We start from the raw sequence: 144,179 nt of genomic DNA, 5'->3' as shown, positions 1-144,179 counted from the left end.
GAAGCGCTTGACATATGTATTGAAGGAGTTCATGGCTTTTGCATATTTTGAATGGGGGGGGTGTACAAGCTTATAAGAGACGTACCTTTTAAAAAAACGGTTTTAGTTAACACACAAAAGAAAAATTGGTATACTTATGCACATCAATTGTGGAAATATCTATGTAAGCTAGTAGATCAATTTGTATTAGATAACAGAGTTTGATAAGGACGAGATATGGAGGGAACCTCTCATCTCATGAGAAGGAAGAAAATGCAAAGAAATTTGGATTTTAATCATTATCATCATGCAACCCTCTGCCTAGGATCAAGGTGTGAGAGTTAAGAGAACATATCCCAAGCAATGAATGGTCACCGTGGGGCACAATGCCAATGGACCAAGGAATTTGTTTTCCTTCTTTTGCATTAACGAGGAGCAGGTGATGGTTACAAAATATGACAAGGGGAGCACAGCTGTTGAACCATAGGAGCAATGGCGCTACTTGGAAAAAGAGAGAGAGAACACCAGCAGGAGAGAGAGAGAGAGAGAGAGAGAGAGAGATTTTGACTACACTCTCTAACCACCTACTATTTGTAACACATCTTTGCCAACCCACACACACACAAACCAGTGGCATTCTCTCCCTCACAAACCAGCGGCATGCATTTTCAGCCTCCCAGGGCCCAGTGGCTCACAAAATTTCATCGTCATCCCCTTCAACCACCTTTATCTCTCTTTCTAGTTGAACATGCAGTCTCTGACTCTCGTCCTCTTACTCGAGTCGCCCTCACTACTCCCCTGTGCATGCATCCCACAACCACTCATCACAGGCCCTCTTTGGCACTTTTAGCTCTTTCTCTCTCTTGGTAGTTCGGTCACCTTCTACCAACTCTCTCTCTCTCTCTCTCTCTCTCTCTCTCTCTCTATCTCTCTCTCTCTCTCTCTCTCTCTCTCTCTCTCTCTCTCTCTCTCTTTCCAGCTGTCGGCTCTCGCTCTTGTGTTGTGATGCACCTTATTAGACCTTCTCTCTCACTCTCTCTCTCTCTCTCTCTCTCTCTCTCTCTCTCTAAAAAAACGCAGCCGTTTTTTGACCTAGTAGACAGTTGTCCACTCTTTTGATCATAACTTCTTCATCCGAACTCCAATTTGGGTGATCTATAGCCTCAATCGAAGAGCACAAAGTCCTCTACGCATTGATGTAAAGACATAAATTTTCAGAGTTATGGAAGACGTTTCTGTAGCAGCATTTCCGAAGTGAACAGGTTCAACAAAATTGATTCTCATCTCCTATTTTACATACAATGTCTTCCGGCACTCGCAAGGGTTCTTCTTCTTCAACAAGGTCCACAACCATTGTGGAAAATGATCCAAAATCTCCTAAGTGTGGAGATAGCAACACAACCACCCAACCAACGACATCGAAAACCATGATCATGGCGTACTTGGTATATCATTGCAAGAGACCGTAAACAAACAAGGCGAAGACTTACGAGCACTTGCAATGGAGAATGGTACACTAAGGGTACTTGTGGTTGAAAATGAGAATCTCAAGAGGACACTTGAGATGCAAACAACAAGTTTGATGCAACTTGAAGAGGAAGTCAAAGAATGTAAACGCTCTCTTGTGGACTTGAATGCTTTGAAGGAGCGGATGAGCAAAGTAGAGCATGACCATGTATTGAAAGAGGAGAAATTTGACACTATGAGCCGGGATGTATGCAACATGAAAAATGTATGCACAAACAAGTCTTGGGCTGATGTATGTGGTAGCAATGTGGTTTCTAATTCCTCACTCATGCAAGCTATGGTTCAAACAAAGAATGTTGAGAATGTGGATGTGGAGGAGTTGAAGGAACAGGAGCGACGTTCCAAGAACATTGTTATTCGTGGAATTCCCGAAGAGAAGTTAGAGACACCTCCTTCTCTTGCCATTGTTATTGAAGATTTCTTCAAAACCCACTTTGGTATGTCCGGAGTTATGGTCTATGGAGCACATAGAGTGGGGAAGCAAGGAGCTCCTCGCTCGGGAGAACGGCCAATTGTATGCACCATGCCGGATGAGACCAAGCGAAAGATTATCCTTGATAATAGTTGGATCTATTTGAGGGATACAAAATGTTTTGTATGTGAAGATCGCACTATTAAGCAACAAAATATGCGTCGCAAGGCATATGAGGAAAAGAATAATAAAAACAAGGAGATCTCTCATGAAGAAAATGTGCCCAAGGAGGAGGCAAGTCTCTCAAGAAAATAGGGATGCGTGACCTATGAGACCGAGTTACAATTGAAAATATGCTTTTGGAATTGTAATGGATACCCATGGAATGCGGGGGTTGGCATTGATGAACTAACAAGCAAAGCCGATGTTGTACTTCTTGTTGAAACTTGGGAGCATGATACACAAAGGATTAACAGCTTGGAGGATTACAATGTACATTCATTGATGTGGTCAAAGAATCTCAAGCAACGAAGAGGACAAGGAGGGTTAGCATGTATGGTTAAAAAAGAATTGGAAGATTTTGTATCAATTGTGAAAGATGACAAGTACAAACGTTATGTATGGCTGAAAATTATGACACCAAAAAGAGCACCCATTTTTGTAGCCGGTTGCTACATTCCTCATCATGATTCTCCCTTTTATGCTTGCATGGATAGAGATCAACCATTTTCTGATTTGGAAGAGGACATTGCTTATTTCAAAGGTGAAGGTGATGTTATTGTATTTGGGGATATGAATGCTCGCACAAAAACATTGCAACATGATACTCAACAATTTGATATGCCATACATTTCAAGGGAGTTGGAGGAAGTTCACTTGTATGATCGTACTTCAATGGATGAGAAAGAGCCGGATCACTATGGAAAGTTACTTTTACACATGTGTAATAGCACGGGTATGCTCATTGTCAATGGTGTATCTTTGTGGAGTGGAACCAATGGATTTACATGTAGGAGACATAATGGGGATAGTGTGATTGACTATATGCTACTCTCTGAAGCCATCATGTATCTCATAAAGAGTTTTATGTTTGGTCAATGGACCCCGGAATCCGACCATCGCACCTTATGTATTGACCTTTCATGTGGAGAAGCAACTAAGCATGATAATCTCAGCCAAAGGAAAGAGAATTTATCACTATGTATGGATTTCAAACGGGCACCAATGTACATTGAAATGGTTGAGCAAAAATTATGGATGACAAAGCTTCAATGCGATGCACCATTGGAAACCAAATGGGAAGCTTTCGAGAAAGCTATTTGTTCTTGTGCCAAAGAATGCTTTGCCATAAAGCATCTCCATGGTATCAACAAAGATAGATCACGCAAAAGGTGGTTTGATAAAGAATATCAAGATGCTCGAAAGTCCTTGATAAAGCTTGATGCAACTATGGACAAAGACAACTATCAAAGTCATTTGCATACATACAAGGCATTGATTCAAAAGAAGAGAAGAAGATGGGAAGTAAAGCAACAAGAATTTCAAGTCCAAGAAAAGGCACATGCATGTGGAAGATTTTGGAGAAACTTGAGAGGCAAGCGGGTTGAGAATTTTGGTAACTTGAGTCTAGTGGATATGTACACACATTGTAGGCAATTATATGAGCAAGCAAATACTGAAAAAATGCCATTTTATGGTTCACTCCCATGTATGCCGTCTTTTTTTACTATTGAGGATGTATGCGGTGGGCTTGAAAAGTTGGCCACTCGCAAAGCAGGAGATCTTCAAGGTATCAAGCCGGAGATGATCAAATGGACGGGAGATTTTACCCATGAGTGGATGTGTGATATGTTCAACCTTGCACTTCAACATGGTATGTCTTATGATTGGAGTAATAATTGGGTTAAGCCTTTGCATAAAGGAGGGGATGTAAAGAATGTAAGCAACTACCGGACTATAATGATTGGGTCTATTATGGCAAAGTTGTTTGCGTGCATAATGGAGATGAAATTGAGTGATTGGGCTGAAGAAAATGACAAGCGTGCAAAGGGATAAGCGGGTTTTCGTCGATGCCATAGCACCATTGATCATCTTGTCACTCTTCGTGTTCTCATGGAGGAAAGTCAGTTGAAAGGCAAGCGATTGTATTGTTGTTTTGTGGACTTTAAGAAAGCCTTTGATATGATTCCACGTAACAATTTGTGGAGAAGGATGGAAGAACTCCAAGTGCCAAGTGAGTTTATGCTTGCGGTTTCTCGAATCTATGAGAAGGTGATTTGTCAATTGCGCATAGGAAGAGAAATTTCAGAAATTTTTGTAAGCACTATTGGGGTTAAACAAGGATGTCCATTGTCACCAACTCTCTTTGGTCTATGCATCGATCAATTGGAACAAATGGTACTTGACTTTATGCAAGAAGAAGGCATTCAAGAGGTCACTATTTGCAATGCGGTAATCATGCTTTTGTTGTATGCGGATGATGTAGTGCTTCTAGCACACACTTTAGAAGATGCACAAAAGCTTATGGTTGTCCTTGAGAACTTTTGCTTGCATAGTGGGCTGATTGTAAATGAATCCAAAACAAAGGTTATGCTTGTGAAAACCAACCATAAGGAGAAGCCATGCATTGTGTACAACAACGAGACACTTGAAGTTGTTGAGAGCTTTAAGTACCTTGGCCTTGAGGTTCCATCCAATCACAAGTGGCATGAATGTGTTATGCGTCGTTTGGAAGCGGGAAAGAGATCATATTATGCATTTGAGAACATGTGTAATGCGAGAAACATCAAGTGTTGGGTTCTCAAGAAGTATCTTTTTGATGCATTGGTGACACCGGTTCTTCTTTATGGAGTTGAAGTGTGGGGCGGGAGCATCTCAAAGTCTACTTGGAAAGAGTTTGAGAATGTCCAAAAGCGTTTTCTTACAAACTTTCTCCAAGTTAAGACACAAACACCATATATGCTCCTACTTCTTGAGTCGGGATCATTGAGGTTATGGGCATGGAAAGGGTTGTGGAGTACATGATAAAGATGCGTCAAAACCCCTCACATCGACTTCCTACAATTGCATGGCAAGCAAGCAAAAAAGTTCAAAAGACGCATAAAAGCAAGATCTTGAGCACGGGATGGATGCAAGACATAAAGAAGTGGTTTGGGAGATGGGATGCATTACACTTGCTACATGATGCTTCAATTGACTCTCAAGTGAATGAAGCTTTTCTACAACGCCAATGTATTACGGCTTGGGAGAAATCCGGTGGGTCACGCTTCATACATTACACCACCTATATTGCCCCCAACTACAAAACCATGTTCTTCGCTGAGAGAGGAAACCGTACTCACACTTACATGCTTGAGCCTATTCCCTTGTCTGCGATACGCACTATCGCAACAATTCGGCTTAGCTCCCATTTCCTTCGATGCGAGATAGTGCGTTGGGGCAATGGAGAAGAGTCAAATCGATTGTGCACATTATACTCACTGCAAGTTCGAGAGTCTGAGTACCACACACTACTAGAGTGCTCAGCTTTTGATCACATCCGAACTTGCTTCTCTCACATTTTCAGCCATAACTTAGACCTACACACTTTCCTCTCCTAGCCAAAGTGTGGGCTCTCCATTGCGACTCTCATCACTACAATTTTGGAGCATCGAGAGTCACTCATCAGCCATACACATACTATATCACATGTAACTTTGGTCCCATAGATCATATTTGACCTCCGAGGACGATAATAAAATCTATCTATCTATCTATCTCTCTCTCTCTCTCTCTCTCTCTCTCTCTCTCTCTCTCTCTCTCTCTCTCTCTCTCTCTCTCTCTCTCTCTCTCTCTCTCTCTCTCTCTCTCCCCCCCTTAGTACGGCTACTTGAAAAGATGCACATTGACGTCGTGCTTCAGCGAGACTGAGCAGTATCACTGCGTACAAAAGCAAACATTGACGAAGCTCTGGAATACCTTGCAATACTTTCCCAGATCACGCCCGATTTGCCAACCCTTCTCAGACATTGAGTTCATTTTAACCCTTATTTTACTTCATTTTATTTTGTACCCAAACATTGTATTAGCTCCATAAGGATTGTAGCATTTTGGTCCCATAGGGGTTGGAAGACAAGTAATATAACATTTCATTTCATTTTGCTCTCTCTCTTGCCCATCCCAGTATGGCTACTTACAGAAGCGGACATCGGAGACGCTCTTCAACGACCTGTGGAATACTTTCTCGCATGACGCCCTTTGCCACGTAGCATTTGGCATACCATGATCATGATGATGATTTTAATCACGCCTTTAGGCTTTTAGTTTTAGTCTTTCATTGTACTTCCTTTTATTTTTGTATCTAGGCATTGGTTTACAACCACAAGGATTTGGTCTCATAGGTAATCTTGGCCTTTTGACGATGGTTAATATAACATTTCATTCTATTTCTATCTCACTTCCCCCCCTCTCCCCCTTACCTTTTGGACCATGATTGATATCAATACTAAAAACACGCTGCAAACCCTACCTTTGTATTCAATTGTCCCTAACCTCGCACGTCGATGACCTCTTGCCATCCACACACACTCACTCATCAATTCAGATGATATACGCGTGCGTGCGCGCGCACACACACACACACACTGTGAGTGTTCTAAATGGTCTTTCATAGCTTGGAGTTGATGTTCGAATCATTGTCAACATCGTGCAACACTACAACAAATTTTTTGCTAAGGCTTAAGTTATTAGGTTCTATCAGAGGAGACTCATGATTATTTTCTTCATGTTTAATTTTTTTGTAAAGCAAAGGATATAGAGTTGATAGTCCAAATTCTTTTATGATTCTTTGGTGTCAAGTGTGAGGTGCTCACGTACTATGACACTTGGATTTAGGACCACATCTGGTGTCAAGTCTTCTCTCTCTCTGTCTCGGCACTCGGATTTAGGACCACACTGGTGTCAAGTCTTCTCTCTCTCTCTCTCTCTCTCTCTCTCTCTCTCTCTCTCTCTCTCTCTCTCTCTCTCTCTCTCTCTCTCTCTCTCTCTCTTCTTATGACATATATATCGTTCGTTTCACAGAGCCATACTGACACAATCTGCACCACTTTTGTGAGTGACATCACTCTTCACAATTTAGGGCTTACTATGTCTAGTGAAAGAAGGACGCATTTTGGTCGATGATTGAAACTTCCCTCACAAATTGACAAGTCAACTAGTCAAGGACACATGTATACGTACCAAAAAAAAAAAGTTATTCTTTGAGATATTACCCATACCATATCTATGCGCATATGTCACATCTACATATTGAGATATTTAAAAGCTTAAATTATAACTATAGCATCTGTGACATGCTAAGTATGTATCATTGGGATGTAATTTCAATACCCTGAAATATTTTGCGCATAGTCAAAATGTATCAGGCCTAAGTATTCTAACAAGGGTGACCATATGAGACCTCTAGGGTGAAAGCATGGTTTGGTGGTACAAAAAAAGGACCTATTTTGCTTCTACTTGGTTGGGACTTCTACATATGTCCACACTTTGGAGGGAACCTTTTTTTTCATCTATGTTAAACAATGGTAGGAGGGAAATTTGTATGATTTAAACTTTTCGTGAAAGAAAACATGGGTGGGTCAATAAGTAATGCGAGTGGTTTTTTGAAACCGTGCCAAAAGTCCCATCATAGTACCATGCGTTTGTGAGTGGTGCAGTTGCTCAACACATTTTCCAGCTTTCGCCTTGCTCTCTTACTACAGCGCCTTCTGCAAACCACTACAATTGCAGGTAACAAGCTCCCCGGCTACTCACAATCAGGAAGATGAGGACGCCAGTGAGGAAATCAGAAGCCAAAGCATCACCGAACAGTGGGAAGAAGAATAAGAGGACAATGGATGCAAAATCCCCTCAAAACATCGACACCCCAAATACGAGGGCTAGCAAGGGGGCCTCCTTTGTGGAGAGGGAGAAACCTGTTGTGTTCGTGGACACTTCATTTAAGCCTGGGCCTCTTTTTACCGATGATAAGACTCCACGGTCATCTACAACATCTAAAGGTAGGTGCTATGAGAGCTCTGCGTTTTCTGGTGATTTACCATTTTCTTTTCCGTGCATGAAAGCTTCTGCATGTCTAATATCTGATGAGGTCTGCATTTTCTTTTTTTGCATGCAGCAAGTACATGTGCATGTTTGGAACTTTCTTAGGAATTTAGGGTTTAGGAAAGTTACAAAGTTACATGGATAAGCTGCTCTTTAGATTGCTAACTTGTAAGGTCCCCAACCCCGACTATACCGAGATCGGGATGGGATCCTTGACAGGTCTCTAGGTCTGATAAAAATCAGAGTCTCTAAACAAGAAAAATCCAAGGAATAGACCTTTACCATTGACAATGGCTTGGGTCTATAGCCTTAAAAGCAGACCTAGTCCTGTCTCGCAGCGGAAACGGGACAATGTATTCAAACGACCTACAAAAAAAAATTCTTATTTAGGCCCTATAACTTCATCATTCAGATTATGGTTTCCTTAGCCAACGCTTTTTTCCCCCTAACATATGTGAGGGCACAGCCGTTGGTGGATTCCTCTTCCAAGTGAGAAGTTTCTAAAACGTTTTAGTGCGCGGAAATGGATAGTTACCTGACTAATCAGGTCCACCCATCCTTGATTGACAACCTTAGTCAAACCCCACTTACCACCCCGCACTCACACATGATTCAATTATCTTATTATCACATTGTTTTAACACTTAAAATAATGATTTCTTTTAACTTTCTGTCACAGTAATTCCTTGAATCAATTATTAAAAACAACATTGAAAGCATTCTTTTAGAAAACAGACATCTTTAAACTTAAGACAGGGTACTCTCAGTCAAAACATTATCCATAATAACCATGACCAGTACTCTTCTTGTCTCAAGACCACCTAAGGGTGAAAAACGGCACCCATTCCTTATTCAAATCTGGAGTGGATTAAACCCCCACCCAAGGTTCCGGGTGCCCATACACCAAACCAGTTGCCCATACAACCGGGCGGCTCCCCTAGGATCAAAAATGGTATCCTCACTTATGTAGAAACATCAAGACATGACACGGAGTAGAAACTCATCGTTCATGGGGGTAACCGACTTAACCATGGCTAGAAAGCCAATCATTATCATCAATTTATATCAAGGAGTCGGATGTGTCTTGAGACAAGCTGTCTTAAGGATGATCAAACATATCTTTCCTAATTCAACCAGTTTTAACCCAAACAATTCTTTCCTACATTATAAACAAATGCACGTTGGAAGTTACCTTCCGTTTCCAGCCAATTTATCCTTCCTAACCTTACGTATGCAATGCTTAACTTATAAAAGAACTTAAACTAATTAAAGACTTAATTCAATAAGGGACACCCACATGGGATTGATTGGCCATCTATTGTTGCGCTGGCGCCTGAAGACTCTCTTCCGTAGGCCTACTACTAGGCCCGGCTTCGTCATCGTGCGACGCTCTAGTTTGTTTTGGAGCTACTTCCTCATCATCAGATGTAGGATTTGCTTGGGTTCTTTTTGGTGCCATAACTTCTTATCCTTATAAAAAGGACGTCTAATCATTAGGTAAATAATTCAAAATCTAAACGTAACCTTTATATTCAACCGTAACCCACAACCGTAACCCATCCAAGGTTAAATTTATAGTCTTAATTGATAAATTCTTGACCTAGTAATTTCTTATTTGTCTATATAAGCATGATAACTTCTTCCACCGCTTCCCTAATGGTTTTCTAAGCTCTCCTAAATTTCTTATAATTTTCTATATCTTTTTCCTAATTTTCCAATCAACTTTTAAGCTAATAATCTACTTATTTTGGGCTCAATATTTATTGTATTTAATTTATCTTGAATATTTCATTTTCTCAACTGGATATCATAGGTTTACACTTACTATAATTTTCCTAAAAACTTTTGACCACAAAGTCTATTTATTTTAATTAATCATTCGCTAAAAATAGGACTTTTGGTCAATTATAATTTTTTAACCTCACTAATTAACTATGGTATAATTACCACAAGTAGATAAGGATATTTTTTACCTCTGGTAATTATCTTATTATTTTATAACTTAATTATATAATTTCCATCTTCAATTTTCAGCTTAAATTAGGATAATTTGCCTTAGATAAATATCTATACTACTTTTCTATCCTTGGCATAATTATCACGGCCCCTCTACCCTATAATATAGCTCTGATAAATAGGATGTAATCATATAGCATGATTTACTAATTTCCCTCTTTAGTTTTTAGCTAAACATAATGTAATTTGACTTAGATAAATATCTATACTACTTTTCTAACCTTGGAATAATTATCACAGCCTCTTTACCCTATAATATAGCTCTGCAAAATAGCATGTAATCATATAGCATGATTTACTAATTTCCCTCTTTACTTTTTAGCTAAAAATAGTGTAATTTGACTTAGATAAATATCTATACTACTTTTCTAACCTTGGCATAATTATCACATCTTTTTTACCCTATAATATATCTCTAATAAATAGTATGTAATCATATAGCATGATTTACTAATTTCCCTCTTTAGTTTTTAGCTAAAAATAGTGTAATTTCACTAATATAATTAGTTAAACTAATTATCTGAGATTAGAATAATTATCACAGGTTATTTAAAATCTAATAAACCTCTAAAAATTAACTCAATTCAATTTGAACCTATTTACTAATTTCTCTTTTTTAAGTTGCTCAAAAAATAGAGTAATTCTGCCTAATTAATTAGCTATATTAATTATTTGAGCTTCTCCTAATTATCACAAATTCTTTAACACCTAATTAACCATTGATAAATATATCACAGCAATTGAAATCGATTTATTAATTTCTCCTATTTAAATTTCTCAAAACACAGAGTAATTCTGCCTAATTAATTAGCTAGATTCATTATCTGAGCTTCTCCTAATTATCATGGGTTTTCTAATATTTTATTAACCACTTATAAATATATCACAGAAATTGAAATCGATTTGCTAATTTCCCCCATTTAAATGTCTCAAAAAACAGAGTAATTCGGCCTAAGTAATTAGCTAGATTAATTATTTGAGCTTCTCCTAATTATCATGGGTTTCTTAACACCTCATTAACCACTAATAAATATATCACAGTAATTGAATTCAATTTACTAATTTCCCCTATTTAAATTTCTCAGAAAATAGAGTATTTCTGCTAAAGAAATTAGCTAGATTACTTTTCTGAGCTTCTCCTAATTATTAAGCTTTTTAGAACACCTAATTAATCACTGATAAATATATCACAACATTTGAAATCCATTTACTAATTTCCATTATTTAAATTACTCAAAAAACAGAGTATTTCTACTAACTTAATTAGCTAGATTAATTTTCTGAGCTTCTCCTAATTATCAAGGGTTCTTGAAAACCTATTGAACCACTCATAAATATATCACAATATTTAAATTCCATTTACTAATTTCCCCTATTTAAATTTCTCAAAAAACAGATTATTTCTACTAAATTAATTAGCTAGATTAATTTTCTGAGCTTCTCCTAATTATCATGGTTTCTTGAATACCCATTTAACCACTGATAAATATATCACAACATTTGAATTCCATGTACTAATTTCCCCTATTTAAATTACTCAAAAAACAGAGTATTTCTGCTAAATTAATTAGCTAGATTAATTTTTTGAGCTTTTCCTAACTATCACGAGTTCTTGAACACCTAATTAACTACTGATAAATATATTACTACATTTGAAATCCATTTACTAATTTCCCCTATTAAAATTGCTCAAAAAACAGAGTAATTATGCCTAATTAATTAGGAAAAATTCTCAAAAAATTATAGGATAATTTTCCTAGATTAATAAATGTCTAATGCATCTCTGATAATTACTTCAACTTAATCTAATCTTAATTAATATATTTACCATTAATTCATGGTTAATTTGGCTAATTTCAGCCCCATTATGATAAGATAATTAATTAGCTTAATATTACTAAGCTTAATTAAAATAATCATCAGAAATTAATCTATAATGATTTCTGCGTAGTGTCCTCTCTGGATGAGAGAGAGAGTATCGAGGCTCCGAGTCTGTGTAAAATGTGAAGCTAGGGGTCCTATTTATAGTTTTCTGGCACTCTTAAGCTCTCACAGGCTTAAAAAAGCAGTTGCTTGCAGTTCAAGCAGCCCCCTACAGGTCAAAAAACGACCCCGGCTTCTAAATGAGTCCCTAGCAGGTCAGTGATGACCCTCCCATTACCTGCCAGCTTTTAAAATATCAATTATGCTATATTTTGACCTATTTTTGCTTAATTGGTAAATATCTTGTAAATATCTAGGAGGACTTTAATAAAGTCTATGCTTAAATGATTACTGCAACCCTTCAATTTTACCTATTTTACTCAATTCACAGTGTAAACTTCCAGGGGTCATAACTATGCCAGTTTTTATCGGAATTCAATTCTAAAAATTTCTAGCCCGGGGTTTACTATGCTTAAGATTCCAAAAATACCAATATTTGCCATGGTCGGACAATTCTACATTGCTTTTTCAATAATCATATCAGTTTGATTAAGCTTTATACAACTTTTAAGGTTTCAGAAACTGGAAACCTTACATAACTTGCATGCATGCAAGTGCAAAAATCAGTATATGTTGTGCATGAGCATAGCACAAAGTTGAAGCTCAATAGGGCTGTCAGCATAGCCAAATTTGGTTAGTACCAAATTTAGTACTAACCAGTACCAAATTTGATACTAACCACTACCAAATTTGGCTCTGTACACAACTGAATTTTGCAATTGTCACCTGAATGAGATACATTCATTTCATTCCATGTGTTTTGTTTTGCACAACTGAAATGAGGCATATAGGGTGAATAATCAGGTATTTGGACTGCTGGAATGAGGGCATGTCTTTACTTGCGTGTTGTTTCCACATCGCAGGAAAAAACAAGATGGAAGAGTACCCTATCTTGACAAAGCTCTGCTATACAGCACAAGAGCTTCATGATGAGTATGGATTGAGCATGGAGGGGGTGCTTCCAAAGGATCTTACGGAAGATGACATCCCCGATGACCAGTGGCTCACTGTATTCAGGCATTCCAGCCAGAAGAAGACAAAAATTTACTTAAATCACGTGCAGCCACGGCTTCAGTATGAATGCAGGTTCCTGTTCAATAAGGTGTACCAACCCCACCATCATGTGGGGAGATCACTACAAAATTTTCCCGTTGTTTTGCATATGAGAAGTGTCATGCAGCCACAAAGGACCTACAGGCTACAGGGTTGCATGGGCCAGGTTTGGTGAGAGTGTACTCAACATGTGTTCCTCCCGACCAGGAGGCTTGGAAAAGAAGGTTGAGAATTGGCGAAAGGCAAACGGTGCGTCCCAAGGAGGCCACCCATCAAATACCAAGAAGCCCCGACTTACGCCAGTCAGTAGTATGTCCCCTACAAAGAAAGTCCTCCCACAGCGTCATGAGGAGAAGACACCTGACTATATTGCGGACCTTGAAGCTATGGTTGGGAGAGTCCCTCAGACATGTGTGGGGGTAGACGATAGGCTGAAAGAGCTGACAATGTCTCTGAAGCAGAAGAAGAAACACTCTTGAGGGCGAAGGGTTCCAATAAATTTGTCAAGCAGATTATGGACGACATCAAGGAATATGAGACCCAGCTGGAAACACTGAGAGAGGCCAACACTGGCGATGACGCAGAAATCAATGTGATAGAAGTTGATTTGGCTGCCAGTCGAAGGATGCTACGCCGATACGGAATCAGTGAAGATACGTCATTGCTCGACAAGGAGATTCTAGAGCAACAGGTACTGGTAGCTTTGGGAGTTTTTGGTAGAACTATTTATGCTTGGTTTGGTGGGATTGGTAGTGTTAGGTACCTTTGGTAGAGCTGTTTATGCTTGGTTTGGTGGGATTGGTAGTGTTAGGTACCTTTGATAGAACTGTTTATGCTTGGTTTGGTGGGATTGGTAGTGTTAGGTACTTATGATAGAGCTGTTTTTATTCTAGGTAGTTTATGGTTTCCTTCTGTCTTATGGTTTGGTATTTCTGGTACTTTTTGGTAGTTTTGGTACTTTAAGGTACTTTTTGAAAGTGCTGCAAAAGGTGTTATGGTAGTTTAATTCTGATAGCTTTGATAGTTTTGCTAGTTTTGGTACTTTTAGAAACTATTTGAAAGTGCTGCAAAAGTGTAATTGGTAGTTTGATTTTGGTAATTTTGGTAGTTTTGGTACTTGAAGGTAGTTTTGGTCGAGTTTTCTGTTTTAGATATGATGTTTGCATTGTGTATTTGTCCCCACTCATTATGTCTGTTGGTGTTGTAGTAAGTTGGAGGCTAGACGAGACACCGGCAAGCACATTGTTGCAGCCTGATGTGGCTGCTAGACCCAGGCGGATGATTGTGCTTGATCTTAATGGCGTCCTAATAACCAGCTGCAACAAAATCCCTGAATCCCTTCAGTGTGCTTGGAAGAGAAGCACATGCCACGGGTAGTCTATCTCCAAAAGGATGTAATTTGTCTTGTAAGGCCAGATGCGGAGCAGTTCATCCTACAGCTTAAACAGAAAGCCAGCCTAGTGTTGTGGTCCTATTGTAGAAGGGAGAAACTGTTACACATGGTGATCACGTGCTTCCCCAACCATAGAAGGCAAAAATATTTTAAGCATGCCCACTTTGAATGTTGCATACCTCTAACCTCATTTTTTGGCATTATTAGATATTCTCTCCCAAGAGGATTGTGAAATATGGCGGCCCCGTATGTCGGAGGTGTCAATTGTGCCCAAAGACATGGGCGATAAGCCCGTTTTCCTGAAGAAGCTACGGACGATGTGGGCAAGGCACCCGAAGTACGATGCCAGCAACACTGTTCTTGTAGATGATTGTAGATACAAGTCTTTTAAAAATGACTATGAAAATTGTATAGCAATCCGATCATACGATCCCATGGTAGTAGGCACCGATTACCCGTTTTACTTGCTGGATTTTGTTTTGCCTTGGTTGCTCAGGTGGATAAGGGATCGGTACCCAACAGCGTACACTCGCAAAAACCCAGTCTTTGACACTGAAGATGATATTTCTGGGTACATTACTGATTACTTCATACAGATGGAGGGGTACTCCTATAAATTTGATCGCGCGAGGTAGGAGATTGCCATAATCATGTAAATAGTGGAATTTTGTAACCCGATACTATACATAATGGAAAACCCCTTTTCTTGTTCAGACTGTCTTAGTAGCTTGATCTCTACTGTTGAAACCTCTGACTAATTCTGTTGAAACCTCTTGGAGCTAACCAAGTTGCCCAAAATTTTAATTTTTGAGGCAGATAGCATCTATGTTTGGCATACGTTTCATGTTATCAACGTAGTTCTAGACATTGCTCAAGGTGGTCGTATCAAATACGAATAGACAAACTGAAAAATACTAAGAAATAAAGTAAACCATAAGTGATACAGCAAGTTCAAGAAGTACCAAATTGGTACTGTAATAGTGGACAGACGTGCACCCAAGTTCAACAGTACCAAAAAGTACCAAATTTGGTACCGTAATAGTGGACAGATATGCACCCAAGTTCAACAGTACCAAAAAGTACCAAATTTGGTACTGTAATAGTGGACAGACATGCACCCAAGTTCAACAGTACCAAAAAGTAGAGATATAGTGAGGACAACTGAAACAGTAATGTAATGAAAGGTAACATACCAACACAGAACCAGATAGAGCAATAAAGTAAACCATAAGTGATACAGCAAGTTCAAGAAGTACCAAATTGGTACTGTAATAGTGGACAGACGTGCACCCAAGTTCAACAGTACCAAAAAGTACCAAATTTGGTACTGTAATAGTGGACAGACTATAATGCACATATAGTGAGGACAGTTTGATAGGCTTGCACATGATACGAATAGACAACTGAAACAGTAATGTAATGAAAGGTAACATACCAACACAAAACTAGATAGAGAGAACAGATAAATCTCAGGGCCGAAAAATCAAGTTGACTCAGTCACTAAAAAGCACATAGTGCGGAATACACTTGGTACTATTGACTACCAGATTCAGTTGTTCAATCAGGGCTTCCCATTGCCCTCAAGTAACATGGACGCACCTTCGTCGCTATCATCATCATGATATGGCATGCTATTGTATATCCTCTCATATACTTCAGTAGACAACTTGTATTGTAAAATTTGACCTAGGGATCCTGCAATAGGCTCCATCGAGAAACGTATGGCCCTAACAAGATGTGAGTAGATCATTACCGGAGATGTGTGATCCAATAGCCTGTATGTATTAGCTTTTCCTTCAACTTGGCCATAAAAAAAGCCTTCAACAACCTTCCCTCCTCTTAACAATTTTGTTATGCCACTTATCCTTTTGTGCTTTCACCGTTTGGTACAACACTTCTGTGCATTTGACAATGTAGAAGTCTTCGTTTGCCTCAGCTGCTTTCACTGCAAAATTATCCCCTATGGACAACATGCCACTTAACAAGTTGTATCCCATTCAGACCATGCCTGGCCTATCAACCGACGCAACAAAGGTGGCAAAAAACACGAGATTGCTCCCATTCGACCACCATCGTCAACTTCCAACTGCTATAACTTACCTGTTCGGACTCCGATTGATGCATTGAAGCTTTCGGTGGTCTTCACTTGCCGCATAGAACACATAAAAACCCTGGAAAATATTTATAAACCTTAGATGGCACACCAACCAAGACGACCAACCCGGCATAAACAGGGCCCCCGGAAAAACTTTGACTGATAATAACTTGACATCCAGGACTCAGATTGCCGATCTAAAAAGACCAGTAGGCTCCATAAATCAAACACTACACACCCATAGCTCCAAATTGTCTTGGACTACCTGGCATCACTTGGCCTATCCGTCTCGGATCTACAATCACTTCCAACTTCAAAGCCTCGTATCTTGCACACCATGGCTCCGTTTGATGGGCCGTCTACAGTTGCTCCTTGAACACTTCAAGCTCTACATATCTGGGCCAAAAACTAGCACCTCGGATATTCTTCACCTGCCACCCTATCAGGCCTAATCTGGAACCCTTTTGGCCTATAAAACCACGTAAAGCATACATTTCCGCTGCCACTTGCTTGCCCAGGCTCTTCCCATCTGCTCTAGCCCTCTGTCATGCATCTATAATCATACACATCGTTGCATGTTTCCTCTGATAGGGTCGACACACTTTGGCTACACCATCATTGCCCCATCCCCTTGTTAAACATTCAATGTTCAACCAAAAAACACCTTTATCCTTCTACCAATTGCAAAAACTAGCAAACACTATCCAAAACTGTGAGCAAACCACAAAAATCCCACCATATGTACAGTACTGCCAAACCTCAAGTGGGTTACCCCACCCCCTTCATTACATAGCTTCCACCTGGATCAAAAACCTTGCAATGATTTCCTCCATCCATCTACAGCACCCTCCAATAGTGCTTCACCCATGTCCGCAACCATCTATGCACACAATATGCCCAAAGCACTTTGTCCTTTCTTCGCACATTTACCTGACACCCTGTTAGGCCCAATTTGGAACCCTTTTGGCCTATAAAACCACATAAAGCATACATTTCCTCAGTGGGGGTGCTAGAAGATGGATAGGGGGAAAGGGGAACACACCCGAAACACAAACAATCTACCTCTCTATAACCCAGGATAATCGTTGCACCCCAATCTACTAGACTTCACCTTCAAAACTCACACAATCGACAGCAATCTACACCGGTCTTGGCCGCAAGAGAGCACACCGCTCTCTCTTTCTCTCACACACGCAGAGGCCCGAGGAGGCACACACATCTCAATCACCAGCACCATACAGTTGGAACAGATCAAAGAGAAGAGGGGAGGAAAAGGAATGAAACAGCACCAAGAACCAACACAGTTTGCTTCAATTACTGCAAAAAAACTGCTCTACAAACACCATAAAACCTCGACTACAACCGGCTCGGCATGGCAACCTCAAGCATCAAGAAAATTGGCAACTTCAGCTTCACCACTTGTGCACCTCTCCTTGTTGAGAGCACAGCAAAAAAACCCTCTTTGATGGCATCTCTACTGGCTCCAAAATTCTCCCTCGAACACTCCTCCGAGCTTGCCTTTGCCAAAGAAACACCACCTATGAGCTCTCTTGTTTCCTCCAAAAGAAGCTCCAGCTCTCTTCTCCTCCTTTGGCTCCAAAAAGAAACCCTCCTTTCTTTCCTTTGCAGCCCGGGAACCCCCCTTCCGAGTTCTCCCCTCTTGGAAAAACCGCCCTTCTCTCCATGCAAAAAACGGTCCACTAGGGCGTGCGTACAGCCCCCTTTCTATTCTCGTCCCCAATGCCCTCTATTTTTGTCTTTCCCTGCATGCCAAGCCCCTTGCTATTCCCGTCATGTCTTTCTTGAGTCCTAAGTTGCCACATAAACACCCCTTAAGAAGGGCACCGACGGCGTCGTCGATGCTCTCTTCCTTTGCTTTCAAAACAGAGAGGCCCCTTGTGGACGCGTGAACATACCCCGCGAGCACCACGTCATCAACACTTACTCGCCAGCGGCACTGCCCTCAGCCACCTGTGGGTGCCACCAACTTGCCAAAACCGCCCAGGGTTGCCCCTGTCTGCTCTAGCCCTCTGTCATGCATCTATAATTTATACACATCACTGCATGTGCCCTCTGCTAGGGTCGACACACTTTGGCTGCACCATCATTGTCCCACCCCCTTGTTGAACATTCAATGTTCAACCGAAAAACAGCTTTATCCTTCTACCAATTGCAAAAACTGGCAAACACTATCCAAAGCTGTGAGCAAACCACAAAAAGCCTACCATATGTACACTGCCAAACCCCAAGTGGGTTGACCCACCCCTTGCATCACATAGCTTCCACTTGGATCAAAAACCTTGCAATGATTTCCTCCCTCCATCTGTAGCACCCTCCAATAGTGCTTCACACATGTCGGCAACCATCCATGCACACAATATGCCCAAATCACTTTAGCCTTTCTTTGTACATTTACCTACCTCAACAACACACCTGGCCCTATAAGCATATTACCTGAACCAACCAATGCATCTGGCCCTGCAATCACGCCAGCTGCACCGACCAACAATTCTGGCCCTCCCTCCCACAACCATATAAAGCAGAGCTCCTCTCAATGGAACTCCGTATCTGACAGATAACATACCTCACTGATGCACTTACTAGCATACACTTTAACCATGTGTTGCATACCTCTTGTGACAGCTTGGACTCACCCTGGACATCTTTTTTTTTCCATAGAACATGCCTGATGCGTTGGACTCTCCACTTGTAGAGGGATCGGCCCTCGCATCACCTGTACCCTGATCAAAGCTTTATCCATAAGCACTTGCATCTCTTTATCTTCGGCATCATCAAAGCCCCAATCAGCTTCACTTTCACAGTATACCTGATCCAAAAAACCTGGGCCCATAGCATCACCTTGGCAATCCATAGGCACCTCCATCTGCTCTTTTCTTTGGTCAACATCCATCACATCATGAGCTTCAAAATATGCCCAACCCCTTTGGTTTCTGCTTCTTCACCATCTCCTTATCGATTTGGTAGGCCAGCTTGGTTGTCCCGAGACTCATATTTATCCTCCTTTGCAGGGCTTTGAACAAATTGTACCGCCACAGTAATTTCCACTGCCACCTTCATCTGCATGGCCGCCAATAGAGCACTGCATGTCACCTTTGACAGCATATCCTCTCTCCTTTTCTTTGGCACTTCAACCTGTTCTTCTTCTACATTGGCTACGACCATATCATCAGCTAAACAAGAAGGCACCTTTACCTTTACCAACACCGGCTCATCAGACTCGATCTCCTCGCCATAGGATGTCGGATCATCCGGTCCATCTTCGTCACTTGTCTCCTAGAAATTGAAACTGGCCTCTCCATCTTCATCAGCATCATACACTGACTCGATATCACCATCTTCAACCGCTTGTTGAGCTGCTCCATAGAAGCTTGAACATTGTCTAGGCTTTGCACACTTTCTTCATCCCCTTCTGAACCCTCGATTTCTACAACTTGATTGCAATTTGCTACCTTCTCATACATGTTTTCCACAAGAATAGGCTCAACCTCTTTAATCTTCTCTGGAAACCCAACACCTTCTATCTCTTTGGCACACTGTCTTACTTCAACAAGGGGCTTATCCTCTTTGACAAGCTCATCCATCACTCGCACATGCACATCATAAACTGGAAATTTCTAAGGAACATAATCAATTGTGGGCCCCACCTCAACACGCTTGTCATATCGCACAACCAGCACTGCCTTTGATTAAACCATAGAATACTCTACTAGCTTTGCAATGGGCACATAATCTGCAAGCTTGAACAAACCCAGCTCTAGCTTTCGCTTCACCTTTCTACTCTTCATCTTGGCCAGATACACCATGTCTTCATTGGTATCAGCATCATCTACCACCTTATCTCTGATCCTCGGATGCAAGCACTCAAGAAACTTTGAAAGCTTCAAAAATTGATTGCCTTTCACTCCAGTGGCAACCTCTAGCAGTTTCCATAAGGTTTCAAATTTCTCAAGAAAAATAGAAAATTCCTTACTTATGTCTTGGCGTATCGCTTTCAGTTTAGCACCAACCTCTACCGGGGTAATTACTTCTCAAAATTGCTCCAGAAACTATCTCTGCAATTCTTTCCATGAACTTCGACCATCAGCCTTCGACTCATCATACCAAATCTTTGCACGTCCACGCATCAGCAGTCAGCAACGGCATCGTATGCAGCTTCTCCGCATCCGTCGACACATGCATCGATAGCATCCACAATTCAAAATCTACCAACCAATCTTCAGGGTCTTCAACACCTGTAAATATGGGGCCAAGACCTGGCTCCATCACCTCTGCTAACTTCAAATCCAACCGCCAAATATCTCAACCATCCACCAACCGCTTGTCGGCTTCCAAACACAGCTTTAAACTTCAAATTGGAGCATCAGCGCTCCTCGGTGGGGGCACTAGAAGATGAATAGGGGGAAAGGGGAACACACCAGGAACACAAAACTTTTGCCTCTCTATAGCCCAGGATAATCACTACACCCCAATCCACTAGAGTTCACCTTCAAAACTCACACAAACGACAGCAATCTACACCGGTCTTGCCCATTTATGACCATGCAGTAGCACACACCACTCTCTCTGTCTCTCTCAACACACAGAGGCCCAGGGAGGCACACACATCTCAATCACTGGCACCATATAGTTGGAACAGAGCAAAGAGAAGAAGGGAGGAAAAGGGAAGAAACAGTACCAAGAGCCAACATGGTTTGCTTCAATTACTGCAAAAAAACTGCTCTACAAACACCATAAAACCTCGACTACAACCGGCTTGGCATGGCAACCTCGAGCATCAAGAAAATTGGCAACTTTGACTTCACCACTTGTGTGCCTCTCCTCGCTAAGAGCACGGCAAACAAACCCTCTTTGATGGTACCCCTACTGACATTTATGACATTTTGTTACCTCTTTTTAATGGTGGAAACTTAAATGTAAATTCCAATGAGCCAATTATATAGTCTTTGGGGTTTTCTAAAAATTCTACGGATCAGCATATTTTTTATTCAGATGTACTTGATGTAGAAAGGGCTGAGAAGGAGAAAGCTAGAGGTATGTCAAAATGGTTGGTGCATACTTTGTGTGATAGTAAATTGGATGCGCCTATGTCTAGTCGTACTCGTTCAAGTTCTTGCTATCCAATTTACGTGATAGTAAATTGGATGCACCTATGTCTAGTCGTTCAGGTTCTCGCCATCCATCTTATGCGTCGAATTTTTATGCTTTGGCTATTTCCAATTTATGTGATGTGGAACCTCTATCTTTTAATGCTGAATAGAATTCTGAAATTTGGATGGCTGCCATGCAATCAAAATATGATGCACTTGTAGAAAATGACACATGGACTTTATGTGATTTTCCTCCTGGCAAAAAGGCCATTGGTACAAAGTGGGTTTTCAAGTGGAAACGTAAGCCGGATGGTGAGATTGATCGCTATAAGGCTCGACTTGGTGCAAAAGATTATGCACAACAAAAAGGCATAGATTATGAAGAGACCTTTGTTCCCTACTTGTCGTATGACTAAAGTGTGTTTTCTTTGTGCATTGACAGCTCATTTTGGATGGGATGTACATCAATCAGATATTGTTACTACTTTCTTCAATGGTAATATATTTTGAGGAAGTTTATGTAACGCAGCCTAGTTTTGTCATAAAAGGACAAGAAGATAAAGTGTGTAAATGTAAAAAAAGCTTTTTATGGGTTGAAGCAATCTCCTCATGCTTGGTATGAGAAATCTGACATTCATTTGGAGGCTTTTGTAGCAATCCAGCAGAAATCACTTTGTATGTAAAGCGTGAGGGTAATGTACTTCTCATCGTCGTTCTTTATGTTCATGATTTGTCGATCACTGGACCGAATGAGACACATATTACTGAATTTAAGGCTGATTTAAATGCTACTTTCAAGTTGAACTTGGGCATACAGTTTAAGCAGTGTGATGGTGGTATTTTCTTATGTCAAACAAGCTATATAGAGACATTACTATGTAAGTTTTGACTTCAGGATTGCAAACCTATTGCTACTCCCATGGAAACAGGTTTGAAATTAAGTCTTTATTATGTTGGTGATCCTGTGGATGTCACTCTTTATCAATGGATGCCTTGTCTATGTATGAAATACAAGGCCAAATATTCAGTTTGCAGTCTCATAGGTTAGCAGATTTATGCATAATCCAGGGTCTAAGCATTGGCAGGCTTTCAAGAGGATTTTTTGCTACTTGAGTGGCACTTTAAATCTTGGCTTGTTTTATCCCAAGGGAGGATCATTGACGCCAGATTTACATGCTTTTTTCAGGCTCAGATTGGACTCGTTGTTATGACACGCGAGTGTCCACAAGTGGTTTTTGTTTCATACTCGGTAGTTCATGCATATCGTACTTGAGCAAGAAGAAACCTTTTGTGGCTAATTCCAGTTTTGAGGCTGAGTACATGGCACTCTTCATAGCTACGACTGAGTGTGTATGGCTCGGGTGCCTTATGGCTGATTTGGGTGTTGGACATGACACCACCAACATCATCTACACTGACAGTCAAAGCGCATTGGCAGTTGCGAGGAACCCGGTTTTTTATGCTCGCACAAAGCACGTTGGGGTCCATTACCACTATGTCAGAGAGAGACTCTCAACAAGAGAGATCAGCTTGGCTTATGTGCAGACACAGGACAACCTTGCAGATTTATTCACAAAGGCATTGTCCTGTGAGAACTTTGAAGCTTTTCGCAAAGGATTGGGCTTACTCCCCTTTGTGGATTGATCATGTCCTTAGGACATGGAACTTCCCTTTACACTAGGTTCCAACTCTCGTTCACCGCATCACTCCCGGAGGGGATTTGTTACCATACGTTTGTGGTAGTGATGTGTGTGAACACGCTTAGGATCATCGGGGTATTTTTTCCCTCACTAGGAGGTTTTTTTCCCCCGTGAATTGTATATACACCCATCCTTCTAGGGCTAACTTATCTTTCATTTGTACATTAAGCAATTTACTCTCTATTGTGTGCCTTGAGCTTCTTCATCTTCTCCAAGCTGTGTGTGTCTCCCTGCAACTCTATTTCCAACACTATATAAGTCCACAAAGCTTGATAATCCAATAAAAATCCTTAACATTTTCTAGATCGACAAATATCCCCCCATTTTTGTTACCATATACGTGTGGTAGTGATGTCTGTGAACACACATAGGACCGTTGGGCCATTTTTCCCTTACTAGGAGGTTTTCTCCCCCGTGCATTGTATATACGCACATCACTCTAGGGCTATCTTATCTTTCCATTGCACACTAAGTAATATACTCTCTGTTGTGTGCCTTGAGCTTCCTTCGTCTTCTCCAAGGTATGTATATTTCTTGCAACCCTAATTCCAACAATTGGTATCAGAGCAGGTTGCGTCCTCCTGGGCTTAGTCGCCAACAGCTCCAACAGATGCCTGCTCACTTTCTCCGATTTTCGTGAGCTTTGGCGAGCGTCCACCACAGGTCGACAAATATTTTGGGTAAGCTCATAGAGCTTGGTTTGCTCAAATTTTTTATTTGGGATCATTTCGGCCTCCGTTTCCACTTCAGGCAGTATTGTGTAGGCTAATTTGTCATTTTGTGCAAAAACTCTATCAGTGATATTATTTTCATAACAAGCCCCTTACATCTTCTACGGCTTGTGCTATATATCACGTGTTATTCCCGCTTTGTTTCTCCTCTTCTCAGGCAGTTTTCACATCCGGTGCAGCATTTACCATGGCTGACAACAACACAGATGTGTTCAAGATGTTTGTTGCTGAGGATAGATTGGATGGGGACAATTATTCTATGTGGGCTTATATGATGCACCATTTCCTTGTGTCAACGGGTGTTTGGAATATTGTGCAAGGCATTGATGTACGTCCTGGTTCTGAGGATATAGGCAATGTTAAGGATGTTGTAGGTTTTAATGGTAGGATTGCTGCTACCACAGTTGTTTTGCCTACGGCTGAATGAGCTCGTTGGGATGTAAAAGATGCGCAATCTCATGCATCGATTACTTTGTCTGTGAAGTGCACTATTACTCCTCACATTCGTTCAACAAAATCTACAAAACAAGCTTGGGATATTCTGGCTGGTCTTTATGCAAGTCCAATGAGGCAAAAATTGCATTGTTGCGTAAAGAGCTAGAGTCGAAGATTGTGCATGAGGAAGATGATATGGACACTTTCCTTGTTGGTGTCAAGGATATCAATGAGCAACTTATTTCTGCAGGTGAAGTCATTTCTGACAAGTCCCTTGTGCAGACTGTTCTTGATGCTTTGCCAGATTCTTACTAGACTTTTGCTAGTACTTGGAGACTTATGACCCAAGGAAATCCAAAAGTTGTCAAGTTTGATGCATTATGCACATTTCTATTGTAAGAGACACTTTCCAGAAAAAACAGGACAAGACAGTGTGCAATTGAACAGGCCTTTATTGCTACTCAAAGAAAAGGTGGTAACAACAATATAGCCACTTCTCATGGTTCTTCTGCGAGTGGTAAATCACATGTTCCTAATGTTTCTAATAGTAGCAATTTGACTAGGAATTCTAGTGATAAGGGAAAAAGAAGATGCGTTGCCATTATTGCAAAGCTAATGGCACTTGATCAAGCAGTGTCTTATGTTGAAGGCCAAAGAGGCTAAGAAGAAAGAGGTTGGTTCCACTACGAATGTTGGTTCCACTACAAATGCAACTATTGTTGAGTATTTTGTGAAAGGAGACTGTGATGCTGATGTTGATGCACAATAGGCCTTTAGTGCAAAGTGCACTTATGATCCTTCTGTCAATGATACATGTTTGTCAGTTGCACATTCTCATGTATGGTACTTTGACAGTGGTGCTACAAAGCACATTACCTCTCATCGTGACTTGTTTACCTCTCTCGAGGATGTCCCTCATGGGAATTCAGTCACATGTGCCAACAATGCCTCTTATCCGGTCAAGAGAGTTGGAAAGATTGTGCTAACTACTACAAATGGTAGTTCTTTCACACTTGTTGATGCACTTTATGTACCTGGGATCAAGAAGAACCTTTCATTTGTATCGGCACTTGCTAGACTTGGTCTTGTTGTGAAATTTGTGGATGATAGGTGTATGATTCACAATCTCAGTTTTGGTGATGAGATTGTTGCATCATGCATTTTATGTCGTGGGCTGTATAAGCTCACTTTGTATGACAAGTGTGAGTAGAATTTTACAAATGTTGTTGTGGATTCTAAGGCTATTTTAGATGCAAAACTTTGGCATGCACGTTTTGGGGATTTGAGTTTTGCCAGTTTGTTGCGTTTGCAGAAATTTGATATGGTTGCTTCTTTGCCGCCTCTTGAAGCACCTATCAAACAAGTTTGTGAAGGTTGTATTTTGGGTAAGATGCACCATTCTAAGTTTCCAAAGGATGGTTCAATTACGGCCACATGTAGGTTGCAGCTTGTGCATAGTGATGTTTGTGGGCCCATGTAAACTCCGTCCTTGGGCAATTACCTGTACTTCGTGACTGTCATAGATGATTTCCCTTGGCAAGCATGGGTATATCCGCTTAAAGCTAATTTCGAAGTGTTTATGTGCTTCAAAAAAAAATTTACTATGGCTGAAAATGTCTTGAAATGTACCATGGGCACCCTTCGTTCAAATCGGGGGGGGGGGGGGGAGTATATGTCTCATGAATTTAATGCATTTTTTTCTAGTCGAGAATGAGAAGGCTAGAGTTATGCCAAAAGGGCTGGTTGAAAACTTTGTGTGACAATAAATTGGATGCACCTTTGTCTAGTCGTACTTGTTTAGGTTCTCGCCATGCATCTTATGGAACAGATATTGTTATGCTTTGGTTGTGTCTAGCTTATGTGATGTTGAGGAACCTCTATCTTTTGATGAAGCATAAAATTCAAAAAATTGAATGGTTGCCATGCAATCAAAATACGATTCACTTATAGAAAATGACAAATGGACTTTATGTGATTTGCCTCCTGGAAAAAAGTCCATTGGTACGAAGTGGGTTTACAAGTTGAAATGCAAGCCTGATGGTGAGATTGATTGCTATAAGGCTCGACTTGTTGCAAAGGGTTATGTACAGCAAAAAGGCATATATTATGAAGAGAATTTTGCTCCCACCTGTCATATGACTACTATACATTTTCTATGTGCATTGGCATCTCATTTTGATTGGGATGTACATCAGTCAGACATTGTTACTAATTTCTTGAATGGTGACATATTTGAGGAAGTTTATGTAACAGAGCCTCGTGGTTTTGTCAAGAAAAGACAAGAGGATAAAGTGTGCAAATGTAAGAAAGCTTTGTATGGGTTGAAGCAATATCCTCGTACTTGGTATGAGAAGGCTGACACTCATTTGGTCAAACGTGGCTTTCATAACAGTCCAACAGAAATCACATTGTATGTAAAGTGTGAGGGTGATGCACTTCTCATTGTGGTTCTCTATGTGGACGATTTGTTGATCACTGGACCAAATGAGAGACATATTGCTAAATTCAAGGCTGATTTGAATTTTACTTTCAAGATGAAAGATTTGGGGCTGTTGCATCATTACTTGGGTATACCGTTTAAGCAGTGTGATGGTGGTATTGCCTTGTGTCAGACAAGTTACACAGAGACATTGCTAAGTAAGTTTGGACTTGAGGATTGCAATTGCTACTCCCATGGAAATAGGTTTGAAATTGAGTCTTCATGATGCTGATGATCCTGCCACTATCACTCTTTAGCAAACTGTTTTTGGATGCCTTATTTATGTATGCAGCACGAGATCAAATATTCAATTTGCAGTCTCACAGGTCACGAGATTCATGCAATAGCACAGGGTCTAAGCATTGGCAAACTTTCAAGAGGATTTTTTGCTACTTGAGTGGCACTTTACATCTTGTCTTGTTTTATCCCAAGGGGGGATCATTTCTGCCAGATTTACATGCTTTTTCGAACTCAAATTGGGCTGGTTGTTTTGACACACGAGTGTCCACAAGTGCTTTTTGTTTCATGATTGGCATCTCATTCATATCATGGTTGAGCAAGAAACAACCTACTGTGGCCACTTCCAGCTGTGAGGCTAAGTATAGGGCAGTCTTCATAGCTACGGTTGAGTGTATATGGCTCGGACGTCTTATGACTGATTTGGGTGTTGGACAAGACACTGCCAACACTAACTACATTGACAGTCAGAGTGCATTGACAGTTGCGAGGAACCCAGTTTCTCATGCTCGCACAAAGCACATTGAGGTGCATTACCACTATGTCAGGGAGAGGCTCTCAACAGGAGAGATCCGCTTGGCTTATGTGCCAACACAGGACAACCTTGCAGATCTTTTCACAAAGGCATTGTCTCGTGATAAGTTTGAAGCTTTTCGCAAAGCTTTGGGCTTACTCCCCTTTGCGGACTGATCATGTCCTCGGGGCATGGCACTTCCCTATACTCTATGCGCCTGCTCTCGTTCACCGCATCACTTCCATGGGAGATTTGTTACCATATACGTGTGCTATTGATGTGTGTGAACACACTTAGAACCGCCGGGGCATTTTTTTCCTCACTAGGAGGTTTTTTCCCCTGTGCATTGTATATACGCCCATCACTCTAGGGCTATCTTATCTTTCCATTGCACACTAATATACTCTCCTTGAGCTTCCTTCATCTTCTCCAAGTTGTGTATGTTTTCCTGCAACGCTAGTTCCAACAGTTTTTGGGACAAACAATCCAAGATAGTAAGTTTTCTTGGCAAAGAAGGTGTTGCTCTTAAAGAAACGGCGAGACTTCTTTGACATTTTGTTCATGCTCCACTTTATCCTTAGAGTAGATGAGATCGTGAAAGGAAACTAGTGCATATTTATCTAGATATTCTAAAAATATTTTCCATCAATCAGCTGAAGGTAGCATAGGCATTTCTCAACCAAACGACAATTCCAAGAGTTGAAATTTGGTTTGGCTACATCATCTTCTTTTGCTTATATTCTATTGATCTTAGACCCATGCAAACAATCCAACATTTCATAAATCTTTGAAATTGGATACTTGTTTTGGACTATTAAAATGGCTCAAGACTCGCCAATCAATGCACAACCTAAGAGTACCATTCTTTTTCTTTTGAAGGGGGACTAGGGCACCCATGCTGAAACACTAGGTTGGATGAATCATTTCTTGAGTAACAAGCAAAACGGCCCTTTACTCTTTGTGGTTTCCACGAATGTGTCTCATTACTTGACTTTCCTCTTTGGCGGCACTTGGGTCAATTCTTTATCAAACAAGTATTGGGAATTATGTTCCTTAGGTTTGTTCTCTACCTTGCTGACTTTTGCTATGAATATCATCTACTTCCTCGTCGAGGTATATTTTAAAAGGGCGTGAGAGTTAAAAGGAGGGATATCTTATTTGACAAATTTTAAGAAATTTTATTGGATCACATTCACAAAACTGGCTTTTCAATGTATTTTTTAAATAACCATTGATACAAGGGTTATTACATTACCTTTAGGAAGTGCATGAAGAGGTTTGTTTGATACCATTTGAACGCACATTCACAAGAAGATTTAGAAATTTTCTCATGTAGGAAAACGGAGTCTTTTTTCATACAATGCATAACATCATGAGCTTCTACTGAAGAGGCACCGCATACCAAGCTAGGTACGATTGGGGGCAGGGGACTACCGATGGTCCCTTGCCCCCAATCGTACCTAGCTAGGTATGCGGTGCCTCCCTCACAGAAGCTCATGATATTGAGGTAAGTCACGATGTGAGAATTATTGTGAGAATTTGTCCAAAACTTCTTGTGATTGTATGAATAATTTTTAACAAATGGAACCCCCCCCCCCCTCCGCGCACGCGGGGCAACGCACAAAAAATTTTGCTATGCCATGTGCATTTTAAGAGCTTATTAGTAGTACAAGTTTGTACTTGCTATATTTACAATATGGGTGTTTTTTTTTAACCTTCACCCTATCTTATTTATATATTTTGGAATATATCTGATCCTCTTCAATTAACCCACGAGAAATGGTACACGTTTTGATAGGATAGGTGACCGCCCCGAGGATCCATTATTAAGCAATTTTTTGCGTTTAACCAATGCTAATTATTAATAATTTCCCTTTTCAAGCATCCTCAATGGCCCCTTTACTATTTTGGTGTAACACAAATAATTATTCAATTGGAACGATGTCGGTGTGTCCATTTTCCATTGGTGGCCTCATCAATTGCGATGTATGCGCCCTCGTTTTAGGTTGAATGTAATGCAAAAGACGGAATGAGTATGTCTCTTCTTCATAATTTTCTACTTTTAATAGCTTTGACAAGGTGAAATTTGGGTTTTCTTGTAGCTCGCAAGATTGTGGCTAGCTACCCTTCCTAGTGAGAGAAGAAACTCATTGCACCTATCTCTCATTGCCTTATGGGCCATAAGTCAATCCATGCATGGGGTTCCATCATGTATGCCCAAAAATAGGACCCAAAATTTGCATTTAGTAGAGTTTCCTCGATCTCAAATTGACACACACACTCCCACCCCCCTCTCGAAACACGAAATTCTATTGCAAAGAAGGATTGATTCCTTATTGGTGCCCAATAGTTGCATGGATTTGAGCTCATTCCTCTTCAAGGGTGGCTTCTTTAGCATGGATAGCGGTTACCATTCACACAACTATGACCTCTAGCAGTTTCTTGTCCTCTAGGGCCTTGGTTCCTCAAAGAACGGTAGCTAGTGCGAGAGATGCCTACTCAAAGTCCTTCAGGTGTAGCATTTTGGAGTTGCCCAATTGGTGGCCCCCATGCAACGGTTAAGACTAAGGCAATTAACCCGTCTCTGACAACAATCCATTCTCAAGCATAGCACAATTTGGATTGCTGAGTTGGGGCCTAAGCAATGAAGGTGCCTATTGCTACTCTTGTGGACACAAAAGTGGTGTCCTTGAGGTGCTCTGGGACTAGTTCTGGTATATATAAAACAATTGGCATTGGGGTCAAACTTAAGCGATGGGTTCTTTGGTTAGGGTGATTGCAAATCAATTGGTGTTTGCTCCTTTGCAATACTCTAAAGGAAGATTTTATCTTTTTTCAGTAGCCCACTCTTGCAGTCAATCTGGGTTGTTCCCTACTAATCAACAATTACCTCTCTCCCTCCTTTGCACACTCATCTCCACCTAATAACCTGCATGCTACTCCCTATCTACCATAATTCCACTTCGTTTTGTTTTCACATCACTTTAAGCTCGCCAAGTTCCTAAAACATTGCATTCTTAAGGGCACCCACACCACATTGTTCTCAAAAAAGACTAGATGGCTATCAATGAAAGCACTAGTTTCTACCCAATTACAAAACTCCTAAGACTGAACAGCGCGATTATTTTAGTGAAGATTTTGTCCTTTGGCCAATACAAAAACAGGATGTTCATTTTAGTTCGTACAGTGAAAACATTTTTAGGTTGCACGGCCACCATTTCGTCTAGCCACCAATCAATGGACTGACATTTATGTTGCACGGTCATCATTTATTATATGGTCTCAGCCAGAACCCTAGGGGCACCAATGGAAGGAACCCTAGTCGCACCCTCCATTGGCGCCGGCACACAACATCCAACAAAGCCTAAAGTTGATCATAAAGCCCGCATCCTGTGTTAGTCCTAGATGCTTGGCTCCATCTATAAAAGAAGCCACCTCTTCATTGAATAATCAAGTTATGCTTTCATTGTTCTCTCTCTTAGTTTCATCATCTCTAACAAATGGTTTCATTTCCCTGTGAAGTGATTAGTGCCTTCTAATCACTGTAAATCGTTCATCTTACTCGTCAAATTACATTAGTACACTTGATGCTTGTCACCACTCATGTTCTTAAGAAAGACTTTTGAGCTTAGACACCTGATTTAGCATTCGACAGGAAACATCTCTCTTACAAAGTCAATGAACTTATGATGGTCAAAACTGTACATTCATGCGTGTCTCGGCCATAGGCGAGCACTCTCGAAATTTACACATATGCTGACATGTCAAAGCATTAGAAATGGCATGTCAGTTTTCTACTACTCGTTGTATCATGCCTAAGCATTGGCATATACAAGCCCAACATTTTGTACTGATGGGTATGAATGACTATGCCTTCAAATCAACCATTCTCCAGCCTAAAAGAATCACCCGCTAGTGCTGCAAAAATTTACATACTACAGACTGGACTCTGTGTGCATTTATTATCTACATAAGCTCCCATAGCTTTCATGGTGCCTCCACCCAAACTTTGAAATCAACTCTTCCAACTGCCCGATGGACATGATGGCCCCACATGTATGTATGCTGCACAAATAAATGGACTTAGCCAAAACCTACCGATGGTACTGCAAGTCATTTTAATGCTCTTTGGAGTATTAAGTAGAGACTGGTGAGAGAACTGATTTCCTTTAAGCATGATAATGGGATCAGTCATTGCCTCATTTACAGCTTCAAGCCATGAGAAACCATATAAGCTTCTATCTGAGCTTTCAGCTCTGTATTTGGAATCAGCATATCAGGTGTCAACAAAGAACGATTGAAAGGATCCGTCTGCATTGCATATCGCACCGTTAACCTTTGAATCCCTTTTGATCTACAAGAGAACGTTGACTTCAATATGCAGTACCTGATCACTTAGTAAGTGCCTCTGTATGGTAGATCTATCCATGGTAGCTTTTGAGGAAGGAAGGATCACAGGGTCCCTCATTAAAGTGTACTGAAATGACCAGTGAACATTTAGTAGTCCCTATCTTAATAGACTTAACCATTTGCATAAGGGTAGAGGATTATCTACCTGTATAGGATCTAGAAATTCATCAGGAATGTCCCCCAGCATTGCCTCTGCATCTGTAGCCTCCGCTGCAGCATCCTTGGCTTTTGCACCCAAAGCCTTGAATTCTCTCAAGAAGTTCTCTGGCAAGCTTCCTAGGCGCCACAAGACATCTGCAGCCTCTTTGAAGAGCTAACCACATCCAGCAGTTATTAGTTAATCATGTCAATACCAACAGGGAAAGAATTAGGGCAGGACGATTTAACCACGCACACCTCTTCACGAAATGATCGACCATCAGCAGAAATTGCCTTCGCAAAAGAATTTGTTTTGTCTCCCCTTGAGAGGTTCACATATATCTCCACAATCTTAACAACAAAGAGAAATAGGCTGAAACTAAGAAGGGGCAAGGATGCATATGTGAGATGAGCTAATCTTCGCACTGCATACCTGTGTTAGCAACTCTTTGGGCCTGAACTCGTATTTCTCTGGGTCTTTCACTTTCAAGGCCCTTCTCTCTGGGCCAACTAGCTGCAGCAGGAAATAATTCAACATGGACGCTATTCTCTCCACCTGTAAAACAACCGTTTGTGAGGAAGTTGCCTACACACTACTGGGCAGATGCCCACATCATATCTACATGCTCTGTGGGGGGAGCCAGAAGAGGCTAATGAAATTGTCTACATTGTAACCATTGTATGTTGGGAACCTAGAAACCTGAGCTTACCAATTCTGGTAGAAGAAATGGTCCTGTTATTTCTGCAGAGGTATATTGCAGCATCTTTACATCTTCGTTGGCAAGAGTCATATCCGTTCGAACATGCTTAACATAAAACACTTAATGATTAGCATCATGTGCTACCATAATTTATCTAATTGAAAATACCCTTTCCTTTAAAAATCCACGATAAAACGGTGATCTTCTGCGGTACCGATTCTTGTTGTCGGAAAATGCGAGTGCGATCTTGACGCTCCTGAGCAGGCCTGCTTTCCCATTCAGTGGTATTGCCCATTTCAAGCTCCATCTCTTTCAGCTCAGGTATCAGTTTTAAACTCTCATCGAGTAAAAAGATGCTATCATTGATGAGAAGATTAAGAAACCGGAGGTAAAACCCCTTCTCTTCTTGAGCGGCTACCTAAGGAAAACCAAACAACAACCTTATGAAAAATCCTCATATGAAAGATCTTTACGAAAAACTTCAACCCAACTACTTCAGCTTCACCATTTTCCAAGCATTCCGATGACTGGGGACTGTCCAAAGGTATTCTAAAAGCTCAGAAATATTGTGTCGAATATTGAACTTGTCATAGAACTGCAGGTAATTCCGGTGGTGGTTAAACACGTCAACCAAAGAGAAGGCGATTGGAAATATCATTGAATAAGACATGTAGACCAAACCTGTGTATGCGAACCAGTGAATTCGATGTCCACGTACAGCTTGAGAAGGTTAGGAACGAGATACTGCAAAGCTAGTTGGTGCCCCTCAAAAAGGGATGACATTGCACTACCGAGCGTTGGTGAATATAAGCTGCAAAAACCAGTGCAAGACATGAGTTCAAGTTCTAAACTACAGTGTATATTTCAACTCTACATGAGAATTTCACCTCTTCTGTGGCATCCAAGCATTCAAGACTTCTACCATCTTTGCCCTCAAGTACGGATTTTTTATGTGTAGTGGGCTCCCCATAAACATTACAATAAAACTCATAAACTCGTCCTGTGTGAGGATAAAGAAAAACATTGGTAGCCAAAGCAATGGCAAATTAATGCAATAGAACCTTGAAGAAACAAAGAGCTTACCAAAATTACACCATCCAATGCCCTGGGTATTCGAGAAGCAAAAAGAAGTAGCTCCATGGCATCTTCAACAAAATGTTCAGGCATAGAGGCAAACACCATAGGACATTCAATTGGTAAGGGCATTTGGAAGCCCCCAACCAGACTAACAAGCCATACAATCATTAACCTACAATATTGGAGTCCTTGCTGTAGCAATTCCACATCCTGTAGCAAGCCAACTGCCAACTTCAAGAGCAATTATCAAAGAGGAGCCTACAGGCCCTTTTCTGTTGTGAAACAAAGAATTGACCACAGATATAGGCTTCCAGTGAAGGTCAGTGAATAGACAATCTACCTTCAAAACTTGAGCTTCATAGCAATGCCTAGCCTGGGAAAGCTTCTCAATCACTGCCTCAACTTCTTTTATGCTTTGTTCCAACTGTGGAGGGGCTCCGTTTCCTCTCATGGCTTGCATGGCAGCCAGTGCCTCTTTTTGCCTTGAATGATCCTATATGCCGAAATCAAGAGATAGTATAAGTGGCCTTGATATTGACTGTAGAAGCCACAAGTTAGTCAGGCACATAACACCTACTTGCATCACAAGTTTGAAATCCGACAGAGCTTTCAGCAACCCTAGGTTTAGAACTCTTGCTGTCAAGAAAAAGCACTCGCAGATGAATGAGTACTTTCCCTGAGAAGGGGGCTTTACAGCTGCAACCGATGATGTTGTTGGCGCCAACATTTGCCCGCTGGTAGAAGCATTTCCCTGCTGAGATTGCAAACGCCGTCTTTCCTCCTGTTCCATTTGCAGTTGCGCTTGACGAAAACCTTCAGCCCGAGAATAATTTTCTTTGTCGACCCACTTTGAAACCTCCTCAGATGTTGCATGAATAGCAGTCAGTCCACTGCATTTAAAGAATTTTATGTAGTCTTTCATCCCATAAGCATCTACCTCTTTCTTTTTAAAAGCACAACAGGCTTGTACCAATTTCTTTACATAAAAGTCAAATTTCCAGTTACAAAATAAGGCCAACATCAAGATAAAACCAAGGTTAGTACGAGGAAAACATAATGCATGCAAACAGGGCCAAGAAGGGAACCAATGACAGGTAGGGTGGTAGGCACACCGAGCCACATCTCCAAGACAAGTGCATGTAGCAACACCATCTCCTTCATCTGGGCAAGGGAGCCATGCGAGAGAAGATCTGCAACACCGAGGCATTATGCCGAACCAAAGTCTAGAAATATTGTGTCTCAAGTCAAAGAAGAAGCAAAGCCAGAATCTGAAAATCGCGCCGGATAAGCACCACGCCGATGTGAATGGGGAATAAAGACCTGTGGAGCAAGAAGGGAATCCGATGGGCCGCTGACGGAGCAAAGTCTTGATCCTGTCCACACCAAAAATTATTGCAAAAGGGGGCTGATAAAGCTGCTGAAAACAGAGATTTCAGCAACCCACCAAGTGTCAAAGGCATCAAATGCCGAGAGTCAGAGGTAAGAGGACAAAGTGCACACCAAAATCTGGACGAAAATCAGCAGAAGACAGTCCACAACTTGCAGAGAAGGCCAAGATCCGGTACCAGCACAAGAGGCATCCCAATTGCCTAAGAAAGGTAGTGTTACACCACTCTGCTGCTTCAAGGTCTATGGCATGCATACGTGTACGGTAGTGTGCCTCCAGGCTGGCCACCCTTTGCATACGCATACAGACTGCATCATCCGGTCGCCCATCGCCTGGGCCGGCCGCCCACTTTGTCCGGGCGCCCTTATATCCCTTTTTGTTATGCTGGGTCGTGGAGCATTTTCTAGCGCTGCTCGACCCCCTCCTTGGGCACCTGTATATGGAGTCAGGGGGGGGTACCCACATATCATTTGTACACAGCCTTTCATTGGCGTTTTCTGTCTATGGTCAGTGGGGGGCTGATCACCCCCTCTTCCACATCTAGCGTTTGTGTCTACTCTCTCTCTCTCTCTCTCTCTCTCTCTCTCTCTCTCTCTCTCTCTCTCTCTCTCTCTCTCTCTCTCTCACGCTTCCGCACACGCGCGCACTCACTTGGTATCAGAGCTCAGGCATCACATATTATCAACAGCTTCAAGCTCTTCATGTCCAAGGCGCTACATCAGCATCAGGTACTCCCAAGAAGAATCAGCCAGCGTTTTTTCTGATCTGCCAGCGGTTTTGCATGAGCTAGTCATGCAACCCTTTGCATACGCATACAGACTGCATCGTCCGGCTGCCCATCCTCTGGGCTGGCTGCCCACTTTGTCCGGGCGCCCTTATATCCCTTTTTGTTATGCTGGGTCCTTGAGCACTTTATAGCATTGCTCGACCCCCTTCTTAGGCACCTATATATGGAGCCAGGGGGGTAGGGTAACCCACATATCATCTGTAAATAGCCTTTCATTGGCGTTTTCTGTCTATGGTCAGTGGGGGGCTGATCGCCCCTCTCTCTCTCTCTCTCTCTCTCTCTCTCTCTCTCTCTCTCTCTCTCTCTCTCTCTCTCCCCCACATATCATCTGTAAATAGCCTTTCATTGGCGTTTTCTGTCTATGGTCAGTGGGGGGCTGATCGCCCCTCTCTCTCTCTCTCTCTCTCTCTCTCTCTCTCTCTCTCTCTCTCTCTCTCTCTCATCGGGTTGTGGTGCTTTAGTTTCTCCGCCTGGACTCAGCCAAGCCAGAGCGTCGAGCTATACCCGCATCGCCAATGGAGGCCATGAGCGCTTCACTAGTGGAGGCCATGATCGTTTCGCCAGTATGTAAGCCCCATACGAAGGCAACCTTTGTTGGGTTCAAGCCCTTTTTCGTCAGTTATCTTGAGTGTCTAGCCTATGGGAAATTCCCTTTATGGAGCATGCAGGTGACTTCACTTGGACTCCAAGTTATGCATGGCAAGGTTATCTTTTATATTGTAAGGCTTTCAATACAATACAGAGTGGTTTTTGTTTTTACCGGGTCGACTTCTCTCTCTCTCTCTCTCTCTCTCTCTCTCTCTCTCTCTCTCTATATATATATATATATATATATATATATATATATATATATATATATATATATATATATATATATATATATATATATATATATATATATATATATATATATATATATATATATATATATATATATATATATATATATATATATATATATATATATATATCTCTATACCACACAGCTCCTCGCCATGGCCCTCAGGCGGCATCCTCCCTAGCTCCAACCCCAACAACCTTTGTGCTTACGAACAAGCGGATAACACAAATGGAAAGGGAGATGAAAGAATGGAAAGCAGAGACGGAGGGATGGTGGAAAGAGAAGGCCAACCTTCTTCAAATGTTCCTCAACGAAGGCGCGCAATGGAAGAAGGAGAAAGAGGACTTGCACGCAGAGCTACAAGCACTTAAGGCGGATTCACAAGCACTTAGAGAAGAGGTCACAACCCTCAAGCGAGAGCCTGCAGATAGAGTAAGCAATGGATTGGAAGAAGGGGAATTCCAACCCTCGGTGATAGAGGAGATCAAGGTCATCAACGAGCAGGTACGGATGATCACAGAGGAGGAGAAACACAAGGTGGTAAAGACATCTTCGTGGATGGATGTGATCACGAAGACGCAGAAGAAGGCCGATGAGGCCGAGAAATGGATAGAAGTCGCTAAGAAAGGGAAAGGGAAAGAAACCACATCCATCCCCACTCCTACAATCATCAACATGACTCTAGAAGAAGAGCAACGAAGGAAAACTAGAGCCTTGCATATAAGAGTAACCAGTCTAAAAGACCAAGATGATGTGGAAGGGGAAGTCAAAGAACTTCTCCGCATGATGGGTAGTGAGGCTACTCATACAAAGGCATGGAGGGTAGGGAAGAAGACACAAGGCAATGGGGAGACTTCAAAAGGGAGAGCTTTAATCATCCGTTTCCCATCCATGGAGGCAAAGAAGGACTTCTTGAAGAAGCGCCCTACACTAAAGAAAACGGGCATATTCCTTGGAGATGACCTCACTCTCACACAGCTTGCGCATATGAGGGAGGTAATGCCAGAGATTCAAGCGGCAAAGGAGAAGGGAAAGACGGCCTTCTACGGAGATGGCCGGGTGGTGATTGTAGAGCGGCACTCCACATGAGGGTGCGAGACCTATGGGACCACACTCAAAATTGCCACCTGGAATTGTAATAGAACTATGCGCCTTGATGTGGGTGCTTTTGAGGATAGTTTTACGGGAAGAGACATCGTCTTCTACTCTGAGACACATCAGGCCCTGGGGCAATCTATGCCTCACATCAGTGGATATAGATTAGAGACAGCCTGTAGACAGGAGACACGATCAGAGCACAGAGGGCGGGGCTTAGGAGGAGTGGCAGTGTTATTCAGGGAGGAGTTGCAGCCATTGATACATATAGCCCGCAGGGATAAGCAAGCTAGGTACATGTGGGTGAGATTGAAAGCAGAGACAGGCAGATATCTTTACATTGTTATTTGCTACTTTCCCCCGAGTACGTAAGTCTATGCACCACCCAAAGGACAATCCCCCTTCTCTATTTTGGATGATGACATATGGGAGTTCTCTAGAGATGGTGACATCATCATTCTAGGGGATTTCAATGCTAGGACTGCCCATCATCAGACAATATTTTATGATACCTCAGAGGAGATGCTGAGAGAGTTGGATGTTGTAGAGACGGGCCTATCCAGACTATCACAGGATGGAGAACACACTGAGTATGGACGACACTTGATAGACACGGGGACTACACATGGACTGGACATCTTGACTGGCCTACAGAGATTTCCCGTTGCGGGGGGTTTTACATGCTTTCCACACAAACATGGAGACAGCACAGTGGATTATGTCATGGCACAGCCGAGCCTCATCTCTAGTATCCAGGATCTCACGGTTGGACCCAGACCTATTGGTGTGGCAGTGGACCATGCTCTTGTGTCGTTGACCATCTCTTTTCAGTTTAGTATAGCACACAGGCTACGGGCAGCAGCCCCTACTCGCTACACCTTCACGCGGGAGATGGGCTCTGTATACATAGATGGGATCTACAGACGCCTGTGCACAGAGGACCCCCCCCCCCCCCCCCCCCCCCCCCCCCCCCCCCCCCCCGCCCGCCATCACTTCTACAGAGGCCAGGGGCCGGTATGCATCATCTCTATACACAGTTCCTGAGCAGCCCCCCCTTCTCGATCCCCACGATCCATGCCCACACACATGTGCTTTTTTCACTGTTGAGATGGTGAGGAAGGCCATTGACAGGATGAGGACTGGGAGAGCATATGATCATGATGGCTTAGTGGCTTAGCAGAGCTTCTAGCAGTTATGTTTAACCGTGCCATGTGCGAGGGCCTGCTTGATACTTGGAGCCTATCTACTATTGTACCTATCTTCAAGTCGAGAGACCCTATGGAGCTTGGGAATTATCGCACTATCATGATTGGACACACATTGGCACGATTGTACGCATCTATTCTTGAACAGCAGTTGAGTAGATGGGAAGAGAGGGAGGGGATACGCGCAGCCGCGGGTAGGCAGGTTTCAGGAGGGGTTTTTCTACTCTTGACTATATCTTGACACTCAGAGCCATCATTGAGGAGGACAGATTGCGTGGGAGACCGATCTATTGTCGCTTTGTGGATTTCCGCAAAGCATTTGACACAGTGCCCAGAGCTAGATTGATGCGCAGATTACAGCAGATGGGAGTATCCACAAAGCTCATTTGGGGGGTCATGGCATTATACAGGTCAGTAGTAGGGCATGCACCCCAGAGGGTCTATCCACACCGGTTTACTCCACTATTGGGGTGAAGCACGGCTGCCCGCTCTCTCCTACTCTATTTGGTATGTATTTTGTTTTGTTTTGTTTTCGGAGTCGGGCAGGGCAAGCCCAGCCGCTCTCCTTATCCACCGTAAAGTGGACAAGAAGAACGACCAGGACCATGCCCCCAGAAACCGAAGGCAGACGCTTTTGTCACTAGTTTCCTCTGGACTCGGGAGGCCAGAATTATCTACACTCTTAGGGCGATGACTGTTCCCTTGAGAGACCCATTTCGGTGGGCGTGACAGCGACCAAGTACCTCTGTTCAGAGGCCCAAGTATTGCGGGACTTGCTTCGGTCTTCCCTTTGGAGTTGCCTCCTCCAAGTAACTTATCGCTCACCTCACTAAACTGCCTTTGAAACCCGACGGTTTTCCCCTAGGAAATGCCATATCCGCTTGGAAGGGCGTCGGCTCACAGGTGGCATCCACTGAGGCTGGTGATGTCTCCCTTTTGCACCTCCCAACCCCTTTTAGGTGAAGTTGACCCCCACGGGGGGGAATGGCACTTGGGCGCTCTTATAGCTCATCTGGCTTCACTTGGGGACAATTACGTCATTTCCCCCGGAAGGGATCGGATTCAAAATATAGCATAGGAAGGGGAGCATTATCTCCCCATCCGCCTATGCAGAGCACCCAAGTACCGGGGCACAACTTCACCGAGGAACTTCGCCACAGGCACGTGCCCTGTGGCACGTGCCTGTGGTTTCGTCCCTCGAGTGCGGATCACGGCGTACCCAGAAGGGCAACCGCTTCCCGCGAGCCTCCCCACCAAGGAGGATAACGGTCCTTTCTTCAGGGTCCAACGAAGGGTCGAGATCGTTGAAGGTGGAGTTGAATCAGTTTAGCCATCTCCCCCTAGAATCTTCAATCGCCGGACAATCCATCAGCAAATGCGTAAGCGAACGACCCTCTAACTGGGAGCACAGCGTGCAAATGCTGTGTCCGCGCATATTACTATCAGCCAATTTGAGACCCCCTACTCTCGCGAGAGCCAGCATTCTCTCCTCCTTCCTATTCACTATAGTGCTCCTATTGAGCTACAGCAAGTATCCACGTGTTTGTTAATAGCCGGCCTCCTTATAGGGCTCCAACGCCAGGCACGAATGCCTCTCGTCCCATGCGTGGTAGCGTACTGAACTAAAGTCAGCCGCTGGGATATACTTATTCATCCGGTTCTGGGTTCTTGTCATCCAAGTCCACTTCTTGAAGGGTTGGTTCTTAGGCTTCTTGTTTACCAAGGAGCCTATCCAGGTAGATGAAACCGAGCGATACTAGCCCTTGCTCGTTGTCCCCTACAAAAGGCAGGTACGAGTGGTATGTTGAACTCGTGATGGAGAGTTGCCGTCCCTACAGAGGTAGACCTTGCTCCCTTTCCGAGTAACATTCGCATCCCGGTGGCGACGAGGCGCTGCAGAGAGTGAAGGACACGCTGATCGTGGGCTCCCATAATTTCCACGCCATAGCAAATCACTGGATATACGCACGCCTTAAACACAGTCAGTCGAGACCATATAGAGATGATTTGGTTTGCGAGTAGGTGTTGGCACGCAAATAGGCTTTTCCTCCCCTTGTTCGTTCGCTCTTTGACGACGCGTTCAATGGAGAAGGTCGAGTCTACGTCGATGCCAAGGTACTTGTACGTTTCACCTACCGCAACCCTCTCACCACCCAAAATAAAGATCCTCATAGAGAGATCCTGCAGGTCTCCGTGGAACACCGTGACCATGCATTTATCAATTCCAAAGGTCATGCCCCAGTTCTTTGCCCACTCACTCACTTTGTCAAGGCTTGTTTGTAGGCTTTCAGGAGAGTGGATGAGGTTTCTGACTACATTGAGAGAGATGGTGATAGAGGTGCACAACTGCAGGGACATGGATTCCACTATTGTTATATGCTGATGATATTGTGTTGATCTCCGACTCTCCGGAGGAGATGCAACGTCACTTGGATGCTTTGTATAGGTTTGCCCAGGAAAGTGGTTTGTCCATCAACCTTGGTAAAACCAAGGTCATTATATTTAATACCACCCCACAGTGGATCACGAGGTCAGCGCCAGCATTCACATACGGCCAGGAGAAGGTGGAGTATACAAATGCTTATACTTACCTTGGAGTGGTTTTTAGTGGGCCAGCATTTTCATTGAGGAGGGCAGCAGAGACTAGATTGACCAGAGCCCATGCAGCATTGGGTAGATTGGAAAGGCTGTGTTCACAGGTTCAGTTTCAGGAGCCTCGGACGAAGCTCTGGCTCTTCGACACTTTGGTGGCTTCTGCATTGCTTTATGGACCTGAGATTTGGGGACCTTCACTGGATCATCAAGGGAGGACAGGCAGCAGTGATGGATGGGGGGACATGGAGAATCCTCTCATCTCTATGATCTCGCGGCTCATTAGAGCCAAGGCTTCAGTACCACGTGCTATTGTACGAGCAGAGCTAGCTGCCCCCCCACTAGTGGTTGAAGCGCTCACCAGATCTATCTCCTTCATACACTACATGTGGGAACTTCCCAGAGACAGATATGCACGCCTTGCACTTGAGTCCTCTCGACAAGTAGCCATGCAGGGAGATACAGCATGCTGGTATGCGGAGATGACATCATGGTTTCATGCGCATGGGTTCAGCATAGACAGATTGCCTCCCTTCCAGTACTCACTGGATGAGCCCTTGGCCCCTCTCTGACTCTTACACAGTCCGAGATCACCAAGCTCATTCGCCAGGACTTGACTCAGCTAGACACCAAGAGGACATAGTGGCCTCGCAATGCATAGTTGTCACCCTGCTGCATCCATCCGCACACCTGGCACTCAACTTTTTCCGATAATGCATCCCGCAATCACGTGAAGTGGACCCCAAATATAATTCTCATGATGACCTTTTTGCATAATTATCACAAGAAAACACCAACGTTGTGTCCGTACTTATCCACATACAAATATTGACCCCATTCGACTTCCTGACGCCACTAGATGCCATCTGACGTGCCTACTGACCTCATGTCGTCGGCCCGCGGAAAGCTTCCTCGAGAAGTTTTTCGCGCTACCAACTCCTCATTAGTATAGAAAAAACACACCGGTACTAGTAATAGTGAAAATCGATACACTATGTACATGTCCCAGCTGTACATATGTGGGTCCCACGCAACCACCTGGCTCTGGAAAATAGGCAATCCTTTATTTTATGCACCATGCATGTGTATATACATATACGCAATCCCTTGCTCCAAAAAACTGCTAACATAGTTTGCCCATCCCCTAGCCTGCTAGATCATTCATGATCAGCAGCAACAAAAAGAGATATGAGACTCGCCGCGTCACAAGTTTCCTCATCCCTCACCAACATTACTTGCTCCACAGACAGCTCATCTTGCTCCACCATCATTAACCTGGCATGATATAATTTAAGACGCAATCCATTTACCCTTGACTTATGTAAAATCCCATCCACGTTAGCCAACTAATATGTACCATTCGAAAAACACTCGACCACCTTAAAAGGGCCTTCCCACTTAATTTGAAACTTTTTTTGGAAGGTGTTGTCCAGCTTACTATTGTAGCGCAAAACCAAGTCATGCTTCCTGATACCCTTACTTTTGACCTTTTCAAATTGTAAGAGCCTCTCTTTGAATGCATCACTAGGCTGCCCAAGCAACTATTCTAACATCTTGACCGCAGGCAACTCTACTTCCACAGGCAATAGTGCTTCCTTTCCATATACCAATGAAATGGAGTAAACCCTGTACCTGTTTTCACCGAAGTACGGTAAGCCCATAATACACTAGGCAATTCCAAATCCCAATTCTTTCCTTGATGCTCTGTCACTTTCGAAAGAATTTGTATCAACTCACCATTGAATCTTTTATTTAAGTCATTGCACATTGGGTAATAAGCAGTGGTATGCTGGTGCCTAATCTTCATCTTCGCGCATAAAAAGGCCAGCAGTTTAGCTCGAAATCCTGGCCCCTTATCCGAAAGTAACTCCAGCGGCACCCCAAACTTGCAACATATTTCATCATACACAAATTTTGCCGCATCCTTTGCAGTGATCTGTTTTACTGCTATAGCCTCTGTCCATCTAGAGAGATAGTCCACTGCAATCAAAATATAGCTTTTGCCCCTGCTTGTGATAGGTAACAGGCCTATTGCATCAATCCCCCACTTTTCAAACACATCAAACGCCAGAATGGTTTTTCGTAGCTCTGGCTTCAACACTCTCTTCTCAAATGCTTGACACCTATTGCAAGACCTACACCAATGGTGAACATCCTTGTGCAAACTAGGCCATACATACACTTCTTGCAAGATCTTATGCAAGGTGATCTTTAGAGCAAAATGGCCACCACATGCGCCTTCATGATTCTCTTCCAACACTCTATAAAGCTCCTCCCGCCAAGGTACACGTCTCAACACAAGATCAGCCCCTTTCATGTATAAGACATCACCAATCAATTTGTACCTAGATGCTCTACGGACAAAACCATACTTCTTAGACTTCTGAATGTCCTTCGAAATGATTCTTGTTAGCAAAAACTTGTTAGGTGCAGCGGAATGAATATTGTATTTTCTCAAGATTAGTGATCTATATTGCTCAAGGTTCCTTTTAGTTCTTAGGGAAAGAGAGAGCCTTCCGTCTTATGGAGAGTGCTATGATCACGAACACAAAGTGAGTGGATACGGTGCGTGCAAGTGAATGAGACTGAGAGAAGGAGAGAGAAGAAATACGACACCCGAGAGGTTGTAAAACCCTCCTCCGAAGGCCCCACTCTCGTCGGCGAGAGTGGTCTACTTTGATTGCACAAAGGTGTACAATGCGTATGCAATGGACTGATGCAATGGGACTATGCCGATGAAGACGACGGCGATGACGACGACAACTCGATGGCTGAAATCTGTAGTCTTCTATCTGCTGAATTTCTTGGACTGTTTCAAGGCTGAAAATGGAATGTTTTGGCTGCGTTTTCTTGGGCTAAACTTGGGGGATCATCTGCAACTGAATGGGGCGAATCTGCTAATGTTCTGCTGCTGAAAACTGTGTTTCCTTCTATGCTGAAACAGAGGATCTGCTGAGAGTAAAAACGCTGGAGTCTTGCACCTGCTAGGATGCGTTTTTAGGGCAGATTTGCATCTGTTAAAAACGCTGCCAAGGCTGAGAAATGCCTGTTGAAAAACGCTGGCAGCAGCACTCAAGAACGCTGGGCAGCAGCACACAAAAGCGCTGGTCTGCTGAGGGGTCCTAGCGTTAGTAAAACGCTGCAGGGCTGTTGCTAGAGAGGGAAACTTGCCCGGCGAGGATGGGGATCCAAAACGCTGGGGGTGCTGGGACGTCCTGCTGAGAAGTTGCCTTTTGAGCGGGAAGCTCCTGCTGCCTCTTCTGCTGTGCAATGCTAACTTGGGTTTGCTTATATATTAACTTACCCAGATTGCCCTACTGACTACCCAACAAAAGTCACTTTATAAATAAGTGAAAAATGTCAAAAATAGGGAAAATGGGATAAAGTCACTTGAAAAATCCCCTAACTGATTCTAAAGGATTCTGAAGGGAATACTAATGATCATGTTGTGTGCAACCGGAGGATATGCATCTATGCTAAGTGATTGGGCATGCACGGTCTACGAATAGACTCACAAAAGTGCCATATCACTTCTAATCTAGACTGACTGAACCCTGCTATGGTGTAGCTTGTCCACGAACACATAGGGTTGGGATGTGTCACGTGACAAAACTCCTCTTCTTGAGCCAAACTTTCCCGGCCATGATAAAGAGGTAAATTGGTCCTCAACACAAATAGCTCCCCAATCATGCTTCGAGTTGCTTCATGTGCCTCTCCATTTAGAGCACGTTCAATGTGTCTGATGCTCCATGCTTCAAACTTTTTTAACATGCCTTTAATTCTGAAACTCATTTCCTTCAATGAGGTGTTCTTGCTTTTCCACACACCCAACACTTGCTTCACAACTAACAAGGCATCACCTTTTATGCTCAACCTTCTAATCCCATGCTTCAAGCAAATGTGTAATCCAGCTTCCAGCGTAGCATATTTAACCTCATTGTTACTATGCGCATCCAATTTGAACCCTCTTACATACTAGCTTCCCCTCTGGATCATAAAGTGCTATACCCCCTGAAGCCGCATCATGGCTCTTTCTGTATGAGCCATCAAAGAACAACACATCACCATTGCTGATTTGTGGCACTTCTTCAACTACCCTTCTCACCACCTCTTCCTTAACAATAAGGGGATTCTCCTTGTAGGTCAACAAATCGGCTAGGGTAGCTCTTATACTGTCTTCCACTAGAAAAGAGAACTCAAACTCTTGCAGCTCAATTACCCATTTCTTGACCACATTTGACATGTTTGTGGCATTAATTAGATGTGGCAAAAAGGCATAACTCGTCAAGAAAACAAAAGGTCGTGGTAGCAAGTAATGACGAAATCGTCGACAAGCACTAGCTCTACTTCCGAGAATTTTCTCTCTGGTACCAACTTCACTCGGCTTGCACAATACACTGGCCTCATATAATGGCTGCCCTTCCCCTTTTGCAATAGCACGGCTCCAATGGCATCATCCCCTACTGATGGATTTACATAAAACGCTTACTCCCGATCAAAGTCTGTATGGCTGACAGCCCCCCTAACACTTCTTTCACCTCTTGAAACACTTCACTTCTTCACACTTGTCATCCCATTGCAATGGGTTGTGCTTTGCCACTTGCTCTAATGGATAAAGGAGCTGTGAAGACAATGGAATAAACCGCGCCATGTACTTTACTTTGTGTATAAAAGTTGCCAATTGCTTTGTACTCGTAGGTGATGGAAGAAAAATGATAGACTTAACCTTGTCTGGATCAGCCTCAATGCCATTTTCTGACACCATGTGGCCCAATAACTTCACCCTTGGCTGTGCTAGATGACATTTCTTTGGATTTAGTTGTCCTCCACATTCATCATATCGAGCCAATACCATCTGCAGCTTCTCATGGTGTTCAGCCCTACTGCTGTAGACACAGAAGTCATCGATAAAAGCTTTAACACAACTACCAGTGAATGGTTTCAATACCCAATTTGCTCTCTCTTGATAGAAAGATGGTCCATTTAACAACCCAAATGGCAATACTATGTAGCAATAACAGCCCCATGGAGTAATGAAGGTTGTCTTTGTTAGGTCTTTAAGAGCAATCTTCAATTGAAAATAGCCTGAAAAACCATCACACACACTGTACCTCTCATAACCTGCCACTGAATCCAAGATCTGATCAATGAATGGAAGAGGATATGGGTTCTTCTTAGTGGCTGCGTTTAAGGATTTAAAATCTACACAAATCCTCTACTTCCCATCCTTCTTTGGACTGACTACTACTGGACTCACCCATTCTGTGGTTTCCACTAGGACTATGAACCCTGCCTTCAATAACTTGTCCACCACTTTCCGCAAGGCTTCCATCTGCTCTTGACCCATCCTTCTTAGCCTTTCAACTCTATATGCATCTCTTCTCCTTTGAAGTTTGAACCCTCTAATCTCTTCATATGAAGTAATGAACAAATCGGGAAAACTAGCCAGCATGTGCAAATATATCTCCTTCTCCATAGCTGAGAGATCTCCACTGATCATTTGTGCCATCAATTCTTCCTTCTTTGACAATTCAACTTTGGTTTGCATCAGCCCTTCAATCACTTCATAAGGTCCTTCACTTTCATCTTCAATCTCATTTGCAAATGCGACTAAACCAGACTCATGGATTTCTTTGTCCATCAAAAGAAATGCAACATCAACATCCTCATCACTACTGGTAGTACTATCACTGTCCTCATCAGTCACTGTGGAATAGTATTCATCACTAGACTCGTCCTCATCTTCATAAAGCTCTTCCAATACTTTCCTTGTGTCCATATTATATAGCTTCTAGGCACCTGTCTTTTCATAGAGGCTAATCGTACCACGTCTCCAATCTTGAATAGCTCCCACTACACGTAACCATGGTCTGTCCAGTATAATAGGATATGCTTCCAACCCCGCTGGCATCACATGAAAATCAACCACTGCCTTTGCATCATACGCCTCCACTTCTAAGCTCTTTACAACACCCAAACATTTTACTTTCTAATGGTTTGCCAATCTGATCCGAAAGCATGACACCCCAGTCACTGTAAGGCCTATCTTCTCAACGCATGAGTGTGTTATGACAAATATTTGGGCTCCACCATCCAGATAACTTTGTTCCAGATTTTTTCTTTTGTGCCACACATCTACTATTGGGAAAATGTCTGGTAGCTCATCCATTGCCAACACCTTCACTGAACCTCTCTCTGGCTCTTTCTCCATTGGGTTAACCATCCTCTTCCATTGTCTCTTTAGCTTAGACACCATCTCTATAATTTGCCCAAAAGTAACATCAGCTTTCCTGCTCGTCAGATCCTCCTTCAAGTCATAGCTTAATTGCCCATCCCCTAGTGGAAAATCTGAAACATGAAACTTGCGACGAGCCCTTCTTTTCCTCTTGGCCTTGACATCCTCGCCTTCATGGCTCTTTCCCTTCTTCTTACTAGGACCTGAGGCACTTCTTCCTTCCTTGTCCTCTGTGGTCCTCTTCCCAATAGGCATCACTAATGTATCCTCCAGCTTTGCTGCCTTCTCCAAGGTGACCACACTTATCACTTTTGTCTTTCCCTTTTCCTCTTGGATTAATCCACTAGTTTCTTCTTCTTCCTTAATTTCGATGCCATAATCATTTGACCTAGTTAGCACCTGTCTTAGCAATAAATACATGTCTCCCCCCATCCTTGGTGGCTTATCACATTGCGGGCTGATGTGTCCCAACTCTCCACAATTATAACATGTGGGCGTTTGCCTCCAGACTCTACCATTGCTTTGTCCAGCACCATTCCTGGGTCTTTCTTCACCTCCTGGGTGATTTGCAAACCTCCCTCGACCTCGATTATTTCCCACATTACCTAGCATGTTTAGGCTGAGATTCTTCATTAAATCTACCACTTGCCTCATGTCTTGCCTTAGCCCATCATCTTGCACTAATGTAGAGACCACTGCTGGCATAACTTGAGGAGTAACAGAAACCACTGGTTCATGATGAACCCCTAGCATGCGACCTTGTAAAGAGTCTATAGGCTGAAACTCAGGCCTCCTGGGTGAAGACTCCACCCCTAGCTAGCTCATTTTCCTCAGCTTCCACTCTTTGTTCCTTGCCACCTCCAATGCATCTTCATATGTTCTAGGCTTCTTTAGCTCCACTCTCCAACGTATATTCTCCCAAAGGCTAGCCAAGAATCTGTCCTTCTTCATCATGTCACGTGGGGGTACTTGTGGTGCTAAGGCCTTGCACATCCGCTCCCATGCCAATGAAAACTTACGTATGTACTCATCTACTGGCTCACCTTCCCTTTGCACCAAACTCTGTACTTCTTGCCACACTTTGTCAGGATCTTCTGTCTTCACAAACTCCACTTCCAATGCATGCCTTAGATTGTCCCAACTCAATCTTACAGGTGGTTCCGCTGCACGCAACTCCTCTTCAAATGCTATGGACCAAACTCGTGCATCACTCTTCAAACAGATTTGGAGAAGACGTAACATCTGCGCCGGGTCATGAATCTAGTTGCTAATGCAGGCAACCTCCATCTTTTCCAAAAAATCTTCCACATCTTCATCACTTCTTCCATGAAATTCCGAATAAGAGAAAGCCATGGCTACCCTAAGTTACGATGTTTTGAGAACCCCTTCGAACACAAGTGCAAGAACCCAAAACTTTTGACTGACCCAATCTCCAAAAACTTATGGAGCTCAACTTTAGATAAAGACAAACACATGTACATCAAATGAGTTTTCATAGTTAATCATCGGAATTACAACAGGCAAAGGGCACTCCAGTATCTCTCTTAATCTTCTTGGCCCGAACATAAAGACTATGCGCTACTGAAAAAAAATCTTCCTGGACACATGAACATTTATTTGGATTCTTTGTGTTAAATGAAAAGGAGTGAATTGAGGTCCGTTTTGATCATCCATTAAAGCCAACCATGCAGCTCCCAAGAAGGCACACCTGACTTATCCTCTGTTTTTTCCAAAATTTCAGTAGCATATCAGCATAAATGGCTCAAGAGACAAAAAAACCAACCATCACAACTTCGAAAAATTTTGACAAAGTTTCCCCAGAAGTAGAGCAGTAAGAACCCAAAATATAGATTGTATATCTATGCATAACCTGCCAACAATAGAACCCGAGCATCAAGTAGGAATCACTAGTACATAGCCTATGGCGAGGTCACGAAAAGAGTGCTCCACCCGCCTGTATCACCGAAAGGATCTCACATTTGAGAATCCCCCAGCTCAATAAAACCTCATGCTATCGACCCTCTCACGAAAGCTTATACAAATCTCGTATAGTCAAGTCTCAAAAATGACTATCTTCCAAACCAAGTCTCAGAAATGGCTAGGACTGCCAAATAAAACCAAGTATGGCTCCACAAAGGCGTACAATGGCAGTATCCACAAGTAGCGTTCAATACAAGACAATGCGCTCAAACAGGCGCCCAATGATGCATACACTCAGAAACTGCAAGTGACTTCCACTTGCCAGTATATCATTGTACTCCAGCTACATGTACCTGTGTGAATCACCTGTCCCTGTAACCTGTAATCACGAAGCTCGAAGCTTGAAGCTCGAAGTAGAAGGTACTCGAAGAAGATACTCCCTGGGAGCGCCAAAAGAATGTGAGCGGGATGGAAACACACACAACGCCTCTATAATGACCCAACACACACTCTTGGGATAATACACACACACACACACTATGGGGCACTACTCGGCTTACCCAACCCACCTGGCCGAGACAAGGCACACATCGATGGAGTGACAGGAGAGACTATCCATTTGCCCACTCCACACAGAAACGCACACACACAAAACTCAGCTCAAAAGAGGAGAATTTCTGATGTTTAGATACAATTGAGCTTGGGCCAACACCAACAGGGCAAATAGCTCACACAATATGGGTAAAATAAGCCAGATACAATCACAAATTGGAGCAGATGCTTAGCTCATAGAAGAAACTTACACAGCCAAAACAGTAAAAAAACAGTGAGGAATTTGGAAAAATGGACAACGCCATCGCGTCCGGAATGGCCCAAAACCCTAGTCTACAATGTCAAAGTGCTCAAATCCGACCTCAGATGAGAAGTTTATGGCCAAAACAGCCTCTAAAATCAGCAAAAACTCACTTGCGGCTGTACTTCCTCTTCTCTCCACATTTTTTCTGGTCTTCTCTCAGGTTTTTTAGTTCCCACACTTAGCTTTATTACTTGGGCACCTTTGGCCTTTTAATTGACTCGCAGTGCATAGTTGTCACCCTGCTGCATCCATCCGCACACCTGGCACTCAACTTTTTCCAATAATGCATCCTGCAATCACGTGAAGTGGATCCCAAATATAATTCTCATGATGACCTTTTTGCATAATTATCACAAGAAAACAACCACGTTGTGTCCGTACTTATCCACGTGCAAATATTGAACCCATTCGACCTCCTGACGCCACTAGATGCCATCTGACGCGCCTGCTTACCTCGTGTCGTCGGCCCGCGGATAGCGAAGTTTTACGCGCTACCAACTCCTCATTATTATAGAAAAAACACATTGGTACTGGTGATAGTGAAAATCGATGCACTATGTACATGCTGTCCTACCTGTACACATGTGGGCCCCATGCAACCACCTGGCTCTGGAAAATGGGCAATCCTTTATTTTATGCACCATGCATGTTTATATACATATGCGCAATCCCTTGCTGCAAAAAACTCCTAACAACGTGCTTTCTCAAAACGTAAGAGCACCCAATCATTCTCCTTCAATTTCAAATCGCGACGATCGCGATCCGCTGCCTTTTTCTGTCGTTCTTGAGACTTCTGCAAAGTCTCGCGAACCTTGGCAAAAGCCGTATCCAAATCCCGCGAATATTCATCCGCTTCAAATATCTAATCTTTCGTGCTCAGGAAGGATGGAACCTTCGCACCACTTTCAACAATCTCAAATGGCGTCTTCCCCGTCGAAGAGTGTATCTTGTTATTGTAGGCGAATTCCACCAAAGGTAAGTTCTTTTCCCATTGAGTCTTTGGATTCGAGATACAAGACTTCAATAAATCTAAAACCACTGAATTGGCAATCTCAAATTGCCCGCTAGTGGAACAATGACGAGAACTGCAATTGCGTGTCAATGTTCTCCCAAATTGCCTTCCAAAACAAGCTCATAAATCTGGGGCATCTGTCAGAGACAATCGTCTCAGATATGCCATGTTATCGGAAAATCATTGTGATCATTCTGTGTTCTCGGGAGATCAAAATGAAATCCAGTTCAATACTTTCCCAGGGGCGGGTGGGTATGGGTAAAGGCTTTAACAATCCCTGTGCCTTATGCCTGTCAAAGTTGACCTTCTGGCATACTAAGAAACTGCGCAGAAACTCTTCCACATCCTTTTTGAGTCTTTGCCAAAAGAAGTATCTCTCTACCCCCTTCATAGTGGTAGCAATGCCGCGATGACCCGTAAAAGGTGGACAGTGGCATTCAGTCATAACCTTTTCCCTCAACGGCTGTGTAACGCACAACATAGTCTTTCTCATCAAGTAGCCTTCCCAAAGGGAGTATCGAGCTATTGTCTCCCCATCTCATATCCATGTGAAAATATCTGCAAAATCTGTATTTGTGGCATACTGATCGACCATATCCTCGAAGCTCCTATGATGTATCGCGGAAATAGCCAGAACCAATGGCTTCCGAGACAAAGCATCTACCACCACATTCTTTTGTCCCTGCACGTGGACAATTTGGAAGTGAAACTGTGACAAGATGTTCGCCCACCGCATTTGCTTTTCCGAAAGCTGCTTCTGTGACAAGAAGTAGCGCAAACTCCGGTGGTCTGTAAAGACAGTTAAATCCGCTCGAGTAGATAATGCCGCCATTGAGTAAGAGCATGGATAACCGCCAAAAGCTCTTTCTCATAAATCTATGCTGTCATCTCCGGCCTAGAGAACAATCGGCTCTCGTAAGCAATGACATGGCCTTCTTGCATCAAGACCGCACCCAGACTACGACCACAAGCATCACAAAATACTTCAAATGACGTTTGCAAGTCCGGCAAAGTCAAATCTGGTCCTATAGTCAATTTCTTGTTCAAAAAATATACCTAGATGAATCAAGGATAAGCCCAGATTCACCCTTCAAGGAAAGTGCAAGGTATAGACCCATGGTAGTCACCCACAAGACAATATAACCAGATTCACCCTTCAAGGAAAGTGCAAGGTATAGACCCATGGTAGTCACCCACAAGACAATATAACCATCAGCTTCATCATGCATAGTATTGACTAAATACCACAACATCCCCACTAACATCGTCAGTGCCCGATAGTGGGTGTAGAACTAGGTACTAACATATGCCCCCCAACACAACACACACCACACGCACACACACATGAGCGTACATCAACACAAAGTTCAGCGTGCTGAGTTTCTGTCATGACTCCGGAGATCAAGGGCAGACTCAGCCATAATGAAGCCTAGCACTAAAAGAAGCATAAAATCGGAAAAATTAGCACAAAAATGAGGTAGTTGATAAGGCATACGCACCACAAAAGATAGAAAGAATTAGCACAATATCAATTGGTCGTAACTCGGACGAAAACTTCACAACGTGAAGTCTGCATGTCCGCAATACGACTAAAAAATATACCTAGATGAATCCAGGATAAGCCCAGATTCACCCTTCAAGGAAAGTGCAAGGTATAGACCCATAGTAGTCACCCACAAGACAATATAACCATCAGCTCCATCATGCATAGTATTGACTAAATACCACGACATCCCCACTAACGTCGTCAGTGCCCAATAGTGGGTGTAGAACTAGGTACTAACATATGCCCCCCAACACAACACAACACACACCACACGCACACACATGAGCATACATCAACACAAAGTTCAGCGTGCTGAGTTTCTGTCATGACTCCGAAGATCAAGGGTAGACTCAGCCATAATGAAGCCTAGCACTAAAAGAAGCATAAAATCGGAAAAATTAACACAAAATGAGGTAGTTGATAAGGCATACGCACCACAAAAGATAGAAAGAATTAGCACAATATCAACTGGTCGTAACTCGGACGAAAGGCGGTCACCTCTGTGAATCCCCACGAGAAAGGGTCTCCTTTCTGTATCAAGATATGCAAAGGGGAAGCAACCTCTGCAAACTTTTGTATGAACCGCCTGTAGTACGAACACAGTCCCAAGAAGCTTCCAACTTCATGGACATTCTTCAAATCGGGCCAATCATGTATAGTCTCTATCTTGGCCGAATCCACTTGCACTCCTGTTGTTGAGACAAAGTGTCCCAAAAAGTGTATCTCTGAAGCAGATGATCTCTGTGTTCCGCCTCATTCTTGGAGAAAACAATGATATCATCAAAGAAAGTGCCAAGAAATAGCCTGTACTCTCGAAAAATCCCGTCCATCATCCGATTAAATGTCGCAGGAGCATTGGTTAAGCCAAAAGGCATCACCAAAGACTCAAATAACGCAAAAGTCGTCCAAAAAGTTGTCTTGTAGACGTCTTCCGGCGCGATTCGGATCTGATGATATCGACTCTTCAAATCAATCATGCTAAGCAGGAGAATCCCTTGATGGTGATTTTGTTGAGAGCGCCATAATCGATGCACATTCTCCAAGATCCGTCTTTCTTCAAATCCAACAACAGTGGAGAGCCATACGGTGAAGTACTGAGTGGACAAGACCCTTTTCCAAGAGGTCTTTCACTTGGTTCATAATCTTTTCAGTCTGTACTCGGCTCACACAGTAAGATGGCCGGTTCGGTGACGTGCTTCCAAGTATCAGGTCAATGGTCTGATCTTCAGGCCCTCTAAAAAGCAATCGGCATGAGTGTGGAGAAAAATCTTGGCGTTCTTTTGATAAGGTCAAAACATATTCAACCTTTATCCATCGTTCAGTTCTCTCCCAAAAGAATGAGTAAAGAAACTGAAGTTCATCAAGTACAATCTTTGAGCCCTTCATTCATCAAAGTCGCTTTCTCGGCCCGGTAGTCAACCACGGCGTAGTTCTGGTGGTACCAAAGGATTCACAGTAGAACGTCACTCGCGTGCCCTAAACACCCCTGTCATTGCAAACAAAGCTTGCCAATGCTCGGTGTAATGGCAACATCCCGTCCGGGTGCCAGTCGAACTACCTCCGCCTGTGGCGTCAATCTGTCGGACATAATTCCAAATCGAGCCGCCAATTCCAAGTGAAAAGAAGTTGGCCTTGGCTCCTTCAAAAGAGCTTCCTGATCCTTCACTTTGCCCCAAAAAGTGGCAAAGTTTGTACTTTCATTCATTTGATTCGTTGCAAGTCCCACACCATGTGGTACCAGTTCTGCTTTTCTATCTACCTTTTCTGTCACGTTCCTCAACTGCTCTCGAACTCTCAAGCATATCATTGTCCTTATCCTTCTGTTCTTTCGATGCCTGTTTAGGGCACTTCGCGGAGATATGTCCATGTTCCCCGCATCCAAAGCACTTCCCCTCCTTGATGAATCGAGCTTGCTCCTCAGGAGTAAGCTTGGGTCGTGCATCCTTCTTCTCTGGGTTGCTCTTTCTCTTTCTACTTTCATTCCCCGAAGTCTATTCGGCTCGTTGTGTCATGGCCTCATCGGTAGGGTAGGTCAGATTGCCAGAGTGAATGGCAAAGCCCCGCTTGGCATGACTCATCAACTTCTGAATACAAGCTGACTCTGAATAGAAGCTGACTTCTGATCCAAGCAATGATCTCAGATCTCTGTAGGTAGACCCAAGGTAAATCGCTCAATCTGTTCTCTGAACGAGATCTTCTTGAATGAAGAGGCGGGTAGAAAAGAGCTCCAGAATCTCTCACAATAAGCATTGATTGTATCTTTCTTGGTCATCCGAAGATGGTTCCAAGCAGCTCGTATATCTCGTTCATACTCTTGCGTCAACCAAGAAGAAATAAAAAGCTTCTTAAATTTCAGCCATTTAATTGGCGCAGTCTTGTTTAAGAGAAGAGTGGACCACCAAGTGTGAGCATTCCCCTTAAAGCAAGAGGCAGCTCTCCGAATCTTGGAGTGCTCTGAGTAGCGTCCTCCCGCAAAAGCGAGGTCAAACTGCTGTATAAAAGACAAAGCCTTCGAAGCATCTGAGTATCCTGAAAAAGTGTCAAATTTAATCGATTGTCCTTCAAATCGAACATGCTTCTTCTGTTTCTTTGCTTTGTCAAATGTCGACTGACGACCCAAATATCCCGGGAAGTAAGTGCCTTTCTTCTGCTTTTTGCCGTGCTTTTTGGCTTTCTTCTGCGCGTCAAAAAGCTGAGCAATCCGTGCATCAACCACCTCTTCTAATTCCTTCTCTGAATATTGCTTCTGTTTAGAAGGTTTCGTGAGAGCCGGTTTCGGGGGTGGTGTAGTGGTTTTCTGCCACTGCTCATGCACTTCCTGAAAAGAAGTCTCGCTCATATATTTTGCAAATTTTGGGTCCTTCGCAAAATTGAGCATCATCTTCATTGCATCGCCAATCAATTGACGACGCTCCATCTCTTGTCTCTCCGCCTGAGTAGGCCGAGGCAGGCCATACTAAGTCTGAATCTTCGTTGTGATCCCAGCCCGCATCTCCAGCTGCAGAGGGAGTCCACTGATCCTTGCGTGAAGCCATAGGTGCCGCGGAAAAAAAAAAATTGGGGATCAGATTTCCCGTAGAAGAGAAATCGGCCGTGCTCTGATACCACTGTATCAGACTTGGATACTCCAAGTCAAGAATCAATCACGACAGCACCAAAATAAACACTTCAAACAATTCACAGATCACAATAGACTTGCGGCGGAGTTCCGTGCCTAGAGATATTGGCCCCAAAGACTGGCGCCCCTTTCGGTATTTCTTTATGTATTAATCAATCATCAAAGTACAAGAGAGTAGTTAGGGTTTCACTCTCAAACTCTGCGTCCAGATGCTCTGAGAAGTGAGGCCCTAATCCACTAATATAAAGGTTACAAGGGATACCCAAAAGCAGAGCCCCAAAAGCTTTTAAAACAAAAGCAGTAAAAACTCTCTCTCTCTCTCTCTCTCTCTCTCTCTCTCTCTCTCTCTCTCTCTCTCTCTCTCTCTCTCTCTCTCTCTCTCTCTCTCAGTGAGAGAGCAAAATAAAGCATATCCATTCTCTCTCTCTCATCTCAACTTTGCATAGCAAAAAGCTTGCACAAATTGTGTCGCTCCTTGCTTTTTCTCAGCTTCCGTAAATTCCAGAAAGATTAGTACACTGCTGCCACGTGGCACTTGCGCCAATTTTTAGGGTTTTTCAGCCACTTACGGATTCAGCCAGCAGTTTAGGGTTAGGGTTTCCAGAAATTAGGGTTTCTGCAAAATTAGGGTTTCTGACAGAATTTAGGGTTTGTAGGATTTTTAGGGTTTCTGCTGTCGGTAGCCACGTCATCACTTTGTGACACCCGGCATGGTCCGGAGTAGTGCAGAGGGTGTGGGGAGGGTTCATCTCTATGTGCACAACCGTCGAAGGGCTGAAAACATAGAAATCTGAATAATTTGAAGAGGAACAGGACCGGCAAGGCACCGGATGCCGAGCCAGTGTGGAAGGCAAGATTTGTAGGGTCTAGAAGCTGAGCGCTGCCCCTCCATGCCGAAAACACTGATGCTCCCGATGGGTTGCAAAAACGCTGATGGAGGGAGGGGTTTTCCGGCGATGGATGGTGCCCAAAAGGGTAGCGCTAGGCAGCCAGGAGGTGATCGCCCTGTGTGAATGCAAAAACACAGGTGCAGAAAGGTTTCTCCGCGACAGAAGTGGGTGGTGACTTGTGGTTTGCTATGGACACACCTATGCACTCATCAGAGGAGTTCACAAGAGGTATGGCCATGCTCATGACATATGGGATTCCGACATTCCCAAGGAAGACACCACCATCTTGGGTGGACAGACACTTACCACTTGATTTCAACACGTCAGATCACTTGCTTACAAAGGAGCATCTACATGGACTTAGGGAGAGGATCTTGGATCTCTTCTTGGACAGGTTCATTGCTTGGATCTACAGACTAGAGTGGGACTTCAGTTCTTTGGACTCTCTTGGAGAGTTTACACACGAGATTCTGGAGATCAGGCATCCCACGACTACATCCAGAGTCACTTGGAGCTTGGCTTGGATGGTAGTGCAATTGCTCTTCTACACTCCTGATCATTTGGATTGCTACCTTTAGAGTTGCTTATACTCACCCTCAGTAACCTTACAGGAGACTTATCACCCGACCTGGGCAGTAGGCCACTCCCAGCTCATTCACATTGAGAGCCACACCGAAATGCGGTTTGGTGGTGTTGTTGGCGCGAATTCTGTTTTGGTTGACATCGACGGATTGGAGGCAAGAAATACAGGCAAGACGGTGCAGACAGATTGGTTTGGCCTTTCCTCTTCTCAGAGGTCCTTCACAGCGCAGACTGTTGAGTTTGGCTTTCCCCTCATCTTGGATTACCCTACCTACTGACAGGACACCATCCGATGGTGGTCCGTGCGATCTCTCGGTGATTGCTGCACCTTGCGGTAGCTTCTACATTGCAGACTGCTTAGTCTGGCTTTCCTTGTTTAGGAGGAGGTTTACGACGCAGATTGCTACATCTGGCCTTCCTGGAGTTTTACACAACTTAGCCACTTGGCCACACAGGGTTACAGGTTCATGCATTGACAGGCTTCCAGTCATTCTCATGACGGTTCCTGGGCTTCCCCATTTTCTCCAAACGATTTGACTACAAGCACCACAGATCCTATTGGGCAAGACACAGGTCTATTGGCACTTCTTTTACAACAAGGAGTTGTTTTCACACTCACTTCGGGACCTTCATGCAGTATCTTCACCCCTGTATGGGCGGAGTACAGCAGTTTACTACACTGCTCGTGACAGCATCACACCATGGAGATCTCTCGAAGGTTGGGACACCCCAGACTACTTCAATGGACATCGCAGCAGACATCTTCATCATTTGCCTCACATCTTCGGCTTCACGCGGTTTGTTCAGCATCCAGTGTTGAGAGACGGTGTTAGACTTACACCACTCTGCTGCTTCACACGTCTATGGCATGCATACATGTACAGCTAGTGCGCCTCCGGGCTGGCCACCCTTTGCATACACATACAAACTGCATCGTTCGGCCGCCCATCGTCTGGGCCGGCCGCCCACTTTGTTCAGGACCCTTATATCTCTTTTTGTCATGCTGGGTCGTGGAGCACTTTCTACTTGACCCCCTCCTTGGGCACCTATATATGGAGGCAGGGGGGGTACCCACATATCATCTGTACACAGCCTTTCATTGGCGTTTTCTATCTATGGTCAGTGGGAGGCTGATCTCCCCCTCTTCCATGTCTAGCGTTTGCGTCTACTCTCTCTCTCTCTCCTCTCTCACGCTTCCGCACACGCGCACTCACATGTAGGTCAAGCAATAAAGAGGGAGGCCACTCTCTAGCGATGGCAACAAGAGAAAGAACGTGAGGGAACAGCACCCCACCTGTAAAAGCACAAGTGCCAGAGGGGGAAACTGAAGCAACAGGAAGAGGCAATGGGGAGGCAGGGAGGGTAGTGACAGCAAGAGGTGCGGTAGAAGAAGCTTGCAAACCCCAAAAAGCAAGCTGATGCAAAAAAACGCTCATGGAAAGGCGACACTTCCTGCGATGCAACTCGGCCAACAAGCTCCTCGACAATTGGTGATGGCAGATCTAGCACACGGTGTCACATGCACATCTAACCCTATGTGCGTGTGGACAAGCTAACTCCTACTTCTAGGGTTTAAGACAACCTAGGAAGTGTTCTCGCACCCTTGTGAGCCTGTAAGCACGACCTACATGCCCAAGCACTTTAGAGTAGTTTCATACCCTCTGATTGCACATGAGCACGGCCCAATATCTGCTAGGTTTAGGCATTGGGGAGTGTTCCCAATCAAGTTTATAGTACCCTGCCTTTGGTAGTTTACATGCATGTGAAGCACCTCTTCTAAGTGAGTTTATCAACTTATTTATAGGTAACATTTAGCCAGCATTATAAAAATCGTGGGTTTTTATTAAGCCTTGCCCGACCCAGTATTAATTACATATGAAGGGGACCCCTAGTCACCACTGACACATCAGAAGTCAGTACCCACAATACCCTATGGGCAGCCAGCCCATCAACACCCTCATCCCCTAGCGTTTTTCAGCATGGTAGCAGAACCAGCCATCATCCTCAAATACCAGCAAAATCAGCCATACGTTTTTGCATTCCTCAACCATCCCTCACCTGATCTGCACCGCCACAGCATTCAGCACCAGCTTTTTCAGTTTTCAGCCCTAATCTCGCCATGCCGTCGTAGGTCCAGTCAGTTCCACTAGTGTTCAGTCCTTAGCCTTGCAGATCCAAGCACCCACAGCCAAATCTCATCAACATCTCAACATCTAGGATCATCGTATCAACATTTGTGCAATCTAAAGCAAATACCTCTCTAGCGATAGAGAGGGGGGGTCCCATCCAGTGTTTCTTCTCTCTCTCTAGTCTATAGCACATCTCTCACATGAAGTAAAAGGAACCCTCTCATGCAATAAAAGGAACCTTGAGTACACGCTAAGCACTCATCCTGAGCATTCACCATCAATAACATCCGTTGCACATTACATTGGTATCAAAGCTCTTTGGCAGTGTTCGGTATCTGTTGCTAAATAGAATATTTTCTTATTTTCTTATTTTCTCGAGTAATTTCTTTTTATTGAAATTAGGATATTTAAATATGTGCACTTGAACCGTAAGGTTAGGAACTGTAGATCTATTGGAATCGTTAAAAGCCATCAGGAACGGAAAACTCTGATGCGTCATATGATGGGTGACACTAAGCATCGCGAGGGGTTTTACCGTTAGTTCGGTAGGAGAGACCAGGAAACGAATATACCTGACGCGTCGTGTGATGGAGTGACAGGAGCATTGGAAAGGGAATATTTCGTTGGTCCGGCACGAAACTTGAGCTGGAAAGAGGAATACGCATAAAGACGCAAGCACAAGAATAAAGATGGGTTTTGAGAAGCTTTTCTTAGAAAGCGGAATATTTTAACGAGTTTTCCGAGAAGAGCAAACGCTTTCCCTCGAGGAATCTATGTTTGCATTGCATTTGTGCTTGGGGTTGCATCCAAGGATGCCTGGCAAGTGCTGTGAAAAGCATTGTTTTTAACTTATAAGGTTTTATTGAGTTTTTGGGCAAATTCATACCAATTTTAAAATATGCCGGCCGCCCACTTATTAAGTGACCAACCACCTGGAAAATAAAGCAGCAAAACCAGCGAGCATTTTCTCTCCCCCTTTTTCCGGGGGGGGGAGGGGGGGGAACCCGCCGCGATCTCTATGCGGGCAACCTGCGCTTAGCTATTCTTGTCGTGTCCAAGGATGTATAAAAGCATCGCACGCCCTCACTCAAAGAAAGGAGTTGCCAACGCCAACAAGAGGAGACTTTGTCGCCAGAAGACACAAGAGATCGCGAGACTACGAAGCACGGAGATCGCTTTTCCCGTGCAAGAGTGACATGTATCTATTGTGGATTCGCCATATGAGTTGTTGTCCCGTGTTTGCGTGTATTTGCACGTACTTCATCGTGAAGGAGAAAGCAAGAAGACTTCAGCCTACACTTTCCAAGAACGGAATTCGGAAATTGTCTGCGAAGTCCCGACTCCGAGTACAGACAGAAAAAGGATTGAGAGCTCGTCTCTCATATTTCCCTCACGGGAAGGAACGACCATCGAGTCTGAGAATTAGAACGGAGGGGTTTTCTCCGGTTCTTGTGCTAGAAAAAAGATTCTCCCTAATAAAGGATTCTCTTTAAGGGGGGGGGGGACCAACCCATCTTCTAGTCCCAAATACTGTGTCGAACTTCTCCCTGAACTTTGTTTAGTTGAAAGATTATTTATTTTCATCTTGTTGATTATTCGTGTGCGCTCACGTTTGTGACAGTATCATCATTCACAAAAAGCACCTAAGGAACCCCTCTCAGATTTATTTTCTCAAAGAATCTTCATCGCCTTGCCTCGAACTATTCCTACCCTTAATCCATTGCGCATCAGGTGCGCTCCCGTCTTCATCACTCTTTCTTAAGGGTCATTGAGCCTTAAAAGAACCACGGAAAAAAAATTCTCGTTTGAGATTTCACGTAACCCGAGACCACTTGGGTGTGTCAATCTCTCTAATCTGTGTTTTTGAAGAGTGACAATCCACCCAGAAAAGAAGGGCTTGTTCAGTGTCCCCTCCTTCCTGTTTTCTACTCATTGAGAGCGGACCTTGCACATTGCGGCAGGCCATTCGATATGAGGTGGGGGATAGCAACCTTGGTGTGAGTGGAAGGCCGCCAAGGGGTGCACCCGTAGGAAGCAGTTGAGCTTGGGTGCCTTCTTAAACGCAGATTGCAAGCAGTATCAAGTACCAAGAACCCTTAAGTACCAAGAAGCCAAAGTACCTAAGTACCCCAATACTCAACCCATGGTCATCACCCGAAGCGAAATGGATACTTTGCATGACGGTGATGAGAGTGGAATTGGAGAAGTCCCTACGTCAGGAGGGCCGTTCTTGGATCCTCTTGCATCCCCATCTACGCCACAGATTGCATGTCACAAACTGCTGACGTGTCAAAGCCTTGAAGAATGGAGCCAACTTGCAGATACCGGCCGAGGGGCCTAAAGCCTAAGAAGAACAAGTAGTAGTAGAAGAAGAAGTCCTACCAACTTATGGGGACCCCGTCCGATGGGGCCCCAGTGACATAAAGGGATTAAAATAAAGCAGGACTCACACACACAGCCAAAAACTGATGACGTGACAGCTGTACGGATGCTCCGCGTTTTGCGTTGACTGATGACGTGGCAGTTGTACGAAATTCCGTACCTTCCTCTTCTTCTAATAGTTCTTCTAGCTCTTCCGACTCGAGCGAGGAGAACAAAAAGGGCAAAAAGTGAAGCAAAAAGCAAAGCTTCGGAAAGAGCAAGAAAAAGGCAAAGAAACTCAGTTTCTGACCAGTGTTTTGATAGCTCTACGGAGGAGTCATCCTCTGACAGTTCTGACTCCGATGACCATATGTTTTATGCGAAGAAGAAGCATTTCTACAGAGCCAACCAATACGACTTCCTCAAAGACAAGAGCAAGAAGACAAAGGAATTTATAGAAGGTGGACAATCGATAGAATTTGAATCCTTTTCAGTATTCCAAGATGCTCCGAGGGCTTTGGCCTTCATCCAACAATTTGACAGCTTGCTCTGAAGGGCATTACTCATAGCACTCCAAGATCAAGAGGGCTGCATCTTTTCTAAAAGGAAATGCTCGAACTAGTGGCCCACTCTTCTTCTAAGGAAAGAAGCTCCAGTCAAGTGTTTGAAATTCAAACGGATCTTAATTTCTTCTTGGCTGACCCGGGAGTACGAACGGGATGTAAGAACCGCTTGGAACCATCTTCGGATGACCAAGGGAGATTCTTTGGACGCTTATTGCGAGAGGTTCTAGGACTCTTTTCTACCAACCTCTTCATTTAAGAAGGTCACCTTTAAAGAACAGATTGAGCGGTTTTGCTGCGGACTCCTACAGAGATCCGAGATTACTAACTTGAACAAAAGTCGGATTCTATTCAAGAATTAATGGGTCATGCGAAACGGGGTTTCTTGATACATTCAGGGAATTTGATTTACCCACTGATGAAATCTTGACTCAAAGGACCAGACAAACCTCCAACAATGAAAGTAGAAAGAAAAAGAGTTCCCAGGGAAAGAAGGATACACGACCCCGACTGATTCTTCCAGAAAGGGCTAACTATCTCAAAGAGGGGAAGTGTTTTGGTTGCGGGGAAAGATAGATGAAAGTACAGAACTTTGTCGAGCTTAGGGCAAAGTGAAAGATCAGGAAGCCCTTATCTTTTTCGATGGAGGAGCCAAGGCCAACTTCATTTCACCTGAATTGGCAACGCGGCTCGAGATTACGCCCGACAGGATGGGGCCACCAGTAGAGGCAGTTCTAGCGGCGCCCGAACGGGATATAGCCATTACGTCTGACATTGGCAAACTTCGTTTGCATTGTCAGGGGTATTTAGGGCACGAGGACTTTTACATCATGCCTTTGAAAGGGTGTGACGTCCTCCTAGAAGTCCCTTGGTACCATAAGAACAATGTCGTGGTCTACTATCAGGCCAAGAAAGCAACTTTCACAAATGAAAAGGACAGAAAAATTGTAGTAGACGTAAAACTAAAGGACAAGTCCGTCCCTATTGTATCGGCTTCGGCCATTTCCAAATTAATGAAATCCAGTCTTTTTGTTTACTCCATCTATTTGAAAGAGTTGAATGATGAACACAGAACGAACATGTTTAAACTTGACAAAGAACGCCAAGATTTTTTCCACACATGTTGATTGTTTCTCTGAAGGCCTGCTAGGCGAGTTACCCCAATCTCGTCTTGAGGATCATACTGTTGATCTGATTCCGAGAAGCACACCACCGAACCGACCACCTTACCGTGTTAGCCGAGCCCAGAATGAAGAGATCATGAACCAAGTGAAAGACCTCTTGGAAAAGGGTCTTATCCAGCCGAGTACTTCACCCTACTGCTCTATGGTTTTGTTGGTATTAAAGAAAGACGGATCTTGGAGAATGTGCATTGATTATAGAGCTCTCAATAAAATCACTATCAAGAACAGATTTCCGATTCCAAGGATCGATGATATTCTTGACCGACTTCAGGGATCCTCTTGTTTCAAGAGGATTGATTTGAAAAGCGGATATCGTCATATCAGAATCGCTCCGGGAGATGTATACAAGACAGCCTTTCGGACAAGCTTTGGTTTATATGAATTTTTCGTGATGCCTTTTAGACTTACCAATGCTCCAGCGACTTTCAACCGATGATGGATACGATTTTCCAAGAGCATCGATCTTTTGTCCGTACTTTCTTTGATAATAATATGCCATAAAACATAATATCTAACTTTACCAAATGATTTTCTCATATTAAACTGATCACTTAATATGGGAAGATAAAAGGGGAACGAAAGTTAGGATATAGATATGTGCTTCTAGACCTATCTCAACAAGGGACCAAAAGGAGAAATGGTTGCATCTCAATAGGGGTCCAAAAAGAGACGGTCTACCAAAGAGCAATGTACAATAAGTGCTTCTAGAATTACCTCAGCAAGGGACCAAGAGGAGAGATGGTTACATCTCAATAGGGGTCCAAAAGAAGGTAGTCTATCAAAGAGCAACGTGCATCTAATGGAGCTTAAAAGACCTTAGGGTTAGCTTCATTAAAGACCTCCAAAAGTTAGTGTTAAGAAGTCATTTGACCTTGGGCAAGCTAGAGCTGACCTTGAGGTGGGAATCCTACCTAAGCATGAGGTGCTTGTCGGCTTGCTTAGTGTTCGTGGGAACCTTGCCCAAGCTTGAGGTGATTCTCATGTTTAAATGACTAAGGTTCTTGAAGTGTTCAATTCAAAGATAAACTCTCAAGAGGCATAAACGGTTTCCATGCTTAATTGACTAAGTGCTTGAAGTGTTCAATTCAAACCAAATGACTTAAGAAGCATAAAAGACACATGTCAAAATCCTCCACATGTGGCCCTCATGATGTGCTTGAATCCTATTAAATAGGCTTGAAAGGGGTCCAATGAGAATTTAGATGCATAAAAATAAATAATTAAGTTCTTTCTCTCAAAGAGGAAAAAGAGGACACATGTCCAAATGATATAATTAAATAATACGAGAACGAGAGAGAGAGAGAGAGAGAGAGAGAGAGAGAGAGAGAGAGAGAGAGAGAGATGGACCAAGCATGAGAGGGGGTATACTCTCCCACAACCACACACACTCTCATATTATGAAGTGCAAAGTGCAAGAGCTCCATCTCCTTCTCCAAGCTTGTTGAGAAGTGGAGAGCCTGCACCAACACTCTTGGCTATGGAATGCAAATCCAACCAAGAGCCATGCTTAAGCTTGCCATCTTCTTCATCTTCATTACTATGCTATTATGCTATGCTAAGCAAGAAGAGTGATGATAAGTGAGAAACTATTTCTTTCTCCCTCCTCTTCCCTACCCTCATTCCCCGCTAGCTCTCTCCACCTTCGAAGGACCAAGGTGTTTGAGGCCTTGGGACTGATGCTTGGGATAGTTAATGCTTTTTGCAAAGTTTATGTTATGCTCGTGATGCATAAAGCTTTCCATCTTCATAGCATCACCAAGGTCACAAGGAACACAAAGATTGTATTGTGTATTGTACCAAGTCTCTCTTGATGGGAGAATCTATAATACAAACGCCTTTTGGATGGGGGACCAGCTCCAAGTAAATTCGGCTGGTAGGTACAGCGGAATGATTGTTACGCTTTGCTCAAGATGAGTGATCCATAGTGTGCTCAAGGTTCCTTTTAGTTCTTATGGAAGGGAGAGCCTTCCGTTCTTAATGGAGAGTGCTATGATCACAACACAAAGTGAGTGGACACGGTGCGTGCAAGTGAATGAGACTGAGAAAAGAGAGAAGAGAGATACGACACCAGAGACGTTGTAAAACCCTCCTCCGAAGGCCCCACTCTCGTCGGCGACAGTGGTCTAACTTTGATTGCACAAAGGTGTACAATGCGTATGCAATGGACTGATGCAACTTGGACTATGCCGATGACGACGATGGTGATGATGACAACGACTTAGGGCTGAAATCTGGGATCTTCTATCTGCTGAATTTCGGGGTTGTCTTGGTGGCTGAAAAAGGACTGTTTTACTGCTGTTTTAAGGCTGAAATTGGCTGGTTTTATCGGGGTTACTGCTGATGGCAAAAACGCTGAGAAGCTGTCTCTGTCAGGCTGTGTTTTTAGGGCTGTTTGCACCTGCTGAAAACGCTGCCATAGCTATGGGTTCCATGCTGAAAAAACGCTGCAGTTGCAGGTTTATCTCAATGCTAAAAACGCTGAATATGGCTGATGGTGCTAGCGTTAGTAAATCCTTGAAAACGCTGCCTTTGGCTGGGATTGCTGAGTCAAAACGCTGATATGGCAGCCTATGGTAGAGGGAAAAAAACGCCAGGCAAGCGGGCTTGATGGCGATGCTGTGGAAGATGGAAACGCCAGGCAAGAAGGAAGCTAGGCGATGCTAACTGTTGGGGATGGCTCACCAAGGGGATGACTTGGGGAGGTCTTGTTGAGAGAGGGAGAGAACACCTGCTGCTTGGGGAAGCCTGTTGTGCTCTTTACTCATCTGCCAAATTGTGCTAACTTGGGTTTGCTTATATATTAACTTACCCAATTTGCCCTACTGAGTACCCAACAAAAGTCACTTAATAAATAAGTGAAAAATGTCAAAAATAGGGAAAAATGGGATAAAGTCACTTGAAAAATCCCCAAATTGACTCTAATGGAATCTGATGGAAATGCTTATGCTTATGCAATGTGCAACCAGAGGATATGCATCTACACTAAGTGACTGGGCATGGACGGTCTACGAATAGACTCACAAAAAGTGTAAGCTCACTTCTAAATCTAGACTGATTCGACTGACGGGAACCCTGCTATGGTGTAGCTTATCTACGGACACATAGGGTTGGGATGTGTCACGTGACATCGGCCCTCAACTATTGTCATGCTCTCTAATACTCTCTCTCTCTTGCAAAAGTATTGTTCATGCCAAGTTAATTAAGTACTATGTTTATATTGCTACCATCAATTAAGTTCACCCTCTATGTTCTCAAAGTGATCTCACAAAAATGCTCACTTTAATTCTCTTAATTCCGCTATTCTCAAAGTTCATAGGCCATTTCCATTACATTGGTATCAGAGTATTTGGTTTCTCTTTTCTTGCTTAAGAAGAGAGTTCCTTAAGTAGCCTATTAATGGTTGATTTTGTTAATTATATTAGGGTAAGTGGGACTGGGATCTATTATCGGTTTTGTTGAGTCCACTATGTAGGATATGTTGCACACCTCGGGAGCTTTGGTCGTAATAATGGGGTCTTTTTAGACTTGCTTACGGCTTTACCATTATTGAGCCATAAGAAGTCCGAAAGGAGCTATCTCTCAGCAATTTTGCTATGTTAGACCCACTCCACTACTCTCTATAATTAACCAATTCGAGCCGTGGGTGTAGATACTTAAGTGCTTATTTTCAAAGGCTAAGGGAAGTAGCAACTAAGGTTTTGAATTCCCAAAGGATACACTAAGTAAACACATAAGTATAATTAGCATGGCTGACAATAACCAAGAGAGTAGAATGAACATTCATAACTTTGATTTTGCACATAAAGGTGCTAATGATAATGCCCCCATGTTAATCAATTATCTTATTATTAGGTTGCATCAAGCTATGGACAACCCTGCTTTGCAAGCCAAAGTTACCTAACAACTTCGTGCTTATGGGATTTTCCTTCCTCTCCAAGAGGAGAGAGAATTTAAGAAGCCTCTTGATGAGAATCCCGAAAGAAGACTCTCTCCCATAAGAGAGGAGGAATCCAAAGAACGAGAAAGAAGCAAATCCCTAAGTTCCTCTGAAGATGTGGCTCCACGAAGACGGCGGTCTAGACTGTCGCCAACTCCTCCCAAGAGGAAACGGTCAACCCATAGTCCTTCTCCTCGTCATCCCAAAAGGGAAGAGAGGAAACAAAGGAAGAAAAAGGCAAGAAAGAGGTCACCCTCTTCTCCTTCTTCTTCACCTTCCTCCTCTTCCAATGAAAGCAATAGTTATTCTCCTAGAGAATACAAGAGGAGAGGACATCGCAAAACTTACCTGAATGGCGAAGGTCCCAAAGGCTCAATAAATTCAAAGAGGGAGGAAAGAGTATCTCTTTTCTCACCTACGATGGCACCTTTGGTGTCAGGTGCAACGGAAGTGAATGTTGAACTTTGCTCAAGATGAGTGCTCCGAACTGTGCTCAAGGGTTCCTTTTACTTACGGAAGGGAGAGCCTTCCGTTCTTTTAGTGAGAGAGTGTAATGATCACAAACAAAGTGGATAGACACTGTGAATGAAGGTGCTAAGACTGAGAGATAGAGAGAGAAGAATACCAGAATGTTGTCAAACCCTCTTCCGAAGGCCCCACAATCTATAGCGAAAGTTGTCTACTATTGATTGCACAAATCTCTACAATGCAATGGACTTGCTGACGATGTCGACGACGACGAGACGGGCTGAAATCTGAAAACACTATGGGCTGAAATCTGCAAATCTTGTATCTGTTGAATTCCGACTCTATGTCGGTGACGACAGCGATGACGACGACGCGCTGAAAACGAAGATGCCGAAATCTGCGTTTTCCGGGCTGAATCTGCAAACGATGGCTGATCTCACGGTGCGGCGAGGATCTGTTGCGGGAAGGTGAGATTTGCGAGATTTGGGGCTTGATCTGCGGTGTCTAGATGTTGAAAACTGAAAATGCTGATGCAGAGAAGGTTATGACGCTGGAAATCTGCAAAAACGTTAGGCTGAATGTTGTCCTATTGCAAAAACGCTATGGTATCTGCTGTGTATCTGCTACCGCCGGCTGATCTTGCTCAAAACGCTAGCTATGTTGATGCAGAAAACGCTAGGTCCATCTGCTGCTAAAACGCTAGGTGGTCTTGTTGGGGTCTTGCTGAGAAGGTGTCTGTCAGACACTGGGTCTCTGCAGCCTCTTCTGCCAGAAAGTGCTAGCGCTAGGTTTTCTTATATACTGACTTACTCAATTTGCCCTACCGAGTTTCTCAACAAAGTCACTTAATAATAATAAGTGAAAAATGGCTAAAATAGGGAAAATAGGTCAGTGCACTGTAAAAATGCTCCTGATGGGTTCTAATGGTAATTTGATGATCATGTTGTGTGCAACCAGAGAATATGCATCTACTCTAAGTGCCTGGACATGCACGGTCTGCAAACAGACTCACAAAAGTGTCAGAACACTTCCTAAGCTAGGTTAATTGAACCCTTGTCATGAAGTAGCTTGTCCACGTGCACATAGGGTTAGATATGCACATGACATCCCCTCCTTTTCAAAGTGAGGTACTCGTACCGAACTGTATGGCGTCGAGGGAGATTGCCAACCACGTCTGGAATCCTGGAAAGGACTCTCCACCGGCCCACTCTGACGCGTGGGTCATGCGATACTTGAACTTCATAAAGGTCTGCAACGCTTGCTTCTTTGGGCTGCGTCGAAAGCGACACAAAGTCATCTGTAACTCCTTCAATGCTTCAACTTCGTCTATAGTCATTCGTCTATCTTCTTCAAGAATCTCCGAGGATGAAAATTCATGAAACCACTTTCAACACAAAAACATGAACATACCCATTCCATGTAAAGTGACTGGAAAAATTCTAGTCTTCTTTAAAGACTGTGCATGCAATGTAGATGAACATATAGACGGAGTGCCAAACCGTTCATCAAACACACGCAAACAATGGAATCGAAACTCGTCTTTATGATCTAAATCTATCAACTCTGGCAAATCACAATGGAAATGCCGATGCTTATGCTCAATCCTTCTTGTGCTCTTTCGAATATTGTGTCATGCCAAGGAAGAGACATGGAATGTGAATTCCTTGAATGCTAACATTTCAGCTTTTCATGAGTAATCCACATACATCCGTGCTCATTCATGAGTGAATCGTGTTCATTGTACAATATGGCATGCCTATGAAAAGGGATCACATAAAGAAGGTGATTAAAATACAGGAAACCATCACGAATGAAACACTCGAACAATGCGTACTGACTAATCATACGCACACATAATACTTCCTGTGGGCGTTTTTGGGACCTCAACTCGAGAGCCAAGATCGGTTCTTCGTGATTGATCGAATCTGCAATGAGGTTAGCTACACTAGATAAAGTATCAACTAAACCATCGTCCTTGTAAACAATCACATCTTTATCATGCAAATCATCATACTCGTGAATAATCACATCTTGATCATGCAAATCATGTATGTCGTGCTTTGGAGAAGAAAAGACTGAGAGAGTCTCCTTCTCGTGATTCTTTTCAATCTTCACCTACACATTAGAAATGAGAGATGAAGAATAAACAACTTGCTCTCCACGAATGACAATGGGAGAGTCACTTTTGGCATTGAAAGTGAACGTATTTTCCGCCCAATCAATGAGAGGGTTATGCTCATGAAACCATCGAATGCCCAAAAGCATATCACATCCTCAAAGAGGAGAGACCACAAATTTTCTGCGGGGCGCTCGTTAAATAGTGAACAAAACATCAAGGCACTCTCACGTGATGAGAGAGTCAATACCAGGAGCGAAGCCCGACACCTCGAAAGGAGATGTCTTGCTAACCTCCAAGCGGGTTCTTTCGACAAGAGAGTCACTAATCACATCATGCATACTACCTCGGTCAAACAATATGACAAAACGCTGATGTCATGTGACACATCCAACCCTATGTGTCCGTGGACAAGCTACAGCATAGCAAGGGTTCAGTCAGTCTAGATTAGAAGTGATCTGGCACTTTTGTGAGTCTATTCGTAGATCGTGCATGCCCAGTCACTTAGTGTAGATGCATATCCTCTGGTTGCACACAGTATGATCATAGGCATTCCCATCAGAATCCATCAGAATCAGTTAGGGGAATTTTCCAGTGACTTATATTTTCCCTATTTTTGATATTTTTCACTTATTTATTAAGTGACTTTTGTTGGAAATTAGGTAGGGCAAATTGGGTAAGTTAATATATAAGCAAACCCAAGTTAGCAATAAATGGCAAAAGAGGCAACAAGAGCCAAGCTCAGCAAGCAACTTCTCACAAGAACCTTGGTGGACTTTCCCCTCCAAGCAGCAGATTCCCTCACCTAGCGTTTTTGCAAGGACCACAACTGCTAGCGTTTTTGGTTTACAACAGCCCTGGCGTTTTTGGTTTCACCAGCAGATAAGAACCGGCAATTTTCACCTAAAGTGTAGCAGATTCAGCTCAGTAAAGACCTCAATTTTCAGCCATGAAGAACCTCAGTTTTCAGCCTTGAAGATCATCAGTTTTCAGCCCTAAACCTGCCGATTTTCAATGACAAAGACCCACCGAAAACAACCCACAAATCAGCGTTTTGGATCATTTGCAGATTTCAGCCCATAGCGTTTTTGGACAACGGTAGAAAGATTGCAGATTTCAGCCCTTGGGTCGACTTCATCATCCCCGTCGTCATCATCGACATAGCCTAGACTTGCATCAGTCTCATGCATACCATTTGTACCAGATTGTACAATCATAAGTAGAGAGGTACTTTGAGAAGTCTTTTTCTCCTTAGGCTTTCCCTTGTTGTGCTTCATCTCCTGTGCGAGAGAAATCGCTACCGCCTTGTTGAGATCTACGAGGTCGAGGACTTCGACATCAAACCTGATATAGTCATCCAACCCGAAAATGAAAGTCTCCTTGCGCTCATCATCCGATTTACGTGATTGGGTGCCGAGCTACGAAACACGGTTAGAAAAAGACATAACTGGCAAACCATTTTGCTTGTCACTGCACCAATCTTCTTTCAACCGCGCTAGGTACTGAGGAGGCATAAACCGCGCCTTGAGCTTGTCTTGGAAGTCTGCCCAATTGAGGAAAGGGACGCACCTTCTTCGGCTTCCTCTAGGTACGTGGTCAAATGCGTCTCTTGCCAAGCGTGGTACAAATTAATGGCATCATCGACAAAATACATGGCTGCCGTAAAAACCTTGCTATTCCCTATCTTCTTAGTTGTCGCAAAATAAGTATTAAATTGATGCAACCAAGAATGAATAACACTAACATCCATCTTCCCATCATACGTATTGAACGTAATCTTCTCTGTGACGGGGTTGTTGGAGTTCGAGTCTCTTCTACTTGATGAACAACCAACATCTTTGATCGGCTCAAGTTTCGAGGTAAGTACCCGTAGGACCAACTCTTGCATGCGTTGGTCTCTGCGCCTCACGCTTTAACTCCAAGGCCGCTCGCGATCCAATTCTTCCTTTCTTTCCTTGGCCGCCAAGTGCGCGTGCTCGCGCTTACGCTCAAAGGCTGCCGTTCTTTCTTCGGTCGCCAAGCGCGCTTTGTCACAAGACGGGCACCATGTGCCAATAGAAAAGAACAGACCGAAGCGACTTTTAGCACTTCAATAACAACTGAACTGAAAGAGAGAGACGACATGCGACACGGAGTGACGGAATTCCACCCGAGAGTATTGGCCCCAAACATTAGCGCCCCTTTCGGTATTTCTTTATATTGCATCAATACAATACAAGCCGGTACTCCAAACTTTGCACCTTCTCCAGGAAGCATGCTAGAGAATGAGCCCTAACGTCATATTTAAAGGCCCTAAGCCCCAAAAGCAGTTTACAGTAAAAAGCCTTCCAACTCAAAAGCATATGGTCCAAAAGCAAAGCCAGAAAGTTGTCAGCGTAAATCACGGAAATCCGTACAACTACCACATCATCAACCAATGCAAAATGCAAAAATCCGTACAGCCTGCCACGTCATCATGCCAACGCAATTTTCGAAAATCTATCAGCTTTTTTCTTGTGTGTGTGGGTCCTGCTTTTCCTTAATCCTTTATGTCATCTGGTCCAAAAGCAAACCAAAAAGCTGTCAGCGTAAATCACAGAAATCAGTACAGCTACCACGTCATCAGCCAGCGCAAAATGCGGAAATCCGTACAGCCTGCCACATCATCATGCCAGCGCAATTTTCGAAAATCTGTCATATTTTTTCTTGTGTGTGTGGCTCCTGCTTTTCCTTAATCCTTTATGTCACTTGGGGACCCATCGGACGGGATCCCCACAAGTTGGTAGGACTTCTTCTTCTATTACTTGTTCTTCTTAGGGTTTTGGCCCCTAGGCCGGCATCTGTAAGTTGGTTGTCACAAGACGAGCACTGAAACCGGCCCGTAAGGCGGTAGGCGTTGGCTTTCACCCGAATTTCTTTACTTTAGACACACACACAGAGCACTTTGCAAAGGTAACCTGCGACGGGAATCAACACTTAAGTACACACACGGATGGGAAGCTAGAATGCCCCGAGCAGACGCCGACAACCTGTAGGCCCCAAAATTCGCGCCTCTTTCGGTATTTCTTTATTCTTTAGGAGGGTAAATTACAAAGAAGAGTCCTAGGAATCCTTTACATATATCCACATAGATACCATCTGTTTTGGCCAAATTTCGGCAACATAGCAACCCCAAAACTTGCGCGCAACCAATTCCCCTGCTAGAACTCACTTCTACTAGCGTATACCCTCTGATTCCTGCCCAAAAACAGTAAATTCAGCATGCTGTTTTTGCCCTGTTCTCAGCCCAAAACAGTCCCCTAGCTGTCCTCTGCCAGTGGGGCACGATTTCCAAGTGTTCTGGCGTCCATATGGCTGAAAAACAGTCAATTTTCTATGCATACACAGCGCTGAATTTGCACCTGTACGGTGAGGTTATGACCCTCACCGGTGCCTGCTTTGGAGTAGCAGTTAGCTACCTATATTCTTGCTCAAGGAGGCTCTTGCCTCAGCACAAAGCATGAACCCACACAACTGTACATCAGTCAAATGAAGAGCCCTCTTGTGGGGCATCACATAACTGCACGTAGGGGGGAGAGAGCAATGTGTAGCGTGCAAGGCATCACTCCTAGCACCACACTGTACATGAGAGGGAAAGAAAGCACTCCATAGCTCTTAACCTGTGATAAAATGCAAAATGAGGCTCCTCTCAGCTTAAAATGCAGCGCCAACTTTTATGTATGAGGCAAGTACATGGAATTCTGTCACTTGGCGCATTTACAAGCATTTGCCGTTTCGGGGTTGCCGCCTAGAAATCTCCCAACTGGTCGCCCAGTTGACTTCGCGGCAGAGTTGTAAGATGTTCCCCTAGTCATATCGGAGGTAATGACGCGAGCACATTTCACAGCCCAAAATAGCAGTTCCCTAATTTTTAGGAAATGATTCCGTTGGGCTTCCACTGGTCATCTAACCATCTATGCTCATTGGGACCGCATCCAAAAGTGCAATGTGGCCCAACTGTCAGATACTTTCTATTGGTGATCCCACCTTGACTTCATGCCTTTATTGAGTTCACTTCCTAGTATCCACCAACTTGCTAAGTGCAACGGGGGGACCTACATGATCTTGCACTGAGCCTAGACATCCTTTTACTATACAAATTCCAGTGCCGACCAACTTCCCGTCTGCGGGTGAAACTACCGTTCACAATGGCAATACAATGTCCGACCATTTGCAACTTCAAAAAGAGGGTCTCAAAAATTAAACAAAAATCATTGGAAAGAAACCAACAACTAAGGTTAGCAGTTGCCACGTCCTCGTGACATAGTTAACAGCTGCCACGTCCTCGTGACATACCCCCCCCTTGAAATTGCAAACGTCCTCGATTGCATACCATAAATACACGCCGCTGATGATTTTGTGTTGTTAGCACTCTTTTATCATCGCATGTATCCGCAAGAAAGGTCGTAACACATAGATACAAATGACTTAATGAGACCTTCATACTTTTGTCATTTCCATCTATTACTATTTTTACAAATTTAATACACAATAGATAGCGTGGTCTTTTTTCTCTGTGTTGAGCTCTCTTTTTTTTTCCTCTCTCGCTCATCTCTACACGCTCACCATCGCGTCATGGTTCCCATCCGACTTCACCCTCCATAGCTGAGGAGCCTTTCAATCACTACAATTGGTGACTCTTACTCCGTGTGTTCGATCTCATAGATAAATTGTGCCTCTTTTGGTTTGTCTATCTTTTCCTTGATTTTCTTTGCAAATGTTTCATTCTAAGTGTAAGGACATTATCGACGCGGTGTAGCATCGCCCTTGAAAGGTATCGTGTGCTGGTAGATGCTAGGATCCACTCGTTTCAGATCTTTGTAAGACCAAGCAAACACATATTTATATTGTTTGAGGGTAGTCCGAAAACTTGTCAACTTCAAGGGGTTTCTGGTGATTTTATCTCGGACACAATCATCTGCTCGTACGAGCATCGATGGATATCATGTACAAAGCCAAACATATTGAGGATGCATATGTAGAAAACTAGTATAGGAAGCATAATAGGAGAGTCTAACCATATTAATTTCATCACATGTAACTTGAATATGGTTGTTGGGTAGATACAACCACAATGTGTACTGTCAAATATAGCTCACATTATATTGTGATTGTCCATTAATATTGTTTAGATTTATTTATTTTAAGTTGTTTCCACCTTTCTAGCTGCAGAGGAATCAACTTAAAGCTTTAGGGAAAAGCACTGGACATACAAACAAGTAAAACACTATCTCAAAAGCACTGGACATACAAACAAGTAAAACACTATCTCAAAAGCAATTAAAAATGGTATTTTTGGAATCTTAAGCACAGCAAACCCAAGGTTAGAAATTTTCTGAATTAAATTCGTACCAAAACCGACCCTGCTAGAACCTTCGAAAGATTCAATGTAAATTAAATTGCCAAGAAAAATTGAATGGTTGTAGTAATCATTTAAGCATAGACTTTTAATAAGGCCTCCTAGATATTTTACAGATATTAACCATATATTTACCAATTAAGCAAAAAATAGGTCAAAAATTAGCAGATTTGATTTTTAAAGCTAGCAAGTACTGAGAGGGGTCATCACTGACTTGCCAGGGGACAAGAAAAGCAGTAGGGGGAGCTAGTGGAGCTAAAGGGCTGCCTCGGGATGCAAGCTACTGCCATTTCAAGTCTGTGAGTGCCCAGAAACCTATAATTTATAAATATGACCCCTTGCTTCACAATTTCACACAGACTCAAAGTCCTAGCAAATTTCTCTTGCGAATAAGAGAACACCTCTCAAAAATTACTTGGAGAAAAAAAAAACTCTTTGCAATTAATCGAGGTAATTAATTTAATTTTAGTTAATTAAGAAAATAGCTTAAGTTTTGACTAATTTTCCTAATTAAACTATTAATTAAGGAGATTAAGCATTCTCTATTATTAACTACTCTCTAAATTATCATTAGGCTCGTAAGGTGCAGCGGAATGAATGTTGTAATTCTCAAGATGAGTGATCCATATTTGCTCAAGGTTCCTTTTTTAGTTCTTATGGAAGGGAGAGCCTTCCGTTCTTAATGGAGAGTGCTATGATCACAAACAAAGTGAGTGGACACTATGAGTGCAAGTGTATGAGACTGAGAGAAAGAGAGAAGAGAGATACGACACCCGAGAGGTTGTAAAACCCTCCTCCGAAGGCCCCACTCTCATCGGCGAGAGTGGTCTACTTATGATTGCAGAAAGTGGTACAATGATGATGCAATGGATTGATACAACTTGGGACTATGTCGGTGACGACGACGGTGACAACGACGACTTTAGGGCTGAAATATGTGGTCTTCTATCTCCTGTCCATAAACACGCTATGGCTGAAAATCTGGGACTGTTTTCGGTGACTGAAAATGACTGTTTTGGCTGCCTTTTTAATGGCTGAAAATGAGGTTCTTCTGCATGAGGCTAGGGCTGAAACTGCTGCTGTCCATGAAGGCTGAAAACGTTGACCATCTGCTACGGAATGGGTTCAAAACCAAAAACGCAGGCAGATCTGGAAACGCTAGCAAAACCCTGGGCTGATTGGGAAGCGTTAGTGAAAACGCTAGCTGATTTGGTACTGTGGCGACACTGCAACTGAAAACGCCAGAGACTGTGGAAGGTGCGGCGATGATCTGGGCTGAAATCGCCAAGGCTAGGGGGAGATGCTGATGGAGACCAAAAACGCTAGGGTTTATTTTGCTTGAGGGGTTCTTGCTGAGAAGGTGTCTGTTGAGCGGGGAGCTCCTGCTGCCTCTTCTGCCATTTAGTGCTAACTTGGGTTTGCTTATATATTAACTTACCCAATTTGCCCTACTCAGTTCCCAGCAAAAGTCACTTAATAAATAAGTGAAAAATGTCAAAAATAGGAAAAATAGGCTATAGTCACTGGAAAAATCCCCAAACTGACTCTGATGGAATCTAATGTAAATGCTTATGCTTATGCGGTGTGCAACCAGAGGATATGCATCTACACTAAGTGACTGGGCATGCAAGGTCTACGAATAGACTCACAAAAGTGTCAGATCACTTCTATTCTAGATTGACGGAAACCCTGTTATGGTGTAGCTTGTCCACGGACACACAGGGTTGGATGTGTCACGTGACAAGGCTGCTGATCACTAATTTTTTTAACTTGATCAATGATCTAATTAATTAATTATTGCATATTAAGAAAAAAATTGATTAATTTTAGGTTGATATATGAAGAAAAATAGTTTTTAAGTCTAAATAATTATAGTATAATTTTCATAGCTTGGTTATGTAAAAGCTAGGAAAATTAGATCTTAATTTTTTGAGTAATCTACCTAATTAATTAGATAGAAATAAATTTATTTTAACCATAAAATGATGGGAAAATTAATTAACACACTTAGACAATTACACAATAATTTTCAGAGCTAGTAAACCTTGTGAGAAAGCAAAGGTAATTAGGCCATGCACAAAAAATCCGTTTAACTAATTGATTAGGCTAAAATTGTATATTTTTAAGTATAAATTGAAGGGGAAAATTAGCTAAATCACTTAGATAATTATACAGTAATTATCAGAGTTATAAATCACTGTAATAAAACCGCCATAATTAGGCCATGCACAGAAAATTAGTTTAGCTAATTAATTAGGCTTTAAAAAAAAATTAAAGCATAAATTGAAGGGGGAAATTAGCTAAATCACATAATAATTATACAATAATTATCAAAGCTAGAAATCACTATTAGAAAGTTGGAACAATTAGACCGAAAGGCTTCAAAGTAAAGCTGCAATACATTTGGTGACTCTGACAGTTCATGCTCTTCCATCCACTTTGCATCCATAGGCGGATAGTTCTTGAACTTCACCAAATAACGTCTTGCAACTTGTCCTTTAACTTTTCTGTCCTTCCAAAACTTGCTCAGGTACCAGGATCTCATCAAGTTCCTCAACTTCTGGCTAATAGAAGACTCACATGAAACGCATTATGAATCTTCCACGCATCAAGCAATTTCAGCCTATAAGCCACATCGTTGATCTTATCAAGCACTTGAAAAGGCCCATAGTAACGCATACTGAGCTTAGGAAACAATTGTTCCTTGCCCTTCATTTTCTTTAACCTTGCCGGTTCGAACCTTAACACAACCCAATCACCAGGTGATAACAACAATTCACGACGGTGACGATCAGCAGCCTTTTTCTGCTTTGTCTGAGTCTTCTCCAGGGCAACTTTAATTTTCTTATACATCTCATCCATGTTCTCAACATATCGATCTGCCTCAGAGATCTTGTCCTTTGTATGCAAAATCGGAGGAACTTTTTTGCCGCCTTCAACAATCTCAAAAGGTGCTTTGCCAGTAGACGAATGCAGCATATTATTGTACGCATACTCAAGCAGTGGCAAATATTGTTCCCACTTGCCCTTATTATCTGACACATAGCATTTCAACAGATCTAAGACAGTAGAATTAGCCTCTTCTTACTGTCCATCAGTTTGTGGATGAAACGAAGACGAGAACTTGAGCGTAGTGCCCATGTTCTCAAACAATCCTCTCCAGAACAAACTGGTCATGCGAGGATCACGATCATTGATAATCGATTGTGGCATACCATGATACTTAAACACATTGTACATAAACAAGCGTGCCATCTACTCAGTTTTTTTCTTCTTCCTGACGGGGATAAAATGGGCCTACTTGCTGAACCTGCAGATAATGGTCCATATACCATCATTCCCTGTTGGGTTCTTGGAAAATCAAAGATAAAGTCCATAGCAATGCGTTTCCATGGCTTATCTGGAATCGGCAGTGGTTGTAACAACCCTGGTGCCTTTTGCGTGTCAAATTTGACCTTTTGGCAAATCAAGCTTGCTCGCACAAAGGCATCCACATCTCTCCTCAAGGTAGGCCAATAGAAGAATGTCTCTACTGCTTTAATTGTCGCATCAATACCACGATGCCTTGCATACGGTGGGACATGACTCTCTTCCATAACCTTATGTCGCAATGGCCTAGTGACACAAAGTTTGCCATGCATCATCATAAAACCATCTTTGAGGAGCTAGTGCTCATGATGTTGCCCCTCTTGCAACTGTTCAAAGATCCTTGCAAAATCTTCATCAGTAGCATATTGTTCCTTCATGTCATCTAACTCATGATGATAAGGAATTGACACAGCTGATATTTGTGGCTTCCTTGATAACACATCAGCCACAAAAATCTTCTTGCCTTCCACATGCATAATCTGGAAGCGGAACATGGAAAGAATGTTTGCCCATCACATATGCTTTTCGGATAACCTTGACTGTGTCAAGAAGTATCGCAAGGTCTGATGATATGTCTAGACAACAAAATCAGCACCTAAGAGGTAGTGCTTCCGGCTAGAAAGCGCATGAATCACGGCCAAGAGCTCTTTCTCATAGACTTGCATAGTCCTCTCTGGCCCTTGCAAAATTCAGCTTTCATAAGCTACTACCCATCCATCTTGCATTAGCACTGCTCAGATGCTACTGCCACACGCGTCACACTGGACCACAAATGAATTCCTGAGATCTGGCAAAACAATTACTGGATCTGAAGTCAACTTTTCCTTTAAGAGACTAAAACCTAAAATCTCTTTTTGGGTCCATCTGAAAGTGACCTCTTTCTTTTGCAAAGAGTGAAGAGGCGATGCTATCTCTGCAAAATTTCTGATAAACCTTCTATCGTAGGAACACAATCTCAAGAAGCTTCTAACATCGTGCATAGTCTTCAAGCCTGGCCATGTCTTGATAGCTTCAACCTTTGCGGGATCCCTTCTAACACCATCCTTTGAGACTATGTGGCCAAGAAAGTGGATCTCTTCCACGAAGAACACAATGGTCAAGTGATGCCTATGCTCCTCTTCATTCTTCAATACACTATCATGTCATTGAAGAACGTCCCAACAAATTGTTGATGCGAGCGGAAAATCCGGTCCATCATTCTGTTGAACATGGTAGGAGCATTAGTTAGGCCAAACGGCATCACTAGAAACTCATAAAGACCAAATGTCATTCTAAACGCAGTCTTGTGCACATCCTCTGGCCTTATACGAATCTAGTGTCTAACCTGCTGAAAATTGCAGCACCCTATAAACGATCAAGAATATCATCAATTCGAGGAATAGGAAACCTATTCTTGATGGTATTCTTATTCAATGCACGGTAATCAATACACATGTGCCATGAACCATCCTTCTTTTGCACTAGGAGCACCGGAGAGCAAAAGGGTGAAGAACTAGGCTGAATCAGCCCCTTCTCTAATAACTCCTCAACCTGGCCCATAATCTCTTTCTGTTGCGCCCCACTAACCCTGTAGGGAGGTCTATTTGGTGGGCTACACCCTGGCACCAAATCTATCCGATGGTCCTCAAGTCTCTCTAGCGGCAATTGCGACGGTAATGAATCAGAAAAACAATCACTAAACTTTTGCAAAAATGCTAATCTTTCTTTATCTAACACACATAAATTTGATTGATCACTATCTGAGACATCACGTGCAAAAATCAAGTACACAGAAAGATGATTCTTTATTGCAGAAGTGATAGCAGGAGCAGATACAATAGGAACAGACTCCCCTTTGAGCTTTACATCCAAAACATGAGTTTTGCCCTTATGATGAAGGGTGATCATCTTGCCAAAGACATCCAGCACACCGAGCACTCTGAACATCCAGGGAATTCCAAGTAGCGCATCGCACCCTTCCAATGGCATGATATAGAACTCTTATGTGTCCACATACGACTGAATATGCAGACGCAGCTTTCCAATGATGGGAGTAACACACTCTGAGTGGCCAGGAGATGCCAACCCTGCCTCTGCTGTGTACCCCATCTCTTCAGCTCTGATGCCCAGCTTCATAGCTAACTCTGGTGAGAGAAAGTTGGCTTTGGCACCTGGATCAAAGAAGATGAGTGTCATCTTATCCCTAACTTTACCCCATGCCTTGCATAACTCACTGGCATCTGTACTGGGCCTATCACCCACCATGTCTGGCACCAAACCTACCGTGGGTTTAGGCTTCTTACCTTTCTGTCCTTCTTTATCCTCTGAGTCAGCTGGTCTTTTCCTTTGTGGACAATTGGTAGCAAAGTGACCAAGCTGCTCGCATATAAAGCATTTGTTTTCAACCATTAGGACCTTCTTTTCCTCGAGCGACTTACGCACAAAAGGCTTCCTTTTCTGTTTCTTTGCCTGCGCTTCAGCTGGTTCGCTGAATTTTTCTTTTGCTGCCCTCCTTTCTCGTTGCTCGGAAACCCACTGTCCTCTCCTTTCAACAAGGGAAGACCGGTGTTCGCAACTTCCATAAGTTGAGTGAAGGTAGCCACTATGTTCTTGGTACAGTAATCACAAAGCCCTTTAGGCAGCCCACAACAATACTTCTCTATCTGCTCTGTCAATGGCACAAATCTGTAGGAGGTCACTGAGAGTAACGCTTTACAAAACCTTCGATTGTACTCCAGCAAGCTCTTGCATGTAGCCGAAGTAAGCTGGTGCAAATCTGTCATGACGTCGGCTTCAAATTCATTTGATAGCCAAGCAGATGCAAACATTTGCTTGAAGTAAACCCAAGTGGCGGGTGCCTGTCCTTGCATTAACAATGTCGTCCACCATGTAAGCGCATTGTCCTTTAAGAAAGTGGCAGCTTTCCTGACTTTCGAGGCCTCTGTAAAATTCCCTCCTGCATGAGCTGTATCAAACTGCTGGAGGAAAGTGAGAGCCTTTGCTTTATCCTCGAAGCCGCTAAAGGTGTTGAACTTCAAAGCTGCACCACCTTCTTTGTAAGCTTTCGGCTTTTCCAGTGCCCCCAAATTGTCATACGGAATGGTCTGCAACATGGGCACTGTAGTAGGCATGATCCGCACATCTTGGCCATTCACATTTTGCGTCAAAGGTGCGATATCTGGCTACTATCCAGAAAAACCAACCATGCCAAAATGACCCTGTGGCACCCCAAACTGGCCCTAGTTGCACTGAAAACCTTGTTGTATGCCGATACTACCATACATGGGGTTTGGCATCATGCCTTGTTGTCACGTGACACATCCAACCCTATGTGTCCGTGGACAAGCTACAGGATAACAAGGTTCCGTCAGCCCAGTCAAGTCTAGAATAGGAAGTGATCTGGCACTTTTGTGAGTCTATTCGTAGACCGTGCATGCCCAGTCACTTAGTGTAGATGCATATCCTCTGGTTGCACACAGCATGATCATAAGCATTCCCATCAGAATCAGCTGAGGGAAATTTCCAGTGATTTTAGGCTATTTTACCTATTTTTGACATTTTTCACTTATTATTTTTAAGTGACTTTTGTTGGAAAGTAGGTAGGGCACATTGGGTAAGTTAATATATAAGCAAACCCAAGTTAACACTAAATGGCAGAAGAGGCAACAGGAGCCAAGCTCAGCAAGCAACTTCTCCGACAAGACCCTTGGTGGATTTCCTCCAAGCAAGAAGAACCTCCCCTAGCGTTTTCTTCATCAGCCATTGCCTAGCGTTTTCAGCATCTGCACCATCGTCAGCAAGCCTCAGCCTTGGCGTTTTTGCATCAGATCTTCCCACAAGCATCCCACAGCACCTAGCGTTTTTGGAAGCATCATCAGCCTGGCGTTTTTGCATCAGATCTGCACCGCCAGAATACCTCAACCTGCAGCGTTTTTCAGCAATGAACAACTTGCAGATTCAGCCCTAAAAGAGGTAGCAAATTCAGCCCGGGAAGACCATCAGTTTTCAGCCTAAAGAAACCTCAGTTTTCAGCCCTAAACCTGCAGATTTTCAGCGTCAAAGACCCACAGAAAACCGTCCCAGAATCAGCGTTTTTGGACTAGTCGCAGATTTCAGCCCATAGCGTTTTTGGACAGCAATAGAAAGATTGCAGATTTCAGCCCTAGTGTCGGTCTCCTCATCCCCGTCGTCATCGCCGACATGGCCTAGACTTGCATCAGTCACATGCATCCCCATTGTACCAATCTGTGCAATCATAAGTAGACCACTCTCGCCGACGAGAGTGGGGCCTTCGGAGGAGGGTTTTACAACTTCTCTGGTGTCGTATCTCTCTTCCCTCACTATCTCTCAGTCTCATTCACTTGCACGCATAGTGTCCATTCACTTTGTTTGTAATCATAGCACCTTCTCATTAAAAACGGAAGGCTCTACCTTCCATAAGAACAAAAGGAACCTTGAGCACAGTTCGAAGCACTCATCTTGAGCAAAGCGCAAACATTCATTCCGCTGCACCTTACACTTGCATACCCCCAAACACTGTTCCAGGCATGTACGGCTGACTTCCAGACGCATAACCAGCCATACTTTGGAACACTGATCCACCCCCGAAATACCCAGGATGTACCGTGGGTGGTGGAAAAACTGGGTGCATTGCCTAGTAACCCGTTCCCTGTCCATTCAAGACAGTATGCGGGCTCTGAAAGGTGGCGGGCTGAACTGGCATAACCTGTGGAATAGGCGTTCTAGCCACCTGTTCAAGCACGGGAGGAACCTGTTTTGGAGTCCCCGACTCCACAACATGCGAGTGTTCCCTATCCTACTGAGTCACATTAAGTACTTGGGCTTGAGCTTCAACAAGCTCTGTACACGGTGTAGGTTGCCTATTTTGTTGTGGCACTGGTGGCGCTTGCAAGAACTCCATAAACCTTGGGTTCTGCACCAGTTGCGAAAAGACGTTCACCGCAGCAACTAACTGAGTCCTGAACGCATCATCCTCAAGTTGCCCAGTCATAAAGCCCTGTACTACTGGAGGGACATTCACATTGACACGAGGTACAGACTAACGTGGCCGTGAGCTCTCGCCAATCTCGAAAACCATAGGGATTTCATGTTTGTCCTTTGAAGAGGAACCCTCTTCCATAATGCCCTTCCCTTTGTCAGCCATAGTGTAATCCCGCGTTCCTGCACTGTGTCTTTACCCAAAACAACCGAGGCTCACTATTTGAGGAAAAAGTGATTGATATCCCGGCAATGGAACCTTGAAACCGGCCCGTAGGGCGGTAGGCGTTGGCTTTCATCCAAAATTCTTTACTTTAGAGACACACAAAGCACTTTGCAAAGGTAACATGCGATGGGAATTAACACGTAAGGGGCTCGGAAGCTAGAATGCCCTGAGCAGACGCCGACAACCTGTAGGCCCCAAAATCGGCGCCCCTTTCGGTATTTCTTTATGCTTTACGAGGGTAAATTACAAAGAAGAGTCCTAGGAATCCTTTACGTGTATCCACCTAGTTACCATCTGTTTTGGCCAAATTTCGACAACATAACAACCCCAAAACTTGCGCAAAACCAATTCCCCTGCTAGAACTCACTTTAACCGGCGTATACCCTCTGATTCCTGCCCAAAAACAGTAAATTCAGCACGCTGTATTTACTGGTTTTTGCCATGTTTTCAGCCCCAAACAAACCCCTAGCTGTCCTCTGCCAGTGGGGCACCATTCTCAAGTGTTCTGGCGTCCGTATGGCTGAAAAACAGTCAATTTTCTGCGCATACACAGCGCTGAATTTGCACATGTACGGTGAGGTTATGACCCTCACCGGTGCCTGCTTTGGAGTAGCAGTTAGCTACCCCTGTTCCTGCTCAAGGAGGCTCTTGCCTCAGCACAAAAGCATGAACCCACACAGCTGTACATCAGTCAAATGAAGAGCCCTCTTGTGGGGCATCACATAACTGCACGTAGGGGGGAGAGAGAGCAGTGTGTAGCGTGTAAGGCATCACTCCTAGCACCACACTGTACATGAGAGGGAAAGAAAGCACTCCATAGCTCTTAACCTGTGACAAAATGCAAATGAGGCTCCTCTCAGCTTAAAATTCAGCGCCAACTTTTCTGTATGAGGCAAGTACATGGAATTTTGCCACTTGGCGCATTTACAAGCATTTGCCCGTTTCGGGGTTGCCGCCTAAAAACCTCCCAACTGGTCGCCCAGTTGACTTCGCGGCAGAGTTGTAAAATGTTCCCCTAGTCATATCGGAGGTAATGACGCGAACACATTTCACGGCCCAAAATAGCAGTTCCCTAATTTTTAGGAAATGATTCCGTTGGGCTTCCACTGGTCATCTGACCATCTATGCTCATTGGGACCGCATCCAAAAGTGTAATGTGGCCCAACTGTCGGATACTTTCTATTGGTGATCCCACCTTGACTTTATGCCTTTATTGAGTTCACTTCCTAGTATCCACCAACTTGCTAAGTGCGACGGGGGGACCGACATGATCTTGCACGGAGCCTAGACATCCTCTTACTATACGAATTCCAGTGCCGACTAACTTCCAATCTACGGGTGAAACTACCGTTCACTATGGCCATACAATATCTGACCATTTGCAACTTCAAAAAGAGGGTCTCAAAAATTAAACAAAAATCATTGGAAAGAGACCAACAACTAAGGTTAGCAGTTGCCACATCCTTGTGACATAGTTAACAGCTGCCACGTCCTCGTGACAGGCACCACGTGCCAATAGAAAAGAACAGACTGAAGAGACTTTTAGCACTTCAATAACAACTGAATTGAAAGAGAGAAACGACACGCGACACGGAGTGACAGAATTCCACCCCAGAGAGTATTGGCCCCAAACCTTGGCGCCCCTTTCGGTATTTCTTTATATTGCATCAACACAGTACAAGCCGGCACTCCAAACTTTGCACCTTCTCCCAGAAGCATGCCAGAGAATGAGCCCTAACCTCATATTTAAAGGCCCTAGGCCCCAAAAGCAGTTTACAGTAAAAAGCCTTCAAACTCAAAAGCATCTGGTCCAAAAGCAAAGCCAAAAAGTTGTCAGCGTAAATCATGGAAATCCGTACAGCTGCCACCTCATCAACCAACGCAAAACGCGGAAATCTGTAAAGCCTGCCACGTCATCATGCCAATGCAATTTTCGGAAATCTACCAACTTTTTTCTTGTGTATGTGGGTCTTGCTTTATTTTAATCCTTTATGTCACTTGGGGCCCCATCGGACGGGGTTCCCATAAGTTGGTAGGACTTCTTCTTTTGTTACTTGTTGTTCTTAGGGTTTAGGCCCCTCGGCCGGCATTTGTAAGTTGGTTCCATTCTTCAGAGGTTTGACACGTCAGGAGCAGAGTCAAACAATTAAAATCGGCACCAAGACAAGTTCAAAACAGATACCATCCATTTCAAACAAATTCCAAACAGGATCACCAACCAAGTTGTCAAACAAATTTCAAACTTAAAAAGCAATCTCGACATCAGTCGAGCTCGAAAAGTTGACTGACTTTCCATCCTGAAACCTGCATCAAAAATTTAGGGTTAGGTTCCTTCCATAAGGTCGTAGCCAAGCACAGCATGGTCCATCAGCTCTTGGACAAACAGTGTTTCTTTGGCGGCGATGGTAGTCCCAAGATAGCAATCGCATTGGACCTCCAAGGTCATCTGCTCGTGAAGAGACATCTACTGGGAGATGTCGAGAAATTTCAAGTTAAAATCTGCTAGGGTTTCCATGGCAAGCATTTCAAGACACCCCACTCTGCCAGAAGTTGCACTCCGAAGGAAGATGTCAGAAACCATATAACTTCGGGCAACAAAAATTTCTTGAAAGCTTGCCAAGTCCTTGGAAGTGTGCGGCTTGGTAGCTATAGACATCTGCATGGTACTGTTTCTGAGAAAAACAGCAGCTCGAAACAAATCTTGGATCCTTCTCTTGCAAGTGATCTTAATGGCTTATGCCCTATAAGACATGAGCGGTGAAGACAAGAGCGCACTCGATGCGCGATGAAGTAAGAGTGGGAGTGGCTAATAAGTCTCAGTTGGAGGGCGAAGATACCTCAAATAAAAATCCAATAGCTCTGTATGCTCTTTTGTAGGACCGGTATGCTTTCAGAAAAGTATACGCCTGATGCTCTGATACCACTGTCACAAGACGGGCACCACGTGCCAATAGAAAAGAACAGACTGAAGAGACTTTTAGCACTTCAATAACAATTGAACTAAAAGAGAGAGACGACACGCGACACGGAGTGGCGGAATTCCACCGCAGAGAGTATTGGCCCCAACCTTGGCGCCCCTTTCGGTATTTCTTTATATTGCATCAACACAGTACAAGCCGGTACTCCAAACTCTACACCTTCTCCAGGAAGCATGCCAAAGAATGAGCCCTAACCTCATATTTAAAGGCCCTAGGCCCCAAAAGCAGTTTACACTAAAAAGCCTTCAAACTCAAAATCATTTGGTCTAAAAGAAAAGCCAAAAAGCTGTCAACGTAAATCACGAAAATTCGTACAACTGCCACATCATCAGCCAGCGCAAAACGCGGAAATCCGTAAAGCCTGTCACGTCATCATGTCAACGCAATTTTCGATAATCTGCAGCTTTTTTCCTGTGTGTGTGGGTCCTGCTTTATTTTAATCCTTTATGTCACTTGGGGCCCCATCAGACGGGGTCCCCATAAGTTGGTAGGACTTCTTCTTCTGTTACTTGTTCTTCTTAGGGTTTAGGCCCCACAGCCGGCATCTGTAAGTTGGCTCCATTCTTCAGGACTTTGACACGTCAACAGTTTCTGACACGCTTGCCCACGCTCCTAGGCTGTCGTTCTTTCTTCAATCGCCAAGCGCGCTTGCTCACGCTCACGCTCCAAGGCTACTGTTCTTTCTTCACGCTCGCGGTCCAAATCGGCACGTTGCGCTTCTTGTTGTAGCATCATGTCCATCATCATCTTGACCAAAGCCTCCATAGGATTTGGTGCAAACGGTGGCGTAGATGAGAAAGGGGGAGGGTCGGAAAAACCTCCCGGTGGGGAAAATTCTTCTTCACCACTTCCATGCTCACCACCTCCATGCGAAGTATCCATTCCGCTTCGGGTGATGACCATACTGTTGCTAAATTGGCTTTATCTGACATAAAAATAATTCTAAATGAATTATTGGATTTATAAGTGAGAGGGCTTTCTCACTTCGAACACCAAGGAAAAATAATTCTAAATGAATTATTGGAATTTTTAGTGAGAGGGTTTTTCTCACTAGAGACATCCGAGTACAGAGTATTCCTAGTGCACCATTCAAAGTAATGACGGGAGCACTATGAAAATGAATATTAGTAAGGCCACCCGGAACGGGTGCTTCTGATGCGTCACATCGGATGGGTGACAGTGAGCATCGGGAAGAAGTATCCGACCATCCGAGAACGGACATCTCTGATGCGTCATAGGATGGGTGACAGAGAGCATCGTGAAGGGGATTGTACCGTAAGTTCGGTAGGAAAGGACTAGGTGATGGGTATTCCTGATGCGTCACAAGGTGGGTGACGGGTGCATCGGAAAGGGGATATCCATAGTCGAGAGGAAATCCGAACTGGAAAGAGGAATACGCGTAAAGACGCAAGCACAAGAATAAAGATGGGTTCTGAGAAGCTTTTCTTAAAAAGCGGAATATTTTAACGAGTTTTCCGCGAAGAGCAGACGCTTTCCCGCTAGGAATCTATGTTTGCATTGCATTTGTGCATGTAGTTGCATCCAGGGACGCCTGGGAAGTGCTGTGAAAGGCATTGTTTTTAACTCATAAGGTTTTATTGAGTTTTTGGGCAGGTTCATACCAATTTTAAAAGATGTCGGCCACCCACTTAATAAGTGGGCAATCACTTAGAAAATAAAGCAACAAAACCAACCAACGAATTCTCTCTCCCTATTTCGGGTAGAACAGCAAAAAATAATAATAATAATAATAATAATAAATAAATAAATAAATCCGCCGCGATCTCTACGCGAGCAGCTCAACGCTCAGCTATTCTTGTCGTGGCCAGGGAGATATAAAAGCATCACCGCCCTCTCTCAGAGGAGGTTGTTGTCAACGCCAGCAAGAGAAGACTCTGCCGCCAGAAGACGTAAGAGATTGCGAGACTACAAAGCACGGAAGTCGCTTTTCCCGCGCAAGAGCGACAGGTATCTATTGTGGATTCACCATACGAATTGTTGTCACGTGTTTGCGTATATTTGCAGGTACTTCATCGCGAAGGAGAAGCGAGAAGGCTTCGGCCTACACTTGGGAATTCCGGGAACGGAATTCGGAAATTGTCTACGGAGTCTCGACTCCGGGTACAGACGGAAAAAGGATTGAGAGCTCGTCTCTCGGATTTCCCTTACGAGAAGGAACGACCATCGAGTCAGAGAATTAGAACGGAGGGGTTTTCTCTGGTTCTTGTGCTTGTAAAAAAAGATTCTCCCTAATAAAGGATTCTCTTTAAGGGGGGGACCAGCCCATCTTCTGGTCCCCAATACTGTGTCGATCTTCTCTCTCTCTATCTATTTCTCTCTATATTCTCTGGCTTCAATATTAAGTGATAAATTTTATTTATCCGAGTATATTTTATATTGTTATGCGCTCCCGTTTGTGACAGTGGTATCAGAGCATGGTCTTCTCTCTTTCTCTGTAAAGGAGGACGACTCTGGGAAGATACAGGAAGAAGCCATGAGAGAAGTAAGCACGCGGAAACCTAAGTCCTGCAGGAAAAGCTCGCGGAGTTGGGAAAATTTTTCTCTCTGTAAGAGGTCGACACAAGACTTGGGATTCTCTAAGAAGGCGACAAGAGCATGATGCTCGAGAACCTAGAGAATCCGAGGAGCGGAATGCTCAAGATACTTCAGAACTCAGAAAATATCCATGAACATCAATTCAGAACCATAGCCAAGAAATCCCGTCGTTTCGGGAAGGATATGAAGGTCTCTAGACCTAGGAACACTCCACTCAAGTTTGATACTTTTGACGGAAGGGAAGATGTCCTGAAAGCTACTGCTTTCATTCGACAGTTTGAAGTTGCCTTTGCAAACGGCAATTTCTGAGAAGTGTCGAAGGTGAGGCATGTGACCGAACACCTCAAGGGGATTGCAAGTACTTGGTGGTATATCAAAGCTATGCAAGGAATTTACAACAAGACTTGGATTCAATTCAAGACTGAATTTTCCGATAATTTTTTTTTCCTCTACGCTTTGAGGAAGGCATCAAAGATGATTGGGATCGGTTTGCCCAATAGGAACACGAGTGAGTCAAAGCAAGTAGTGGTTCATTCTTGCCAAGGTAGCTCCACTCTTGATCCTCTTTGAGGAAGGAAATTTAACGAAGGACTTTTGCCCGGCTTTTGTAGACGCATCTGCAAGATACTTTGCAACAGATGGTGGAGTCAGCGATAAAAGCTGAAAGTGTACACCTTAGTGTACATAGACTTTAATCCCCACAGTGGGACGGGAACCATTGAACACAGAAACATCAAATTTTTGTTCCCTCTCCTCGAAGGATACGTTGCTATCCGGAGAAAGTTTGGAGTAAGGGAATTCAATCTAACTCCTAAGTTTTTTAATAGAAGACCCTCAAACTTCAAGTGAGAGGGCAGGTCTTTGATCAAAGTTAAATCTTTGAGGAATTCATAAACTGCGTATTGCTTTTATGCACAAGATATACATGTGTCTAACCAAAACAATCACTCTCGAGTGTTTATGAGAGTAGAATTGAGTTGAAACATTGCTTTATGCAATGGATTGGTTTGCTCAAATATCCGGAAGGTCAACTATTAACCTCGTATCCGGTAGTTCACCAACAAATTACCTGCTATTGCGGGTAGGACTGCAGAAAGGAGGAACCATTCCGAGATTTCAACCAAGAAAAGCTTTCACTAAGCTTGAGTACCTTATGAACCAACACCCCCTACCCGGTAAGGGAGGACATGGTAGTGCTTTTCGCACAAGTGAATGAACACTCTCTTTATGAGGGAAGGAACAAGCGACGACTACGGCCTGTGCTCGAGGAATCCAAGGATTGAAATCCTAGTTTATTTAATGAGAGGGTTTTGCTCTAAGATCGAGCCAAGGGATCATCAAGTTGAGCGTCTTAGCTCTAAGGATCTTACGAAGGAAAGATTATTTTCCAGGTTCACCAAAACTCTAACACGGTTTAAGAATTATGTACACCTTTGGGTACATGGATAACACACGAAGATGCAGACCTATGCCAAGGAATTGGACGAGAGTTTGTTATACTCTCTTCAGCGCCTTTCTACGCGCAAGGATATTCCGACACAAGAATCTCTATTTGAGATGTGTTCGGTAGAAGGAATTTGAGTTTCTCTACGGAGAAGAGGTTTTCTGATGGTCGTTGATTATTGAGTACGCTATATATACCTAGATGAATCCAGGATAAGCCCAGATTCACCCTTAAAGGAAAGTGCATTGAGTTTCTCTACGGAGAAGAGGTTTTCTGATGGTCGTTGATTATTGAGTACGCTATGTGCTTTTACCATTACAGTAGCAACTTTTGGTTGCAGAATATGTTTCTCCATGACCAAGTCAAGTAGCATTTACACGTTGCTGGAATAAAGTCGAAGTATTATGTTCGTAAGAGTAAAATTCGCCAACCGTTTTAAAATGGTAAGAATACCTATTTTACCTATTTTTGACATTTTTCACTTATTATTTTTAAGTAACTTTTGTTGGAAACTGAGTAGGGCAAATTGGGTAAGTTAATATATAAGCAAACCCAAGTTAGCACTAAACAGCAAAAGAGGCAACAGGAGCCAAGCTCAGCAGGCAACTTCTCAACAGGACCTTGGCGGTTTCCCTCACCAAGCAAGAAGACCATCGCCAGAAAACCCTTCCACTAGCATTTTTGGAACTGCACCAACCTGGCGTTTTGCATCAGCACCATCTGCCACAAGTCCCAACAGATAGCGTTTTTGCATCAGCATCCTCGCCAACAGGAAACATCAGCAAGCGTTTTTGGACCAGCTTCCCTAGCGTTTTTGGACCAGCTTCACTAGTGTTTTTGGATCTCAGCACATGCAGAATTTCAGCGATCTTCAGCCCTAAGAAGGTCGTCACAAAGTGATGACGTGGCTACGGACAGCAGAAACCCTAATTTCTGCCAAAAACCCTAAAATTCTTTACGTGGCGGTAGGCGTTGGCTTTCACCCGAAATTCTTTACTTTATACACACACACAGAGCACTTTGCAAAGAGAACCTGCGACGGGAGTTAACACTTGAATACACACACAGCTCGGAAGCTAGAATGCTCCGAGCAGATGCCAACAACCTGTAGGCCCCAAAATTGGCGCCCCTTTCGGTATTTCTTTATTCTTTAGGAGGGTAAATTACAAGGTAAGGTCCTGGGAATCCTTCACGTGTATCCACCTAGATACCATTTGATTTGGCCAAATTTCGGTAGCATAACAGCCCCAAAACTTGCGCGAAACCAATTCCCCTGCTGGAACTCGCTTGCACTGTCGTATACCCTCTGATTCCTGTCCAAAAACAGTAAATTCAGCACGCTGTATTTACTGGTTTTTGCCCTGTTTTCAGCCCCAAACAGTCCCCTAACTTTCCTTTGCCAGTGGGGCACGATTCCCAATGATCCTGGCGTCCGTACGGCTGAAAAACAGTGAATTTACAGCGCATACACAGCGCTGATTTTGCACCTGTACGGTGAGGTTGTGACCCTCACCAATGCTTGCTTTGGAGCAACAGTTAGCTACCCCTGTTCCTGCTCAAGGAGGCTCTTGCCTCAGCACAAAAGCATGAACCCACACAACTGTACATCAGTCAAATGAGTAGCCCTCTTGTGGGGCATCACATAACTGCACGTAGGGGGGAGAGAGAGCAGTGTGTAGTGTGCAGGGCATCACTCCTAGCACCACACTGTACATGAGAGGGAAAGAAAGCACTCCATAGCTCTTAACCTGTGACAGGTTGCAAATGAGGCCTCTCCCAGCATAAAAATCAGCCCCCATTTTTCTGCAAGAGGAAAGTTCACCAAAATGTGACACTTGGCGCATTTTCAAGCATTTTCCCGTTTCGGGTTCGCCGCTTAAAAATATCCCAACCGACGCGTCAGTTGACTTCGCGGCAGAGTTATAAAGTGTTCCCCTAGTCATACCGGAGGTAATGACGCGAACACATTTCACGGCCCAAAATAGTAGTTCCCTAAATTTTAGGAGATGCTCCCGTTGGGCTCCCACTGGTCTTCTGACCATCTATCCTCATTGGGACCGCATCCAAAAGTGCAATGTGGCCCAACTGTCGGATACTTTTTGTTGGTAGTCCCACCTTGACTGTACGCCTTAATTGAGTTCACTTCCTAGTATCCATCAACTTGCTAAGTGCGACGGGGGGACCTATATGATCTTGCTCTGAGCCTAGACATCCTCTTACCATACGAATTCCAGTGCCGACCACTTCCCGTCTGCGGGTGAATCTACCGTTCACATTGGCCATACAATGTCCGACCATTTGCTACTTCAAAAAGAGGGTCTCAAAATAAATAAAATAAACCCCGTTGGAAAGAAACCAACAACCAAGGTTAGCAGTTGCCACATCTCTGTGACATGGTTAATAACTGCCACGTCCTCGTGACATACCCCCCTCTTGAAATCGCAAACGTCCTCGATTGCATACCATAAATACACGCCACTGATGATCTTGTGCTATTAACACTCTTTTATCATCGCATGTATCCGCAAGAAAGGTCGTAACATACATAGATACAAATGACTTAATGAGGCCTTCATACTTTTGTCATTTCCATCTATGGCACTGAATTCATATGCACATTTGATGTACTAGCTCTATCATTACCCCTCCTTTGCACACGTTGGGTTGGGGCATAAGTAGGCTGTAACCCAAAGGCTTCAAGGTAAAGTTGCAATACATTTGGTGACTCTGACAGTTCATGCTCTTCCATCCACTTTGAATCCATAGGTGGATAGTTCTTGAACTTCACCAAATAGCGTCTTGCAACTTGTCCTTTAACTTTTCTGTCCTTATGTGCCAAAACTTGCTCAGGTACCAGGATCTCATCAAGTTCCTCAACTTCTAGCTGATCCTCAACTGGCATATATTCTGGCACATCACCCACGAAGGGTCTTAGAAGACTCACGTGAAACGCATTATGAATCTTCCACGCATCAGGCATTTTCAGCCTGTAAGCCACATCGCTGATCTTGTCAAGCACTTGAAAAGGCCCATAGTATCGCATGCTGAGCTTAGGAAACAGCCGTTCCTTGCCCTTCATCTTCTTTAACCTTGCCTTTTCGAACCTTAAGAGAACCCAATCACCAGGTGATAGTAGCAATTCACGATGGTGACGATCAGCAGCCTTTTTCTGTTTTGCCTGAGTCTTCTCCAAGGCAACTTTAATCTTCTTATACATCTCATCCATGTTCTCAACATATCGATCTGCCTCAAAGATCTTGTCCTTTGTGTGCAAAATGGGAGGAACCTTTTTGCCGCCTTCAACAATTTCAAAAGGTGCTTGCCAGTAGACGAATGCACCGTATTATTGTACGCATACTCAAGCATAGGCAAATATTGTTCCCACTTGCCCTTATTATCTCACACATAGCATTTCAGCAGATCTAAGACAGTAGAATTGGCCTCTTCTGACTGTCCATCAGTTTGTGGATGAAACGAAGACGAGAACTTGAGCGTAGTACCCATGTTCTCAAACAATCCTCTCCAGAACAAACTGGTCATGCGAGGATCACGATCACTGATAATCGATTGTGGCATACCATGGTACTTAAACACATTGTACATGAACGAGCGTGCCATCTGATCAGATTTTATCTTCTTCCTGACAGGGATAAAATGGGCTTGCTTGCTGAACCTGCAGATAATGGTCCATATACCATCATTCCCTGTTGGCGTCCTTGGAAGATCAAAGATAAAGTCCATAGCAATGCTTTCCCATGGCTTATCCGGAATCGGCAGTGGTTGTAACAACCCTGGTGCCTTTTGCCTGTCAAACTTGACCTTTTGGCAAACTATGCATGCTCGCACAAAGGCATCCACATCTCTCCTCAAGGTAGGCCAATAGAAGAACGTCTCTACCGCTTTAACTGTTGCATCAATGCCACGATGCCCTGCATACGATGGGACATGACTCTCTTCCATGACCTTATGTCGCAGTGGCCTAGTGACACAAAGTCTGCCATGCATCATCATAAAACCATCTCTGAGGAGGTAGTGCTCATGATGTTGCCCCTCTTGTAACTGTTCAAAGATCCTTGCAAAATCTTCATCAGCAGTATATTGTTCCTTCATGTCATCTAACTCATGATGATAAGGAATTGACACAGCTGAAATTTGTGGCTTTCTTGATAACGCATCAGCCACAACATTCTTCTTGCCTTCCACATGCATAATCTGGAAGTGGAACATGGAAAGAATGTTTGCCCATCGCATATGCTTTTCGGATAACTTTGACTGTGTCAAGAAGTATCGCAAGGTCTGATGATCTGTTTGGACAACAAAATCAGCACCCAAGAGGTAGTGCTTCCAGCTAGAAAGCGAATGAATCACGGCCAAGAGCTCTTTCTCATAGACTTGCATAGTCCTTTCTGGCCCTTGCAAAATTCGGCTTTCATAGGCTACTACCCGTCCATCTTGCATTAGCACTGCTCCGATGCTACTGCCACACGCGTCACATTGGACCACAAATGACTTCCTGAGATCTAGCAAAACAATAACTGGATCTGAAGTCAACTTTTCCTTTAAGAGACTAAAAGCTGAAATCTCTTTTTGGGTCCATCTGAAAGTGACCTCTTTCTTTTGCAATGCGTGAAGAGGCGATGCTATCTCTGCAAAATTTCTGATAAACCTTCTATAGTAGGAACACAATCCCAAGAAGCTTCTGACATCGTGCACAGTCTTCAAGTCTGGCCATGTCTTGATAGCTTCGACCTTTGCGGGATCCATTCTAACACCATCCTTTGAGACTATGTGGCCCAGAAAGTGGATCTCTTCAAGGAAGAATTCACTTTTCTTAGGATTGACAAGTAACCTGTGACTGCGCAGCTCTTCGAACACAATGGTCAAGTGACGCCTATGCTCCTCTTCATTCTTCGAATACACAATCATGTCATCGAAGAATGTTCCAACAAACTGTTGATGCGAGCGGAAAATCCGGTCCATCATTCTGTTGAACGTGGCAGGAGCATTTGTTAGCCCAAACGGCATCACTAGAAACTCATAAAGACCAAATGTCGTTCTAAACGCAGTCTTGTGCACATCCTCTGGGCTTATACGAATCTGATGGTACCCACTCTTCAGGTCTATCCTGCTGAAAATTGCAGCACCCTCTAAACGATCGAGAATATCATCAATGCGAGGAATAGGAAACCTATTCTTGATGGTATTCTTATTCAACGCACGGTAATCAATACACATGCGCCATGAACCATCCTTCTTCTGCACTAGGAGCACTGGGGAGCAAAAGGGTGAAGAACTAGGCTGAATCAGCCCCTTCTCTAATAACTCCTCAACCTGGCCCATAATCTCTTTCTGCTGCGCCGCACTAACCCTGTAGGGAGGTCTATTTGGTGGGCTACACCCTGGCACCAAATCTATCCGATGGTCCTCAGGTCTCTCTGGCGGCAATTGCGACGGTAATGAATCAGAAAAACAATCAGTAAACTTTTGCAAAAATGCTGACCTTTCTTTATCTAACACAGATAAATTTGACTGATCCTTATCTGAGACATCACGTGCAAAAATCAAGTACACAGAAAGATGATTCTTTATTACAGAAGTGATAGCAGAAGCAGATACAATAGGGACTGACTCTCCTTTAAGCTTTACATCCAAGATGAGAGTTTTGCCCCTATGCTGTACAGTGATCTTTTTGTTGTAGGCATCCAAGACTCCATGTACTCGGAACATCCACGGGATCCCCAACAAGGCGTTACAACCTTCCAACGGCATGATGTAAAACTCTTCAGTGTCCACATACGACTGAATATGCAGACGCAGTTTTCCAATGATGGGAGTAACACACTCTGAGTGGCCAGGACATGCCAACCCTGCCTCTGCTGTGTACCCCATCTCTTCAGCTTTGATGCCCAGCTTCATAGCTAACTCTGGTGAGATAAAGTTGGCTTTGGCACCTGGATCAAAGAAGATGAGTACCGTCTGATCCCTAACTTTACCCCATGCCCTGCATAACTCACTGGCATCTGTGCTGGGCCTGTCACCCACCATGTCTGGCACTAAACCTGCCGTGGGTTTAGGCTTCTTGCCTTTCTGGTCTTCTTTATCCTCTGAGTCAGCTGGCCTTTTCCTTTGTGGACAATTTATAGAAATATGACCAGGCTGCTCGCATATAAAGCATTTGTTCTCAGCCATTAGGACCTTCTTTTCCTCGAGCGACTTGCGCACAAAAGGCTTCCTTTTCTGTTTCTTTGCTTGCGCTCCAGAAGTCCCGGCAGAATCCTTGTCCTTGGTGGCTTGTTCTGACCCCTGTGACGCATCAGGAGCAGTTTTCACAAAGGGCTTCTTCGCTGAATTTTTCTTTTGCTGCCCTCCTTTATCACTGCTCGGAAATCCACTGTCCTCTCCTTTCAACAGGGCAAGACCAATGTTCGCAACTTCCATAAGCTGAGTAAGGGTAGCCACTCTGTTCTTTGTACAGTAATCACGAAGCCCTTTAGGCAGCCCACAACAATACTTCTCTATCTGCTCTGTCAATGGCACAAATCTGTAGGAGGTCACTGAGAGTAATGCTTTACAAAACCTCCTATTGTACTCCAGCAAGCTCTTACACGAAGCTGCCGTAAGCTGGTGCCAATCTGTCAGGACATCGGCTTCAAATTCATTTGATAGCCAAGCAGATGCAAACATTTGCTTGAAGTAAACCCAAGTGGCGGGTGCCTGTCCTTGCATTAACAATGTTGTCCACCATGTAAGCGCATTGTCCTTCAAGAAAGTGGCAGCTTTCCTGACCTTCGAGGCCTCTGTAAAATTCCCTCCCGCATAAGCTGTATCAAACTGCTGGAGGAAAGTGAGTGCCTTTGTCTTGTCCTCGAAACCGCTGAAGGTACTGAACTTTACTGCTGCACCACCTTCTTTGTAAGCCTTCGGCTTCTCTAGTGCCCCCAAGTTGTCATACGGAATGGTCTGCAACATGGGCACTGTACTAGGCATGATCGGCACGCCTTGGCCATTCACATTTTGCGTCAGAGGTGCGATATCTGGCTGCTGTCCAGAAAAACCAGCCATGCCAAAATGACCCTGTGGCACCCCAAACTAGCCCTGGTTGCCGTGGAAACCTTGCTGCATGCCGATAGTACCATACATGGGGTTTGGCATGATGCCTTGCATACCCCCGAACACTGTTCCTGGCATGTACGGCTGACTTCCAGACGCATAACCAACCATACTTTGGAACACTGATCCACCCCCAAAATACCCAGGATGTACCGTGGGTGGTGGAAAAACTGAGTGCATAGCCTGGTATCCAGCTCCCTGTCCATTCAAGACAGCATGCTAGCTCTGAAAGGTGGCGGGCTGAAATGGCATAACCTGTGGAATAGGCATTCTAGCCACCTGTTCAAGCACGGGAGGAACCTGCTTTGGAGCCCCCGACTCCGCAACATGCGAGTGTTCCCTTTCCTCCTGCGCCTCATGAAGTACCTGGGCTTGAGCTTCAACAAGCTCCGTACGCGGCGTAGGTTGCCTATTTTGATGTTGCACTGGTGGCGCTTGCAAGAATTCCATAAACCTCGGATTCTGCACCAGCTGCGAAAAGACATTCACCGCGGCAACTAACTGAGTCTTAAACGCATCATCCTCAAGTTGCCCTGTCATAAATCCCTGTACTACTGGAGGGACATTCACGCTGACAGGAGGTACAGACTGACGTGGCCCTGAGCTCTCGCCAATCTCAAAAACCATAGGAATCTCCTGCCTGTCCTTTGGAGAGGAACCCTCTTCCATAATTCCCTTCCCCTTGTCGGCCATAGTGTAATCCCCGCGTTCTTGCACTGTGTGTCTTTACCCTGAACAATCCAGGCTCACTCTTTGAGGAAAAAGTGATTGATATCCCGGCAATGGAACCATGAAACTGGCCCGTAGGGCGGTAGGCGTTGGCTTTCACCCGAAATTCTTTACTTTATACACACACACAGAGCACTTTGCAAAGAGAACCTGCGACGGGAGTTAACACTTCAATACACACACGGCTCGGAAGCTAGAATGCTCCGAGCAGACGCCGACAACCTGTAGGCCCCAAAATTGGCGCCCCTTTCGGTATTTCTTTATTCTTTAGGAGGGTAAATTACAAGGTAAGGTCCTGGGAATCCTTCACGTGTATCCACCTAGATACCATTTGATTTGGCCAAATTTCGGTAGCATAACAGCCCCAAAACTTGCGCGAAACCAATTCCCCTGCTCGAACTTGCTTGCACTGTCGTATACCCTCTGATTCCTGTCCAAAAACAGTAAATTCAGCACGCTGTATTTACTGGTTTTTGCCCTGTTTTCAGCCCCAAACAGTCCCCTAACTGTCCTTTGACAGTGGGGCACGATTCCCAATGATCCTGGCGTCCGTACGGCTGAAAAACAGTGAATTTACAGCGCATACACAGCGCTGATTTTGCACCTGTACGGTGAGGTTATGACCCTCACCAATGCCTGCTTTGGAGCAGCAGTTAGCTACCCCTGTTCCTGCTCAAGGAGGCTCTTGCCTCAGCACAAAAGCATGAACCCACACAACTGTACATCAGTCAAATGAGTAGCCCTCTTGTGGGGCATCACATAACTGCACGTAGGGGAGAGAGAGAGCAGTGTGTAGTGTGCAGGGCATCACTCCTAGCACCACATTGTACATGAGAGGGAAAGAAAGCACTCCATAGCTCTTAACCTGTGACAGGTTGCAAATGAGGCCTCTCCCAACATAAAAATCAGCCCCCATTTTTCTGCAAGAGGAAAGTTCACCAAAATGTGACACTTGGCGCATTTTCAAGCATTTTCCCGTTTCGGGTTCGCCGCTTAAAAATATCCCAACCGACGCGTCAGTTGACTTCGCGGCAGAGTTATAAAGTGTTCCCCTAGTCATACCGGAGGTAATGACGCGAACACATTTCACGGCCCAAAATAGTAGTTCCCTAAATTTTAGGAGATGCTCCCGTTGGGCTCCCACTGGTCTTCTGACCATCTATCCTCATTGGGACCGCATCCAAAAGTGCAATGTGGCCCAACTGTCGGATACTTTTTGTTGGTAGTCCCACCTTGACTTTACGCCTTAATTGAGTTCACTTCCTAGTATCCATCAACTTGCTAAGTGCGACGAGGGGACCTATATGATCTTGCTCTGAGCCTAGACATCCTCTTACCATACGAATTCCAGTGCCGACCACTTCCCGTCTGCGGGTGAATCTACCGTTCACATTGGCCATACAATGTCCGACCGTTTGCTACTTCAAAAAGAGGGTCTCAAAACAAATAAAATAAACCCCATTGGAAAGAAACCAACAACCAAGGTTAGCAGTTGCCACATCTCTGTGACATGGTTAATAACTGCCACGTCCTCATGACAATTGATCTGAAGAGTGGATATCATCAGATCCGAATCGGGCCGAAAGATGTCTTTAAGACAGCTTTTCGGACGACTTTTGGGTTATTTAAGTTTTTGGTGATGCCTGTTGGTTTAACCAATGCTCCTGCGACATTTAACCGGATGATGGACAGGATTTTTCGAGAGCACATGCTATTTGTTGGCACTTTCTTTGATGATATCATTGTTTTCTCCAAGAATGAGGCAGAACACAGCGATCATCTGCTTCAGAGATACACTTTTTGGGACACTTTATCTCAGCAACAACAGGATTGCAAGTGGATTCGGCCAAGATAGAGACTATACGTGATTGGCATGATTTGAAGAATGTTCATGAAGTTGGAAGCTTCTTGGGACTGTGTTCGTACTACAGGCGGTTCATATGAAAGTTTGCCGAGGTTGCTTCCCCTTTGCATATCTTGATACAGAAAGGAGTCCCTTTCTCGTGGGGATCCACAGAGGTGACTTCCTTTCAGACATTGAAAGAGAAATTGACTACGGGACCAGTTTTGACTTTGTCGGACTTGCAGAAGTCATTTGAAGTATATTGTGATGCTTGTGGTCGTAGTCTGGGTGCGGTCTTGATGCAAGAAGGCCATGTCATTGCTTACGAGAGCCGATTGTTCTCTGGGCCGGAGATGACAGCACATATATATGAGAAAGAGCTTTTGGCAGTGATCCATGCTCTTACTCAATGGCGACATTACCTACTCGGAGCGGATTTTACGGTCTTTACAGACCATCAGAGTTTGCGCTACTTCTTGTCACAGAAGCAGCTTTTCAGAAAAGCAGATGCGATGGGCGAACATCTTGTCACAGTTTCACTTCCAGATTGTCCATGTGCAGGGACAGAAGAATGTGGTGGCAGATGCTTTGTCTCGGAAGCCGTTGGTTCTGGCTATTTCCGCGATACATCATAGGAGCTTCGAGGATATGGTCAATCAGTATGCCACAGATACAAATTTTGCAGATATTTTCACACGGATACGGGATGGGGAGACAGTAGCTGGATACTCCCTTCGCGAAGGCTACTTAATGAGAAAGACTATGTTGTGCGTTACACAGCCGTTGAGGGAAAAGGTTATGACTGAATGCCACTGTCCACCTTTTACGAGTCACCGCGGCATTGCTACCACCATGAAGGGGGTAGAGAGATACTTCATTTGGCCGAGACTTAAAAAGGATGTGGAAGAGTTTGTGCGTAGTTGCTTAGTAGACCAGAAGGTCAATTTTGACAGGCATAAGGCACAGGGATTGTTAAAGCCTTTACCCATACCCACCCGCCCCTGGGAAAGTATTGAACTGGATTTCATTTTTGATCTCCCGAGAACACAGAATGATCACGATGATTTTCCGATAACATGGCACGTCTGAGACGATTGTCTCCGACAGAGACCCCAGATTTATGAGTTTGTTTTGGAAGGCAATTTGGGAGAACATTGGCACGCGGTTGCAATTCTCGTCATCGTTCCACTTGCAGACTGACGGGCAATCTGAGATTGCCAATTCAGTGATTTTAGATTTATTGAAGTCTTGTATCTTGGATCAGAAGACTCAATGGGAAAAGAACTTACCTTTGGTGGAATTTGCCTACAATAACAAGATACACTCTTCGACGGGGCAGACGCCATGTGAGATTGTTGAAAGTGCTGCGAAGGTTCCATCCTTCCTGAGCACAAAAGATTAGATATTTGAAGTGGATGACTTCGCGAGATTTGGATACGGCTTTTGCCAAGGTTCGCGAGACTTTGCAGGAGTCTCAAGAACGACAGAAAAAGGCAGCGGATCGCCATCGTCGCGATTTGAAATTGAAGGAGGATGATTGGGTGCTCTTACGTTTTGAGAAAGCACGCCTACGAAAGAAAAAGGGAAAGGAGAGGCTTTTTCCAAAGCTTAGTATGCGATACTACGGACCTTTCCAGATCACTGACAAGATAAATGATGTCTCCTTCCGATTGAAACTGCCAGATACTTGGAGGATTCACAATGCATTGCATGTGAGTCTCTTGAAACCTGTTAAGGGTGATGTGCCTTATAATGGGGAGCCTGATGAGCAACCCAAAGTGGAAGAAAACAAGGAGATCCTTGTTTCTGAACAGATTTTGGCACATAACGATAAGAAGAAAGGTGAAGTCAAAAGGCGGTTCTTGGTTAACTTCAAGAACTTTCCTGCATTTGATGCGAAGTGGATGGCGGAGGAGGACCTAGCAGATACTCCTCGGATTGTGAAACTTTACCTCGATGTTTTGGTTTAGCATAGTCTACTCCAAACGGAACCCAGAATTCAGCTTGGCCGGAGATCTGGTGCAGTGGGATGCACAAGAGGGGAGTCACTCCGCTCCTTTGTCAACAAATGCCTCGATTTTGATACTAAAGTCACTGATGTCTCTTTGAGCTTCAGGGATACTGATAGTTGACAGTATTCTGCTGGATGACTTTATGAAATGGAATTCCTGATAATGATACTGATTTGTTTCTTCACTTCTTTTGAGTGCAAGAACTGATAGACGAAATGACTGCAGCATTTTGGTCTACTTGATCTCGAAGAGACATGGTTGCAATAAGGGTTAGTCAATCGGACATCGATGAGGTCCCGATTGGACCTAGATGTGATTGCTAGCTACATTGCCGATAAATCATGGTCTAAGATCTGAATGAATGTTGAATGTCATGTGATGTCTTGTGATGTCTGGTGATGTCCTGTGATGTCGTGAGATGTGACTGTCAATTTTGTACATGTGCTAGATGTGTGTTCCTAGTACGTAGGTACTAACAGTCAGTGTCTGCTAAGACGGTTTATGGCTTTTGTCGGTTTTGTAGGCGTAATCGCGATCGATTACAATGCTTTCAAGAGGGGGGTATGTCACAAAGTGATGACGTCGCTACGGACAGCAGAAACCCTAATTTCTGCCAAAAACCCTAAAATTCTTGCAAACCCTAATTTTTGCCAAAAACCATAGTTTCCGGAAATCGTGGAGGTGATTTTAACAAGTGATGAAATCACGAGGCCTGCCCTTTTGAGGTAGTAAGGATAAAAGAGCAACACATCACTATTGTGAATGCAAAATCCATCACTATTGTTGAGGGTTGAGGAGCATGCACCATCTTGTGGATGTCCCACGCCTCAAGCATGCACCATGCTTCAGAAACCACCTCAGAAAAATGGCATTTCTCCTGCGGATACCCTGATCATGAGCTACGTTGATCACATCGTAGCGCGCATACACCACAGGCAATAGATTCAGGCACTCCATTTCAGGCAGTAGAAAAGAGAGGATGTCGCTGATGCATGTGCCGTGGTCGGCTATGGCATTGTTTAACTCCCTCAGCTCCGGGTCTAGAAGCTTCTCCTCCTCCAGCTATATGCCCATACCATACAGCTGTACATGCCTATATCGTACTTCACTATGGCTGTCATCTGCAAAAAGCTGGAAGATTTCCACCTTGGGAACTTGCTGCTGTGTATATGTCTCTCTTTGAGTGCCACCTCGTTCAACTGAAATTTGAAGCCAGCCATTAATTGGGAAGGCGAGGTGCAGCTTTGATGCATGCTCTCCAACCATTCCAGCCCCATTCCTACGAGGAGCAGCAGCGTTTTATATTGCCCGGGCTCCATCAGCAAGAGGCCATACTGAAAGATGGTGTGGGTGAAAGATGAGTTGGTCGCCAATGGGATGAGCTAGCATGCAATCATGGGGATCCCCGAAGGCGTAAACAAGATAAAAGAGCTTGAGGAAGACAGGGTGATGACGCGCTCGTCGTCTGCACCATTGGGCAGAATTAGAGATCAGGCAATATCGGATGTCCGCCGCCCAAGGGCCTCTGAAAGAGGAGAGCCAAGCCGCGTATATTGGATGGCTCCCCAAAGCAGAGAAGAAAGGCTTCGCTCTTGTATCACCTCTGCTAAAAAACAAAAATAACTAGAGAAAGGCTTCATTGAATGCCAATCAGGCTGCAATATGTTGTAACAGGTAACGAAACAAGGGCTCTTGCAAGCATTTGGTGTGATCTGCAAATCCCTGGTTTCTTGAACGCATACCGTCAGTAGGGGTACCAGCTGATGGAAAATAAAAAATCATGGCATTTGGATTACACTCGGAAGGAAAAAAGGAAACACCTATCTCTCTTTCCCTTTACATCTCTCTCTCTCAGAGGCTCGCGTGACGCGTCTCTCTCTCTGCCTCTGCCCTTGTCGTCCCTCCTCTCAGAGTTCCTCCTCTCCTGCACCAGCCTCGGACCATCAATCTGTAGTGCTTCTCGAGGAGGGCAACTCCTGTAGCTTGCGCAACTGGACTGCATGAGAGAGATAAGAGGCTTGCAATAGCAGACAGATAGAGAGAGAAAGAGAGAGAGAGGGAGAGAGGAGACAGCTCTATTTCTGTGTCTTGTCTCCGTTATGTGACTGGCCTACACCTCATCCTTGCACAGTTGGGCCAAAGAGAATCTTGGAAAGCATCGTTCTACTAATGAATTTATTTCAAAGCTCCCAGTAAGTCATTATGCGCCCTTGATTAGAGCATCCAGCTTTACTCGAATCCATGATAACCCACAATGATCATTCACTGCTTCACCTGCCTTGCCCCAGTGCCCACTACTTGCACTCAAGAACGGTATAGTGTTTTTTAAAACATTTAAAAGTGAAATGCTATATTTTAAAAAAAAAATCTTCTCTTTTTCATTAGCAAAAAGGAAAACCATCACTAAGGCCTCCCCCCTTTGGGGCAGGCCAAAAAATATTTTAATTTTTTTTAAATTTTTTTGGAAATTTTGAGCGACGCAAATCTTAGCTTTTTGATATGATTTGGAAAAAAGAGAAATTGCTTTGTACTGGCTCTCATTGAAAGAGAGAGAGAGAATCTGCTTTTGCTTTCAGAAGCTCTCTGTGAGAGAGGGAAAAGAGCTTTTGCTTTCAGGCTTTTACTTTCAAGCTTTTGGGGCTCTGCTTTTGGCATCCCTTGTAACCTTTAAATAAGTGGTGAGGGTCTCACTTCTCAAAGCATCTGGAGGCAGAGTCCGAGAGTGAAACCCTAACCGCTCTCTTGTACTTTGAAGATTGATTAATACAAAAAGAAATACTTAAAGGGGCACCAATGTTTGGGGCCAATATCTCTAGGCATGGAACTCCGTCGGGCCAGTGCAAATCTATTGTGATTTGTGAATTGTTTGAAGTGGTTATTTGGTGCTGTCGCGATTGATTCTTGACTTGGAGTGTCCAAGTCTGTAACATTGGGGCTGATCTGCTATTGTGTCTGAGGCTGAAAACTGTGTGTATCTGCTGCGGTAAGGGCTGAGAATCAAAAACGCTGATGTTCCTTGTTGCTAGCCAAAAACGCCAGGCTGTTCTCCATCTGCAATCCAAAAACGCTGGTATGCTGATTTGCAGATCTGCTAGCGTTAGTAGATGGCTGGAAACGCTGGGAAATTCAGCAAGGCTGGCGTTAGTAAAACGCTAAGGGCTGAGGCTTGTGGTCGCGGGAAAACGCCAAGAAACTGGAGTGGGGGATGGCGATGGCCTACTGTGGGAGAAAACGCCAAGTATGCTAGAGGCTAGGCGATGGTGCTGAGAGGGGGGTACTGCTGAGAAGTTGCCAATTGAGCGGGAAGCTCATGCTGCCTCTTCTGCTGTGGAGTGCTAGCTTTGGGTTGCTTATATATTAACTTACCCAATTTGCCCTACTGACTACCCAACAAAAGTCACTTAATAAAATAAGTAAAAAATGTCAAAAATAGGGAAAATGGGATAAAGTCATTGGAAAAATCCCCAAACTGACTCTGATGGATTTTGATGTAAATGCTTATGCTTATGCAGTGTGCAACCAGAGGATATGCATCTACACTAAGTGACTGGGCATGCACGGTCTACGAATAGACTCACAAAAAGTGTCAAATCACTTCTAATCTAGACTGACGGGAACCCTGCTATGTTGTAGCTTGTCCACGGACACATAGGGTTGGGATGTGTCACGTGACATCCCCTCCTTTTCAAAGTGAGGTACTGGTACCGAACTCTATGGCGTCGAGGGAGATCGCCAAGAGCATCCGGAATCCTGGAAGGGACTCTTCGCCGGCCCACTCTGCGGTGTGGGTCGAGCGGTACTTGAACTTCATAAAGGTCTGCAACGCTTGCTTCTTTGGGCCGCGCCGAAAGCGACACAAAGTCGTTTGAATCTTCTTTCTTGCGTCAACTTCGTCTAGAGACCTGCTTCTTTCGTCTTCAAGAATCTCCATGGCTGAAAATTCCTGAAACCATCTCCAACACAAAACCATGAACATACCCATTCCATGTAAAGTGAAGGAAAAAAATCTTGTCTTCTCTAAAGACTGTGTATGCAATGTAGATGAACATAGAGAAGGAATGACAAACCGTTCATCAAACATATGCAAACAATGAGATCAAATCTTTTCTGTTTGATCAAAATCAATCAACTGTGGCAAATCACAATGGAAATGCCCATGCTTGGTGCTCATACTATCATGTGCTCTTTCTATAACTGTGTCGTGCCAAGGAAGAGACATGGAATGTGACTTCCTGACATACATACCTTTCAGCTTTTCATGAACAATCCGCATACATTCGTGCTCATCCATGAGAGAAACGTGCTCAACATACAATATGTCATGCCTAGTAAAAGTGATCACATAACGATGCTGACTAAAATACAGGAAACCTTCACGAATGAAACACTCAAACAATGCGTGCGTATCAATCATGCGAACACACAATACTTCCTGTGAGGGTTCTTTGGACCAAGGCTCGAGAGCCAAGATTCGCTTCATCCGGAATGATCAAATCATCCTGTGGGGGTTCTTTGGACCTCAACTCGAAAGCCAAGATCGGTTCTTCGTGATTGATCGAATCTTCAACGAGATTAGCTTCGCTAGGAAAAGCATCACTAACACATCATCCTGGTGAACAATCACATCATCTTCATGCAATTCATCATGCTTGTGAGAAATCACATCTTGATCATGCAAATCATCATGCTTGTCATTGGCATCCAAAGCATCATGCTTAGCAATATCATTCAAATCATCATGCTTATCTTTGTCATCCAAATCATCATTATGCTTCACACAATCATGCAAATTCTGTGTGTCATGCTGTGGAGAAAAAGAGATTCTCCTTATCCCGAATCCTTTCAATCTTGTCCTACATATTAGCAATGAGAGATGGAGAAGGAACCATGTCCTCTCCATGAATGACAATGGGAGAATCGCTTTTGGCATTGAGAGTTAAAGTGTTAGCCTCCCAATCAACGAGAGGGTTCACTTCACGAAACCATTTCATGCCTAAAATCATATCACATCCTGAGAGAGAAGAGACAACAAATCTTCAAGTGAAGGCAGCTTTTTGAATTGCAAACAACACACCAAGGCATTCCTCTGTGATGAGAGTGTCCATACCAGGACCAAAGCCAAAGACCTCGATAGGAGATCTCGGACTAACCTCGAGGCGGGTTCTCTCAACAAGAGAGGGACTGATCACATCATGCATACTACATGGGTCAAACAATATGACAAAACGGTGCCCCGACGTACGACCATAACATTTAATGAGAGAATCATCAATGGGAGGGTCCGGAGAAACTGTGGGCACAATCGTGTTATCATTCATTGCATTGACAGATGTAGTGGGTGTTGTGGTTTCTTTAGATTCATTCGATTCAAGCTTAGGACATGTTCGTTTTATGTGACCCTTAATGTGACAATGAAAACAACGACCTTCCTTAGAATAAGTGCTTTGTTCTTCTGAAGTGATGTAACCTCCTACAATTCCTTGTGCTACCTTTTCATCTGGAGTAAGCTTAGGTTTAGCAATTGTGTTAGCCTTACCCTTAGATTCATTGGAAGAATTCTTTGATGAGAGACTGTTGGAAGATTGGTTAGAAGAGTTATCATTCTTACCATTCTTACCGTTCTGAGGGTTCTGAGAAGTCTGCAAGGTACTTGTGGAAGTCTTGTTCTCCTTAGGCTTTCCATTGTTGTGCTTCATCTCCTGTGCGAGAGCAATCGCTACCGCCTTGTTGAGATCGATTGGATCGAATATCTCGACATCGTACTTGATATACTCGTCCAATCCAAAGAGAAAAGCCTCTTTGCGCTCATCATCCAACATGCGTAGCTCGGTACCTAGCTACAAAACACGATTAGAAAAAGACATAACCGGCATACCATTTTGCTTGAGAGTGCGCCAATCGTCCTTCAATCGTGCGAGATACTGAGGTGGCATAAACCGCGCTAGAAATCAGCCCAACTAAAAGAGAGGAACGTGAATTCGTCGGCTTCCTCTAGGTGCGCGGCTAGCTGTGCCTCTTGCCATGCGTGGTACCAATTTATGGCATCACCGGCAAGGTACATAGCTGCCGTCAAAACTTTGCTATTTCCTGTCTTCTTAGTTGTCGCAAAATAAGCATTAAATTGATGCAACCAAGAATGAATCACCGTAGCATCCATCTTACCATCATACTTACTGAAAGTCAACTTCTCGGTGACTGGATGGTTGGAATCCGCATCGTGGCTTGTGTCACTTGATGAACTCCCACGATCTTTGGGTGGTTCGGTCTTCGAGGCTAGTACTTGGGCAAGCAATTCTTGAGTGCGTAGCTAGATCCCTTTGAGCTTCACGCTCAGCCTCCAAGGCCGCGGCTCGTGTTGCCGCTTCCTCCTTTCTTAGTTCTTTTCTTTCTTTCCTTGCGTCGCGCTCGCGTTCGAAAGCAAGGCGCTTGTCTTCTTGTTGTGCGGCAAGTCTGGCGTTTCTTTCGTCGCGATCGCGGTCCTTGGCTGCTTGCTCACGGTCCTTAGCTTCTTGTTTACGGTCTTTAGCTTCTTGTTGTTCTGCTTTGCTTGCGAGTTGTGCCAATGCAACTCGATTCGTTTCTTGTTGTTGTGCCATCATGTCCAACATCGACTTGACCATCATCTCCATAGGAGTGAGTGCAACTCGTGGCGTAGATGGCGAAGGGGGACGGTCGAAAAGTCTCCTGGTGGGGAAAAATCTCTCTCATGCTCATCACCTGTAGGCGAAGTATCCATTCCGCTTCGGGTGACGACCATGCACTATGATCTTGGGGTCTTAAGCTCGCGAGGAACTTGGGTTCTTGAGGGTCTTGAGGTTCTTGAGGTCCTTGATTCGTGAGAATCTTGGGTTCTTGAGGTTCTTGAGTCTTGAGGGTCTTGGGTTCTTGGGATTCTTGAGGTTTTCTTTCGCTTGCAAATCGCGTTGGAGAAGGATCTTCTCTTCACCCGAGTTCTACGCCTTTCTGCGGGCGCACCCCTTAGCGGCCTTGCGCTCACACCAAGGTTGCTTTTTCCCACCTCACGTCGATTGGCCGGCCGCTAAGTGCACGGTCCACTCTCAATGAGTGAAAAGAGACACAAGGGGAGGCTGGACAAGCCCTTCTTTCTTGGGATTCCTGTCACTCTTCAACAAAACATGATTAGGAATCGCCACGCCCAAGTAAACTTGGGTTCGTGCGATCGCAACAAGCAAAAAAATTCTTGTGGTTCTTGTGGTTCTTTCCTTGAGTAATGCAGAACACTTCCAAAGCTCTGATACCAATGTTAGGTGCAGCCGAATGAATGTTCTATTTTCTCAAGATTAGTGATCTTTATTGCTCAAGGTTCCTTTTAGTCCTTAGGGAAGGAGAGAGACTTCCCTCTTTATGGAGAGTGCTATGATCACGAACAAAGTGAGTGGATATTGTGCGTGCAAGTGTATGAGACTGAGAGAAGGAGAGAGAAGAGATACGACACCCGAGAGGTTGTAAAACCCTCCTCTGAAGGCCCCACTCTCGTCGGCGAGAGTGTCTAACTTTGATTGCACAAAGGTGTACAATGCGTATGCAATGGACTAATGCAATGGGACTATGGCGATGACGACGACGGTGATGACGACGACGACTTGGTGGCTGAAATCTGTGGTCTTCTATCTGCTGATTTTCTTGGACTGTTTCGGTGGCTGAAAATGACTGTTTTGGCTGCGTTTTTATGGCTGAACATCTGCAACCAACTTGGGGCTGATCTGCTACTGTGTCTGAGGTTGAAAGCTGTGTGTATCTGTTGCGGTAAGGGCTGAGAATCAAAAATGCTGATGTTTCCTTGTTGCTAGCCAAAAAACGCCACGCTGTTCTGCATCTGCAATCCAAAAACGCTGGTATGCTGAATTGCAAATCTGCTAGAGTTAGTAGATGGCTGGAAACGCTGGCGTTAGTAAAACGCTAAGGGTTGAGGCTTGTGGTCGCGGGAAAACGCCAGGAAACTGGAGTGGGGGATGGCGATGGCCTACTGTGGGAGAAAACGCCAAGTCTGCTAGAGGCTAGGCGATGGTGAAACGCAAAGTCTGCTAGAGGCTAGGCGATGGTGCTAAGGGGGGGTACTGCTGAGAATTGAGCGGGAAGCTCCTGCTGCCTCTTCTGCTGTGGAGTGCTAGCTTTGGGTTGCTTATATATTAACTTACCCAATTTGCCCTACTGACTACCCAACAAAAGTCACTTAATAAAATAAGTGAAAAATGTCAAAAATAGGGAAAATGGGATAAAGTCACTGGAAAAATCCCCAAACTGACTCTGATGGATTCTGATGTAAATGCTTATGCTTATGCAATGTGCAACCAGAGGATATGCATCTACACTAAGTGACTAGGCATGCACGGTCTACGAATAGACTCACAAAAAGTGTCAGATCACTTCTAATCTAGACTGACGGGCACCCTGCTATGTTGTAGCCTGTCCACGGACACATAGGGTTGGGATGTGTCACGTGACATGTTAAGGGTGATGTGCCTGATGATGGGGAGCTTGATGAGCAACCCGAAGTGGAAGAAAACGAGGTGATCCTTGTTCCTGAACAAATTTTGACACATAACGATACGAAGAAAGGTAAAGTCTGAAGGCAGTTCTTGGTTAACTTCAAGAACTTTCCTGCATTTGATGCGAAGTGGATGGAGGAGGACCTAGCAGATACTCCTCAGATTGTGAAACTTTACCTCGATGTTTTGGTTTAGCATAGTCTACTCCAAACGGAACCCAGAATTCAGCTTGGCTGGAGATCTGGTGCAGTGGGATGCACAAGAGGGGAGTCACTCCACTCCTTTGTCAACAGATGCCTCGATTTTGATACTAAAGTCACTGATGTCTCTTTGAGCTTCAGGGATACTGATAGCTGACAGTATTCTGCTAGATGACTTTATGAAATGGAATTCCTGATAATGATACTGATTTGTTTCTTCACTTCTTTTGAGTGCAGGAACTGATAGATGAAATGACTGCAGCATTTTGGTTTACTTGATCTCGAACAGACATGGTTCCAATAGGGGTTACTCAATCGGACATCGATGAGGTCCCGATTGGACCTAGATGTGATTGCTAGCTACATTGCCGATAAAATGGTCTAAGATCCGAATGAATGTTGAATGTCATGTTATGTCCTGTGGTGTCTGGTGATGTCCTGTGATGTGACTGTCGATTTTGTACATGTGCTAGATGTGTGTTCCTAGTACGTAGGTACTAACAGTCAGTGTCTGCTAAGACGGTTTATGGCTTTTCTTTCAAGAGGGGGGTATGTCACAAAGTGATGACATGGCTACGGACAACAGAAACCCTAATTTCTGCCAAAAACCCTAAAATTCCTGCAAACCCTAATTTTTGTCAAAAACAGTAATTTCCAAAAATCACGAAGGTGAAAAAAAAAATTCAGTGATGCAAATCTCAGCTTTTTGCTATGATTTGGGAAAAAGAGAACTTGCTTTTTACTGGCTCTCATTGAGAGAGAGCGAGAGAGAGAGAGAGAGAGAGAGAGAGAGAGAGAGAATTTGCTTTTGCTTTCAAGCTTTTGGGGCTCTGCTTTTGGGCATCCCTTGTAACCTTTACATAAGTGGTGAGGGTCTCACTTCTCAGAGCATCTGGACGCAGAGTCTGAGAGTGAAACCCTAACCGCTCTCTTGTACTTTGAAGATTGATTAATACAGAAAGAAATACCGAAAGGGGCGCCAGTCTTTGGGGCCAATATCTCTAGGCACGGAACTCCGCCGGGCCAGTGCAAATCTATTGTGACCTGTGAATTGTTTGAAGTGGTTATTTGGTGTTGTCACGATTGATTCTTGACTTGGAGTGTCCAAATCAGTTACAAGGTAGCAGATTCAGCCATAAAGAAGTAGTAGATTCGGGCCGAAAAGACCGTCAGTTTTCAACCTTTAAGAACCTCAGTTTTCAGCCCTCCTACAGATTTTCAGCGACAAAAGACCCACAGAAAACAGCCCCAAAATCAGCGTTTTTGGCTCAGTCGCAGATTTCAACCCATAGTGTTTTTGGACAGCAGTAGAAAGATTGCAGATTTCAACCCTTTGGTCGACTTCGTCATCCCCGTCGTCATCGTCGACATAGCCTAGACTTGCATCAGTCTCATGCATACCATTTGTACCAGATTATGCAATCATAAGTAGACCACTGTCGCCGACGAGTGGGGCCTTCAGAGGAGGGTTTTACAACTTCTCTGGTGTCGTATCTCTCTTCTCTCTCTATCTCTCATTCTCATTCACTTGCACGCATAGTGTCTATTCACTTTGTTTGTGATCATAGCACTTTCTCATTAAGTACGGAAGGCTCTCCCTTCCATAAGATCAAAAAGGAACCTTGAGCACACTATAGAGCACTCATCTTGAGCAAAGCGCAAACATTCATTCCGCTGCACCTAACAATGCGTCACATCGGATGGGTGACAGGGAGCATCGGGAAGAAGTATCTGACCATCCGGGAACGGACATCTCTGAGCGTCATAGGATGGGTGACAGAGAGCATCGTGAAGGGGATTGTACAGTAAGTTCAGTAGGATAGGACTAGGTGATGGGTATTCCTAATGCGTCACAAGGTGGGTGACGGGTGCATCGGAAAGGGGATATCCATAGTCGAGAGGAAATCCGAACTGGAAAGAGGAATACGCATAAAGACGCAAGCACGAGAATAAAGATTGGTTTTGAGAAGCTTTTCTTAAAAAGCGGAATATTTTAACGAGTTTTCCGGGAAGAGCAGACGCTTTCCCGCGAGGAATCTATGTTTGCATTGCATTTGTGCATGTGGTTGCATCCAGGGACGCCTAGGAAGTGTTGTGAAAGGCATTGTTTTTAACTCATAAGGTTTTATTGAGTTTTTGGGCAGGTTCATACCAATTTCAAAAGATGTCGGCCACCCACTTAATAAGTGGGCAGCCACTTAGAAAATAAAGCAACAAAACCAGCCAGCAAATTCTCTCTCCCTATTTCAGGTAGAACAGCAGAAAAATACTAATAATAATAATAATAAAAATCCGCCGCGATCTCTACACGAGCAGCTCAACGTTGAGCTATTCTTGTCGTGGCCAGGGAGATATAAAAGCATCATCGCCCTCTCTCAGAGGAGGTTGTTGTCAGCGCAAGCAAGAGAAGACTCAGCCGCCACAAGACGCAAGAGATCGCGAGACTACGAAGCACGGAAGTCACTTTTCCCGCGCAAGAGCGACAGGTATCTATTGTGGATTCACCATACGAATTGTTGTCGCGTGTTTGCGTTTGAGTTTGCAGGTACTTCATCGCGAAGGAGAAGCGGGAAGGCTTCGACCTACGCTTGGGAATTCCGGGAACGAAATTCGGAAATTGTCTACGGAGTCTCGACTCCGAGTACAGACGGAAAAAGGATTGAGAGCTCGTCTCTCGGATTTCCGTTACGAGAAGGAACGACCATCGAGTCAGAGAATTAGAACGGAGGGGTTTTCTCCGGTTCTTGTAAGATTCTCCCTAATAAAGGATTCTCTTTAAGGGGGGGGACCAACCCATCTTCTGGTCCCCAATACTGTGTCGATCTTCTCACTCTCTATCTCTCTCTCTATCTATTTCTCTCTATATTCTCTAGCTTCAATATTAAGTGATAAATTTTATTTATCCGAGTATATTTTATAATGTTATGCGCTCCCGTTTGTGACACATACACTAAAGTAATAGGTTATTAAGTTCGTGAAGAACTTGGGTTCTTGTGGTTCTTGTGGTTCTTAAGGTTCTTGAGGTTCTTGAGGTTCTGGAGTCTTGAGGTTCATGAGGTTCTTTCTTTAGCTTGCAATCCGTGTTAGAGAAGGATCTTCTCTTACCCAAGCTCTACTCTTTCCTGCGGGCGCACCCCTTGGCGACCTTGCGCTCACACCAAGGTTGCTTTTTCCCACCTCACGTCAATTGGCCAACCGCTAAGTGCACAGTCCGCTCTCGATGATTGAAAAGAGAAACAAGGAGAGGAAGGTTGGGGTGGCATAACAAGGTTAGCAAGGGGAATCAAGGTGCTCAAATAGCTATGCAAAGCTTCCAAGTCAATCCTGTTGTCACGTGCACATCTAACCCTATGTGTACGTGGACAAGCTACTTCATGACATGGGTTCGGTTCGGTTCAGTTCAGTTAGTCTAGCTTAGGAAGTGTTCTGGCACTTTTGTGAATCTGTTCGCAGACCGTACATGCCCAGGCACTTAGAGTAGATGCATATCCTCTGGTTGCACACAGCATGACCATCAGATTTCAGTGAAAACCCATCAGGAGCATTTTTACAGTGCATAGATCTATTTTGCCTATTTCTGACATTTTCCACTTATTATTTTTAAGTGACTTTTGTTGGGAACTGGGTAGGGCAATTTAGCCAAGGACATATATAAGAAAAGCTAGCGCTAGCACTTTCTAGCAGAAGAGGCAGCAGGAACACTTTGTTCAACAGGCACCTTCTCAGCAAGGCCCCAACAAGACACCTAGCGTTTTTGCAACAGATGACCCCTAGCATTTTTTGCTTCAACACAACTAGCGTTTTTCAGCAAGATCAGCCCCGGCATTAGCAGACGCAGCAGATCCATAGCGTTTTTGCAGCAAGACAGATTCACACCCTAGCGTTTTTGCATCAGCATGTCAACCTAGCGTTTTGCAGTTCCGGCGACATTCAGCCCCTCTGCATCAGCGTTTTCAATTTCAGCATCAAGACACCGCAAAACAAGTCCCAAACCTCGCAGATCTCACCTTCCCACAGCACATCCTCGCCGCACGGTCAGATCAGCCACAGTTCGCAGTTTCAGCCCGGAAAACGCAGATTTCAGTATCTGCGTTTTCACTGCGTCGTCGTCGCATCGTCGTCATCGACATCGTCACCGACATAGAGTCAGAATTCAGCAGATACAAGATTTGTAGATTTCAGCCATTACCGTTTTCAGATTTCAGCCCGTCTCGTCGTCATCAACATCGTCAGCAAGTCCAAAGCATTGTAGAGATTTGTGCAATCAATAGTAAACCGCTCTCGCCACAGAGAGTGGGGCCTTCCGAGGAGGGTTTTGACAACATTCTGGTGTCATATTCTTCTCTCTCTATCTCTGTCTCAGCACCTTCATTCACAGTGTTTACCACTTTGTTTGTGATCATTTGCACTCTCTCACTAAAGGAACGAAAGGCTCTCCCTTCCGTAAGGCACAGTCCGGAGCACTCATCTTGAGCAAAGTTCAACATTCACTTCCGTTGCACCTTACATTGGTATCAGAGCTTTGGCAGTGTTTTGTATCACTCAAGGAAAGAACCACAAAAAAAAAAAAATTGCTTCTTGTGGTCGCGCGTAACTCAAGTCCACTTGGGCGTGTCGATTCCTAATCGTGTTTTTGAAGAGTGACAGGAAACCCACGAAAGAAGGGCTTGTCCAGCCTCCCCTTGTTTCTCTTTTCACTCATTGAGAGCGGACCGTGCACTTACCGGCCGGCCAATCAACGTGGGGGGGGAAAAAGCAACCTTGGTGTGAGAAAAAGAGAAGAGCTCGGGTAAAGAGAAGATCCTTCTCTAGCACAAATTGCAAGCTACATAAGAACCTCAAGAACCTTAAGAACCCAAGAACCAAGAACCCAAGTTCCTCGTGAACTTAAGAACCAAAGATCTGTGTATGGTCATCACCCGAAGCGGAATGGATACTTTGCATGAAGGTGATGAGCATGAAGAAGGTGAAGAAGAATTTTCCCCACCTGGAGGTTTTTCCGACCCTCCCCCTTCCCCATCTACGCCACAGTTTGCACCAAATCCTATGGAGGCTTTGATCAAGTCGATGATGGACATGATGGCACAACAAGAAGCGAATTGTCTTGCCTTGGGACGCAAGCGCGAAGCGCGCAAAGAAAGAAAGGTTTCCTTGGAGCGTGAGCGTGAACAAGCGCGCTTGGCGACCGAAGACAGACGAGCGGCCTTGGAGGCAAAGCGTGAGGTGCAAAGAGACCTACGCATGCAAGAGTTGGTCCAACATGCTCTCACCTCGAAACCCGAGCAAGCCAAAGATGTTGGCAATTCATCACGTGGCGCAAACCGCGATTCGGACTCAAATAACCCCGTCAAAGAGAAGATCACGTTCAGTAAGTATGATGGTAAGATGGATGCTATGATTATTCATTCTTGGTTGCATCAATTTAATGCTTATTTCGTGACAACTAAGACTGGAAATAGCAAGGTTTTGACGGCAGCTATGTACCTTGCCGGTGATGCCATTAATTGGTACCACGCATGGCAAGAAGCACAGTTGACCGCGCACCTAAAGGAAGCCGAGGAAGGCACGCCCCTTTCCTTCAATTGGTCTTACTTCCAAGACAAGCTCAAGGCGCGGTTTATGCCACCACAGTACCTAGCACGGTTGAAAGACGATTGGCGCAGTCTCAAGCAAAATGATATGCCAATTATGTTTTTCTCTAATCGTGTTTTGCAGCTCAGCACCCAATTACGCAAATCGGATGATGAGCGCAAAGAGGCTTTCATTTTCGGTTGGACGACTATATCAGGTTTGATGTCGAAGTCCTCAACCCAATCGATCTCAACAAGGAGGTAGCGATTGCTCTCGCACAGGAGATGAAGCACAACAAGGGAAAGCTTAAGGAAAACCAGACTTCACCAAGTACCACGCAGACTCCTCAGAACGGTAAGAACGGTAAGACTGGTAAGAACGATAACTCTTCTAACCAATCTTCCAATAGTCTCTTAGAAAAGAACTCTCCAAATGAACCTAAGGGTAAAGCTAACACAATTGCTAAACCTAAGCTCACTCCATATGAAAAGGCGGAACAAGGAATTTTAGAAGGATACATCACGTCAGAAGAACAAAGCATTTATTCTAAGGAAGGTCATTGTTTTCATTGTCACATCAAGGATCACATAAAAAAAACATGTCCTAAGCTTGAATCTAATGACTCTAAAGAAGCAATTGGGCCAACTTGATGATTGGAATTAGAACCCACAGAACCCACTTCCTCTGTCAATGCAATAAATGAGAACACGAGTGTGACCCAAGTCTCTCATGATCCTCCCATTGATGAGTCTCTCATTAAGTGTTATAGTCATGTGAAGGGTCAAGGTTTTGTCATATTGTTTGACCCACGCAGTATGCATGATTTGATTAGTGACTCTCTTGTCGAAAGAGCCCGCTTGGAGATTCGCAAGACATCTCCTTTCGAGGTGTCCGACTTCTCTCCCGGTTTGGACTCTCTCATCACGCAAGAGTGCCTTAATGTTTTGTTCACTGTTCAACAAGTGCCCTTCGGCAAAAAATTTGTAGTCTCTCCTCTTTCAGGATGTGATATGCTTTTGGGCATTAGATGGTTTCGTGAGCATAACCCTCTCATTGATTGGGCGGAAAATACTTTCACTTTCAATGCCAAGAGTGACTCTCCCATTGTCATTCATGGGGAGCAAGTTGTTCATTCTTCATCTCTCATTTCTAATGTGCAGGTGAAGATTGAAAAGAATCACGAGAAGGAGACTCTCTCAGTCTCTTCTTGACACACATGATTTGCATGATAATGATAAGCATGATGATTTGCATGATCAAGATGTGATTATTCACGAGCACGATGATTTGCATGATAAAGATGTGATTGTTCACAAGGATGATGGTTTAGTTGATACTTTGTCTAGTGAAGCTAACCTCATTGCAAATTCGATAGATCACGAAGAACCGATTTTGGCTCTCAAGTCGAGGTCCAAAGAACCCCCACAGTAAGTATTATGTGTACGGGTGAAAAGTCAGCACACATTGTTCGAGTGTTTCATTCGTGATACTTTCCTGTATTTTAGTCACCATCCTTATGTGATTCCTTTTCATAGGCATGACATATTGTACGCTCAGCACGATTCACTCATGAATGAGCACGGATGTATGCAGATTACTCATGAAAAGATGAAATGTTTGCATTCAAGGGAGTCACATTTCATGTCTCTTCCTTGACATGACACAATGTCTGAAAGAGCACAAGAAGGATTGAACATCAAGCATAGGCATTTCCATTGTGATTTACCATAGTTGATAGATTTAGATCAGAAAGACAAGTTTCGATTCTATTGTTTGCATGTGTTTGATGGACGGTTTGGCACTCTGCCTGTATGTTCATCTACATTGCATGCACAGTCTTTAAAGAAGACTATAATTTTTCCAATCACTTTACATGGAATGGGTATGTTCATGTTTTTGTGTTGGAAGTGGTTTCAGGAATTTTCATCCTTGGAGATTCTTGAAGAAGATAGACGCATGACTATAGACGAAGTTGAAGCATTGAAGGAGCCACAGATGACTGTGTTGCTTTCGGCGCGGCCCAACGAAGCAAGCGTTGCAAACCTTTATGAAGTTCAAGTATCGCATGACCCACGCATCAGAGTGGGCCGACGAAGAGTCCTTTCCAAGATTCCAAACACTGTTGGCGATCTCCCTCGACGCCATACAGTTCGATACCAATACCTCACTTTGAAAAGAAGGGGATGTCACGTGCACATCTAACCCTATGTGTACGTGGACAAGCTACTTCATGACATGGATTCAGTTCAGTTCAGTTAGCCTAGCTTAGGAAGTGTTATGGCACTTTTGTGAGTCTGTTCGCAGACCATGCATGCCCAAACACTTAGAGTAGATGCATATCCTCTGGTTGCACACAGCATGACCATCAGATTTCAGTCAAAACCCATCAGGAGCATTCTTATAGTGCATAGACCTATTTTGCCTATTTTTGATATTTTTTGCTTATTATTTTTAAGTGACTTTTGTTGGGAACTGGGTAGGGCAATTTGGCCAAGGACATATATAAGAAAAGCTAGCGCTAGCACTTTCTGGCATAAGAGACAGCAGGAACACTTTGTTCAACAGGCACCTACTCAGCAAGACCCAACAAGACACCTAGCGTTTTTGCAACAGATGACCCCTAGCGTTTTCTGCTTCAACACAGCTAGCATTTTTCAGCAAGATCAGCCCTGGCGTTTTTACATTGTAGATCAGCCTCGGCATTAGCAAACGCACCAGATCCATAGCGTTTTTACAGCAAGTGAGATTCAGCCCCTAGCGTTTTTGCATCAGCATGTCAACCTAGCGTTTTGCAGTTCCGGCAACATTCAGCCCCTCTACATCAGCGTTTTCAGTTTTCAGCATCAAGACACCGCAGAACAAGTCCCAAACCTCGCAGATCTCCCCTTCCCACAGCACATCCTCGCCGCACAGTCAGATCAGCCACGGTTCGCAGTTTCAACCCGGCGTTTTCAGCGCGTCGTTGTCGCATCGTCGTCATCGACATCGTCACCGACATAGTCAGAATTCAGCAGATACAAGATTTGCAGATTTCAGCCATTAGCGTTTTCAGATTTCAACCGGTCTCGTCGTCGTCTTCATCGTCGTCGACATCGTCGGCAAGTCCAAAGCATTGTAGAGATTTGTGCAATCAATAGTAAACCGCTCTCGCCACAAAGAGTGGGGCCTTCGAAGGAGGGTTTTGACAATATTCTCGTGTCGTATTCTTCTCTCTCTCTCTCAGTGTCAGCGCCTTCATTCACAGTGTTTACCACTTTGTTTGTGATCATTTGCACTCTCACTGAAGGAACGGAAGGCTCTCCCTTCGTAAGTAAAAGGAACCTTGAGCACAGTTCGGAGCACTCATCTTGAGCAAAGTTCAACATTCACTTCCGCTGCACCTTACACCTGTCATCTGTTGGCCTCTGTCTTTGTTGTTCTGCTAAATATACAAATTGTCATACCACATATTGGGCATGTCTCGTCAAGGAGCCTCTAGGTGGATCGCAAGCTCTGCGTCCACATCCTCAAAGACTTCCCAAGGGACACTTACAAACTTATAAACTTTACAAGGGTTGCCAAAAGTAGACCCCAAAATCAATAATCCTAAAAGCAAATCGTCACAAAAAGCTCACACAAAAACTGTCAAATCTGCCCAGCGTAAAAAGCGGAAATCCGTAAAATCTTTCTTACTTTCTCTCCCACAAACACACAACAATGCTTCACTAATCGTACTAAAGAACCACTTACACCGCGAGTAACCTCTGAACATGTGTGTGTGCATGTACGTGTGCATGTGCATGCACGTGTGTGTGTGTGTGCGCGCGCGTGTGTGGGCAGGCGCGTAAGTACATTCAAAAGCACAAAATTTTTAAAATTCATTGCATTCAGTTAACTCATACCTGAAGTCAACCCGCATTTTCTGAAGAACATAGGCAGCATCAATCTTATCCCTTTTTGAAAAAGCACCATCCAGGAATGGTTCACACAACTTGAGCATAACCGCACTCAAACTGATAAATGTACCAGAACTTGCACACTTGAGAGGGTCAACCTGTTCCCAAGGACCAAACTTGAACCAAAACGTGCAAGAAATCAATGGTAAATCAGGCAAAAGAAAGGACATATACTAGACCTGCATTTGACTTCGTCCAGCATTCTTCTCAATGAATTCTGCTAAAAACGTCAACATATGCTCTCTTGTATCTGAGAATTTCAACAGCTTCAGCACGACCTCGTGCAGGCCATCATAAAACTGATGCATAAGATTCTTTATCGTTGAGAAGGAAGCAAGTAAATCTGCATTCCGGCGATTGGAAGCCTCTGAAAAACACTGCTGCCTACACTAACACATCCAAATATTAGGATCTTACAAGTCATAAAAAACCAGAGGATCCATGAATCTCCCTTGCAGATGAGGAAGGAAAAAACTGGTGATATTCAGAGATACTAATGACATAATGGCAAGTACAGCTATCATCTATTCCATAATTCTTATATGCTGGTGAAAAAAACAAAGACAACTTTTACAGGTACTCAACTGCAAGTTTTCACTCATAAAACAATGATGGCCTCAAAAACAACATGCAAGAAGAGATGGGACGATGTTGATGGCATGTATTTGTAACACTAATCATCCCATACCACCTGGTCTCCCCTCTGTAAGACGCCCGTGCACTCTTAGTCTCACGGCCTGCCCGCATAATACGCTACTTCAAAAATCAATAAGAGTTATGTTAATATATCCTTAATTGTATCAAGCACAAAGGATTTTTCAGGTTTTGGGCAAAGAAGGAAAGTCTAAATCATGCAAAGATGTCAAAGTTATGAGTTCCTCAGACAAATGCAAACCCTGTAAAAGAAATTCAACTTTGCTACTTTTCCTAGATAGCAAAACAAAGACCAAACCTAATCCAAATGATATAAGGGACTATCAGAGCAATTACCCAACATTCGGTTCTGCAATCCCAAATATCGAATTATCAGGGATAACACTTATGCGGAAAAAGGGACCCAAAATGCTGCTTATCTCGAGCACTCTGCCTGTGACTCCTGCCCCTTTGGGAAGCCAATAAGGATGACTTACAAGAGCCTTCGCCACAGAAGGGTATGAAACCAGTAGGATCAAAGTCTTGAGAGGTGCTTGAAAAGGTCCTAGAGGTGAAACTCTTGTAACACTGTTCCGTAGTTCCTCAAAAGCAGGTTTCCATAAGTTCTCAAACCCAGGTTCTGTCTCAAATCTCTTGATGAAGTGGTCCAAAAAACCTGGTGGAAATGTAACACCAATGTTGCTGTTATCTGATGAGGAAGAATCAGATGCAATAAGGGAGATGATTGACGGCTTTTGTGATGTCGATAATGTGCCCTCTGGAGAGGGGAACATGTCAGGCTGCTCAAGCATGATGCCCACATATGAGACAGCCAGTTCCTTCACCTGCAAGATGGCATCCTGGATCTCAGCTGCAGTCTGCTTGTCCTTCATGCCCTGTACTTTGCGAGCCTCCTCGGTAGCACGCCGGTAGCATCCCAAGAGGTAAGCAATGGCAATCTCGCATCCTGGAGGTGGGTTGGATAGTCTTTCAATAACTACTCTTTCAAGCACATCGCGAGAGAGGAGAAGTGGTTTGCTTTCACTGAGAAGTTCTGCAGCGAGCTGTTCAAGGTAAGCCGGGGGGTGGCTGTTTCGCTGCTGATCGTTTGGGGGAGAGACCGAAACATTGAGAATGCGACGCAAAGCAAAGTCCTCAGTTTCCGCAGCGCTTTTGGCAGGCCTGCTGTTTTGCGCCATGGCCTTGCGCGATCCTTCGTCTTCGTTCCTCGCGAACGTATTATAAAAGCTGTAGCAATTCTTAACAGTGTAACTGTGCTTTATTCGCTTTCCCCATTTTTACGTCTTTGAGCAAATGGAGGTGAGCCAGGTGACCCGTCGAGGAAGCTATATGGATCACTCAAGGGAGTTTACATAATGCAAAATAGTGGCTGCCCTATCATCTAACCTCATTGTTGCATTGCTTAAATCTCATATACATTTCCTACTTCCAATAACCAGGGATATACCATCTCTTTATTTTCGTCTTACAACCTCCTCTTGTAAAAGGGAAAGGAGGACTATAGGTTTCGACTGCAGGCTGATAGGCGATGCATACTCCTACTCTAAGCCATTCGAGCAAATGCCTTGCTTGATCTACTCTGCCCTTAATAAGTCTAAAAAAAACCTACTCAAGCATCCCCCCTTCGCACGAAGCCGGGGCTTGCCCTACTCTTTTCGCCAACTCTTGTTGGTAGCTGCCCTACGAAAGATGTCGCCACCTGTGTCCCCTTGGTTCTCATTGAGCCATTTGGTTGCTCGTCGCGCACGTGTTTTCATTTCATGGTTGCGTTGCCACCTACGACCTCTTGAGATCTACCCCGCCACCTACAACAAGCAGTACCTTGCGAGATTCCACTTATTAAGGCTTTTTCTAAATGTGTCCAACCTATTGGCTTAAAAAAGAATAAAACCCTTTACCTTATACACGAAAGGCATGCGAGGATGAGCTATGCAAGCACACAACACGAGGCAACCTGTCGTGCGTCATCTCTAAGAAGTTGAATTTGCCTTCACAGCAACATGCACACACACACACACACACACACACACAGGCTACATGAATCGAGAGTGAGAGAGAAGCATGACAACAACACAACCTGAGAGAGAGAGAGAGAGAGAGAGAGAGAGAGAGAACAAACCCCTCTATGGCAAGGCTTCACGAAGCCCTCCTTGCATGTAAACTAGTCAGGACTCTTCCTCCAAATTACTTCGATTGCTTCTTCTTTGTCCTCCTCTTTGGTTGCTTCTTTACCACCCATCGCTTTTGCGTTTAAAATGTTTGATAAGGTTTTTTACTTTTTTTCGAAGTAGGGAGGACCTACTCCTAATGGCTTGTCTTCTAATTATTTCTCCACAAATTTCCTTGAGATTCCTTCCAAGGAGACTCCTTCCTTCTTCCTAAGAGGCTTGCTCGCACCTTCCTTCGTGTAAAAGGAGAGCACGAATTCAGACTCAAGTACAACACGCATGGGTTTTTAAGCATCTGTCATAAGTCTAGCAAAATTATGAGCTCTTTGTTTCATTCAGACATAAAATTACAAGCGATGTGGGGTTGCTACATGCACTTTAGATCCCACTCACATCACATGTTGATTTCAAAGACATGTGACCACCCCATCCATTGATGTGTACACCACTGGTTCTTTCAGGCTTTCTGTCATATCAAGCTGCATGCATGCATAAGTATGGATCATACTCTCCAAATGCACGTAGGGCTGCATCTACAAAGTCGCACCTTTAAAATTCAACAATTAGATTAGATCTACATAAGTAATATTTGTTGGGTGATAAGTACATTGCCCAATTCTTGCCTAGTACATTGATGGGGCATTAGGAATCATAATAGGAGGCATGGTTGTAATGTGTGACCATCTTGAGAAACATAGCCACCTCTAGCTTAGAAGGGCCCTAGGTTAATCTTTTGGCTTTTCTCACCATGGTCTAAAAGACTAGATACTCTAAATGCACGTTGCCTTTGTCCTCTATGTTGTCATATTCTCACCGTCTAGAAGATTGGATTCTCTCATCTCCAAATGGATGACGGGCTAACTTCGTCTAAGTAGTACATCATATATGAGCTAAAAAAGTTGCCATCACCATATATAGGAAGTCAATGGAGACCAGTTTCAACATAAAGGTGGCCAAGGAAAGCTTGACTTCTCTATTTGTAAAATGGAAGCATTCTAAGGTCTCCAACCATTTCTTGTATTTGCTAACTAGCACTTACCATGTATGTTGGATGGCTACCAAATAGCAATAGATTAATGCGCTAAATGGGTTTACTATTGTATGCTAGTTGTTAATGGGCATATGTGTATATGATAAGTACCACATGTGGACCATCGTAACTAGCATCGGGGCCAATCCAAAGACCCAATGTTAATGGTTGATGTGATAGAGTGCTATCTTGAGTAAATTGCCTAGCCTAGCACCACTCAATACAATGGCAATACAATTGTCTTAACCTCAATGTAGTTTATCTCACTCTCTCGCCTCTGTTTGTGTAGAACTTTGTGGTAGCTCCCCTTTATATAGAAATAGTTGAGTGTTGCCTCTAGTAGGTAAATCCTTCTTGAGATTTGAAACAACTTTCCTTCGCATTGTAGCATGAGATAATGAATGTGGCTCTATCTAATCAGCTCCCAAAATAGACAGATGGGTGGGTGATTGCAATTTGTTGCTACTACAAGCAATCAACTTGGTGCCTTCAATATAGCAAATGTTGAATGAGGATGATTTCTCTTACCAATTGTAGTCCATAGAAGATACATGAGATAATGGATAGATAGAGAGAATTTCGATGTACATATTAGTGAAGAGAAAGGTGCATTGTTTAAAATTGGTCCTTACATGTAGGAGCAAGTTTCATCAATCACGCAGGTGATTGTTGAAATCTCTCCCAACATGTATACCAACCAAATATCTCATGTAGGGCATAATTAACACAAGACGTATATACCATCACCATAAGTCCTTCTTGACAAAGATTCACCATGCGATCATCACAAGAGCTTATTCACATCTTAGAAGTGATGTGGACTTGCATGCTTTATCAATGTGCACATCTTGTCACAAGTTATTGTTTGATAATGCACAAAGGGAAAAGCAAGCATTGTTCCCTATAGATTTCCTAAGGAGCATCGTTGGTATCTATGTATGCCTAAAGCATTGTGAACGGAGATGCCACATACCCCCTTCTCTTTAATTTTTGAATTTGCTCCTTTACATGCGCATGTACTCTCTCTCTCTCTCTCTCTCTCTCTCTCTCTCTCTCTCTCTCTCTCTCTCTCTCTCTCTCTCTCTGACCTCCTTCAAGGCAACACGTTCATATTGCACCCCTAAGTTGATAGGTACAAGGCATGTGCAACATAGGCAGGTTATGTTGTTGAATTGTGTGTAGGGAGCGAGGAGCATGTGTCTTGTTGTGAGACACAGGGGAACTGCCTTCCAGATTCTCTACCCTACCACCCTATTATATAAGCCGTTGGTTGTCTATATCTAGAATCCCATGTCCACATCTAGCAGCCAGCCCTTGGCCTAGGTCCGTGACCCCCCCTGGGTTTTCCCTTGGCCTTACATTACTCCCCCCTTAGAGAAGTGTTTTCATCCTTGACAACAAAAGTGGGAAACTTCTTCGAACACTAATGTTTTCGACAGTGGCATCCTTCATGGATCCAGTTGTCCATTTGACTGAAACACGGTTCAATAGGAGGCTCAATGAAATCAAGAAGAGCATCTTGATTTTCCACATTGTTTAGTATCTCTTTAAGTCTCCGTCAAAAAGTTTTGATGCCGATTGCAATGTCCAACCCTGTCATAATCACCGATTGTGATGTCCAACCTTGTCGGAATGACATGAGGCCAATTGCAATGTCCAACCCTATCGGAATCATCAATTGCGATGTTCAACCTCGTCGGAATCACCTAATGACGAATTCAACGTCCAACCCCGTCGGCATCACCAAGTGCAATGTTCAACCTTGTCGTTATCACCTCCCTTCTTGAGTGTGGAGGAGCTTCGGGTTGAAGCCCCGAGCTTCTTTGAATTTCTGTGTATGCGGGTGTGTGTTCGGGTGGGCATGCACCATTAATCTTTAATGTGGCCATATTTTATGGCCTTGGGCGCCCATCATATGAAAAAAAGCCACAAATAGTGGCTATGCCGGCTGTAGCAAAGCATCGAAGGTGGAGAGAGAGAGAGAGAGAGAGAGAGAGAGAGAGGCGCTCCTCGGTTTGACCCTCCATAGAAACAAAAGATTCTCCCCAAGGTAGCGTGATTCCAACTAGTCCAGCCCCGTGCATGTTGGTGCAGGTCGACCCCGAGGAGGTGTTGTGTGGAAGGGATTGCTCCCGTGCCGGTTCTCCCCCCTCTCTGCTCGTTGTCTCCTCCATGGCTCCTTGCATGCATGCAACGTGCAACCACGCCCCTTTTTGTTTCCCAAAAGCTTAAAGCTCTGATACCAGTGTGAGAACCAGGGGAGCTTCCTTCCGGATTCTCCGCCCTACCACCCTATTATATAAGCCCTTGGCCATTTATATATAGAATCCCCTATCCACATCTAGCAGCTAGCCCTTGGCATGGGTCCGTGACCCCCTGGGTTTTCCCTTTGCCTTACACTTGTGGAGAAGAAGGAGATGAGAGAGGGAGTGGATGGATCTCAGTACAAAAATGTGATGTGCTCCCTTATTCTATGAATAGGGGCTAGATGGTTTAGCGGTTGTCCAATTGGCCCACTTGGTTGTTACCTTAACAACCAGCGTGGACTAAGTGGAGTAAAACAAAAATATGTACAAAACCCTGTACAACCATGAAGCATATTAGTGGCTCTTTCCCACACTTATCAGTTATATACAATGCACAAACTGCTCCGAAGCTAGGCTCTTTGTAAGAGCATCCACAAGGTTGTCATTAGTATGCACTTTTCTCTCTCGCTCTATGTCTCTCCCTGTTCGTGTATAGCTTGATAATAACATACCATACACCATAAAACAACATATATACCTAGTGTACATGTTAAAACAACAGATATGCATACCTTGTGAATAACATGTACACCATAATCGAGCTATACACGAACAAGGAGAGATAGAGAGCAAGAGAGTGTAGGAAAGTGTGTCAAGTGCACCTCCTATTGTGGAGTGCTATAACGGCACGGCGAGAGAGAAGAGAGAAGAATAAACACAAGCAATGGGTGCAATCTCCCCCTCGTGCAAGAGTGAGCATTTTCCTCTTGCACGTATTTATTTACGGATTTCTTGAATGCTCAAAGTGGATACATATTTCTCGATCGGACATAATAATGATCATACTCATAAAGATAGCTTTAATAATAAAATGTACATAAGTGTGATATCCTTTCACCTAGCCCATTAACTGCTTATGCTTTTGCCAACTGTCAGTTGAAATAAATGATAATCAATTTCCATTACATGTTGTTACAAACAGGAGTACGAAGAGCCCTACAAATATCAAGAATAACATAATACAAACAATCAAACTGACATATCTGCATACATGGTGAATCCCACAAGCACACAGTCGACAATATACACAGTCTAAGAGAGACAAAGAGTGAGAGAGTGTAGGAGAGCGCATGCAGGTGCACCTCCTAGAGCGGAGTGCTACACCGGCACGATGAGAGAGGAGAGGGAAGAGGTGAGAAGCATAAGATAGACACTGGGTGCAATCTCCCCCCGTGCAAGAGTGAGCATTTTCCTCTTTCATGTATTTATTTTTAGATTTCTTGAATGCTCAAAATGAATACATACTATCCGCCCGAACCTACACTGATTATAGCTCATGAAGAGAATTTTAATAATGAAATATTCATAAATGTGCTATCCTTTTGCATAGTCCATTGATTTCTTATGCTTTTACCACCTGTCAACTGTAATAAATAGATATTTATCAATTTCCATTACATACCTCTCCATTAGAAAGCAATTGTCTTGTCAAAAACGATGGTTAGTATTCTGTGCTAGAAATATTATATATTTAAAGAAAAAATCATAAACTTAAACAACATTTACTTATGTCTATCGTCATCCGCATAATGCATATTCTAGTGTCCCATACCACTAGAATAAGCAGTATATGTCATATCCTGATGTATCATGATATCATTGGTCACACTCATCGTTCAATTATCGATTCTTATAAATTCTCAGTCCAATCACATGAATACTATGGTGACAGGAATTCATCATATACCAAATCCAATTCCACTTCTAAATATGAGTCCAAATCTAGATATCTTTGATTTTATACATGGGCAACAAAAAATGGTGGCCAGCCACTGTAGTCTGATTTCATGATCGATGTGGCCTAAATTGGTGAATGGATACCAATGAGATGTGAGGCCTAAATTGGTGAATTTGCACTAGTGCTACCTAAACCGGAAAATCTGCACTGATATTGTTTAAATTGGTGAATATGTTGTTTGTCGGTGTGCTACCTAAATCGGCAAATCTGCACTTGTGTTGCCTAAATTAACGGATCTGCACGGATAACTGGTGTTGCCTAAACTAACAAATATACTACATGATGAGATTTTACACACTGCTTAAATCGGTGAATCTGTGTGCACGTGATCAATGGACTAGGCAAGGCATAAAAGACAAAACATTTACTACCTGTTTTGATGCCAAATTGGAGTAGGTTGGAGTACTGAAGTATGTAAAAGTATTGACGGTCATCCCAAATCATTTGAGCTCATGTGAGTGGTTGTAATATTACAAATTATCTCATTAGAAGTTCCAATCAGTGTAAGTACAAGCCATGATGCTAGAGATAATTGAGTTTATAGCTTATAACAAAATGTAGACAAGTAAAAGAGCCATGTCTTCTAAAAGTGGCCGACGGTATTCTTGCATGTTGCAAAATTGCTTGAGTGTAGCCTCTTGGAAATATCTGCAAAGAGACCTGTTTAAATGAATTTTATCAAGTCAAGTATATTATACTGGGGGATCGTCGTATAAGAAGATGTTGTAGGAGGTGGTGCAAAATTTGGAGATCTTAAGATAAGGAAGGAAATAGAATAAGCACTAGGGTGGTGTATTATTTATGGCAGTTGGGTCTAAAGATACATAGAGAGAGAGAGCTTATTCATCATAGATAATTGAAATGATTATACATTGAGAAATGTCTTACCTGGAGGCTCTATGTTATGATAGCATCGTACTTAGCTTTATCTGCAAAAGTTTTTTAAAAAGACAAAGTGCTAAAGATGATTTCTTGTTAAAATCAATCAAGGATTTAACTACAAAGTGAATGCATGAACATTTTGGAAATGCATATGGAGACTTAGATGCATGGTGGTTGAAACCAATCTTTTTATATAAAAAAATGCTTGTTTTGGTGCATTGAAGAAAGGGCACATTCTTCCTTTCTGAAGCTTGGCCTCATAGGGATGGGGTGAAAGGAGTGGTGGTTGAAAGAGCATTGCATGGAAGCTACAAGAAGGGGGGCCATCACCCCAAGGCACAAGCTATCGCCTAACGATCTATCAGAGAATGAAAAGGGTTGTTTCCCTTCATGTCGATTCATATGCCTATCCAATAGAGAAAAAAATGCTGAGGGAAGAGAATCTACAATGCCATAGATGTACAAGAGGTAGCGACATCTTGAGGATAAAGGAAGGCGGCAATGTGTTGGAGACATGTGTGCTTTACCGCACCTGTCATCAGAGGCTGGGAACTTTCCAAAGACTGTGTGTGAGCCACGAATGGTTGTAATCACACAAGTAAACAGTTATAGCAAGCTCAAAGGGGCAATGGTGTGTCACTCACCGCTCAATGCTTTCCGTTGAAGGGTCCTATGTCGCGAAGAAGAAGGAGCCGCCGTCAATGCCGTTGTAATGCTCTCTCTCTCTCTCTCTCTCTCTCTCTCTCTCTCTACTCCAACAATCGTGTCTCCTTAAAGACACTGGGTTTTGGATTGCCGAAGAACTCACTTCGACACAAATCAAGCATAAAGGTGAAGAGCTGAAAAAAGTACGTGAAGCACGCGCCAAAGGTAAATGGGCATTATACCGTGGAGGGAAGGCCATCATCCAGGAGTTTCGAACTCCTAAACCGGCCCCTGCCTTTGCCCCATAGGACCCCCCATAGGCTTTGCTTTTTCCTTTGATGGACCCTCAGTCCTTAACTGATATGTATCGATTGCCCTCACTTAGATGAAGTGGTTGTAATGTTTTGTTTTTGGTCCCATAGGTCATATATGACCTCCGTGGACGATAATTCAATCTCTCTCTCTCTCTCTCTCTCTCTCTCTCTCTCTCTCTCTCTCTCTCTCTCTCTCTCTCTCTCTCTCTCTCTGCAAGCATACACACACACACACACACGCGCGTGAGCACACGAAGGAGAAGAAGATAGTGGTAGAGCAAGAGCACTTCTTAGCATGAACCTCAAAGAATGAGGATTTTAGGTCAAAATGGACCTTTTATAAGAGTTTAACCCATTTACACATGGACACCCGCAGTGGCCGGTCGTTGGAGAAATATTGTAAAATAAGATAAGTGGTGCGCCTCTCATCGGCAATCACCTACACACCTATAGGACCGACAAGCCTGTTCCATGACTCAAATAAGTGATAAGGCGTCTATCGAAGGTGATAGGGTGTTCGTAAGGGTTAACATGCCCCCCTTCCTGATGTTGATTCCATCCTCGGAAGCTAGTGAAATGAAGCCCGTTCGTTGAGGTGGAAGAGCATCTGAGTTTGTAGTCTTGCGCTTTCTTCAAACACTGAAAAATCAACCAAAAATGGCACAGTAATTGAATTCGCATAGAACATTTAGAATTAAAAAGCATTTGCAGTGAGAATAGACACACAGATTGATTGGTAACATAATATTAAACAAATTTTCAACAGTAAATATTAAATTGTAATATAATCAAACACATAAGCACTTGTAAAGGTCAATAAATAAACAAGTCTAGGGTTGCTAATTTAACGGTCGAGAGGCACTAGAGGTCAACTATTAATACCATGGGCAAGCTTCTCAATTCTCTTTGGTCAATTAAGCTGTTTAATCGCGAGAGCAAAGTATTTCATGTCCGAGGGCTGACTAGAGGCTATACCTAGAAGACCTTCTAGTTAAGCTATGATAAAAGGAATTGCTAATGAAATCATCGCTTGAATTATTCCCTTTGTTTGACCTCCCAAAGTATTTTCACATTGATTCAAATTTTGACATGTGTGCTTATTTTGTATGCCTTGGGCTTTTTGCTTTTCAAGGAAAAGCGTCCACACTGGGAACCTCTAGGGCTCTAGTACCATAGGCAATACATGTGAGTGAAGTACCAAATCAAGCTAGGATTTCTTTTCCAGCTTACGATTTTACATGTTTGGTACTTTTGTTTCTTTGTTTTTTTTTCATTGCATTTCAATTTTGTAACTTTGGGGGGTCATATGACACTGTTACCCTCCCCATGCTCATCACAATAGTAAACTCCCTTTATACTAGTTAAACTAAAGGTCAAGAGGGATCAAGCCCATTAGAAAGCACTAGTACATTGCACACAATGCTTCATAGTATCGGATTAAGAACCTAAGTAACCATCGACAATTAGGAAGGCATTTCTCATGGTATTAAGAGAGGATCTCTAACTCATCTCTAACGCCTATCTTGGTCAAACTAGCTTAGTCAGACTCCTTGATTCATAAACCTAGACAAGGGACTATGACATAAAATTATATTGAATCTAATGTTTAATACTAAGCAAATGTGTTGAATATTGTGCTACCAATCACAGTTAAAGCAAACAAACATGGATGCTAAAAAAAGACAAGAGGCAATGCTAATGGTCAAGAAACACCTGTTCGTGTTGATGATCACGCTCGATTCAAAGAGTGAACTAGACAAAAATAGCATGAAGTTCAAAATCCCAACACTGTAATGCGTTCATGTACACACTAGAAAACACATGGAATACCTCTAGGAGGCACATCAGTGGGAAGAGGCACCAATCTTTATTGAACGCAATCAAAACAACATAAAGAACCCTATACGAACAGAGAGAGATAGAGAGCGAAAGAACATGTGCAGGCGCACCTCCTAGAGCGGAGTGCTACGCGAGCACGGTGAGAGAGGAGGGAGGAGAGAAGAGAAGAAGACACAAGCACTGGGTGCAATCTCCCCGTGCAAGAGTGACCATTTCCCTCTTGCACGTATTTGTTTTATAGATTTCTTAAATGGTCAATTGTGAGTACAACTGGCCGACCGGACATAATTGGCCAAAGCTCACAAAGAGCACTTGAATAATCAAATATACATAAAATGTAATATCCTTCTGCATAATCTATTATCTGCTAATGCTTTTGCCACCTGTCAGCTGCAATAGATAATAAAATATCAATTCTATAACATACCTCTTCGTTGGAAAGCAATTGTCCTTAGTTGCGAAGATAAAAATCTGCAAACAATACTTGTCAGAAACAATGATTAGAAATATGTATCAAATAGCAAAAGAAAAATCCATCAAATTAGACAGATTGGTTATGTTTGCCGTCATCCACATACTGCCTATTCTAGTGTCCCATACCACTAGAATAAGCAGTATATGTCATACCCTGATGAATCAGGATATCATTGGTCACACTCATCATCAATAATCAATTCTCATCAATCTCAATGTCCATTCCAGAAATACTGTTGTGACAAAAAATCATCTTATATCAAATCCCAATCCAATTCCAATTCCACAATATAAGTCCAAATCCAAATGACTTTCATTATGTACCCGGGTAACAAAATCATACCAGTTACAGCGGTGGCCAGCCACTGCAGCATGATTTTGTGATCGGTGTTGCCTAAATCAGCGAATCTACACCAATAAGACGTGCTGCCTAAATCGGCAAATTTGCACTACTGCTGCCTAAATTGGTGAATCTGCATTTGATAGTGTTAAAAGAAAAATCGTGAATCTGTAGTTGGTTGTGGTGCTGCCTAAATCGACGGATCTGCACGAACAACTGGTGTTGCCTAAATCGAAGAATCTACACCAGGATGAGCATGTACACACTGCCTAAATCGGCGGATCTGTGTGTTGGTGACCAATGGACTAGGCTAGACATAAAAATATTTTTGACTAAATACAATAAGGCTTGGTGATCCATAAAGAACACAAATTTGTTTGCTAATAGGTAATGTCTATACTTTTTTATGGCATAGATCATTCCTAATCCTTCCCTTTTGGTGGTGGTGTAGTTTTTCTCTGCCATATTCAATTGTCAGCTAGCATAAGAGATAGGAAAAGCAATTTTCTTGTCTCCTGGTTAAGCTAGTATACATTCAATAACAAAATTGGAAGCATCTACATGTATGTGGAATATCTCATTCCAATCTGGTGCTTTCAATATTGGAGCTGAAGTGAGAGCTTGCTTAAGCTTCATGAAGGATTCTTCACACTCATCAGTCCATTCAAAGTGTGTAATCAAGCTATACATGGGTTTTGCAATTATAGCGTACATGTAAATGAACCGTCTATAATATCCACAATGTCCCATGAAGGCTTGAACTCCTTTGACTGTTGTCAATCTAGGCAAATCAGAAATTGAATTTTATCCATATTAGTAGCTATGCCGTTTTTAGACACTATATGTCCAAGAATTTTTCCTTGTCTACCCATAAATGTGCACTTTTTAGGATCTAAACAAAGTCTACATTTTTTGAATACCTTTTTGAGGTGTTCAAAATGATCAGCCCGAATTGATGAATGTACACATAGATAATCGATATATACTTCCAAGAAATTCCGAAGATATTCTTTAAAAGCATGGCTCATCAATCTTTGAAAGGTGGCAGGAGCATTAGTTAACCCAAAAGGCATAACCCGATAGGCAAAAATACCCCATTCAGTTGCAAAGGTAGTTTAACCCAAAAGGAATAACTCGATAGGCAAAAATACCCCATTCAGTTCCAAAGCCAGTTTTATGTTGATCCTTGGGATCAACCAAAAGTTGATTGTATCCCGAAAAGCCATCTAAAAAGCTGTAAGCTTCTTTTCTTGCTACTCATTCTAAAACATGCTCATCGATTGGAAGAGGAAAGTTGTCTTTAATGGTAGTTGCATTCACTTTCTTGAGATTGACACACACTCTTAATTTTTAAATTTTCTTGGGTACTACCACAATTGGAGACACCCAATTTGTGTGTTCAATTTCATAAATGAATTCGTCGACTTCGTTTAGCTTTTCAATCTTCTTGCAAGCAAGCTCTACCTCTTTCCATCGAATCCAATGTTGGGGAAAGTCTTTCAGTAAAGAATCTTTGCTTGCCACGGCTAGTTTTTGAAACAAGAAGATCTCATGACCAAAATTTGTGCTCACAGTGGTTCTACCAATCCTAAACCACAATATCTTAAATTAAATGGCATGAGAATGACATCGATAAAGTAATAGCAATATCTTTAAAAACAACAAATGAGCCTACTCATTTTGAGAGCGTAGAGCTAGCACAAGCTCCCCCTCTGCACTTCTATCGACATAGACAAATTGACACTTGACAGAACAATGTCTCCAACTTATCATTGAAAATTATACAACAACAAAAGAGAAAATTAGAAAGCATAGAGTAATATAAGACAACCTTATATTAAACAAAAAAAAAATCACTTACGCGTTTTTATCAAGCGCATCCAAGTTTTCAAGCGGTGATTGCCATCCCAAACAATATTTTTTCCCCCCCTTAAGTCTTCCCACTCAAGAGGAAGGGAATTATCAAAATCATCGCTTATTTCTCACCAAATAGGCCCCATTCTTCTTTGTCTAACTCGGAAACATAATGTTGATCATGGCCAGGCTTCTTAAATGACACAAGGAATGGATCTCCAAGCACGCTGTATCCAGACATCTCAAACCTTTTCACCAAGCCCTCAGTGCCTAGACCCACCGCTCTAATGGATTCCTTTTCAATCAATCTATAGAGAGGAATGCGAAGAGGTTCCCCACCTTTCTTTACAATAAAACCCTCTACAACTCCTCCAATATGTGACCATGAATATCCTTTCCAAACACTGTAGGATGATCGACAGGTTTAACAACAACTATCGTTGCTTCAGACACGCTTTGGGCAACCACTCCACCTTGTGTAGCATGAATATCTATGAGCTCCTCTTCTTCATGCACATCACCCAATATAGATCCTTCTGACGGACATTGGAAGAAGTAATGGAAGATCGTGCATTGGCCCTATGTCCTGTAGTGCCAGACCTTAATGTGTATCCTACTCCTAAAAGCAAAAAACAATAAGACCACAACTAGTTTAGTATGCAGAGACAAAAAAAAAGACCACAAATAGCTTAATATAGTTGAGCTTACTTTGAGAGATACCTGTCCTGCCACGTTTAGATGGTGTAAGAACCATAATCTATCAACCATAACAAACAACAAAAGTATTCTTAGCAACAACAATACAAATAGAAACTTCAAAATTTTAACATCATAACAATGTAAAATGCAAATTAAAAAAAATTCGCATTCCCAACTTGCTTCCGTATAGCACCACAATGCTCATGGGAAGAAACAAATACAAATCCACTTCAATATGTGTCAATATAAATCCACTTCAACATTTGTTAAGCTCTGCTCTACAACAACTAGTTTACTACAACAAGTTTACTACCACGAGTATTTGTGCTTGGTTGTGTAGTATGAAAATTGAAGGAGTACGAGCGGAAGTGCGACGCGAGAGAGAGTGCGAGAAGAAGAGCACGACGATATGGTGAACCTCCTCTACTGTAATGTGTAGAGCATAGTGAGTTCTTATTAGGTTTTAACAAAAGAATATGTGTACATACCTGGCGGCCCGCCCACTTACCTGGGTGACCACATTGGGCTTTATACCCCAACAACCTCCCACTTAAAGTCCAATGTGGTGCTTTAAGTGTGATAGAAGCTACTATGCAAGCTAATATACAAGAGATGTAGAGAAGTGATGTACTACCCTACACCTAACTGCTTGCGAAAATGCGCAAAGCTCTCTGAGGGAAGTCCTTTTGTAAGTAGATCAGCACGATTTTCTGTGGTGTGAACTTTGACAAGCTGAATTTGCTTATCCTCGAGCATTTCCCTGATGAAATGATATTTCACATCCACATGCTTTGTCTTTGAGTGATAAACTGGATTGCGAGCCAATTGTATAGCACTCTGACTATCACAATATAACACAAGCATCTCTTCTTTGATTCCCAAATCTGTTACTAGTCGATTAAGCCAAATTGATTCTTTGCATGCCTCTGATGCTGCAACATATTCAGCCTCTGTATTAGACTGAGTAACACAATCTTGTAATCTAGAACGCCATGATACTGCTCCACCAGCCAATGTAAAGACATACCCTGACGTAGACCTTCGGTTTTCTAAGTCACCTACATAATCTGAGTCTATAAAACCCTTTACACTTAGCTCCCGACTCCCATAGCATATACGCATACTCTTTGTAGCTTTTAGGTATCTCAATATTCCTTTCACTGCCTCCCAATTTTTCTTGCCTGGGTTTGACATGTATCGACTTACTACTCCCACTGCAAATGCAATGTCTGGGCGAGTAGCAATCATTGCATACATCAAACTACCCACTGCAGACGCATATGGAATCTTATCCATTTCAGCATGTTCTCCCTCAGACACAGGACAATCTTGTTTGCTAAATTTCACATATGGTGGCAATGGAACACTCAATGCCTTTCCCTTCTCCATATTGAAACGTTGCAAAACCTTGTCAATATACTCTGTTTGAGATAACCAAATCAATATCTGTGATTTGTCTCTCTCAATGCGCATACCAAGTATATGACTTGCCTCACCCATGTCTTTCATGTCAAACGATTTTGCCATCTTTGACTTCAACGTGTCATCCACATACAAAATAAGGATCAGCCAACTGCCATCCTTAGCCTTCTTTATATATAGACAGTGATCGAACTCACTACGTTTGTAGCCTTGAGAAAGCATAAACTTGTGGAACTTATGGTACCATGCCCTCGGTGATTGTTTTAAGCCATAAAGACTCTTTAACAACTGGCATACCAAATCTTCCTTGCCTTTCTCAACAAACCCTTCTGGCTGCTGCATGTAAATTTCCACATCTAAATCACCATGCAAGAATGTTGTCTTGACATCCATTTGGTGCAACACCAAATCTAATATGGCAACCAATGCAAGAAAGCATCTCAATGTAGTCATCTTGACCACCGGAGAGAAGACTTCATCAAAGTCAATGCCTTGTTCTTGCTTAAAGCCCTTGACAACAAGCCTTGCTTTGTACTTTGGCTGACTATCATGGGTGGTGATCTTATACCTATAAACCCATTTACAAGGTAGAGCCTTTTTGCCCTGTAGTAATTTAACTAGCTTCCATGTCTGGTTTTTATGCAGAGCTGTCATCTCTGACTACATGGCCAATTGCCAATTCCCGGAGTCCTTCATTTACACTGCTTCCTTGTAACATGAAGGCTCATTGCAATCAGTCAACATGACATAGTTCATAGATGGAACAAACCGATCAGGAGGTCGTGAGATACGTCCGATTTACGCAAAATAGGTGGCTGAGGCTCAACCACAACCCTGTGGTGCCACTCTATCATGTCCTTGCTCCTCTTGAGCCCTGACATTTTGTCTTGCACGTGCAGGTCCATCTTCTTGGAAGACAACTCTTCTAATCTCCTCAACCCTCTCTGGTTTAGAATGATATTTGGCTTCATTAAAGTGAACATCATTGCTGCGGATAACCTTTCTGGATTCGGGACCCCAAAGTCTGTACCCCATCTCACCAGAATTACCATAGCCTAGAAAGATGCACTTTCTACTCTTTGGCTCAAGTTTGTTCCTAAATTCCTTTGGAACATGAGTATATGCCTCACAGCCAAAGACTATGAGATGCTTGTATGAGGGAATTTTGCCTGACCATACCATCTCTGCCACTGAATCCTTCTGCAAAACCTTGCTAGGAGATCTATTTATAAGATGAACAGCTGTTGATACAGCTTCAATCCAAAACCCATTTGGCAGCTGTGCATTAGACAACATACTTTTGACCTTCTCTTGTATGGTCCTATTCATCCTCTCAGCAACACCATTTTGAGGAGGATTGTAAGGAGCAGTAAGTTCACGTTTTATACCTTTTGACTCACAAAAGTCCTGAAAGGCCTTTGAAACATACTCTCCATCATTGTCAGTGCATAAGCATTTAAGCTTCTTGCCACTTTGATTCTCCACAAGTGTCACAAACGTTTTGAAAACACTAAACGCTTCATCCTTGTGCTTGAGAAAGTAAACCCATACTTTCCTCGAGTAATCATCTATAAATGTCATAAAGTAAGAAGCTCCCCCTAGAGATAGGTTAGGCATAGGTCCACACAAATCACTATGAACAAGTGCCAATTGTGTATCTCTTCTACTGCTTCTATGCTTATGTGGCTGCTGTGTTTGCTTACCATATAGACAATGTTCACAGAATTCAAAATCATTAAATGAAAAGCCAGGCAAATAACCAGAACGAGACAAGATTTCCATTCCCTTCTTGGACATATGTCCTAACCGGCTATGCCACAAAGAAATGTTCGGCTGCTCGGTTACATTGATTACATTTTTAGAGACATTTGATACATAAATCATGTAAAGTCCTCCAGACTTTACTCCATGTGCTACTGTCATAGAACCCTTGGATATCTTCCACATGTTCTGTCCAAAAGTGGTGACGTAGCCAGCATCATCAAGTAAACCTATGCTGATCAAGATCTTTGTAATTGCGGGAACATGTCTCACATTCTTCAGCGTGAAAGAAGAGCCATTCTGAAACTTCAATTGAACATCTCCAACACCTAAGATCTCACATGTCTGCCCATTGCCTAGCCGAACATGATCTTTGGTGGTCATATAAGAGGTAAACCACTCCTTGTTTGGAGACACATGAAGTGATGCCCCTGAGTCTATAATCCAGTCACTCAGTGCATGTCCATCAGATGCTGTAAGAAGAGCTGAGTCCATTGTATTTTTCAAGAAGTAGATGTCTCCTGACACTAGACTGTCATCCTCTGCACAGTGTTTGTCACATTTATTTCTTGAATCTTCACTGAGAACTTGTTGTTCTCACCATGGTCTTTAGTTTTTTCTTTGCCTTTTTCCACTTTCCATTCTCTGCAGTCTCTTTTCATGTGACCCTTCTTGCCACAATGGTAGCATTCTATGTCACTCTTGCCTTTAGCACTGCGGGACTTGCTACGAGACTGATTCCTCTTTCCACCTTTGTCCTTTTCTTTGGGCCTTCCTCTGACAAATAAGGCTGTTCCTTTGCCTTTGTCCATTGTCTTTCTATTGGTTTCTTCAGTAAGCAGACTGCCTTCTACACCTGCTATGGTCAAACCATCTCGAGGTGCATAATTACTCAAAGCTGTGCAAAAAGTGTCTCAACTTTCCGGCAATGTGATCAACAGGAACATAGCTCTAACAGGTTTATCAAACTTGACACCTTGAGCTGACAACTGACTGTAGATGGTGTTGAATTCATTCAGATGATTGGACATAGGTGTCCCTTCTTTCATCTTCAAGTCAACAAGCTTCTTAAGCCAGTATACCTGTGAAGCTGCACTTTGTTTCTCATAAAGATCACTCAGCTTTGTCCATGCTTCATAAGCCGACATCTCGTCTGCTACATTGAAATAAACGCTTTCTGCCAAAGTCAGCACAATGGTAGAAAGTGCCAATTCATCCATTTCGCTCCATTCATCTTCGTCCATATCTTCTGGTTTTATCCCTTTGAGCTTTATAGGTTTTATATGCTTCTTTTGTACCAACACATGCCAAATCTGCTTCTTCAACAATGGGAAATTGGTTCCATCCAGCTTCTTGATATTGTAAAGAGCAGTGTCCTGTGATCCAGCCATAGCTACAGCTACGCTTCATAGAAGTTTACTTTCCTGGGAAAAATTCGGCAGAGTTTCCCCTGTAAACTGACCTCTGAACCAATATCAACCTGTCAAATGAACCAAGAAAGCTTCAGATTCTGCAGAAATTTCGGTAGAGTCTCCTTTGTAAAATGGCTCTGGTGTACTAAAAAACAGACCAAAAACAGCTCAAAAAACACTGTCTCTCTAACACTGTAAGCTGCGGGTAAACCTGTCCTGCACCTGTACTGACTCTCACTGTCCTGTAAACATAGACTGCGACAATGCCTCAACGGCAGTAAAGCAAAGATGCAATCCCAACTGTCTAACTCACAGTCAATACATCCTAGCTGCCTATCTAAGGGTGCTCGAGGGATCGCTCCAAGACTTGTATCACCGAAAGGATCTCAACATTCGAGAATCCCCTAGCTCAATAAAACCTCACTCGACCCTCAACAAAGGCTGCAGTAAATCTGACAGTACATAGACTTCCCACAAAGTCATACATCCACAAATTTCCCACTGTATGCTGTAACCGTTGTGGTGGTTGTTTGCTACGTGACTCACAGCCAACAAACCCTCTGACATCATCTCTGACAATACATCCCATGTGGAAGTACCTGCAATGTCAGGATGAAATCTGGAATATCAAGCAGCAAACACAAGCTACCTGATGAACTAGTGGATGTCGCCTACAGTCTGTGTGTAGATGCGCCCGTGTCGTATGTGACACACCTCCAAGAACTGTGAGCCGTCCTTCGATGTGTAGAAAACCACAAATCAGCACTCTGGAAGTGCAGATATCCTCAGCACTTGCAGTCGTAGGTTGAAACCCCAAATTTGCAGAGTCGGATCTGCACCCGCCAAGACCACGTAGTCGAAAATGGCCTGCGCAGAACTTTGTCGAAGCCGAACGGTGGCCGAGATGACCTCAGAATGAAATTCTGAGAACACCGAGTCCTACGGGGCCACTCACAATATTTGGGGCCGTGTCTTCGCCTGTCGAATCTCACTCCAATCTGAGCAGGTGAGTCTGGCTACCTACAGTGCTGCCCCGAGCCTCGATCTGAGCTCTGATACCTGTTGAAGGAGTACGAGCGGAAGTGCGACGCGAGAGAGAGTGCGAGAAGAAGAGCACGACGATATGGTGAACTCGCTCTACTGTAATGTGTAGAGCATAGTGAGTTCTTGTTAGGTTTTAACAAAAGAATATGTGTACATACCTGGCGGCCCGCCCACTAACCCGGGCGACCACATTGGGCTTTATACCCCAACAAAAATGCAAGTGTGTGTATGTGTGTGTGCGAGCATGATTGTTACTGTATGTGTGTGTGTATGCAAGTGTAATGTGTGTGTGTGTGTGTGTGTGTTTGTGCCATGTGTGCAAGTGTGTTGATGTGTGTGAATGCAAGTGTGTATGTGTGTGTGTGTGTGTGTGTGTGTGTGCGCATGATTGTTACTGAGTGTGTGTGTATCCAAGTGTAATGTGTGGGTGTGTATGCATGATTGTTACTGTGTGTGAGTGTGTATGCAAGTGTAATGTGTGTGTGTATGCATGATTGTTATTGTGTGTGTATTTGTGCCATGTGTTACTATGTGGTTGTGTGTGTGAATGCAAGTGTGTGTGTGTGTGTGTGTATGCATGTATGTTCGCCTGGAGGAGCTCCATTAGGAGCTCCTCCATGCCTTGAAAGGCATGGTGAGAAAGCAGTGTACGCGCTGCCTTCTCACCATGCCTTTCAAGGCATGGGGGAGCTCCAATGGAGCCCGAATGGAGCTCCTCCATGCCTTGAAAGGCACGGTGAGAAGGCAGCGTGCGTGCTGCCCTCTCACGATGCCTTTCAAGGCATGGAGGAACTCCATTGGAGTTCTTAATGGAGCTCCACCGGCGGATCGGACACGAGTGCACAACAACAACACACACACACACACACACACACACACACACACACACACACACACACACACACACACACACACACACACACACAAAAGATGGATGCGTGAGTACCTCTTCTTCTTCCACTCCTTCTTCTTCTTCATAGCAAAATAACCTTCTTGAGTTTCAATTCACTTCACTTCACTTTCATTTCAATTTAAAATTGAGATATTTATGAAATATATACATTAAACCAACACATAAATTATTCTATACCAAGCTAATAATTGAAATAGTAGAATTAATATATAGTAAAACTGCTATGTTGTATATGTAACTTAAACACACACAGTCATATATATATATATATATATATATATATATACACACACACACACACACACACACACACAAACACACACACACACACAAGATGGTGAGAATTAGCGAGATGAAAATCAACTCATAATTATGGCCATGAAATCAAATTGAATGGTATTATCTAATAATTAATGCAATAATTAGCAAAAATGAACCGAAAATTTATAGAAATTAACAAAAAATCATCAAATTTTTTGGAAAGCTCATGTCAATTAGGCAAAGTGTGTAGCCAATTCAAATTACATTGTCAATCAATTTAATCATTAGTATCTCAAAACTAGGAAAAAGTAATGTCAAATTTGACTCAAAATTAGTGTGATTTGAGTGTGCTAACACACACACACACACACACACTATGTATGATAACTCCTACTCATACATCAAATTTTAAAATGCTTTAACAAATCTACACAAGCATATAAAATACTTTTACTACTCATAAGGAAAAAAAATCTTTAGACACCTTCGTTTATGGTAAGATTTTACGTTGCATAGATAAGGAGGTCGCTTAAGGCATTAAAAAAAATCAACTATAAAACCTGACAAACAGACGGGACTGTTTAAAGAGGAGCTAAACACCTTTTTTGAAATCTACAAGTTCTTTCAGGAGATTTTTCCTATACCATTACAACCAAAAAACCGGAGTGTTTATGTTTATAGATACACTACCTTCAC

At 43.4% G+C, this 144,179-nt stretch overlaps 1 protein-coding gene across 1 annotated transcript; it reads right to left on the bottom strand.

Moving 5' to 3' along the window:
- Window positions 1-31,405: 31,405 nt before the first annotated feature.
- On the bottom strand, window positions 31,406-123,708 carry LOC147429472 (U-box domain-containing protein). The gene is made up of 16 exons (XM_086495731.1): window positions 122,718-123,708; window positions 121,907-122,111; window positions 121,674-121,825; window positions 34,644-34,956; window positions 34,407-34,559; window positions 34,073-34,276; window positions 33,877-33,989; window positions 33,671-33,800; window positions 33,495-33,584; window positions 33,204-33,407; window positions 32,999-33,094; window positions 32,722-32,844; window positions 32,547-32,639; window positions 32,296-32,463; window positions 32,128-32,217; window positions 31,406-32,051 (listed from the first exon to the last, which is right to left on the bottom strand). Exons 1-16 carry the CDS (start codon window positions 123,557-123,559, stop codon window positions 31,944-31,946), a joined length of 3,084 nt encoding a protein of 1,027 aa, XP_086351857.1. The 5' UTR covers window positions 123,560-123,708; the 3' UTR covers window positions 31,406-31,943.
- Between the last annotated feature and the right edge of the window lie 20,471 nt (window positions 123,709-144,179).

The sequence above is a fragment of the Adiantum capillus-veneris genome, chromosome 22, assembly GCF_014529385.1.
Source record: "Adiantum capillus-veneris isolate H3 chromosome 22, ASM1452938v2, whole genome shotgun sequence".
NCBI lineage: Eukaryota > Viridiplantae > Streptophyta > Polypodiopsida > Polypodiales > Pteridaceae > Adiantum > Adiantum capillus-veneris.
Note: the sequence above shows the minus strand (reverse complement) of the source record. Positions and strands in the feature narration are given on the sequence as shown.

Excerpts from the sequence above, each read along its gene's own strand:
- LOC147429472 (XM_086495731.1), bottom strand. The coding sequence starts at position 123,559 with ATGGCGCAAAACAGCAGGCCTGCCAAAAGCGCTGCGGAAACTGAGGAC. Across the intron at positions 32,845-32,998 it reads CATTTCTTCTACCAGAATTG|GTGGAGAGAATAGCGTCCAT; the intron begins GTAAGCTCAGGT and ends GTTGTTTTACAG. Across the intron at positions 32,640-32,721 it reads CCAAAGAGTTGCTAACACAG|ATTGTGGAGATATATGTGAA; the intron begins GTATGCAGTGCG and ends TTTGTTGTTAAG.